The following is a 144,179-nucleotide window of genomic DNA, read 5'->3' as shown; positions in this document are numbered from 1 at the left end:
CCAGAGGAAGCATCACCTGCAGTCTCTACAGGTCTGGATCTGCTGTGAGTAACGGTGGCGTACAGGACGTCATCCTGAAGAAGATCATTAATTATAAAGATACTAAACATCTTATTTACTGAAGACTGAATAGAAACATCACTGAAATATGATGGATTGTGTTCTGCTGGATATTTTACCTGATCTGATCCATCTTGATCAGATCCAGCATCTCTCTTCTTCATCCTGAAAAAACAGAACACTTACAGTGTTTAACACAATGCTATAAACCAAATGAAGTTCTACCATGTTCTACTAAATTCTACTGACCTGGAGATGAAGATTAAGATCAAAATAAAGAGAAGAAGAAGAAGAAATCCTCCTCCTCCTCCCACTGTGATCCAAACTGCACAGCTGATCTGATCTTCTGAGGGAAGAAGATCATTTCCATCACTTTACTGAGTCTTTATTTAAATACTGGAACTATTTACATTATTATTCACCACCTACTCTGAACACCAATCATCACAGATCCATTCTGAACTCCAACTGCATTCTGAGCTTCACAGTAGTACAGTCCAGTGTGATTAACAGTGATGCTGATGATGCTGAAACTCTGTCCAGATCCTACAGGTGAGTCTCCACCATCTTTAAACCAGGTGTAGTTCTCCACAGGTGGGTTTCCATCACTGCTGCAGGTCAGATTCACTGAACTTCCCTCCACTATTCCACCAGAGGGACTGATGGACACTGAGATGCTCTTTGGAGGATCTACAGAAGACAAAACAAGATTTTTGAGAATTTAAAGTTTCAGGAAATGGACCAAATAAAATATAATAAAACATCATAAACATACACAGAACATTTAAAGAGACAGCAGTGGATCTTCTCTTTCCAAGTTCATTACGACTCTGGCATGTGTATTCTCCACTGTCCTCAGAGCTGATGTTGGGAATGCTGTAGGTTCCTCCTGTTCCTACTGATGATGATCCCTTAAACAAGGTGTAATTCTCCACAGGTGGGTATCCATCACTGCTGCAGGTCAGAGTCACTGAACTTCCCTCCACTATTCCACCAGAGGGACTGATGGACACTGAGACGCTCTTTGGAGGATCTGGAGCAACAGGTAAGAAGGAAATTGGTCATGTGGAGAAAAGTGAGTTGTGAGGAAAATCATCTAATGGAGAATATTAACACGTCATCAACATACACAGAACATTTAAAGAGACAGCAGTGGAGTTTTTGTCTCCGAGTTCATTACGACTCTGGCATGTGTATTCTCCACTGTCCTCAGAGCTGATGTTGGGAATGCTGTAGGTTCCTCCTGTTCCTACTGATGATGATCCTTTAAACCAGGTGTAGATCTCCACAGGTGGGTCTCCATCACTGCTGCAGGTCAGAGTCACTGAACTTCCCTCCACTATTCCACCAGAGGGACTGATGGACACTGAGACGCTCTTTGGAGGATCTAGAGACAGATCTGACTTTAGCGTTTCTTGCTAATCTCTAATATCACTGTGTGGTTCAACCATTCCCAGAGTTTAGAGAAGAATGAGAACTTTACTCACGTCTGACTCTGAGAGTTTGAGCAGTAGAGGGGAGATGTTCAGATCCTCTTACAGCACAGCTATAACTGCCTGCATCCTCACTGCTGACTGTCTGCAGGTGGAGCTGCTGATTCTTCTGGATCATCTCTGTGGTTAAAGGACGTCCATCTTTGTACCAGATGAATGTTGGATCAGTCAGATTGCAGGTGGTTTTACACGTCAGAACTGCTGATTCTCCTTCTGTTACTTCTCCAGGAGATTCTACAAGGAGCTCTGAGATAGTGAAAAACCATCAGATCAGGAAAGTGATTTGTTAGAACAAGAAAAACATTGAGAAGCTCTGCTTTAACTTACCTGTAACTCTGAGTTTTATTCCAGGTGTTCTCATCCATCTCTGACCTTCTACATTTGTTATGACTCTGAAGCAGTACTCATGTTCATCCTTCTTCATTACGTTTCTCAGTTTGAGGGCGAAATTATTATTTTTATCATCAAAATACTCAACCCTGCCTGAGAAATTTGAAACTGTACTCAGATCAGGTGAATCCACACCCTTAACTGGGTCTATGACCCAAAATGTCTTATTCACTGTAAGACGTTCTGGATGTGTAAAAGTTCCATTCATAAACACTGTAGATCCATTTAAAGCACATATTTCCTGCTGGATGTAATTCATACTCCACTCTGCTCCAGAAGCTCCTGAAACATAAGATGCAGTAAAGATCTGATTACTGAGGCTGGAGATTATCAGACAGTCAGAAACTCCAGCAGCTACTGAACAACACTGATCTGATTCTGAGAGAAAACATAAAGAGAGAAGAGCTCTGAGGTTCCTGGAGTTCTAGAGAGAGTCTAGTTCTAGTCCAGAACAGTTTAATGATCAGTTCAGCAGTGAATCACTACAGTCATGATGAAAGAGAACAGTGAGGGAGATAAAGTCAGATGTTTCAGTGATGGAGTTACAGTAGGATCTTCTGACTCACCAACAACCATCAGCAGACACACCAGAGGAAGTGACATCATCAACCTGCACAACATCAAACAATAAAGCTTTCTACTTAAAGATAAAATCATACAAAAAATAAAACAATACAAACACACCACTGTACACACACATACACACACACACACACACACACACACATATATATATATATATATATATATATATATATATATATATATATATATATATATACATATATATATATTAATACAGTATAGAGAGAGTACATCAAATGATAGAAATCATTTTTGCATTACAATCAATACTGATCCATCTCAACCAGTATTGAATTAGAAATAGGAATGATCTAGCACATTTACCTCAAAGGCTACTTTTATGATTTATTGATGTTTTACAATTCAGACTTTTAAATATTGCTATAAATATATAAAAATTACAGAAATAGAGCTGTTGTTACCTCTCTGAACTGAGTGTCGTCTGCAGCAGGAGAACAGCGAGTGAAGACTGAAGAAACAGCGCTGAAGTTAAAGCTGATATAGCTTGTGGTTTATTTCGGTCCTGCATTCATTTAAATAATACTGTAACTACTTCCTGTTTACAGAACTGACAAAGAAATGCACACAGTAATAAGCTAGTAGTGCTCTGCAAACTAATTTAACTCAATTCAGTCCAATAACTTTTTACTTATTACTGCAATTAAAGGGTAACATGTTCAGTACTTGTCTTTTAACACTATATAATAAATATATAAGGGATTATTATAAGGGAACACACATTGAAACACAGAGTAGAAAAGGTAAAGTAAATATTCTAGAGATTTCAGCTCTCCCCAATCACCAATCATAACCCTCTACCACTACTGATACTGATCAGAAACCATGCAAACTACTTTTAACACACCTGAATCTACTGCTACAGACAGGCCTGGATGCACAAGTGCCGACAAGGCATTCTACACGAGAGCAAGGAAGACCACACCTCCTCAAAACGACCAGGTACTGTGCCACCACTGTCAACCCATGGAAAGGATGTGCAGGTTGCAGATGTTCTCATGAACATTTTCAACAGTTCTCTGAGTACTGCAGACCTTCCAACATGCTTCAAGACTAGCCTGGATGCACAAGTGCCAAAGAAGTCTCAAGTGTCCTGCCTCAGTGACTACCGTCCCATCGCACTTACTCCAATCATCATGAAGTGTTTTGAGAAGCTGGTCATGAGGCACATCAAAAAACAGCTCCCCTCCTCACTGGATCCTCTGCAGTTTGCATATCGTCCAAACAGATCAACAGACGATGCCATCTCTACTGCACTCAGTCCACTGCTGTTCACTCTGCTGACTCATGACTGTACTGCAAAGTACAGCCCAAACCACATCATCAAGTTCACTGATGACACAACTGTAGTTGTCCTCATCAGCAAGAACGATGAGTCAGCATACAGAGAGGAGGTGCAGTGACTGACGGACTGGTGCAGAACCAAAAAACCTCTCTCTGAACGTGAATAAAACCAAAGAGATGGTTGTTGACTTTAGGAGAGCTGCATCCGCAAAGCAACCAGCATCTTCGATCTGATGCCATCCAGCAGAAGATACAGGAGCATCCGAGCATCCACTTCTCTGCAACAGCTTCATCCACCAGGCAGTCAGACTCCTCAACAAACAGAGCCTGCACTACCAGACTCTGCAACAGCTTCTTCCACCAGGCCGTCAGACTCCTCAACACACAGAGCCTCCACTACCAGACTCTGCAACAGCTTCTTCCACCAGGCAGTCAGACTCCTCAACACACAGAGCCCCCACTACCAAACTCTGCAACAGCTTCTTCCACCAGGCAGACTCCTTAACACATAGAGCCTCCACTACCAGACTCTGCATCAGCTTCATCCAGCAGGCAGTCAGACTCCTCAACACACAGAGCCTCCACTACCAGACTCTGCAACAGCTTCTTCCAACAGGCAGTCAGACTCCTCAACACACAGAGCCTCCACTACCAGACTCTGCAACAGCTTCTTCCAACAGGCAGTCAGACTCCTCAACACATAGAGTCTCCAATACCAGACTCTGCAACAGCTTCTTCCACCAGGCAGTCAGACTCCTCAACACACAGAGCCCCCACTACCAAACTCTGCAACAGCTTCTTCCACCAGGCAGTCAGACTCCTCAACACACAAAGCCTCCACTACCAGACTCTGCAACAGCTTCATCTGCCAGGCATACTCTAAAAAATAAAGCCTTGTGTCAACAAAAAAATTAACACAACAGTCTGCAATAGACTTTCTGCGTTGTGTCAACTTCTTGTAGAATTGATCTTTGATCCATAAAAGTATTTTAAGTAGGGTGAATTAGTTTTTCAGTTATAGTAGAAAGCATTTTTAAATAGCATGAACTTAATAACTATCACAATCAACAGATATTTTTACGTTAACTGCACAAAAAAATCAAGTTACCTTTATTTATATAATTAAGTACAATATAGTATAATAACAATTATATTTAATTGTATTGTTGTCAGGTGAGGGTGCAGGGAGGACGCAGAGGCGGACGCAAATGCAAACAAATAAGAATTAAAACGAGAGGCTAGTAAATACTTTAGCAAACTTCAGCTCCCTGTTCCAGAGGAACTAAGAATGGACGTTAATAAATGCCCTTTTTAAAACCTGAAGTCGAGTAAATAATTAATTTATGAAAAAAACATCTGTGGGTTGTAGCAGTAATCTTGAAGGTTGTAAGACTGTCTGTGGCAGAGTTAATTGGCTAGGCTAGCTTGCTAACCTACCGGTAATTTGTTTCTATACAGACACAGTCAAAAACTGGCAAACTTAAACACCACTGAAGCAAACCACATATTCGGCATATGAAAATAGTTAAGCTATAAATGATGTTATGTAATAACAAAAGTTTGGGAGAAGGACCACGCCCGAACTCTACGTTCTAACTCCACCCCGTATCAATCAACCGTCCTATAAATACCTCCCCTAACTAACTACCTCTCGTGACGAAAACTTCGCAACCCATCTCCTCCCCAACAACCCCCTTTTTTCTACTCTTCCACTTCTCATTAAATAAAAAAGGAGGGGATATAACTGCACGCTTCTTCAGCACGCAGTTCAGAACTCCAGCCCAAATTTCCCCGAGTTCCCTCCCCTTTTTTCTTCCTCCTTTTCTACTTCTATAAGGCGTGGTCCGCACTTAGCAAACACTCTCTGGAGTGATATCCAACATGTCCAAGTGGGCGGGAGAATTCAGAAGGATGGGAAAATTAAGTTGCCCAATACAGATAATTAAGTTGGCAGAAAATGAATTTTGCTTTTTAGTGTTTAGTGGAATATATTGAGTCTGGGTTAGTCAGGAAAGTGTGTTGAAACAACACTTCCATTTTTTATTTCACCACACCTCAATAAAACAATAAATGAACATAAATATTTTCCCAAATTCATTTACTTAAGTATTGGCTAAAGGCCTTCAGAGTTACTTTTTAGAGTGCACTCAGACTCCTCAACACACAGAGCCTCCACTACCAGAAGCAACAGTTTCTTCCACCAGACTCCTCAACGCACAGAGACAGAGCTGAATCCCCCCACCACTACTCGTCCTCCCCCTTACACTTAACACGCACAGACAAGAACTGTACTGAACCCACCCATCACTCTACTCTCACACAGACTGGAACTGAAATGTCTCTATTCCAATCAGCAATATTTGCTGCTTCATTCCTAAAAAATCTATAAACTGTCTACCTCAGTAACAGCTGTGATTATGTATGTTCTATATGTTACAGTATGTTCCGTATCTCTGCCGTATCAGTGCTGCACTGTTCTGTCTGTTAAACTGTCTTGTCTGCTGTATTTATTTTATTTATTGTAATGTTATAGATTTATTTTGCACTATCGTCACTCTTCCACTTTATGTTGTCTATTGCTTGATTGTCTATGTTGCACCATGGTTCCAGAGAAATGTAATTTTACTACACTGTGTACCTGTACTCAGATGTAATGATAATAAAAGCCTCTTAACTCTTGACTCTTTTGACTGTGTTTGTGGGCTGCTGCTTGGTTGCAACTGTTTACTTGAGTAACCAACAGTTGAGCTGACCCTGACCTGAACACAGATCTCTATCAGCCTCCAGATCTTCACACATTTGCATATTCTCACTTTAGAAGATGGGCCTCCTCACAGTTCAGCTGACGGCCAGTAAATGATGTCATTTCCTCTTTAGCTCTGAAATAAACCCCAGCAGCAGAAACTCATCTCCTTCTTACCATCAGCTCTCTGGATTCAGAAGATATAAACTCATAATTTAATACATAATTAAATATTAATAATGATTACTTTATGAACGTCTCCACCAATCCTGATGATCATTAAAGTGATAATTCTGCTGTTATTGTTATGGTTACTGTGTCTTTAAGCAGTAGTGAGGGGTGATGATTCTGTCTGCAGTTTGAAAACTGAGAGCAGGGGGCGCTGTTTAGTCTGCTGTGTGAAATTAGTGGCTTTAACACAGTGATCTGTGAAGCTGAGGGATTTTTGGCTTTAATAGTATATTTAATTCAAGGCAAATGTGAAATATTTGAGGCGCACACACACACACACACACACACACACACACACACACTAAGTTGGATGTAAGGTAGGCCCTCTATTTGTAGCCTCTTGGGCCTCAGTCCTGTCAATACCCACATCATCCTTCCAAAAAAAAATAAAAATCAATTTAATGATGTACCTGTTTGATTAGAAAACACCTAAAAATATTGTATTATTTTATTTTTTAAGTTATAAGCAGTGCCAAAATTGCCACCCCTGCCAAAAAGTGCAACCAATGGACACTAAAATGCTATGGGGCTGCAAAAGTGTAAAAAACAGGTTTTGTGCTAAATTTGACACCCATGCTTAAAAGTGCACCACCATGGTCACTAAAATGCTATTGGGCTAGAAAAGTGTGAAAAAGATGTGTTGTGCCAAATTTCACATCCATGCTAAAAAGTGCACCCACATGAGCACTAAAAACACTATCGGGCTGCAAAATTTTAAAAAGAGGTGTTGTGCCAAATTTGGCATCCATGCCAAAAAGTGCACCCCATGGGCACTAAAAAATGATATTAAGCTACAAAAGTGTGAAAAGCAGATGTTATGCCAAACTTTTGCACCCCTGCCAAAAAATACACCCCCATGGGCACTTTAAAAATGTTTAAGCTACAAAAGTGTGAAAAAACAGGTGTTGTGCCAAATTTGTCACTCCTGCCAAAAAGTGCACCCCCATGGGCACTAAAAAGACTATCGGGCTGCAAAATTTTGAAAAAGAGGTGCTGTGCCAAATTTGGCAAAAATGCCAAAAAGTGCACCCCCATAGGCTCTAAAAATGTTATTAAGCTATAGAAGTGTGAAAAGCAGATTTTATGCAAAAATTTTGCACCCCTGCCAAAAATACACCCCCATGGGCACTTTAAAAATGTTTAAGCTACAAAAGTGTGAAAAAACAGGTGTTGTGCCAAATTTGGCACCCATGCCAAAAAGTGCACCACCATGGGCACTAAGAATGCTATTGGGCTGATTCATATCTGATTCTGAGAGAAAACACAAAGAGAGAAGAGCTCTGAGGTTCCTGGAGTTCTAGAGAGAGTCTAGTTCTAGTCCAGAACAGTTTAATGATCAGTTCAGCAGTGAATCACTACAGTCATGATGAAAGAGAACAGTGAGGGAGATAAAGTCAGATGTTTCAGTGATGGAGTTACAGTAGGGTCTTCTGACTCACCAACAACCATACTAAAACACCACTGTACACATATGTATATATATAGAGAGTACATCAAATTATAGAAATCATTTTTTGCATTACAATCAATACTGATCCATCTCATCCAGTATTAAACTATAAATAGGAATGTTTGAGCACAATCTGTTGTTCACAGGCTACTTTTATGATTGATTTTCTACAGTTTTACAGTTCAGTAAAATTTTAAATATTGCTATAAATAAATAAAGATTACAGAAATTGAGCTGTTTTTACCTCTCTGAACTGAGCGTCGTCTGCAGTGTGAGAACAGCGAGTGAAGACTGAAGAAACAGATCCGAGGTTAAAGCTGATAAAGCTTGTGGTTTTTTTCTGGTTCTGCATTCATATACATACAATACTGTAACTACTTCCTGTTTACAGAACTGTCGAAGAAATGCACACAGTAATGAGTTAGTAGTGCTCTGCAAACTAGTTTAACTCAATTCAGTTAAACAACTTTTTACTTATTACTGTAATTAAAGGGTAACATGTTCAGTATTTGTGTTTTAAGGATATATAATAAATATATAAGGGATTATTATAAGGGAACACACATTGAAACAGAGTAGAAAAGGTAAAGTAAATATTCTAGAGATTTCAGCCCAATCACCAATCATAACCCTCTACCACTACTGATACTGATCAGAAACCACACAAACTACTTTTAACACATGTGAATCTACTGCTACAGACAGGCCTGGATGCACAAGTGCGGCCAAGGCATTCTACACGAGAGCAAGAAAGACCACACCTCCACCAAACGACCAGGTACTGTGCCTGTCCTCAGCTGATGTGCGGAGAATTCTACTCAGAGTCAACCCACGGAAAGCCCCAGGACCAGACAGCATACCTGGCAGAGTGCTCAGAGGATGTGCAGACCAACTCACGGATGTTCTCATGGACATGTTCAACATCTCTCTGAGCACTGTGGCCGTGCCGACATGCTTCAAGACGACCACCATCGTCCCTGTGCCAAAGAAGTCTCGAGTGTCCGCCTCAGTGACTACCGTCCCATTGCGCTTACTCCTATCATCATGAAGTGCTTTGAGAAGCTGGTCATCCACCAGGCACTCTGACTCCTCAACACACAGAGCCTCCACTACCAAACTCTGCAACTGCTTCTTCCACCAGGCTGTCAGACTCCTCAACACACAGAGCCTTCACTACCAGACTCTGCAACAGCTTCATCACCAGGCAGTCAGACTCCTCAACACACAGAGCCTCCACTACCAGACTCTGCAACAGCTTCTTCCACCAGGCAGTCAGACTCCTGCTGTATTTATTTTATTTATTGTAATGTTATAGGTTTATTAACATTACTCTCCCACTTTGTTTTTCTATTGTTTGATGTTCCATGTTGCACCATGGTTCCGGACGAATGTAATTTTACTACACTGTGTACCTGTACTCAGATGTAATGATAATAAAAGCCTCTTAACTCTTGACTCTTTTGACTGTGTTTGTGGGCTGCTGCTTGGTTGCAACTGTTTACTTGAGTAACCAACAGTTGAGCTGACCCTGACCTGAACACAGATCTCTATCAGCCTCCAGATCTTCACACATTTGCATATTCTCACTTTAGAAGGTGGGCCTCCTCACAGTTCAGCTGACGGCCAGTAAATGATGTCATTTCCTCTTTAGCTCTGAAATAAACCCCAGCAGCAGCAGCAGAAACTCATCTCCTTCTTACCATCAGCGCTCTGGATTCAGAAGATATAAACTCATAATTTAATACATAATTAAATATTAATAATGATTACTTTATGAACATCTCCACCAATCCTGATGATCATTAAAGTGATAATTCTGCTGTTATTGTTATGGTTACTGTGTCTTTAAGCAGTAGTGAGGGGTGATGATTCTGTCTGCAGTTTGGGAACTGAGAGCAGGGGGCGCTGTTTAGTCTGCTGTGTGAAATTAGAGGCTTTAATACAGAGATCTGTGAAGCTGTGGGATTTTTGGCCTTAGTAGCATATATAATTCAAGCCAAATGTGAAATATTTGACACACACACACACACACACACACACACACACACCCTAAGTTGGCGGTGTGTGAGATAGCAGTGACATCATGACATGTCTTGTACAGGATGTAAGGTAGGCCCTCTATTTGTAGCCTCTTGGGCCTCATTCCTGTCAATACCCACATCATCCTTCCAAAAAAACGTTTTTTAATCTAATGATGTACCTGTTTGATTAGAAAACACCTAAAAATATTTTACTATTTTATAAACTATGTATAAGTTATAAGCCAAAAGTGTCACCCCTGCCAAAAAGTGCACCTCTTTGGGTGCAAAAAATGCTTGAATGCTGCAAAAGTGTAAAAAAAGAGGTGTTGTGCCAAATTTGGCACCCCTGTCAAGAAGTGCACCCCCTTGGGCACTGAAAATGCTGTTGGGCTGCAAAATTGTGAAAAACTGGTGTTGTGCTAAATTTAACACCCACACTAAAAATGCTTTTTGGCTACAAAAACAGGTGTTGAGCCAAATTTGGCACTAATGGCCACTAAAAATGCTATTGGGCTATAAAAGCGTGAAAAAGGGGTGTTGTGCCAAAGTTTGCACCCCTGCCAAAAAAGCACCCCCTTGGGAACTAAAAATGCTGTTGGGTAGCAAAATTGTGAAAAAAGGTGTCGTGCCAAATTTGGCACTAATGCCAAAAAGTGCACCCCTATAGGCACTAAGAATGCTATTGGGCTGCAAAAGTGTAAAAACAGGTGTTGTGCCAAGTTTGGCACCCATTCCAAAAAGTGCACCCCTATAGGCACTAAGAATGCTATTGGGCTATAAAAGCGTGAAAAAGGGGTGTTGTGCCAAAGTTTGCACCCCTGCAAAAAATTGCACCCCATTGGGCACTAAAAATGCTGTTGGGTAGCAAAATTGTAAAAAAAAGGTGTCGTGCCAAATTTGGCACTTATGCCAAAAAGTGCACCCCCATGGGCACTAAGAATGCTACTGGGCTGCAAAAGTGTAAAAACAGGTGTTGCGCCAAATTTGGCACTCCTGCCAAAAAACGCATCCCCAAGTGCACTAAAAATGCAGTGAGGTATAAGATAGCAATGAGCATCACAACATGTCTTGCACAGGATGTAAGGTCCTACATCTGTAGCCTCTTGGGCCGCATTCCTGCCAATTCCCACATCATCCTTCCAAAATCCTGCTTTTAAATCTAGAGATGAATCTGTGTGATTAGAAACACCTATAAAATAGTATAAAACAAAATTAATTAATTAAAAGTAATTAAGAGGCTATTAGCACGAGTAAACGTATAAACTGAGACTATGTGTGTAGATGGTTTGAAAGGTCTTTTAAAAATAAGCTGCACAGGAAGTAAGAAAATAGCGTCTTAAAACCTCAGAGCTGTTTCTTCAGTCGTCACTCGCTGTTCCGGGGGTCTAGACGAGAAGAGGTAAGAAGAGCTCATACTATATATATATATATATGCGTTTTTAGTGTATGTTTATTATGTTTGTTAATGTATGTATATGTTGGTGTGTATATATATATAGAGAGTGCTGTGAAAAAAATGTTTGCCCCCTTATGATTTTTTTTTTTGCATGTTTCTCTCTCTTAAATGTTTTAGACCATCAACCAAATTTAAACACTAGTCAAAGACAATACAAGTAAACACAAAATGCATTTTTATGAAGGTTTGTGTTATTAAAGGTGAAAAAACCTATATGAAAAAGTGTGAAAAAGTGTTTACCAACTTAGTTCCACGCCTCTTTACCTAATCAATACCTAATTGGAGGGTTTTCGAGCATGTACAGCCTTTTTAAGATCACGCCACAGCATCTCAATCAGATTCAGGTCAGGACTTTGACTAGGCCACTCCACAGTCTTCATTTCGTTTTTCTTCAGCCATTCAGAGGTGGACTTGCTGGTGTGTTTTGGATCATTGTTCTGCTGCAGAACCCAAGTTTGCTTCAGCTTGAGGTCACGAACAGATGGTCAGATATTCTCCTTCAGGATCTTTTGGTAGACAACAGAATTCATTAAGTCTTCCAGGCCCTGACGCAGCAAAACAGCCCCAGAACATCACACTACCACAACCATGTTTTACTGTTGGTATAATGTTCTTTTTCTGGAATGCAGTGTTTCTTTAACACCAGATGTACTGGTACACACCTTCCAAAGAGTTCAACTTTTGTCTCATCGGTCAGCAGAATGTTTTCCCAAATGTCTTGGGGATCATCAAGATGTGTTCTGAGACGAGCTTTAATGTTCTTTTTTCTCAGCAGTGCTTTTTGTTTAGGAACTCTGCCATGTCGGCCATTTTTGCCCAGTCTCTTTCTGATGGTGGAGGCGTGAACTCTGACCTTAACTGAGACGAGTGAGGCCTAAAGTTCTTTAGATGATGTTTTAGGGTCTTTTGAGACCTCTTGGATGAGTCATCACTTGGCTCTTGGGGTAATTTTGTGCGGCCAGCTGGTCACTCCTGGGAAGGTTCACCACAGTTCCATGTTTTCACTATTTGTGGACAATGGCTTTCACTGTGGTTTTCTGTAGAAATGGCTTTATAACATTTTCCAGACTGATAGATCTCAGTTTCTGATTTTTTTCTTTGGATGTTGGCATGATATCTAGATTTTGAGTATCTTTAGGTCTACTTCTCTTTGTCAGGCAGGTCGTATTTAAGTGATTTCCTGATTTTGAACAGGTGTGGCAGTAATCAGGTGTGGGTGTGGTTAGAGAAATTAAACTCAGGTGTGATAAAACACAGTTGAGTTATGTTTAAACTGGGGGGGTAAACCCATTTTTAATACAGGATCATGTAGGTTTGGATTGTTTTTCTATCTTAGTAACACAAACCTTTATTTAAAAACTGCATTTATTGTTTACTTCTGTTGTCTCTTATTAATATTTAAATCTGTTTGAGGATCTGAAACTTTTCAAAGTGACAGGCATGCAAGAAGTAACAAATCATGAAGGGACAAACACGTTTTTACACCACTGTATACACATTTAAATATAGAGTTAAAGTCTTTCACTGTATTTTAAAGAGCATTGCATGTATGTTCTGTTAGTGGAATATATTGCTGTATTAGGGTGGTGTTTCTGTGAATGCTTGCAGCTGAGGGTGTCAACCACAAGCTCAGCACATTAGCGCTGTAGTTTACTTGCTGCTATGCTTTGTAAATAAGAAGTTAGATTGACATTATGATAAAAAGAGCTTTTAAGAGATCATGATCTGAATCCTTAGCTCTGAAAAACATGAACATAAAGGCCTCGGCTTCTAGCAAGACTTTAGTAACCATAGTTAAAAACAACAAGGGTCCTAAAACTGAGCCTTGTGGAACAACATATTAAAAACTCCACAGTGAACAGTAATTGCTTAGCATGAATTAGCTTGGAGACCACTATCCTGTTACTGTGTATGTAGATTTAGGTTTAAGACGTCTGATATGTCGGTGTTCTTGAGGGTTCAACTGCATCACTGATTTCACCACAAAGTTCTCGTCGGTGTCCATACCATCGAGTCGAGCCTCTCGTATCTTGTCTGTGATTGGTGCAACTCTCATTTTTTTCATGCATGTAATTTCTGATATTATCAGGGCGGGAGATGCCCTGGGTCCATCGTAGCATCTGCATTTCTATAGCATGCATGGCTTTTTCTTGTTTCACTGTTGCTGCCAGCATTCATTTCCATGTAATGTCACTGAAGGTACGACGGTTTTGTGTCACTGACTAGGAAGATCCTGTCATCGGTGAACAGGAGAGACCTTTGGTGCGGGTTTTGTAGGTCAGCGGTGATCAGAATTACAGGGTAACTTTTAGTATTTAAAAGACAAATACTGAACAAGTAAAAAGCTATTAAAGTACTGTATGTGGAACTGGATTCAACTGCATGCACTTGAACAGTTTTAACCTCTGATCTGTTTCCTCAGTCTTCTCTCGCTGTTCTTCCGCTGCAGAAAACACTATGTAAATATTTTAAAGTTTACTGAACTGCAGTACTAATCTCTATTCACTGTTCTCAACAAACTGCAAAAATGAAATCGAACTAATTTATGTGCTATAATATTTCTATTTCCTGTTTAGTTAGACTAGTTGAGAAGGACTTGGTAATGCTAAAATGATTACTATAATTTTATGTACTGTATATATAGATATTGTGATATAAAGTGGATATGAGTGATATAGAGTGCATGAACTCAAAACATACCTTTATTTTGGCAAAACACTCAAACAAACTCAAAGAAACAGAACGACAGTCCAGTGCGGCTCTAGTCAATCAACTTTCAGTATTTTTAGGTTTGTGTCGCCTCAGCTTTCTTCTCATCATTAGTGTTTCTCTGGAGTGAAGGCGGGGTCTTTATACCGGTCCTGTATACCGGTAGCTGGGAAAAACCAGCGCTGCACCCCACGACCCCCCCTTCTCCGCACATCACAATATCTATACAGTGGTGTTTCTGTAGAGCCCTGTGTTTAAATTGAATATCTGTATTCTTGATTTGGTACCAATGTTTTAATTAAAGTAAAAAAAAAACAAACAAAAAAATAAAATAAAAAAATAAATGTGAATGAGATTTCTATTTTGTGTGGAAAATAAATAAATTAATTTGGAAACTTGTCTCTTTGCTCAGAAGTGAATCATTTTTCTGTAGCAGTGTACTTTGCTGGGTTACTTCTATAGCTAAGGCCAAGTGATTTACATACTGTTACATCTGGTTAAAGGTCTGATTGTTTGATGTTGTGCAGGCTGGTGATGTCACTCAGAATGGCTCCTCCTCCTCCTCTTCTTCTGGTGTTTCTGCTGATGGTTGTTGGTGAGTCAGAAGATCCTACTGTAACTCCATCACTGAAACATCTGACTTTATCTCCCTCACTGTTCTCTTTCATCATGACTGTAGTGATTCACTGCTGAACTGATCATTAAACTGTTCTGGACTAGAACTAGACTCTCTCAATATATCTCTCAGCAATATAAGAGTTATAATCTGAAGTGAAAAGGCATTTAGTTTTTAAGTTTAGTAAAGTGTTTTATTACACCTCAGTCTTAAGAAACCTTGGTGGTACGAGCTGTAGATCTGCAGATCAGGTGATGATATGCAGTTGCAAGAAAAAGTATGTGAACCCTTTGGGAATTTTTTTGGATTTCTGTATAAATTGGTCATTAAATGTGTTCTGATCTTCATCTACATCACAACAATAGACAAACACAGTCTGATTAAACTAAAACCACACAAACAATTATATATTTGCTTGGTTTTATTGAACACAACATGTTAACATTCACAGTAAGGAGGGAAAAGTATGTGAATCTTTATAATTTAATAACTGGTTGATACTCCTTTGGCATCAAAAACCTCAACCAATGGTTTCCTGTAGCTGCAGATCAGACCTGCAGAACGGTCAGGAGGAATTCTGGATCATTCCTCTTCACTAAACTGTTTCAGTTCAGCTATAATATTATGGGATATCTGGTGTGAATCTCTCTCTTAAGGTCGCTCTCTTCTTCCTCACCTCATTGATCATTCCGCACTGTGCTCTTGCAGTCACCTATACAGGACTTTACCGCACCAAGGTAGAGTAGCAACGGTGCTGAACTTTCTCCATTTGTAGAGTGTCTGTCTTACTGTGGACACGTGAACATCAAGACTTTTAGAGATACTGTTGTAACCCTTTCAACAATTCCTGAATGTAGGTCTTCTGAGAGCTTGATCTTTTGTGTGAGGCATGATTTACATCAAGCAATGCTTCTTAAGAACATCAAACTCTAAACTGGTGTGTTTATATAGAGCAGTGTAGCTTTAACCTACACATCCAATCACATCTCATCACATCCTGCCTCCAATTAGCTCTTAGTAAAGTCATTAGCCTCGGGGTTCACATATTTTCCCCTCCTCACTTTGAATGTTAACATGTTGTGTTCAATAAAACCATGCAGACATATATATTTTTGTGTGGTTTTAGTTTAAGCAGACTGTGTTTGTCTTTTGTTGTGACTTAGATTAAGATTAGAACACATTTGATGATCAATTTATGCAGAAATGAAAGTAATCCCAAAGAGTTTACATACTTTTTATTGCAACTGTATGCAGTAATGTTTGCAGCTGTAGGTCATTCTAAGTTTACATGTTTTAAGTAGTAATAGTTTTCATAGTGCCTATTTTTTTTTCTTAAAGAGAAAATATATTTTTTATCACTTTATGTCTTTCCCAAAACAACTGTGTACCCACCACTCCCCTCCACCCCCTTAATTATATTATCTTTATTTCCATAAAGCTGTGATGTAAAGAAATCTTCAGCCTCTGTAATCAGATCTTTACTGCATCATTTGTTTCAGGAGCTTCGGGACCAGACTGGATTGTGACGTACAATCAGCAGGAAACGTGTGCTTTAAAAGGATCTACAGTGTTTATTAAAGGCACTTTTACACTTCCAGAAGATTTAGGCAAACTTGAACTAAAAAAAACATTTTGTATGATATACAGAGGTTCTGGGGTGGAGCCGACTGATCTGAGTGTAGATCCAGATTACTCAGGCAGGGTTCAGTGTTTAACTGATAAGAAAACGTACTACTCTCTCAAACTGAGTAACGTAACGAAGAAGGATGAACACGAGTACAACTTTAGAATCAAAGCAGATGAGGGGAAAAACAAGTGGATGGGAAAAAATCATGTCAATCTCAAAGTTACTGGTGAGATACTAAGTAATATGTTTTACTGATTAAATATGAACTAAATACGTAAATGTTCCCAAACTAAGTAGAAAAAAATAATTAAAATAAATTTAATTAAGCTTCTTGTCTCAGATCTTCATGTAGAATCTCCTGGAGAAGTAACAGAAGGAGAATCAGCAGTTCTGAGGTGTAAAACCACCTGCAGTCTGACTGATCCAACATTCATCTGGTACAAAGATGGACGTCCTTTAACCACAGAGATGATCCAGAAGAATCAGCAGCTCCACCTGCAGACAGTCAGCAGTGAGGATGCAGGCAGTTATAGCTGTGCTGTAAGAGGATCTGAACATCTCCCCTCTACTGCTCAAACTCTCAGAGTCAGACGTGAGTAAAGTTCTCATTCTTCTCTAAACTCTGGGAATGGTTGAACCACACAGTGATATTAGAGATTAGCAAGAAACGCTAAAGTCAGATCTGTCTCTAGATCTGTCTAGATCTCATCATCAACATCACTGCTGATCACACTGGACTGTACTACTGTGAAGCTCAGAATGCAGTTGGAGTTCAGAATGGATCTGTGGTGATTGGTGTTCAGAGTAGGTGGTGAATATGTAAGGGCTGGTGCCAGATCGAGGCATCCTCCAGGGCATCGGAGGGCGCGCCAGCCCAGCGCCGAGGGTTGATCTGGCTAATTATCAACACCTGCTGTGAACACTTCAAAAGCAACGCCAACTAGCCACTCGGCGCTGGATCTTTGAAGCTCGTGAGAGCGAATCTATGCCCGTTTTTTCGAGTGAGCCTCGGCTCTTTTCTCTTTCTCTCCCTGCTGTCCCTTTGGAGAGAGTTTTGTTCAGCACCGCTGGCATACTCCTCCCGCAAAAGTATCTTCCTCTGTCCCTTTCCTCACTCTCGAGTCTGCTGGAGATTAAGCTGTGTGCTCTCTCCTGTGTGTGTGTGTGTGTGTGTATGTGAAGCAGCCGCGAAGCACGCGGTTTTGCTCACCTACACTCTCTCCCGCTGTTCCTCCCCTCTGTGGTGGAACAGCATTTAATCCATAAGCACCTCAGTTCAGTTTGTTTTCTTTGGAAGCCATTTTGTTTAGTTAATCCTTCACCTCATCTCATAAGAGGTAGCCGTAGCTTCCACGGCGCGTCTTGTTTACAATTCTCCCCCTTTCCCTCACTCACGCTCGGCGTGAATTTTGTTTTCCGCCTGTTTTCCCTCTCCGCCCGTTTTCGTTGCTCCGCCCCTTTCGGCGGAGGCTCTAAAGGGCGATTAAAGCGGCCGCGTCCCAATTCACTCGCTGGTTCAGCGGTTAGAGCATTGGGCTGCGACCGCGACAGCCTGGGTTCAATCCCCGCGTGGAGCGGGGTTTAATAATAATAATTATATCTATAATATTATTATATATCCTATTAATATATATATATATACAATTATATATTGATTATTATTATTATTATTATTATTATTATTATTATTTTCCCCTTTTTCTTGGGTTTACCTGCTTTGAGATCTGCTGCTCTGCACTTGGTTCCTACAACCTTCTGGGCTGGAGAGCTACTGCTCCCCAACCCATTACAGAATAATAATGTAAATAGATCCAGTATTTAAATAAAGACTCAGTAAAGTGATGGAAATGATCTTCTTCCCTCAGAAAAACATCAGATCAGCTGTGCAGTTTGGATGGTAGTGGAAGGAGCTGGATTTCTTCTTCTCTTTCTGATGATCTTGTTCTTCATCTACAGGTCAGTACAGTTTAGCTCTAAGTCTCCTCATTCAGAAAGTTCTGTTATGTAAAGGTTTGGTTTTGTGTTCCTTCATCACAGGATGAAGAAAAGAGCTGCTGGATCTGAAGGTACTGGATCAAATCAGGTAAATTTATCTTATTAATCACTGATAAGCACATGTAATTATGAGGTTCACCAGGATGTGGCAGTAATTTCCTTTAGATCAAATCAACAAATCTAATGTAACTCAATAAAACATGATTAATTAATCTCCTTTATGATCTGGATCAGATGTGATGGAACAGGTTATGCTGGAGAAGCTGCAGTTCAGTGAAAATCACTGTAATGCTGTAATTCCACACTGTGTCCTTTAGGGGGCAGTAGGTGTCTCTGTAAGGTTTATGGGATATAAGTGAGAAAAGGTGAGGGTGCTGTCCAAGGTTCTGATCTAAGAGCTGAACCTGAATCAGGACTACTGATTACAGTAGTCAACTTCCGGCGCCGACGCGAGTGGCTGCCTGTTCCAGTAGCTCCGTCTCTTTGTGTGTTTTCTGAGTTTTTTTACGTTTATTTATCGTCTCTGTGCTACTACACACGTCTAGTGTGCATCTTATTTATATCCTAAGGATATTTTTTGTTCAAATATGCGGGGCAGCGAGGAATACCGTGTTTATTCCCGGGAAGAACTGCTAGCCCTCCGACCCGCGGGACGTGGGGGCATTGTCCACACAATACCGGATGATCTGAGAAGGAGGTACCGAGGTTGCAGGGCCGGCGCTATGCTAAAGGCTAAGAGTACGGAGAAGCGCTGGAGGTACAAACCCTCAGTTCCGTCGGTGGTTATGGGGAATGTTAACTCACTGACCAACAAAACCGACGAGCTAGCGTGTCTGGTGAAGAATCAGAAGCTCTACAGGGAGTGTAGCGTGCTGTGTTTCACCGAGACCTGGCTCACCCCCGACACGCCAGATGCTAACGTGCAGCTACCCGGCTTTTCTTCAGTGAGGGCGGATCGGGACCCGGTGCTTTGTGGGAAGCGGAAAGGTGGAGGAATCGCGCTGTTTATTAACAACAGATGGTGCAACCCTGGACATGTGTACGTGAAGGAGGTGATCTGCTGTCGGGATATTGAACTGTTAGCGGTGAGTCTCCGACCTTATTACATGCCGCGGGAGCTCTCTCACGCGATCCTCGTGTGTGTTTACATCCAGCCGAGAGCGGACGTGCAGGCGGCGTGTGACGTCATCCACTCCACCGTCGCAGCGCTGCAGACACAGCACCCTGACGCCTTCTATGTGATCACTGGTGACTTTAATCACGTAACGCTGGACTCTACCCTGCCTGCCTTTTTCCAGTTTGTGGACTGTCCCACCAGGAAAAACAGGACCATAGACTTGCTGTATGCTAATGTGAAGGATGCATACAGGGCTATTCCACTACCACCGCTGGGGAAATCAGATCACAATCTGGTGTTCCTGCAGCCTCAGTACAAACCACTGGTACTGAGGCAGCCCACTACCACACGCTCATTCAGAGTCTGGTCTCCTGAAGCAGAAGAAGCCCTAAGGGACTGCTATGACACCACTGACTGGAGCGTGCTGCTGCACCCACATGGTGAGGACATTGAGGGGGTGACTCACTGTGTTACGGACTACTTGAATTTCTGTATGGATGTTGCTGTTCCCACAAAGACTGTACGCTGCTTTCCAAACAACAAACCCTGGATTACCAGCTCCGTCAAGGACCTCCTCAACCAAAAGAAGAGGGCGTTCAAAGACGGAAACTTGGTAGAGCTGAAGCGCGTACAGGGGGAACTCAAGGTACGTCTTAAAGAGGCCAAGGAGTCTTACAGGAAGAAGGTGGAAAGAAAGCTGCAAGACAACAACATGAAGGAAGTCTGGGGTGCAATGAAAACCATCACTGGGTGCAAGAACAACAACGGCAACCCAGTAGATGGCGGTGTGGACAGAGCAAACCAGTTCAACAACTTTTACAACAGGTTTGACTGTCCTGCTCCTGCTGCCCCCTCCTCCTACCCTCCTGCAGCATCAACAACATCTTCTCCATCTCTACCATCATCACCACCATCTCCATCACCTTCAACTCCAACTCCACCATCTTCATCACCACCACCATTACCCTCACCTCCATCTTCATCAACATCATCACCGTCATCATCATCACCACCACCCTCACCTCCATCATCATCTTCATCACCATCAGCACAATCACCCTCACCTCCACCATCTTCATCAGCACCATCATCACCCTCACCTCCACCATCTTCATCATCACCACCATCAACACTATCAACTGGCAGACAAATCATCTCCTCCAGTCCACCAACCTTTACTGCTGACCAGGTCAGGAGACAGCTGAGGAGACTTCACCCCAGGAAGGCAGCTGGCCCGGACAGAGTGTGCCCCAGAATGCTCAAGGCATGTGCTGTTCAACTGGGTGAGCCCCTCCAACATGTTTTTAACCTGAGTCTGCGTATAGGGAGAGTTCCTGTCACGTGGAAGACAACCTGTCTCATTCCTGTTCCCAAGAAGGCACACCCGAAGGAGCTGAATGACTACAGGCCTGTTGCTTTGACATCTCATGTGATGAAGACCATGGAGCGACTGCTGCTGGACCAACTCAGACCTCAGGTCCACCATGCTGAGGACCCACTGCAGTTTGCGTACCAGGAAAAGGTGGGAGTGGAAGATGCCATCCTCTATCTCCTGCACAGAGCTCACTCTCATCTGGACAAGGGGGGAGGTGCTGTGAGGGTCATGTTCTTCGTCTTCTCCAGTGCCTTCAACACCATCCAGCCCCTACTACTGAGAGACAAGCTGATGGAGATGGAGGTGGATATGCACCTGGTCACCTGGATCACTGACTACCTTACTGGGAGACCACAACATGTCAGGATCAGGGACTGCTCCTCTGACACAGTGATCAGCAGCACAGGAGCACCACAGGGGACTGTTCTCTCTCCAGTCCTGTTCACACTGTACACATCAGACTTCAAATACCACTCGGAGTCATGCCACATGCAGAAGTTCTCTGACGACACTGCAATTGTGGGGTGTGTGCGTAATGGTGATGAGAGGGAGTACAGAACCCTGGTTGAGGATTTTGTGGTGTGGTGCAAGATGAACCATCTGCAGCTGAACATCTCCAAAACCAAGGAGATGTGCATAGACTTCAGGAGGTCCAGGCCCTCTGCTCAGCAGCCAATCTCCATCGAGGGGGTCGACGTGGAGGTGGTCAAATCCTACAAATACCTTGGTGTGCACCTGGACGACAGGCTGGACTGGTCAGTGAACACTGACTCCCTCTACAGGAAGGCTCAGAGCAGACTGTACTTCCTCAGAAGGCTCAGGGCTTTCAACATCTGCCAGAAACTCCTCCTGATGTTCTACCAGTCTGTGGTAGCCAGCGTCCTCTTTTACACTGTTGTGTGTTGGGGAGGCAGCATCAGCAAGAGGGATGCTGGACGACTGGACAGGCTGGTGAGGAAAGCTGGTTCTGTGCTGGGATTAGAGCTGGAGTCCTTAACACCACTGGCAGAGAGGAGAGCCCTCAGTAAGCTGCTGAACATCATGGACAATGTTCACCACCCTCTGCACAGCACCATCACCAGGCAGAGGAGCTCATTCAGCGGCAGACTGCTGTCCCAGTCCTGCTCCACAGACAGACTCCGAAAGTCTTTTGTTCCTCAGGCCATAAGACTGTTCAACTCCTCTCAGCACAGCAAACTAAAGACTCTGTGAAACTTTTTCATCCGGCCACTCTGGCCACACCATGGACACACCCCCAGCTATGGACACACTCTCAGACTCCAAGAACACTTTTTATAGTTCTACCACATTTTGCACTAGTAGTTCATTCACTAGTTAATTCATCTACTGTTTACGTATCTTTTGCACTGTTTACGTATCTTTTGCACTGCTTAATTTAAATTATTATATAACTGTGTATTTGCACTTTCTGTTTGGCTGACATCAGTTATCCTCGCTTTATGCACATCAACTGGTGTTCACTGTCTATTGTGTTCAACTGCACTACCTCCATTCTCCATCTCCATCACACACACACACACGAAGACTGTACATTTACACTGTATATTCTATTTCTTATTTGATTGTATTTATATGTATCTTTATATTTTATATTTTATCTTTTTTAACTTTGTGTATTGTGTAACCTGCTGCTGGATGCCAAGAATTTCCCCCCGGGGATCAATAAAGTATCTATCTATCTATCTATCTACAGAACATTACAGAGGTCAGGACTCTCCAGAATGCGTATTTTCTTCTGTTGAAGCCGTTCGGTTGTTGATTTACTTCTTTGTTTTGGGTCGTTGTCTTGATGCATCATCCGTCCTCTGTTGAGCTTCAGTTGGTGGACAGATGGTCTTAAGTTTTCCTGCAAAATGTCTTGGTAAACTTGGGAATTCATTTTTCCGTTGATGACGGCAATCTGTTCTCTGTAAGATTTTTGTAAGTCTTCAGCTGACACTCTAGGATTCTTCCTCACCTCATTGATCATTCTGTGCTGTGCTCTTGCAGTCATCTTTACAGGACTTTACCAAACCTAGGGAGAGTAGCAACAGTGCTGAACTTTCTCCATTTGTAGAGCGTCTGTCTTGTAGACCGTGGACACATGAACATCAAAGCTTTTAGAGATACTTTTGTAACCCCTTCCAGCTTAATGTGAGTCAACAATTCTTGAACGTAGGTCTTCTAAGAGCTTGATCTTTTGTGTGAGGCATGATTCACATCAAGCAATGTTTCTTAAGAAAAGTAAACTCTAAACTGGTGTGTTTTTATATAGCAGGGTATCTTTAAACAACACATCCAATCACATCACATCCTGCCTCCAATTAGCTCTTAGAAAAGTCATTAGTCTAGAGGTTCACATACTTTTTACCCCCCTCACTGTGAATATTAACATGTTGTGTTCAATAAAACCATGCAAACATATTTTATTTTGTGTGGAATTAGTTTAAGCAGACTGTGTTCGTCTATTGTTGTGATTTTAATGACCAATTTATGCAGAAATCCACATATAATCCCAAAGGTTTCACATACTTTTTCTTGGCAATTGTACAGTACAGTCACAAATCCATCCAGTGGTTTAAAGTGTTTAAAGTGATCCTGATTGATGAGTTTAGACTCTTGATCTCCATCATTCTGATCTCCACATCTCCTCTAACCGTCCCCCCAGCAGAACCCTGACCCTAATGCTAAAGACCCCGCCTACACAGCTCTCCAGTGCAGAACCAGGTCCTCTGATGATGAGTACCAGACTCTCGCAGTGAGTGTCTCTTCATAAACCCTTCCTCTAGATCTTTAAAGAGTTCCTAGCTCTCTAAACCCAGTGGAGATCTTTCATTCTTCTCTTTCATCTTCTGCTATATTCTATCTCTCCCTCCCACAGGCTGCTCAGGCCAGGTCTACTGACGACACCTATGAAGCTCTGGACCCTCAGTCCAGGTCTCCAGAGTACGAGACTCTAGCAGTGAGTTCCACAGTTTAAAGATCATCACACTTTAACACAGAACATAAGTACCTTCTTCCAGGTAACAGACTGAGTTCTAACCTGGATTTATTTCCTCAGACTGAAGATTAGACTGTTGGAGTGAAGGTGGGAGACTGTAGACCAGTTCTGATACACTTTACTGACTTTATTCCTTTTCAGACGCTGAGAATCCAACACTGAGGAGAAGATCAGCCTGGAGAATGATCTCACCTGCTGAAGAGAGGCACATTTATTCTATTATACATTACTGTTTATTCTAACTCTCTTTTCTTCTGCTCTTCTTTCTCTTCCTTTGTTTTTGGATCGTAAGGAAATAGAGGCACTCTGTCTCTTTCAATTAAACATATCTACTAGTGGATTAAGACTATTTCTGGAAAAATAACAGCTTTGTTTAGGGCGTGTCAACGTGTCTTTGCTACCGTAACGATGGGAAAAGTACACCTTGCACATCTTAAAAACCACAAAAGGCATGTACTACTGTACTTATATTTTCTTGTTCTTTGCATTTAAAAAACTGTATTTGTTTCATCTTTTTAAATAAAGTTGGCGAATGCAAGTTTGGACTTTTGGGCTGATTTTATAAACGATTCGATCAGCAAAAGCACTGTGTCTACATCAACCTGTGAATTAGTATTCATGGCCCCGCCCACATCGGCTCAGGACCGCCCACAGACAGAGCTGAAGCCGGGCGGCGATGCCTTCTCGTCAGATAGAAGCTAACAGCGCTAGGAACAGCATGCAGTTCATTCCTGCGTTATTTGTGCGAATAACACATCAGTGTTTATATACTTTACCTAGTAATTCAGAGCTAAGAAACAAATGGTTAGAATTAGTCTATGGAGGAAAAACACCACCAGCCAAGTACAGTTGAGATAGGTAGGTGTTTAGATGTTTACAACAGTTCAAGTCAAGTCAAGTAGTTTTATTGTCAATACTGCATATGTACAGGACATACAGAGAATTGAAATTACGTTACTCTCCTTCCCAATTTTACAGCAAGTACAGATAATAGATATAATAAAGGAGAATGGGAGACACTATGTGTACAATACAGCAGGAACACAAATAGACATACATGAGACAAAAACAAGGTGCAGTAGTGTGGGGGAGAAATAGATATATAAATATAAGTAAATAAGTAAAAATAGATATATAATTATAATATAAAAGAGTGGGAGACACTATATGTACAATACAACAAGACACAATAAACATCTGTAAGACAATAGTGCAATATTGATGGTGATTGAGATGGAACGACAGTATAAATAGTATATATCAGCAGTGCAAATAGGGTATATGGTATATAGCTTAAGGCTGGTAAAGTGAATGGGTGCGTAAAGTTCTTAAAGTTCACAGTTTATGGGGAATTAAAGTGTGTATTGACAGTGCAAGTATATCAGTAGTGCAGGTGTTGGGTGTGTAGTGCAAGTCCGTTGGAAGGGACCAGTACTTTGTGCATTGGAGTGCAGAGTTTCAGTACTGTATTAGTGGGGGGGTTCAGGATGCTGAGTGAGTGTGTGCTGGGGGCAGTATTGGGATGGGGGGGTAGAGCAGGAAGAGAGTTCAGCATCCTCACAGCCTGATGGATGGGGCTGTCTCGCAGTCTGCTGGTCCTTGCCCCGAGACTCCGTAAACAGTTCTGTTTACACTAGTTAAAAAGTCAACCCCACATTGACCCCCCCAAAAGCCCACTTTTTATAATCATTTTTACTAAAATGTTCTCAGTTTGTCATACTTGAGTTATTCTTATGAGTAAATTATGTCACTGTTGTATTTGTGACTCCTGATTATATTCAGATGAAATCACTGTATAAATGTTAAATTCTTTTAAATATTGTGTAATTCAAATTGTATTATATATTGTTGACAGTATACATAGTTTTTTGTATGTTTCTATATTGTTACAAAATTGTTACTAGTTTATCTACATCTTATTGCACTGAATACAATTCGTAATGCACTCAACTACAAAAGCATTATATGTTATTGTAGAGTTTTTCAGCAGTGAGGAGAATCAGTACCTTGGGCAGCTCCTAAACTCTACCCACCTGATAAACCACATAAACCATGCCCTCTAGAGGCTGAGATGTGTAATGCCACTGAATACGAACCGACACAGGCAGGGTTATCATGCTTATCATTTTTATTAAGATTCAAAATTATTGTTTTATTACAATATTTTACGTAAAAAGCCTTAAAAGAATAAAGATGCTACAAGTGTTTTTTTGAACAATGCCATTATATAAACAAAAACATAACCGACCATTTTCAGAAAATATATGTGTGAAGAGCCTTTCAAAGATTTAAAGAATTTTTTAAAACGCCTGCATTTTTAAGAGCTTACATCCTGTATTCCATGATCTATAACAAAAACTGTAGGTATAAATATATTTCACACTGCACTAATTACACTGCTCAGAAAGGGAACACTTAAATCACACATAGAGTTTTATATAAATTAAATATTTAACTTTATATTTAACTTTCAGTCCTTCTGAAGTAGCTGGACTACCTATGCAACCTGAAAAGCTTCAGGTACCACCTAATTCTAACTGTAGTGACAAAGAAAACAACCAAATTTAATTTAATTTAAATTTAATATGATTCTTAAAGTTTAACTTTAACTTTGACACAGTATAATTTGGTTTACACTATAATGATCTAGTGCTCCTTTATGTTTTTCATCGTTTATATAAGCTATAACAAAAACTGACAAACTATATAACTCTATACAACAAAACTCTGCATTCTCTAAAAATTAATAAAGCACTGATCCAATAAAATGCTAGAAAAATCAAAGCACTAAATACTCAATGAAAATAAAACTTCAAAGAAGACTAATGAAATATGCAAACATTTAAACAAAACCTTTGAAATTCTTTAAAACAGCAAAACAAGCTACGATAAATCATCTACTTAGGCAGATAAAAAAGTTAGCATAGTAATAACAAACAACAACAAAACATACTCCAACATCCAACATGTAATCATCAGGTTTTCACCTAAATCATTTACATACTCATTCTCTTTCATTCTTTCTTTCTTTCTTTCTTTCTTTCACTTTCTTTGTTTCTTCCTCTCATAATTAAGCTCTAACTTTCCCCATAGATGACTGAATCCTCTTCCACAGCCTGTGACCTATAAAACAATGGAAATGTGATTTTTCTTAAAAATAGTCATGATTTTCATTTCTCACAAAAGCTATTCTTGTCTACAATGATTAGTAACTTTTGTCCAAGATGTTTTAGTTAAAGAAATGAAACTTTTTTAAGATTCAGTTCCTTTGAACACTTCTTAAATATGAAACTCACCCAGTAGCAGCAGCATCAGCGTGACGGTGGTGGAATGTAACACTGGCGTACTGAAGCTCCTCCTGCTGGTCAGATCTGATCACAACATCAGGTTTTCTACCAGTCCTGACTGTAGCGTACTGAACATCATCATCATGATCAGGAGCTCCAGAGGAAGCATCACCTGCAGTCTCTACAGGTCTGGATCTGCTGTGAGTAACGGTGGCGTACTGGACGTCATCCTGAAGAAGATCATTCATTATAAAGATACTAAACATCTTATTTACTGAAGACTGAATAGAAACATCACTGAAATATGATGGATTGTGTTCTGCTGGATATTTTACCTGATCTGATCCATCCTGATCAGATCCAGCATCTCTCTTCTTCATCCTGAAACAACAGAACACTTACAGTGTTTAACACAATGCTATAAACCAAATGAAGTTCTACCATGTTCTACTAAATTCTACTGACCTGGAGATGAAGATTAAGATCAAAATAAAGAGAAGAAGAAGAAGAAATCCTCCTCCTCCTCCCACTGTGATCCAAACTGCAGATCTGATCTGATTTTCTGAGGGAGGAAGATCATTTCCATCACTTTACTGAGTCTTTATTTAAATACTGGAACTATTTACATTATTATTCACCACCTACTCTGAACATCAATCATCACAGATCCATTCTGAACTCCAACTGCATTCTGAGCTTCACAGTAGTACAGTCCAGTGTGATCAGCAGTGATGCTGATGATGCTGAAACTCTGTCCAGATCCTACAGGTGATTCTCCACCTTCTTTAATCCAGGTGTAGTTCTCCACAGGTGGGTCTCCATCACTGCTGCAGGTCAGAGTCACTGAACTTCCCTCCACTATTCCACCAGAGGGACTGATGGACACTGAGACGCTCTTTGGAGGATCTAGAGACAGATCTGACTTTAGCGTTTCTTGCTAATCTCTAATATCACTGTGTGGTTCAACCTTTCCCAGAGTTTAGAGAAGAATGAGAACTTTACTCACGTCTGACTCTGAGAGTTTGAGCAGTAGAGGGGAGATGTTCAGATCCTCTTACAGCACAGCTATAACTGCCTGCATCCTCACTGCTGACTGTCTGCAGGTGGAGCTGCTGATTCTTCTGGATCGTCTCTGTGGTTAAAGGACGTCCATCTTTGTACCAGATGAATGTTGGATCAGTCAGACTGCAGGTGGTTTTACACGTCAGAACTGCTGATTCTCCTTCTGTTACTCCTCCAGGAGATTCTACATGGAGATCTGAGACAAGGAGAGAATTCTCATTAAATTCTTTTTTATTTATTGAAATTGTTGAATTTTGGAAAAACAATTAAAAAATAAACTCACCAGTAACATTCAGAATGACATTAGGTATTCCCATCCATTTCTTTTTATCATCATCTGCTATGATTCTGAAGTTGTACTTGTTTTGATCCTTTTTCGTTACGTTACTCAGTTTGAGAGAGTAATACGTTTTATTATCAGTTAAACACTCAACCCTGCCTGAGTAATCTGGATCTACACTCAGATCAGTCGGCTCCACCCCGGGAACGCTGAATTTCATACAAAATGTTTTTTTTAGTTTAAGTGTGCCTAAATCTGCTGGAAGTGTAAAAGTGCCTTTAATAAACACTGTAGATCCTTTTACAGCACATATTTCCTTCTGTTCGTACATCACATTCCAGACTGGTCCAGAAGCTCCTGAAATAAATGATGCAGTAAATATCTGATTACTGAGGCTGGAGATTTCTGTAGACTACAGCTCTATGAAAATAAGGATAATATTACATAATTGAGGGGATGTTCAGCTTTTACCATCAGAAAGTGTTAAACCTCCTCCCCTTTCTAAGACTGAGACGTAACAAAACACTTTACCTGAAGAATTAACTGCATTTACACTAATAATTCATAAATTGATTCTGATTCTGAGAGAAACTACAAAGAGATAAAAGCTCTGAGTGTTCATCAGAGAGTCTAATTCTAGTCTAGAACAGTTTAATGATCAGTTCAGCAGTGATGGAGTTACAGTAGGATCTTCTGACTCACCAAAAACCATCAGCAGAAACACCAGAAGAAGAGAAGGAGGAGGAGCCATCCTGAGTGACATCACCAGCCTACACAACATCAAACAAACAGACTGTTTCAGAATACCTTTAATAGCCCACTAAAAGCATCCAGAATCCATAAATAAATACATTAATATACAATTTTACTCACATTTTAATACACAATTAACATATTTTACTTAAAAATACACTGTATACATACATTTATATGTAGAGTACATCAACTTATAGAAATCATTTTAGCATAACCATCAATACTGATCCCTCTCATCCAGTATTGAACTAGAAATAGGAATATTTGAGCACATACTATTGATTTTCTACAATTTGTTGAGAATATTGAAGAAAACACTACTGCAGTTCAGTAAACTGTTAAATATTGCTATAAATATATAAAGATTATAGAACATTTCAGACAGTAAAAACATATTCATCAAGCAATTATATATTAAAATTAAACCTGTTCTTACCTCTCTGAACTGAGCGTCGTCTGCAGTGTGAGAACAGCGAGAGAAGAATGAAGAAACAGATCAGAGGTTAAAGCTGTTAAAGCTTGTGGTTTATTCCGGTCCTGCATTCGTATATATAAATAATTCTGTATCTACTTCCTGTTGACAGAACTGTCAAACTTAATGCACACAGTAATAAGCTGGTAGTGCTCTGCTAAATCATTTAACTCAATTCAATTCAATTCAGTAGCTTTTTACTTACTACTAATTACTGGAATTAAAGGGTAACATGTTCAGTATTTGTCTTTTAAAACTATATAATAAATATAATCAAACTATTATAAAAAAACACATTTAAACACAGAGTAGAAAAGGTAAAGTAAATATTCTAGAGATTTCAGCCCCAATCACCAATCATAACCCTCTACCACTACTGATACTGATCACAAACCACCCAAACTACTTTAACCTGAATCTACTGCTACAGACAGTCCTGCTGCACGAGGGCCTGTACTTGTGTCCTGCTGCACGAGGGCCTGTACTTGTGTCCTGGTGCATGAGGGCCTGCACTTGTGTCCTGCTGCACGAGGGCCTGTACTTGTGTCCTGCTGCTTGGTTACAACTGTTTACTTGAGTAAACAACATTTGACCTGACGTTGACCTGAACACAGATCTCTATCAGCCTCCAGATCTTCACACATTTGCATATTCTCACTTTAGAAGATGGGCCTCCTCACAGTTCAGCTGACAGTCAGTAAATGATGTCATTTCCTCTGTAGCTCTGAAATAAACCCCAGCAGCAGAAACTCATCTCCTTCTTACCATCAGCGCTCTGGATTCAGAAGATATAAACTCATAATTTAATACATAATTAAATATTAATAATGATTACTTTATGAACATCTCCACCAATCCTGATGACCATTAAAGTGATAATTCTGCTGTTATTGAAAAACAGTAGATAATTCATCCTGTACTTTTCTCTTTGGTCGTTCTGGACTGGAATAAAATCACAATGAATCCCCCATTAAAGAGAGAATGCCCCCTATTCCTGTCTAGATAGGTCTAAATGTGTATTCAGTCAGTGGTGCACCTGTGTTTTCTGTTGTCAAGATAGCGATACAAGATAGTTAAATAGTTAATTTATGAAAAAAACATCTGTGGGTTGTAGCAGTAATCTTGAAGGTTGTAAGACTGTCTGTGGCAGAGTTAATTGGCTAGGCTAGCTTGCTAACCTACCGGTAATTCGTTTCTATACAGACACAGTCAAAAACTGGCAAACTTAAACACCACTAAAGCAAACCACATATTCGGCATATGAAAATAGTTAATCTATAACACTCTCTGGAGTGATATCCAACATGTCCAAGTGGGCGGGAGAATTCAGAAGGATGGGAAAATTAAGTTGCCCAATACAGATAATTAAGTTGGCAGAAAATGAATTTTGCTTTTTAGTGTTTAGTGGAATATATTGAGTCTGGGTAAGTCAGGAAAGTGTGTTGAAACAACACTTCCATTTTTTATTTCACCACAACTCAATAAAACAATAAATGAACATAAATATTCTCCCAAATTCATATAACTTTTTTTTTATTTTACAACAGGGAATTTACTTAAGTATTGGCTAAAGGCCTTCAGAGTTACTTTTTAGAGTGCACTCAGACTCCTCAACACACAGAGCCTCCACTACCAGAAGCAACAGTTTCTTCCACCAGACTCCTCAACGCACAGAGACACAGCTGAACCCCCCCCACCACTACTCGTCCTCCCCCTTACACTTAACACGCACAGACAAGAACTGTACTGAACCCACCCATCACTCTACTCTCACACAGACTGGAACTGAAATGCCTCTATTCAAATCAGCAATATTTGCTGCTTCATTCCTAAAAAATCTATAAACTGTCTACCTCAGTAACAGCTGGGATTATGTATGTTCTATATGTTACAGTATGTTCCGTATCTCTGCCGTATCAGTGCTGCACTGTTCTGTCTGTTAAACTGTCTTGTCTGCTGTATTTATTTTATTTATTGTAATGTTATAGATTTATTTTGCACTATCGTCACTCTTCCACTTTATGTTGTCTATTGCTTGATTGTCTATGTTGCACCATGGTTCCAGAGAAAGGTAATTTTACTACACTGTGTACCTGTACTCAGATGTAATGATAATAAAAGCCTCTTGAGTCTTGACTCTTTTGACTGTGTTTGTGGGCTGCTGCTTGGTTACAACTGTTTACTTGAGTAACCAACAGTTGAGCTGACCCTGACCTGAACACAGATCTCTATCAGCCTCCAGATCTTCACACATTTGCATATTCTCACTTTAGAAGATGGGCCTCCTCACAGTTCAGCTGACAGTCAGTAAATGATGTCATTTCCTCTGTAGCTCTGAAATAAACCCCAGCAGCAGAAACTCATCTCCTTCTTACCATCAGCGCTCTGGATTCATAAGATATAAACTCATAATTTAATACATAATTAAATATTAATAATGATTACTTTATGAACATCTCCACCAATCCTGATGATCATTAAAGTGATAATTCTGCTGTTATTGTTATGGTTACTGTGTCTTTAAGCAGTAGTGAGGGGTGATGATACTGTCTGCAGTTTGGGAACTGAGAGCAGGGGGCGCTGTTTAGTCTGCTGTGTGAAATTAGTGGCTTTAATACAGAGATCTGTGAAGCTGTGGGATTTTTGGCTTTAGTAGCATATATAATTCAAGCCAAATGTGAAATATTTGACACACACACACACACACACACACACACACACTAAGTTGGTGGTGTGTGAGATAGCAGTGACATCATGACATGTCTTGTACAGGATGTAAGGTAGGCCCTCTATTTGTAGCCTCTTGGGCCTCATTCCTGTCAATACCCACATCATCCTTCCAAAAAAACATTTTTTAATCTAATGATGTACCTGTTTGATTAGAAAACACCTAAATATATTTTACTATTTTATAAACTATGTATAAGTTATAAGCCAAAATTGTCACCCCTGCCAAAAAGTGCACCTCTTCGAGTGCTAAAAATGCTTGAATGCTGCAAAAGTGTAAAAAAGAGGTGTTGTGCCAAATTTGGCATCCCTGTCAAGAAGTGCACCCCCTTGGGCATTGAAAATGCTGTTGGGTAGCAAAATTGGGAAAAAGAGGTGTTGTGCCAAATTTGGCACTCCTGCCAAAATAGGCACCCGGATGGGCACTAAAAACACCATTGGGCTACAAAAGTGTGAAAAGAGGTGTTGTGACAAATCTTTGCACCCCTGCCAAAAAGTGCACCCCCATGGGCATTAAAAATGCCATTGGGCTGCAAAAGTGTGAAAAACATCAAATTGTGCAAATTGGCACCCCTGCCAAAAAGTGCACCCTCTCGGACACTGAAAATGTTTTTGGGCTGCAGCATTGTGAAAAAAACAGGTGTTGTGCCAAATTTGACATCCATGCCAAGAAGTGCAACCACATGAGCATTAAAAACACTTTTGGGCTGCAAAATTGGGAAAAAGAGGTGTTGTGCCAAATTTGGCACCCATGCTAAAAAGTGCACCCCCATGGGCACTAAAAACAATATTATGCTACAAAAGTGTAAAAAAAACAGGTGTTGTGCCGAATTTGGAATGCCTGCCACAAAGTGCACCCACATGGACATTAAAAATACTATTGTGTTACAAAAGTGAGGAAGGAATGGACGTAAGTGCAGAATAATTATTTTAATAAGTAAACAAACTAAAACAAACTAACAAACAAAATAAACCAAAGTTACACTGAATACATAACTACTAAACACTAAACTTGAAAACAGGACTCTAACAAACAGCAAGAGACAAACTGACCATGGACGGCAAACAAACCAACCAAAGACTAGACAAAGAAGGCTTGAAACAAAGGGGCTTATATACACATGGAGGGAACAGGAAACTGGAAACACCTGAGGATCAATCAAGAGGGGGCGGGGTTACAAATAACTAATGACAGGGTGGGGCTAGGGCGGAGACAGGACCAAAACACAACAATAGCACATGGCTGGGAAACATGACAGGTAAACAGAGGGGCAGGAGCACAAGAGACCAAATGAGGGCGAAACAGAAGACAGACATGGGCTAAACCGTGACATTACTCACCCTCAACGGCGCCACTACCAGAGGCGCCGAGAGAGAGGGAACAGACAACAAAACGAGACAGAACTAGGACGATGGAACTTATGACAAAACAGGAGACTCGACGGGACTGGACATGGGAACAGGGACGAGAGACTGGACGGGAGACTGGGACCAGACATTAGACAAGACGCAGACTGGAAAGGGCTTGGAAACAGAACAGGGGACGGAGACTGAACAGGAGAAGGAGACTGGACATGGCACGGAGACGTGACAGGGAACTGGACAGGGGACAAGGACTGGACAAAAGACTGAACAGGGGGCTGAGACTGGACAGGGGACAAGGACTGGACAAAAGACTGGACAGGGGGCTGAGACTGGACAAAAGACTGGACACGGGGCTTAGACTGGACAGGGGACACAGACTGGACAAAGGGCTGAGACTGGACAGAGGAGTGGACACTAGACAGGGACGGAGGCTGGACAGGGGGTTGAAACACAGACTGGACAGTGGCCGGGAACTGGGACTGGACAAGACTGGGCAGGGGAACTGGGACAAATACACTTACTGGGACTGACACGAATATGGTGATAGGGACGGGAATAGAAAAACCACTGTGGACAGGAACAGGAACAAACACAGACACAGGGACCATGACAGGGAGAGAAAATGGCACAAAAAACACAGGAGGGTGCCCAGGACCAGCAAAATCTGTGGGGACACCCTGGGCACAGTACTGGGGCAAAGTCAGGAGGCCTTGCTGGCCAAACATTGTTCTGGGAGTGGGCACAGGGTCAGAGGCGGCCGGAGTTGAGGGCACAGGGTCAGGAGCAGTGGGTACCACATGGGTGGCAGGCACTGCTGGTGCTGGAGCTGAGGCTGTAGCAGCGGGAGCTGCTGGTGCTGGAGCTGAGGCTGTAGCAGCGGGAGCTGCTGGTGCTGGAACTGAGGCTGTAGCATCGGGAGCTGCTGGTGCTGGAGCTGAGGCTGTAGCAGCGGGAGCCGCGGTGCAGCTTGAGCAGGCGCGGCGGGTGCAGCTTGAGCAGGCGAGGCGGGTGCAGCTTGAGCAGGCGCGGCGGGTGCAGCTTGAGCAGGCGCGGCGGGTGCAGCTTGAGGAGGCGCGGCGGGTGCAGCTTGAGGAGGCGCGGCGGGTGCAGCTTGAGGAGGCGCGGCGGGTGCAGCTTGAGCAGGCGAGGCGGGTGCAGCTTGAGGAGGCGCGGCGGGTGCAGCATGAGCAAGCGCGGCGGGTGCAGCATGAGCAAGCGCGGCGGGTGCAGCATGAGCAAGCGCGGCGGGTCTAGGAGCTCATGACCTGGGAGTAGGCACAGGAGCTGAGGCGGGTGGCCCAGGCACATGAACTGGGGTGTCAGTGGGCACAGAGTCAGAGGCGGCCGGAGCTGCGGGCACAAAGTCAGAGGCGGCCGGAGCCGCGGGCACAGAGTCAGAGGCGGCAGTGGGCGAGGCTGTGAAAACCGGGCCGGAGCTTGCTTCTGGAGCAGGAGTCGAAAACCTGGCATCCGTCCGGGCTGTAGAGCTGGGAGCCGGCCGGGCTTGAGAGCTGGAAGCCGGCCGGACTGTAGAGCAGGAAACCGTCCGGGCTTGAGAGCTGGAAGCCGGCCGGGCTGGAGAGCGTGGTGGAGCTAGCAGGCTAGCTAGCTTAGCTGAAGCTGGGCTGACGAGCTCCAAGCCGAGGAGAGGCACCGGGAGCGGTTTATCTCCCCTAATTTGCTCAGCGAGGAACCAGAGATACTCGAGGTCCACCCTCCTCGTAGCCTGCCACTTTGCTACGTCCATATTTTGGGTCTAGTCTTATGTTACAAAAGTGAGGAAGGAATGGACGTTAGTGCAGAATAATTATTTTAATAAGTAAACAAACTAAAACAAACTAACAAACAAACAAACAAAATAAACCAAAGCTACACTGAATACATAACTACTAAACACTAAACTTGAAAACAGGACTCTAACAAACAGCAAGAGACAAACCTGACCACAGACAGCAAACAAACCAACCAAAGACTAGACAAAGAAGGCTTGAAACAAAGAATTGCATTGAGAATGCTATGGGGCTGCAAAAGTGTGAAAAAGAGGTGTTGTGCCACATTTGGCACCCCTGCCAAAAATGTGCACCCCTATAGGCACTAAAAACACTTTTGGGATGCAAAAGTGTGAAAAACAGGTGTTGTGCCACATTTGGCACTTCTACCAAAAATTGCATCCCCAAGTGCACTAAAAATGCAGTGGGGTATAAGATAGCAATGAGCATCACAACATGTCTTGCACAGGATATAAGGTCCTGTATCTGTAGCCTCTTGGGCCGCATTCCTGCCAATTCCCACATCATCCTTCCAAAATCCTGTTTTTAAATCTAGAGATGAATCTGTGTGATTAGAAACACCTATAAAATAGTATAATACAAAATTAATTAATTAAAAGTAATTAAGAGGCTATTAGCACGAGTAAACGTATAAACTGAGACAGTGTGTGTAGATGGTTTGAAAGGTCTTCTAAAAATATGTTGCACAGGAAGTAAGAAAATAGCGTCTTAAAACCTCAGAGCTGTTTCTTCAGTCGTCACTCGCTGTTCCGGGGGTCTAGACGAGAAGAGGTAAGAAGAGCTCAAACTATATATATATATATATGCGTTTTTAATGTATGTTTATTATGTTTGTTAATGTATGTATATGTTGGTGTCTATATATATAGAGAGTGGTGTGAAAAAAATGTTTGCCCCCTTTTTTATTTTTTGCATGTTTATCTCGCTTAAATGTTTTAGACCATCAACCAAATTTAAACTCTAGTCAAAGACAATACAAGTAAACACAAAATGCATTTTTTTATGAAGGTTTTTGTCATTAAGGGTGAAAAAACCTATATGAAAAAGTGTGAAAAAGTGTTTACCAACTTAGTTCCACGCCTCTTTACCTAATCAATACCTAATTGGAGGGTTTTCGAGCATGAACAGCCTTTTTAAGATCACGCCACAGCATCTCAATCAGATTCAGGTCAGGACTTTGACTAGGCCACTACAAAGTCTTCATTTCGTTTTTCTTCAGCCATTCAGAGGTGGACTTGCTGGTGTGTTTTTTGGATCATTGTTCTGCTGCAGAACCCAAGTTTGTTTCAGCTTGAGGTCACAGCAAGTCTTCCAGGCCCTGACGCAGCAAAACAGCCCCAGAACATCACACTACCACCACCATGTTTTACTGTTGGTATAATGTTCTTTTTCTGGAATGCAGTGTTTCTTTAACACCAGATGTACCAGTACACACCTTCCAAAGAGTTCAACTTTTGTCTCATCGGTCAGCAGAATGTTTTCCCAAATGTCTTGGGGATCATCAAGATGTGTTCTGGAAAAATTGAGACGAGCTTTAATGTTCTTTTTTCTCAGCCGTGGTTTTTGTTTAGGAACTGGCGGCCATTTTTGCCCAGTCTCTTTCTGATGGTGGAGGCGTGAACTCTGACCTTAACTGAGACGAGTGAGGCCTAAAGTTCTTTGGATGATGTTTTAGGGTATTTTGTGACCTCTTGGATGAGTCGTCACTTGGCTCTTGGGGTAATTTTGTGCGGCCAGCTGGTCACTCCTGGGAAGGTTCACCACAGTTCCATGTTTTCACTATTTGTGGACAATGGCTTTCACTGTGGTTTTCTGTAGAAATGGCTTTATAACATTTTCCAGACTGATAGATCTCAGTTTCTGATTTTTTTCTTTGGATGTTGGCATGATATCTAGATTTTGAGTATCTTTAGGTCTACTTCTCTTTGTCAGGCAGGTCGTATTTAAGTGATTTCCTGATTTTGAATAGGTGTGGCAGTAATCAGGTGTGGGTGTGGTTAGAGAAATTAAACTCAGGTGTGATAAAACACAGTTGAGTTATGTTTAAACTGGGGGGTAAACCCATTTTTAATACAGGATCATGTAGGTTTGGATTGTTTTTCTATCTTAGTAACACAAACCTTTATTTAAAAACTGCATTTATTGTTTACTTCTGTTGTCTCTGACTAATATTTAAATCAGTTTGAGGATCTGAAACTGTACAAAGTGACAGGCATGCAAGAAGTAACAAATCATGAAGGAACAAACACGTTTTTACACCACTGTATACACATTTAAATATTAAATATTTTAAAGAGCATTGCATGTATGTTCTGTTAGTGGAATATATTGCTGTATTAGGTTGCTGTTTACTGTGAATGCTTGCAGCTGAGGGTGTTAGCCACATGTTTAGCACATTAGCGCTGTAGTTTACTTGCTGCTATGCTTTGTAAATAAGAAGTTAGATTGACATTGTGATTAAAAGAGCTTTTAAGAGATCATGATCTGAATCTTAAGCTCTAAATAACATGAACATAAAGGCCTGGGCTTCTAGCAAGACTTTAGTAACCATAGTAACCATAGTTAAAAACAACAAGGGTCCTAAAACTGAGCCTTGTGGAACAACATATTAAAAACTCCACAATGAACAGTAATTGCTTAGCATGAATTAGCTTGCAGAACACTATCCTGTTACTGTGTATGTAGATTTAGGTTTAAGAAGTCTGATATGTCGGGGTTCAACTGCATCACTGATTTCACCTCAAATTTCTCATCGGTGTCCATACCATCGAGTCAAGCCTCTCGTATCTTGTCTGTGATTGGTGCATCTTTCATTTTTTTCATGCATGTCTTAATTTCTGATATTATCAGGGCGGGAGATGCCCAGGGTCCATCGTAGCATCTGCATTTCCATAGCATGCATTGTTTGTTCTTGTTTCACTTTTGCTGCCAGCATTAATTTCCATGTAATGTCACTGGATCAGTGGCGATTGCTCTAAGACTGCAAGGGAAGCTCAGCTTCCCCTAAAAAATAAAAAAATAAGTGATTCAATATATACTGTTGTGTGTACATGTCACCGCGGCTTTCCTCTCACTCATTCCCGCAGCTTCACAGCGCTGCTTTAAACAGTGCACAGACTTCAATAGCGGAGCAAAGCGCGGCGGCGAAACGAGACGAGTCATTGGATAAACGCTGGGCTTTGTCCCGCCCATCGGACGCTCAGCGTCTCTGGGGGGTCTATGGAGCAGTGGTTCTGTTTAATTTATTCTGTCTTGTTTTAGTTCCTTGTTTCCTTGCTTGTTTATTTATTTCATAAAACCCCCATACCTGCTTTTACGTCCGCCTCCACGTCTCCCTGCATTTGCTGCTTCCCCCCACCTGCCCCTGTTCCTTCTCTCAGAACAGTGTTTGGCCAAGGCCCCGCCTACCCAGGCCTGCCCCTAGGCCCCTGGACTACGCCCCCAGAACTGTGCCCAGACTGGCCCCATGGACTTCCCCTCAGACTTTAACCAGTCCTGGGCACTCATCTGTGTTTGTTCCCTTGTCTCTCCCTGTCATGGTCCCCCTGTCTGTGTTCCAGTTCCTGTCCCCGCTGGTTTCTCTATGCCAGTCCCTGTTACTGTGTTTGTGTCTGTCCCAGTCAATGTTTTCATCCCTGTTCCCTTGTCCAACATCCAGCCCCGTGTCCAGTCTCTTGCCCAGTCCGTGTCCAGTGTCCTGCCACCATCTCCTGTCCAGTTCCCTGTCCAGTCTCCTGTCTCATCCCCTTTCACGTCCCCAGTCCAGTCTCTTGTCCAGTCTGTATCTCCATTTGTGTCTAGTGTCTAGTCCCCTGTCCAGTCTCTGTTTCAGCCTCCAGTCCAGTCTGTGTCCCCGGTTGTGTCTAATGTTTGGTCCCAGTTTTTCTCCCCTGTCCAGTCTGCATTTCAGTTTTCTGTCCCGTCCTCTGTCCAGTCTCCTCTCTTGTGTACTCGGTCCTAGTCTTGTTTGGTGTCTTGTTTTTTGCTTTCCACCCTCTCCTGACCGGCTTCTGTTATTTATTTTGCTGTTTGTTATTTTGCGCCCCAGGAGTTTCGCGTTAAGGGGGGTTCTGTCACGTTTCCTGTCTGTTCTTATGTGTCTGTGTGTGTTCCCTACGTGACCCGTACTCCTGTGTTTCTTCCCTCCAGGTGTTTCTACTTCCTTGGTGTTATATAGTCCTAGTGTTTCAGTCTTTGTTCCTCTGTCTTTGCACTAACCCCTGTTGTTCTGTCTTTCCCATGTTTGCATTCTCTTTCTCACAGTGTATTGTTCTTTGTTTATTTTCTTGATTATTTCTTTGTTTATTTCATGTTTAGTCTTTGTTTATTCCCTTGTTCTGTTTAATTTATTTTGTCTTGTTTTAGTTCCTTGTTTCCTTGCTTGCTTATTTGTTTATGTGTTTATTTATTTAATAAACCCCCTGTAAGGGCTGGTGCCCGGCCTCAGTGTCCTCCAGGGCATCGGAGGGCGCGCCATGCCAGCGCCGAGGGTTAGTTGGCTAATTATCAACACCTGCTTTCAACACCTTATAAGCAACGCCAACTAGCCACTCGGCGCTGGATCTTTGAAGCTCGTGAGAGCAAATCTATGCCCGTTTTTTCGAGTGAGCCTCGGCTCTTTTCTCTTTCTCTCCCTGCTGTCCCTTTGGAGAGAGTTTTGTTCAGCACCGCTGGCAAAACTCCTCCCGCAAAAGTATCTTCCTCTGTCCCTTTCCTCACTCTCGAGTCTGCTGGAGATTAAGCTGTGTGCTCTCTCCTGTGTGTGTGTGTGTGTGTGTGTGTGTAGCAGCCGCGAGGCACGCGGTTTTGCTCACCTACTCTCTCTCCCGCTGTTCCTCCCCTCTGTGGTGGAACAGCATTTAATCCATAAGCACCTCAGTTCAGTTTGTTTTCTTTGGAAGCCCTTTTGTTCAGTTACTCCTTCACCTCGTTTTATAAGAGGTAGCCGTAGCTTCCACGGCGAGTCTTGTTTACAATTCTCCCCCTTTCTCTCACTCACGCTCGGCGTAAATTTTGTTTTCCGCCTGTTTTCCCTCTCCGCCCGTTTTCGTTGCTCCGCCCCTTTCGGCGGAGGCTCTAAAGGGCGATTAAAGCGGCCGCGTCCCAATTCACTCGCTGGTTCAGCGGTTAGAGCATTGGGCTGCGACCGCGACAGCCTGGGTTCAATCCCCGCGTGGAGCGGGGTTTAATAATAATAATTATATCTATAATATTATTATATATCCTATTAATATACATATATATATATATATATATATATATATATATATATATATATATATATATATATATATATATATATATATATATATACAATTATATATTGATTATTATTATTATTATTATTATTATTATTATTATCCCCTTTTTTCTTGGGTTTACCTGCTTTGAGATCTGCTGCTCTGCACTTGGTTCCTACAACCTTCTGGGCTGGAGAGCTACTGCTCCCCAACCCCTTACACCCCCTTACCTGCTTTTACGTCCGCCTCCACGTCTCCCTGCCTGGGCAATCCTGACACATATATATATATATATATATATATATATATATATATTTTTTTTTTAATGAATATATGAATGTAGAACTGGATTAAACCGGCTGCACTTTAGCAGCTTTAACCTCAGTTCTGTTTCTTTTGTCTTCACTCGCTGTTCTTCCGCTGCAGATGACACTATGTAAATATTTTAAAGTTTACTGAACTGCAGTGCTATAATATTTCTATTTCCTGTTTAGTTAGTCTAGTTGAGAAGGACTTGGTAATGCTAAAATGATTATTATAATTTTATGTACTGTATCTATAGATATTGTGATATAAAGTGGATATGAGTGATATAGAGTGCATGAACTCAAAACATACCTTTATTTTGGCAAAACACTCAAACAAACTCAAAGAAACAGAACGACAGTCCAGTGCGGCTCTAGTTGTTCAACTTTCAGTATTTTTAGGTTTGTGTCGCCTCAGTTTCTTCTCACCATTAGTGTTTCACTGGAGTGAAGGCGGGGTCTTTATACCGGTCCCAGCTGGCTGCTCAATCAGTCCAATGCAGGCCAGCTGGGACAAATCGGGATTGCGCCCCACGACTCCCCTCACCTCCGCACATCACAATACCTATACAGTGATGTTTCTGTATTATTTTTTTTTTCCCAGCATGTGTAACTAAATACAGAAACAATGATTGTGTATTAAAATATGAATAAAAATCTATAATAATGTATTTATGGATTCTGGATGATTTTAGTGGGATTTTATTTTAGTATTAAAGGTATTCTGTAACAGTCTGCTTGTTTGATGTTATGCAGGCTGGTGATGTCACTCAGAATGGCTCCTCCTCCTCCTCTTCTGGTGTTTCTGCTGATGGTTGTTGGTGAGTCAGACGATCCTACTGTAACTCCATCACTGCTGAACTGATCATTGAACTGTTCTAGACTAGAATTAGACTCTCTGATGAACACTCAGAGCTTTTCTCTCTTTGTAGTTTCTCTCAGAATCAGAATCAGTTTATGAATTATAAGTGAAAATGCAGTTAATTCTTCAGGTAAAGTGTTTTGTTACGTCTCAGTCTTATAAAGGGGAGTAGGTTTAACACTTTCTGATGGTAAAAGCTGAACATCCCCTCAATTATGTAATATTATCCTTATTTTCATAGAATCTAGAGAATCTCCAGCCTCTGTAATCAGATCTTTACTGCATCATTTGTTTCAGGAGCTTATGGACCAGACTGGATTGTGACGTACGAACAGAAGGAAATATGTGCTATAAAAGGATCTACAGTGTTTATTAAAGGCACTTTTACACTTCCAACAGATTTAGGCAAACATAAATTGACAAAAACATTTTGTATGAAATACAGAGGTCCCAAGGGGGAGCGGACTGATCTGAGATTAGATCCAGATTACTCAGGCAGGGTTGAGTGTTTAACTGATAATAAAACGTACTACTCTCTCAAACTGAGTAACGTAACGAAGAAGGATCAACACAAGTACAACTTCAGAATCATAGCAGATGATGATCAAAAGAAATGGATGGGAATACCTAATGTCATTCTGAATGTTAATGGTGAGTTTATTTTTTAATTGTTTTTCCAAAATTCAACAATTTCAGTAAACAAAACAAAGAAATAATTATTTAGAATTGTCTCCTTCTCTCAGATCTCCATGTAGAATCTCCTGGAGAAGTAACAGAAGGAGAATCAGCAGTTCTGACGTGTAAAACCACCTGCAGTCTGACTGATCCAACATTCATCTGGTACAAAGATGGACGTCCTTTAACCACAGAGATGATCCAGAAGAATCAGCAGCTCCACCTGCAGACAGTCAGCAGTGAGGATGCAGGCAGTTATAGCTGTGCTGTAAGAGGATCTGAACATCTCCCCTCTACTGCTCAAACTCTCAGAGTCAGACGTGAGTAAAGTTCTCATTCTTCTCTAAACTCTGGGAATGGTTGAACCACACAGTGATATTAGAGATTAGCAAGAAACACTAAAGTCAGATCTGTCTCTAGATCCTCCAAAGAGCGTCTCAGTGTCCATCAGTGCCTCTGGTGGAATAGTGGAGGGAAGTTCAGTGACTCTGACCTGCAGCAGTGATGGAGACCCACCTGTGGAGATCTACACCTGGTTTAAAGGGTCATCATCAGTAGGAACAGGAGGAACCTACAGCATTCCCAACATCAGCTCTGAGGACAGTGGAGAATACACATGCCAGAGTCGTAATGAACTCGGAGAGAGAAGATCCACTGCTGTCTCTTTAAATGTTCTGTGTACGTTGATGACGTTTTAATATATTCCATTCAATGAATTTCTGTAAAACTCGACGTGATTCATTTCCTTCTTACCTGTTTGCTTTAGATCCTCCAAGGAACGTCTCAGTGTCCTTCAGTTCCTCTGATGAAATGGTGAATCTGACCTGTAGTGGTGATGCTAACCCACCTGTGGAGAACTACACCTGGTTTAAAGAAGGTAGAAGCTCACCTGTAGGATCTGGACACAGTTATGTTCCTCTACAGAGTGGATTCTACTACTGCCAGGCTCAGAACCAACATGGAGATCAGAGATCAGCTTCAGTGCCGGTTAATTTCAATGGTGAGAGACTTGATTATATAGACTGAACAAAAATGTTAAAGCAACACTTTGGGATTTGCTCCCAACTCAATGATTTAAGACTTTTTCTATGAACAGAAAAGGCCTTTTTCTCTCAAATTTCCCCTTTAATGGGTTAAACCAGTCACAGGTGCGGTATATTAATATGCTGATTAGACACAGTGATTATTACACAGGTATACCTTGGGATGGCCACAATAAAAGCTACTATAAAATTGCAGTTTTATAGTATTGTGAAATTTTTGGGGGTTCAGAAAACCAGTCAGTATCTGGTGTGACACCAATCCTGAGCATCCCAAACATGCTCAATAGTCACACAAGAACTGGAATGTTTTCAGCTTCCAGGAACTGGGTACAGATGCTCATGCTGTTTTCCTCACCTCATTGATCATTCTGCATGTGCTGTGCTCTTACAGTCATCTTTACAGGACTTTACACCTGTAATTGCCTAGGGAGAGTAGCAGCAACAGTGCTGAACTTTCTCCATTTGTAAAGCGTCTGTCTTACCATGGACACATGAACATCAAGGCTTTTAGAGATATATCTGTAACCCTTTCCAACTTCATGCAAGTCAACAATTCTTGAATGTAGGTCTTCTGAGAGCTTGATCTTTTGAGTGCGAGGCATGATCCACATCAAGCAATGCTTTTTAAGAATGGACAGTTTGATTTCACAGAAGTTTGATATACTTGGAGTTATATTGTGTTGTTTACGTGTTCCCTTTATTATCTTGTTTTTGAGCAGTGTATTTATGTGTAATATCTCAGCAGGCCTCTGGGTGGCGCTGTATGCAGTTGGTGGAGTGGTTGGAGTTTGTGCGCTTGCAGCTTTTCTTACTGGACTTTTCTGCATGAGGTGAGAAAATGAATAAGAATGAAAAGATTGGGTTGTTTTTCTATCAGAGACATTCGTCTCCTGTTTTAATATTTATATTTATTTTCTACAAGGAGACGGAAGAAGCAGGATGTGAATACGGATGAGGACATCTACCAGGTGAGCTCTCACAAAGTTCTTCATATCAGTAGATCAGTCCATCAATGTTCCTCAAGGGATTTGGTTTCTAGGTCTTTGCTTTGCTCCCTGATCCTCTGAGAACCCAGAGCTCTTCTCACTGGGACTCTAATCATCTTTTCTCGGGTTTTGCAGAATGTTGGAGATATCTCTTGTCCTCCTGATGAAGACTCCTCCAGTACTCATGTTTATGGGAATGTAGAGGTGAGTTTTTTCATTACTGGGCTTTTATAATTAAATTTTAGAGCATCTACTGATGTTCTCTTTCTCTCGGTTCTGCAGAGTGTTGGACATAAAGCTCCTGATGATGATGATGATGATGACTACTCCAGTATTGCTGATTACGAGAATATGGACGCCACTGTTAAAAAATGGTAACGTAAAAAAAGTTACAAACTTGTTGGAGCTGCAAAAATACTTTTAATCATTTCTAATATTTTTTTAGTTCTATATAGGACCATATATATTTTTGCCTGAAGATTAGAAAGTATTTATTGGAGGAAGTTACTCATGCTAGTAAAACATGTCTTAATTTACAACGTAAATATTGACAAAATATAGATATTTGCATGGAAAAAGAGGTTCCTTAGATTTATTTGGCTTGTAAAGACTAGAAAAACAGTCCACATATCAGAAAACATGATATGAATGTGATTTTCATTTTCAAGCAGTTCTTTTTGGTGATGATTTGGATCTCATGCCCAACCAAACCCAACTAAAATAATGTTTCATAGTCCAAAAAAATCTAAACTAACAACAACCAATATAGTCTATTGAAATACTCAAAGGGTTTGTTGTGAAAGACCCTGTTTTAGAACATTTATCCATGATGGCTGAAAATGTGTTGGTCATGAGACCAATTAAAGCCAATTAGAGCCACTAAATCATATTTTTTCCTTAAATAGCTGAAATTTGTTCCTTTGAAGTAATGAAACATACCAGTCCCACTTATTTTTTGTTTATAAACATGCCTGACCTTTAAAAAACACTTTTATTGTGGTAATTTCTGCCTCTACAGCGCCCTCTCAGGTTAAACTCTGCTATAGGCGAGGATGATGTTTCCGTGTAGCGGTACTTTGGTACACAAATATATCACAGTATGCAAATCAGCCAATAATCAGTAATACCGCTCCCCTGCTGACGTCCAATCATCTGCGTCTCACCACTCTCAGCCAATCAGCCAATTTTTGAAGTTAAGTTGATTTTGTTGTATATAAACATCTAAAAATGTATACCTGAAAAATACAATCTTGTGGGATCTTTCCCATAGAATGAGAGCAATCAACCCTGAGATCATCATCATCACCATCATCATTACCATCTTCATCATCACCAGATTCATCACCACCATCACCATCACATGGTAAACCAGAGGAGGAGCAGAATGGAATGATGATCTCAGTATTTTGAAAGATTTAGATTTTCCTACTTATTTAGCGTTTAAAAAGTCTGCATTTTAACCCAAATCCCTGAGATAATTTTACCTGCAGAATTTTATGTGCTAAGTTTTTTTTAAAGCTTTTATTTTAAGAGGAATTGACGTAATGTATAAGCAGAGCTGAGAGCTTAAATTTTGCTTATGCTAAAAATAATGTGCAACATGTTCTTGCTATGAAATGTGGAATTCTGTACATATTTACCCAATTTAGAGATACTGGCTGAATAACACAGTGTATATAACACAGTTATATAGGATAGGATGGGCAGTAGGGGTTACAGTGTATAGAGCTCATAATTTAATGCATAATGCTCTAAAATAAGTGAACTAACATTACAATGATTTGTTAAATCTTATAGCTCTAATAAAAATAATATACACATGATAAACATGCCTCTGATTGTGTTCTTTTATATATTATTTTATTTAAGAATTATTCTAAAGAGCTAAAGAGAACACGGGTGATGTGATTTAGCAAAAGTATTCAGTATTATAACTGCATCACTATTTACTATACACCAGGTATATTAAAAATGTTCTAAGAATTGATGTTAAATATATTTGATCTATTTACTTTAGAGTACAAATATACACTTTTTGTTTCTGTCTTTTTTGTAAGTAGCACACTTCTAGTAGGCTATATTTCATTGAGTATAAAAATATATATTTAATATACTGTACTACAGTATTTAGCGTGTTACAAATGTACTTTTTTACATTTTCTAAATGTAGTAATTTAATTTAATGTTTTACCTTTTAAAAGATTACATGATACATTGTACTTTAAGTGAACTACTCTAACAACTGTTTTTAACATGTAAAATGTAATGTTAAAATGTACAAAAGTATATTTGTAAATAAGTATTTTAGAAGTATATTTAATTACATTAAACTAAAACTGTATTTCATAGTATTCTATTTATTTAAAATACACTGTATTGTACTTTTTAAAAAGTATGATCACAGTTTACTTTTAAATTTGACAAAAGCATAGAATTAATGTACTTTTAATATACTTTAAGTAAGTACATAAATCTGCTAGTATATTTACAGATACTTAGATATTTCATAATATGTTTTATGTACAATTAAGTATATATATATATATATTTAATGTTTCATCTTCAGTTTATTGGCCTCCAGCATTTGCTTATGTTTCTTAATGAAGAACACTGGACAGTTTAGAGACAAAAAGAGTTTCTCTAGTTTTCTCTAGTTTTGATTTACTAATAAGATATTAAGATTCTCAGATGTCTTTTTAAAGATGATGTGCAGATATTATTCATTTGAACTGTTTTTAATTCACAAATAAAACTGCAAAAAAACGTAAAGATTGTAGTGATTTTATTTAAAATGTTGTACATTGAGCTCTAATAGTTAGAAAGTTAGAAAAATAGACATTTTTATACAAAAAATCACACACATTTTATTACATGTGCAAGTGTACACATTATGACACATCTGAAACAAAAGTAAAAAATAAACCATTAGCATATTTCTACTTACTAAATCACTAAATCTGTAACAGTGTGTACTTCACCAGTAGTTACACTGTTATAACATGATTGTTAACGTGTAATTACACAGTTATTACAGACACTTGTGACTAAAGTACTGAAATAAAATGTTCTGTAAACTGAACTTGTAATAGTGTTATGTTAAATTACTATCAGAAGTTCAGAGTATATTTCATGACATTCTTTAAGTACATGACACCAAATTTATTAGTGCAGCACTTTTACAGTTCACTGTCAACAGTAAGGTTCCAGTTTCTAGCAGAAAGTATTCTCTGGTTAATAGAGACAGTTACTCCAACAAAAGCAGAATAAACTCTTTATAATATCCTTGATTTTAGAAAGAACCTTTAATAAACACATTGAGTCCCAATACCTTTGCGAATACTGTATAAAATATAATACAGGATCTAGATTTTGGTAATTTATAAGTGTAACTGTGATCTGATGGATGCAACTTAAAGGCAAAGTTGAAAAGCTATGATATGTGAAAGTGCTATACTGAATTTCTGATGGCAGTCCATTAAAAACTGCGATTTTAAATGTTTTTAAGATTTTTTCCTCCAGAAACTCCTTCCTACAAGAAAACTATTCCAGGTGACTCTCCATCATCAAGACACTGAGATTAAAATATCTGCAGATCTGTCCTTAAAGAGAAATCTAAAATAAAAAAAACATATTCTGGTTTGTTTAACACATTTTGTTCACTAAATAATTCAGCATGTGTTCCTGTAGAGCTTTAATATAGTCTTCAATATTACATTTACAATATAAAAAAACAGAAAAAGAAAGAAAAAACACATTGAACAACATTTGACTGTTACTGAAAATTAATTAAATGAACACTTTGTTTTTTTTATTCTATATATTATTATGTGTATTAACATTTCATATGATGGTGATGTCGTCACTATTGGGACTGTCTCTGTCTGCAGTTTGTGAATGAACAGGAGGAGGGCGCTATTTCTGTACTGCATTAAAAGGTCAATGAATAGTGCTCCTATTGCAAAGCATAATTAATTCTCTATTACTTTGAAAAAATAATTATTCTAATATAAATATTTATATGTATAAAAATAATTTACAAATACAAAAGTTGTTGTTTTTATTACAGTCATATAGAAAATTTACAAGAAAAACATAAAGGAAAAAAAAGGAAAAATAAAATATATGGAGAAAGACCACTTAAAATATATGAAATTCTTTGATTTTACCAAATTAAAAACCTCTGGAATATAATCAAGAGGAAGATGGATGATCACAAACCATCAAACCACCAAACTGAACTGCTTGAATTTCTGCACCAGGAGTAAAGCAGCATAAAGTTATCCAAAAGCAGTGTGTAAGACTGGTGGAGGAGAACATGATGCCAAGATGCATGAAAAAAAACTGTGATTAAAAACCAGGATTATTCCATCAAATATTGATTTCTGAACTCTTAAAACTGTATGAATATGAACTTGTGTCAGGTCATTTATTAAATAAATAACAAATAAAAGAGGAGTAATAATGACATAAACAAAAAGGAAAAACAAAGAAACAAACGAGTAACTGAAACAAGACTCAATAAACAAAATAGGGCAAGGAAAACAAAGGAATAAACAAGATATGAAAAAGGGAAATAAACAAAGAAATAAACAAGGAATAAACAAGGGCTAAGACTAGAGAAAACTTGGAACGACAAAACAATAGAGGTTAGTGCAAAGACCAACAAAGAAACACAGACACAAGGGGACTATTTATACAAACAGGAAGCACACACCTGGGGAAACAGGTAACGAGGGGGCGGAACTACAAATAGACACGTGATGGAAAGTTACTGGGGAACAGAAGAAACGACTTGTTTTCTTTGTATTTCAGAGGTCTGAAAGCTCTGCATCTTTTTTTTCTGTAAATAAATGCTCTAAATGAGAATATTTTAATTGGAATTTGGGAGAAATGTTGTCTGTAGTTTATAGAATAAAACATCCATGTTCATTTTACTCAAACATAAACCTATAAATATCAAAATCAGAGAAACTGATTCAGAAACTGAAGTGGTCTCTTAATTCTTTCCAGAGCCATATACGCTTTACAGTATAAAGTCCTATTATTTTAAAAAGACTTGCTTTACAGGGAATACACAAGCTTTTCAAGTATTTATGTTTATGGTTTAAACATATATTTATGTCTGCACATCACAGCTAGCAATGGATGCATCCTGAAGTCACTGAATGCATCATTTATTAGAATAGAAAGTGTCCACCAACATTTGTACATACAGTATTGTGTAAGTAGTAGTCAATACATTATAAATATCTTATTATATAATTTGCAACATTTTGAATAGTTTAATTTTAACTCTGGTAAAAGGTACAATAAAATGTTTTGTTAATTCAAAATGATCTTACCGTCTTGTAATGAGGGTCATCTCTGAATGTACAAATCTGAAGTAGTTTTTAAAGTGTCTCATTTCACTGTAGGCTGATGATGTACTTTAACCTATTAATATACTCTTTCCTCTTACAGGAAGCATGTGACCTTCTCGGCAGCAGCCAGTGACATGCTGATTTATCTACCAACTCTGAGACTGTGGCACTTTCATTTCCTCATTTCAGTGTTTTGATGGTTCCCTGGAGACAGCGGTCTGCTGCCCATCTTCCTCTGCTGCTGGATTCATCAATGATTTCTGATGTTTTAGATTAGCAAATGATCAGGAGTAACATGCTCATAATAAATACTTTATTTATCAGAATTAAACATCAGAATTAGGGTTTGGTTTTAGGTTAAAGGCCAATGTTAAGGTCAAGATCATAGCCTGAGTGAAGGTCATGGTTTAGGGTTGAGGTTATGGTTAAGATTGGCATTAGAACCAGGAAGAGGGTTAGGGTTTAGGTTGAGGTTATGGTTAAAATCGAGATTAGAACCAAGATTAGGGTTAGGGTTGAGGTTATGGTTAAGATCTGAATAAGAACTAGGAAGGGTTGAGATTATGGTTAAGATTGGGATTAGAGCCAGGAAGGGTTTAGGTTATGGTTAAAATCGAGATTAGAACCAGGAAGAGGATTAAGATTTGTGTTAAAGTTATGGATGATATTGGGATTAGAGCCAGGATGAGAAATAGGAGTTTTGGGTTGAGGTTAAATGTAGCCCCAAGAATATGGTCAATGTGAAGCCTAGGTTTTTGGTTGAAGCCCAATGTATAATCAGGATGAGGGTTAGGTTTACGGAATTACTTGGTTTAGGCCAGGATTACATCCAGGGTTAGGTTTACGGAATTACTTGGTTTAGGCCAGGATTACATCCAGGGTTAGGGATGCAATTGTTTTAGGCCAGGATTATGTCCAGGGTTAGGGTTAAGGATTTACTTGGTTTAGGCCAGGATTAGGGCAAGGGAAAGGGCTACGGATATGATTATTTTAGGCCAGGATTATGTTAAGGGTTAGGGATAGGGATATGCTTGGTGTAGGCCAGGATTATGTGCAAGGTTAGGGATAGGGATGTGATTGGTTTAGGCCAGGATTATGTCGAGAGTTAGGGACAAGGGTATGCTTAGGTTAGGTCAGGATTTTGGACAGGATGAAATTTAGGGATAAGCGTAGTTTAGGTGAGAATTATGGCCAGGGTGATGCTTAGAGATATGCTTTGTTTAGTCCAAGTGTAGGGGTTACATTTTGGTTTAGGTTTAGGATTAGGACCAGACCCTTTGTTACACAATCCAATATCCAGCATGTTCTTTTAGGTTAAGTTTGTGTGCAAATGCTACATCAGAATATATGTGTGAATTTAAGTGAGATTTATACTGCACTTTTATCTTGTGGCCCATCTTGAGCTTCCTGAATATGTGCAGCTCTTAAGCGAGGTTTGAGAAACCACAGAATCACACATCCGCTGTACTTATGACCTTCTGGAACTTGCTCACTGAATGGACAAATAAAAAAATGCAGAAAATTCTTAAAGCAAATGACTTAAAAAAAGAAACTAAGAAAATAATACATTTCCTAATATTCAAAGGTTTTCTAGATATTTCTAACATCATACTTATCAAGTCTATCTGTGGATGTGTCATGGTTTAGACTATGGGGCCTATAGTAAAGCATCATTTAGGCCAGGATTGTGGCCAAGGATATGGATGTGATTGGTTTATGCCAGGATTATGGCCAGGGTTATGGATAAGGTTTTACTTGGTTTAGACCAGGATTAGGGCCAGATATATGATTGGTTTAGGCTAGGATTATGTCCAATATTAGGGTTAGGGATATGCTTGGTTTAGGCCAGGCTTAGGGATGGGGATATCATTGATTTAGGCCAGGGTTATGGCCATGGTTAGGGTTAGGGATAATGTTGGTTTAGGCCAGGATTATGATCAGGGTTAGAGTTAGGGATATGGTTGGTTCAGGGCAGGATTATGGCCAGGGCTAGAGTTAGAAATTTGGTTGGATTTGGGCCAAGATTATATGTTGGGGTATTATTGGTTTAGGCCAGGGTTAGGGCCAGGGTTAGGTTTAAGGATTTACTTGGTTTAGGCCAAGATTATGGCCATGGTTAGGGATAGGGATATTATTGATTTAGGCCAGGATTATGGCTAGGAATTTGGTTCTTTTTAGGCCAAGATTTGGGCCTATGTTAGGGGTATTATTGGTTTATTATTGGATAACGGCTATGGTTGGAAATAGGGATGTGATTGATTTATGCCAGGACTATGGCCACTGTTGGGGATAGGGGTATTATTGTTTAGGCCAGGGTAAGGCTAAGGATTTACTTGGTTTAGGCCAGGATTATGTTCAGGGTTAGGGTCAAAGGTTTTGATTTAAAGTTAATCCTAGAGTTAGGATTATGATCAGGGTGGTTACATTTTGGGATGAGGTTAAATGTGGGTTTAGGTTTAGAATTAGGACCAGACTCTTTGTTTCTTAGATCCAATGTCCAACATGTTCTTTTAGGTTATGTTTGTGCGCACATGTCACATTTGAATATGCGCAGCTCTTAAGCGAGGTTTGAGAAACCACAATATCACACATCCGCTGTGCTTATGACCTTCTGAAACTTGCTTACTGATCAAGCAACTTTTTCTTTATGGCGTGAATTCTTAAAACAAATAAACTTAAACTAAGAAAATAATAAATTTCCTAATATTCAAAGCTTTATCCTGCATTTCAGCCATCATACTTATCAAATCTATCTGTGGATGAACTCTGTGTCATGGTTTAAGACTATGAGGCCTATAGTAAAGCATCATTTCCTCTGCAGCTTTGTCTTGAACTTCCTTTATCATACTAATCTTGCTCTTTGAACACAGAGAGAGAGAGCATATTTTCTATGCTTCATTATTTGCATTTTAATTACCATTATTCATTATTTACAGTTTATTTCTTTATCAATTTCTGCAAACATTAAATCAAAGTAATATGTTTATTAGTATTATTAGTCAACACCACATGAATAAACTTTAAAATACTTCAATCTTTAACAAAAGTTGAAGTCTAATTTAAAGAATAAACTAATTTTTGACTCATCAACACATATTTCTGTCTAATTCCAGATTAATAAACTCCAGATATTTGCTAGGTGCAAAACCCAACTTGTGAGGTTGTATTAAATTACTGAGTTTATGTGAATGTTGGATTAAAAACTGCACACTGGAAGCCAATAGATTAAAGTGTGAGAGCCATCAATAGAGCTTGAATTTACAACCATATATTGGCATGTTGAGTGTGTACTCTAGTTTCTGACACCATCAGTGTTTATTCATTTTCTCAAGACTATCTTAAGTCAGTTATAGTTGTAGATCATTTATTATGATTATGCAGCCTCTATGTTGTAAAACTGTCATTTTCTGAGCTATGTATTTAATTCACCTGACCATTAAGTTCAAAGGAGATTTAAACCATTATAACTTAAATATTAGCTTTAAAGTTGAATGAACTTAAGTTTTGAGTCACCATTACTTTAAATATGTTTGCAAGTTCCATTACCTTTCCATTCTATAGAAATGCCAAATTGCGAAATTGTCCCCATGCTGTTGACTTTGCAACTAAATATATAGCAAAAACCAAAGACCTACTCACTTCAGTCATTCGTAAGTGCACCATATAGCAGAATAACATTTTTAGAAAACAATTTCTGGAGAAAAACTACCTGTTGGAATTAATCACTGGAAAAAAATGATAATGAAATGGACGGGGCTGTTTTGTCATTGAAACATATTGTGATGGGCGGGATTACACGTCATACTGCAACCAGCCAGCAGGTGCTAGACCTGTGACTGCTTCACTTCACTTCATGCTTTTATACAGTAAAACAAAATGACGGTTCTACACATTGATTTAGTGTATATGTACTTTATTACAGAAAGAATACACAAATTAAAAATATAGAAATGATGTTTGAAAATGAAGCAAAGCAAAGGCATAAAAGTGACTTATTGAGAACTTATTGATAACATAAGCTTTCAGCTGTTTATACAATAAAATTCATAGCGAAAATATAATAAACTGTGAAAAATATTGGGACACCTGCTGAAACAAAATGTAATAAAAACAAGTTTATCTATAGTTTTTTTTTTCTAAGTAGCTGTTTCTACTGTCCAGGGAAGCATTGCTGTGAGGTTTTGATTACGCTCAACCATAGGAGCCAGATCTTAGATGATCACCACCAAACTCATCCCCAAATCATCCCATCCAAAAAAAGAAGTTATTCTATTGGCAAGAGACTAGACAAGCTGTTTTGTGTATCTGCACATCTGAGCTAGCAATGCATTGAGTACAACTTTAATTAAAGCATTTGGAAGCATGAATCAGAACAGGTGTCCAAAACAGAGTGTATTCAGTGCTGTGCAAGGAAAGGTCTGTCCATAGATGGTCCAAAATGACAATGAAGGAGATGTTCTCACTGTTGCTTTACCAAATTCTATGGGATGGAAATATAGTTTAGAAGACACACACACACATATATATAAAGATATAGTTATTAGACAAACATTTTGTTTAGTTCATATGAATTTAACTACGTACAGTTATTGCTAAATAAAGCTTGATTCTAAATTGATAAATGATTTATTAATACATAACTTGAGCTCTGTTGTAAAAAAACACTAAGGGCCCATTTTAGTGATTTATAGGTGAGCCATCAAGCATGCAGCTTGATTTAGGGCGTGTCAGTGTGTCATTGCTGTCATAGCCTTGCTCAGCCTTAAAACGTATGAAAGGCATATACTAATTCTCTTAATTAATCATGGGTGTAGTTAATTTTGGGCGTAATGTAAAATAAACCAATCAGCGTGTCACTTGCTGTTGACTTTAAGAGCCAGGAAAGCTCTAACTGTGGTGGACCTGTGTTTTTCACTGCCAAGATAGCAATACGCCAGAAATTTACCTGAACACACCTCATTTCCAGACCACCACGCCCATGAGTGTAGATATATTCAGAAGCACTATTGCTATTTAAACGATGCAGGTGGAAGGTGTGAAAATAGACTGTTGACAGGGTGTAAGATAGCAATGAGCAATGAGGTAGTGCCTCGTAATTGCATGGCATGGCCTTCTGCAAGCCACTATTACATTCACTGAGACTAGGTGGACTGAGGAGTTCACAGTGTAAACTGCTGGTGTGATATGATGGTCGGTCACCCCTAGTAGTGATAGGAGGAACAGTAGGAGCTCAGTGATATGTGCAGAACATCCTGCAGACACAAATGTTGTTGCCTTTCATAGCAGAACGCCCAACTGAATAGAATTTTACAGCAGGATAATGCTCACCCACACACAGCAAGAGTTTCCCAGGAATGTCTCCACCAGATTTCTAGATTTAGCATCAATCCACCATCTATAGAAGCAGCTGAGATGCAAGCTTCTAACTCACATAACTGTACATTTTCCCCAATAAACTAATAGAGTTTCCATTCACTTTAATGCTGTAATCATTAAATATATTATCACTACATCAACGCAGCTTTAATATTATAAACTCACATCTATGTCGACATAGTCTGAATTTGTGGATGTTTTATCATCATCTTGGTGAGCACTGAGTCCAATGTCCTGTAAAAAAAAGAGAAAAAGAGAAATCATTATTTAACCAAGTCCAAAATAATTTGTTTTTCAAATTATCAGATTTTTTTCTCTTCTTCTATTTTATTAGAGATTAAACACAGATTAAACACAGTAATGTACTTTACTGTGATTTGAGGTAGGAACTGGCTGTTGTCCTAAAGTAGCTGCAGGTTTCTGGACTGCTTAACTGCAATAGTATATTTCCAATAAATATATATAAAAACAAAATGATACGTTTATTTGATTTTACCAAATTAAAAACCTCTTGAATATAGTCAAGGGGAAGATGGATGATCACAATCCATCAAACCAAACTGAACTGCTTGCATTTTTTGCACCAGGAGTAAAGCAGCATAAAGTTATCCAAAAGCAGTGTGTAAGGCTGGTGGAGGAGAACAGTTATAATCACAGATACAAAACATCCAATCCTCCTGAACAAGAATGAGCAATTGAGTTTGTGGAGATAAATGTGAAAGTCTTGTTGGTGCCATCTATAGGGCACAGTGGGAATTGCATATAAATTGTGTTTGTATTTTTTCATAAAGTTTAAAGGCCTAAGAGTTGCACAGTAAAATGATGCAGTAATGCCATATAACACTTTATAAAGCCAGAGAAAATTACTTCTATTGGATCATTGTAAGATATTATCTTACAACTTTATTATTCTTTAATATGCTACATTAAACTCACTTTCACATTCTCATAATCTGGAATGCTGGATGCGTCATCTTCAGATGGCTTGGCGTTGCCTATAATGTCCTGCAGAGGAAAAAATCAATAATAATAAAAATAATTACAGGGGTTTTGCTTTAATGGGTTAAAAAATCGATCTATTATGTTGGGAGTAATAGTGATTTCATTAATTTCAAGATGCTGACCTTTATTAATAAAACACACATTTAAAAATGATACTCCAGGGCTCAAGAACATAAAGATTTGTGGTTAAAAGGGATGTTGGTGCAGTTGGTCATCCCATTATTTGGGATTGCTAGTGGAGGGGTTTAGAAAAGTCCTGATGTCTATGCTACCATCTGACTCCCCCTTTTGAATAATGGTAAATCTCAAAGTTTCTTCTTTGTATCCTGATTTGTATTCTTTTATATATTTTTACTGAAACCAATAAAAATGTTTCTGTATTGTCAAAATATGCTAATTCTTTAACATCATAAACTTACCTCTACTTTCAAGTAGTCTGAATCACTGGATGCGTCATCATCACAAGGACCAGCTTGGTGTCCAATGTTCTGCAGAACAGACAGGTAAAAGAAATGTTAAGTTATTGGTGGACATTTTTCCAATAGAAATAAATGGGGTGCAAAGTGTCGCCACTTTGCAACCACTGACAACCACTAGCAACCATTTGGGATACCATAGTAATTTCTTGGCAACATTCTAGTAAAACCTGGGAACTGGGTGTTTCTGTAATTTCATGTATTTGTCTGCCAGACTGCCAAAGACAAGTTTCCATTTCATAAATGTAATGGACAATAAAGTTTTATCTATCTATCTATGAGGTATTGCCTCGTAATTGGACGGCATGGCCTTCAGCCAGCCACTATCATATTCACTGAGACTAGGTGGACTGAGAAGTTCACAGTGTAAACTGCTGGTGTGATATGATGGTCGGTCACCCCTAGTAGTGATAGGAGGAAGAGTAAGAGCTCAGTGATATGTGCAGGACATCCTGCAGACACAAATGTTGTTGCTATTCATAGCAGAACACCCAACTGATAGCATTTTACAGCAGGGTAATGCTCACCCACACACAGCAAGAGTTTCCCAGGAATGTCTCCACCAGATTTCTAGATTTAGCATCAATCCACCATCTATAGAAGCAGCTGAGATGCAGCTTCTAACTCATCTCAATTGTACATTTTCCCCAATAAACTAATAGAGTTTCCATTCATTTTAATGCTGTAATCATTAAATATATTATCACTACATCAACGCAGCTTTAATATTATAAACGCACGTCTATGTCCACATAGTCTGAATTTGTCGCCGCCCTTCAAATGTAACCATGATGATACACCTGTAACATCCTAGCAACCACTGACAACCACTAGCAACCATTTGGGACACCATATTAATTTCCTAGCAACATTCTAGTAAAACATGGGAACCAATAAGCAACATCATGTCAACTACCTAAAATATAATAATAGTTACATTGTCACAACCACTATAGAACACCAAAACAAGCACCTGGGATACTACAGCAACAATTTAGGTAATTTTCAATTTTGTTCAGCTTTCAATGAGCATATATTGAGTCAGGACTATGATGTAACAGTTTTGAGATTTTGGGATCGACCCATTTTACAGATCTGCTTTGGCTCCATTTGAAGTGGGAACCACAGTGTTTAAGGTTCACGGTTTCCACTTTCATGTACAGAACTCTCCTTATTCAACTATGCCAAGATTAAAATAAAAAAAATAAAGAAATATTATTTTGTTTAAACTGATACAAGTAACTTTTGTTTCTTGTCAAAACAATTAAACGACAGTGAGTAAAAATATTAATGGAGATGGTGGCCCCTACCACACCCTCTTTAGTTCAACAGTGCTAAATGTATCTAGAAGAAGGTGAGGACCAGATACAACGTTCACTGATTATTCTTTAATATAGTAAAGTGTGTAATATTAAACTTACATCCACGTTCTCGTAGTCTGGAATACTGGATGCACTGTCATCAGATGGCTTGGAGTTGTCCACAAAGTCCTAGAGAACAAAAAATAATCAGTCAGGAATCACATTAACAGCCCATTCTTTGGATTATAGGGATATGTAACCATTAATTACAAGATTCATGCCTCTTATTAATGAAAAGGAATAAAAAATGATACTTCAGGGGTCAAGAACTTAGAGATTTCTGGTTAAAACTAATTTTGGTGCAGTTGGTCATCCCATTATTTAGTTTGATTTGATTGTTGGTGGTGGTGTATAGAGAAGCTAATTTCTGAAGATCTGGCTTTCCATTTTAATCTTTGCCTTTTTTAAGTACCATAATCTGTATTATCACGAGCTGTGTACCCTAGAATTGCATTTTCTGTGGTGTAAATATTCAATAACATCATGAACTCACCTCTTCTTTCAGGTAGTCTGAATCACTGGATGCATCATTGTCACAAGGACCAGCTTGGTGTCCAATGTCCTGCAGAACAGACAGATAAAGTGAAGATATAAGAGAGCTATGCTTTTTTTAGGGGGATCATTAATCCTAGCAACATCATAGCAACCATTTGAGTTATTGTACTAAGGGCCTAGCAACATTTTAGCACCAAACTGGGAACCACATTGTGTACATAACATAGTAATCATACTGTCACAACCATCCAGAACCACTTATGAACACCATATAAACTTGTTAAAAACATCTAAGATACCTTAGCAACAATTTAGCATCAGTACAACAGCCACAATGAATGCTACAGTAAATGCCTAGTAATAACTAATAAATGCTAAAGTGACCACCTGTTGTACCTTATCAACTACAAACTAACCAAATGTTTAATAACCCTGAAGCAACCACACTTGGAACCACTCAGAATCACTATAACAACCACCAGGAATACTACAGCAACTGCCCAGAAATAATATCCAAGCAACAGCTAGGCAACACCATAAGAACCACATTTAATACCATAGTAACCACCAAGCAACACCATAGCAATTACTGTAGAATAGATACGATAGCAACCAATTAGAAACCACATACAAACAAAGTTAAACGTGTGCGTGCTGAAGTAAATGTTGCTCTCGAGGTGCATTTTTCTCCTCTCTGGTGCTTTTTTCCCTCGTGCACTGCACGAATTACCTGCTGCAGCATTTTGTGCTCAAATGAGGTTTTTGCGCTCGAGTTTTGAAAGAGGTGGTTTTGACAGTTGGGGGGCGGGGCCAGGGTCACCTCCCTCAGCGAACGCTATTGGCAGATATCTCCGGGGTTCGTGACGGACCGCCTACCTCCACGAACCACTCGGTCTGCCCGAGTTTACTGCCCGGAGTGACCCGCTCTGTCTGCCCGAATTTTCGCTCCGAGCACTAAACCCGGGCAGACAGAGCGGGTCGGTCCAGGCAGTAAACCCGGGCAGACAGAGCGGGTCGCTCCGGGCAGTAAACCTGGGCAGACCGTGCGGGTCGCTCCGGGCACTAAACCCCGGCAGACAGAGCGGGTCGGTCCAGGCAGTAAACCCGGGCAGACAGAGCGGGTCGGTCCAGGCAGTAAACCCTGGCAGACAGAGAGGGTCGCTCTGGGCAGTAAACCCTGGCAGACAGAGTGGGTTCCTCCGGTCACTAAACCCGGGCAGACCGAGCCGGCAGGCTGGAGAGCGGGCTGTTTGGATGTTAGCATAGGCAGCTAGCTAACTCACCTGCTGTCCTCCTTTCCCCGCCCTCCTCCGGCTCGTGGAGGTAGGCGGTCCGTCACGGAGATATCAGCCAATAGCGTTCGCTGAGGGAGGTGACCCTGGCCCCGCCCTCAAACTGTCAAAACACTCAGTCGCTGACACTGAGCGCAAAACACTCAGTCGAGCAGAAACTGCCGCAGCAGGTAATTCACACAGCACATAAAAAAGCACCAGAGAGGAGAAAAATGAAGCTTGAGAGCAACATTTTTATCACTTTTTTCTCACTAGTTTCACATCTGTGCTCACGAAAAGTTAATTTACACACACAAAACATTAAAACACACTGGTTAAAGAAACTGGAAAGAAACTGATCCAAATTAATTTCCTTCAGGATTTGCACTTCTTTTCTTTATTTTTTAACATCTTTTAACTCACTTCTACATTCATGCAGCCTGAGTTACTGGATACATCCTGGTCAGCAGGAGGTGGGTTGATGTGCTCAGAGATCTGAAGAACAGAACGTTAAAAGGCAGGTCAGAAAATGATCCTTTTCAAGCCAAAAAGAACAGAAGGCTTAAGCGACCCATCACTGTCTGATTAATAACCAGAACTGTGTCGTTACTCACCATGTGCACTTGTTCATCCACATTTCTGCTCCGCCTCTTTCTCCTGCTCTCAGGGAACAGTCAGTATGTACAGTATATATTAAAAACTGTTGTGAATAATATTTTGGACTTTTGGGCTGTGGCTGAATGTTGCCAGATTGGATTATATACAGTATTTACTTTTCTTTGGTTTGTGTGTCCTATTATGCAATGCACAAAACACATACAGTATATAATACAAACATGCAGATAAACTCATTTAAATATTGTTTTTTGTAATTAGTGATATTTAAGATATTTAAAGTATTTTATTTAAGATCATGTTGGAATAAACCCTGTAATATGGTTGATATGATGAACATCAGCTGTTTGGGTGTTTTTTAAAACATGTTTTATCCAGTGAATTGGTTTTATCTGAATCCCACTGTAACAATCTGGCAACCCTGATGGCTCGCTGTCCGCTCCGTTTGCTCGGCTGTCTGTCGCTTAGTAGCGAGACCTGCAATGCATTCTGGAACACAATTAGCTCGCTTAGTAAGAGGCGAAGTTTACTATAAATCATGATGCATTATGGGAGTTCATTGTGCCTCAAAATCACGTTCGAATTCCCTCTTATGATTCAGACACTCATAAAAAAAATGGCTGACGTATTTAATAGTATGTAGGGAGCCATTTCGGTCACAGCCTTGATCTTTTTTTAAATGTGTGCAATTTTGTAAAATATAATTTTGAAATGTAATGCAGGCTTTTGATTCTTACCTCACCAAGAAAATTACAGCTGCAACCCCACAAACTCCTACAGTCACACCAACAGCTGCATACGGGACCACCCGGAAACCTGCTGAGATACAATCAACTGTTAGACAACCTCAACACAACCAGAAACTGCATAGAAAACTATGCAGATATAGATCAAGTCAAGTCAAGTGAACTTTATTGTCATTCAGACTTTACAACAGAGTGCATAGCTGAACGAGATTGCGTTTCTCCAAACTCCAATGTGCAGAAAAAAACACATAAAAACACAGACATACAACTAACATGACATAAATAACAAATTGACAGTGCAGATGCAGAATAGGGGTAATATATATGCATGTATGTATATTGCACAAAGTCATAATATAATATTGCACATTATAGCAATAACTTACCTAAGCTATATAAAATAAGTAAACATAACACTGTAAACTTGAAATGTGTAAAGTGATAAAGTGACAAAGTGCTTAATTTTAAAGAAATAAGTCTATTGCACAGAATTTGGAGCATTTAAAGGATATCAATGGCAGAGATTTTATTATTTTGTGCAGTTTCATGTGAATATGAAACTTACATCTCGAGCCATTAGCTCAAACAAACCGCAGCCATGGCTTAAAAATGACACACTCAGGGAACTACGCTCCAAACTCCGAGCTGCCGAAAGAAAATGGCAAAAAACCCAAAAACAAGCAGACCTAAATAATTACCAACTGCTCCTGGCTTCTTTTTCAGCCAACCTCACTACTGCTAAAGCTGAATTTTATCACAATAAATTCTGCTCTCTCACAGACTCCCGGAAACTATTTGCTACATTTAAATCACTACTCAACCCTCCGCCTCCTCCTCCGGCTACATGCCTTACGGCTGAAACACTTGCCTCATTCTTTACTGGCAAAGTGGCAGCTATCAGCAACCAGTTTACTGATGCACAATGTAGCAGTCCTACTGCATCCTCTACTGCCCGGTGTCCCTCCACCGAAGGCGTTGCTTTCTCCTCGTTCACTCCTCTCACTGAGAACGAGACACTGGCTCTCCTAACACGTAGCCGTCCTACTACGTGTCCGCTTGACCCAATTCCTTCAAACCTACTGCAAACTATCGCACCTGCAATCATTCCGGCTATCACTCACACGATCAATGCCTCTTTAACTTCTGGTGTATTCCCGACTGCTTTCAAACAAGCACATGTGACACCACTGCTTAAAAAGCCTTCTCTCAACCCCACCCAGGTTGACAACTACAGACCGGTCTCACTACTACCCTTTCTCTCTAAAACACTAGAAAGAGCTGTTTTAAATCAGGTCTCTGGCTTCCTCTCCCAGAATGACCTTCTGGACCAGAACCAATCTGGGTTCAAAAAAGGACACTCTACCGAGACAGCTCTGTTGTCTGTGACTGAAGCGTTGAAAACTGCCAGAGCTGCAGGTCAGTCCTCAGTGCTCATTCTGCTGGACCTCTCGGCCGCATTTGACACAGTCAACCATGACTTCCTCCTAACTATACTCTCAAACATGGGGATCGCAGACAATGTGCTGTCATGGTTCAGATCGTACCTCACTGGGCGCTCGTTCAAGGTGTCGTGGCAAGGAAAGCTGTCCTCAGCCCGCTCCTTATCCACTGGGGTTCCCCAAGGTTCGGTACTGGGACCCCTTCTCTTCTCCATATACACCACCTCTCTTGGTCAGGTTATCCGCTCACACGGATTTTCCTACCATTGCTTTGCTGATGACACCCAGCTATACCTGTCGTTCTCACCTGAAGATCACTCAATCTCTGCACGGATATCGCAGTGTCTCTCTGACATATCCTCATGGATGAAGGAGCATCACCTTCAATTAAATCTCTCAAAGACTGAACTTCTGGTTATACCAGCAAAACCATCTTTTCAACACAACTTCTCTATAAGTATCGACTCTCTCTCTCTCTCACCGACAAAGGTTGCTAGGAACTTGGGTGTTCTGGTTGATGATCAGCTCTCCTTCACGCACCGTGTGGCCTCAGTTGCTCGGTCCTGCCGCTTTGCGCTCTATAACATCCGAAAAATCAGACCGTTCTTGACGCAACAGGCCACCCAACTCCTGGTGCAAGCGGTCGTCAACTCACGCCTCGACTACTGCAATGCCCTGCTAACTGGCCTCCCGGCCTGTGTAGTAAAACCACTCCAGATGATCCAGAACGCAGCAGCACGTCTGGTCTTCAACCAGCCAAAACGGGCACATGTCACCCCACTGCTCATTGAGCTCCATTGGCTACCAGTTGATGCTCGCATCAAATTCAAAGCTCTTATAATCGCCTACAAGGTAATGACAGAACAGGCTACTTCCTACCTGCACTCGCTCCTGAAGGCTTACGCTACCTCCCGGCCGCTGCGCTCCTCCAGTGAGCGTCGCCTCGCTTTTCCAAAAACTCACACAAAGCAATCCAGACTGTTCTCATACAGAGTTCCCCAATGGTGGAACAAACTACCTTCCACTACCAGATCAGGAGAATCTCTCGCTATCTTTAAGAAACTCCTGAAGACAGAGCTCTTCAAAGAGCACTTACTCTCCTAACACCTCTAACTAACTACCTTCTACTACCAGATCAGGAGAATCTCTCACTATCTTTAATAAACTCCTGAAGACAGAGCTCTTCAAAGAGCACTTACTCTCCTAACACCTCTAACTAACTACCTTCTACTACCAGATCAGGAGAATCTCTCACTATCTTTAATAAACTCCTGAAGACAGAGCTCTTCAAAGAGCACTTACTCTCTTAACACCTCTAACACACTAACTACTTCTAACCTCATTTCCTTCTTCCTCTCCTTCACTCCTCTATCCTATTACTCCCCTTTGTCCTCCTTTTATCCCTATCCAAAGATGTTTTACCTTTAAACTTATTTTACATTGTACTTGACTATTGTAAGTCGCTTTGGACAAAAGCGTCTGCCAAATGTAATGTAATGTAATGTAATGTAATGAATATGTGGTGAGGACCATAAGTGTTCAGTATTTGTTGAGTGATCAAGAGTTTAAGTCTTTAAGTCTGCTCATCCGGAAGTGTTTAGCAGTCTGATGGCCTGTGGAAAGAAACTTTTGTTCAGTCTGGAAGTCCTGCACCTCATGCTGCGTTAACGTTTTCCAGAGGGCAGCAGTCTGAACAGTCCGTGAGCTGGGTGGGTGGCATCTCTGACCATCCTGGTGGCTCTGCTGTGGCACCTTGATGGGTACAGATCTTTTACAGGTGGAAGTGAGGTCCTGATGATGCGCTCTGCTGTCCTCACTACTCTCTGGAGTGATTTCTGTTCTGCAATTGTGCAGCTGCTGTACCAGACCGTGAGGCTGCTGGTCAAGATACTCTATTGTTCCTCTGTAGAATGTTGTGAGGATGTGAGGGGAAGGTTAGCTCTTCTCATCCTTCGTAGGAAGTGAAGGCGCTGCTGTGCTTTCTTAACCAGGGAGGTGGTGTGTGTGGTCCATGTCAGGTCGTCTGCGATGTGCACCCCCAGAAACTTGATACTATTCACAGACTCCACAGTTTTGCCCTGGATTGTGAGTGGTGTGTGCACTGTGCGCTTCCTCCTGAAGTCAATAGTCATTTCTTTTGTCTTGTTGACATTCAGTGACAGGTTGTTTCTGTCGCACCAGGCAACAAGTTGGTTTACCTCCTCTCTGTAGGCGGACTCATCGTCATTACTGATGAGGCCCACTACTGTAGTATCATCTGCAAACCTGATGATGTGGTTTGAGTTGTATTTGGCACAGCAGTCGTGGGTCAACAGAGTGAACAACAGAGGGCTCAACACGCATCCTTGGGGAACACCAGTGTTCATGATGGTGGTTTGGGAGGTGTTTCCTCCAACTCGCACTGTCTGCGGTCTGTCTGTGAGGAAGTCCAAAAATCAAGTGGCACAGTGAGGTGTCAATGCCTAATGGGCCAAGTTTTTCTACAAGGTGCTGGGGGATGACCGTGTTAAAGGCGGAGCTGAAGTCAATGAACAGCATCCGCACAGAACTGTTCTTGTTTTCCAGATGGGTCAAGCTCAGGTGGAGTGCTGTTGATATGGCATCATCAGTGGAGCGGTTGGGGCGGTATGCAAATTGAAGTGGGTCGAATGTTGGAGGCAGTCGTGATGTAATGTGTTCTTTGACCAGTCTCTCAAAGCACTTCATTACGATGGGAGTCAGTGCGATGGGTCGGTAGTCATTCAGTGATGCTGCTGGTGACTTCTTTGGCAGTGGTACAATGGTTGTAGCTTTGAAGCACTGAGGCACAATGGCTTGGCTCAAAGAGGTGTTGTAGATGTCTGCCAGGACATGTGCCAGTTGTTCGGCACATTCCTTAAGTACATACCCTGGAATGTTGTCAGGACCTGCTGCTTTCTGAGGGTTGACCTTGCGCAGAGCCTTCTGGACATCAGCTGGGTCTAGACAGAGGATTTTATCATCCAGACTAAGGGTAGCTTTTGTTATTGGGGTGATGTTGTTGTCCTCAAATCTGCTGAAGTGGGTGTTGAGTGTGTTGAGGAAGTCAGTGCTGTTATTGCTGAGTGGGGGGCGTGGCCTGTAGTCCGTGATGGACTGGATGCCCTGCCACAAGCGCCTGGAGTCTTTGGAGTCAGTGAAATGGTTTTGAATTTTCTGTCCATAAGCCCGCTTTGCTGCTCTTACACCTCGGTTCAAGTTAGCTCTAGCAGATCTGAGAGCATCCTTGTCACCAGACTTAAAAGCAGCATTACGTGCACGTAGAAGGGTATGCACCTCTCTAGTGAGCCAGGGTTTCTGGTTGGCTCTTGTGGTGATGTTCTTGGTAGCAGTCACATCTTCCACACACTTGGACACGTATCCCATCACTGACTCAGCATACTCTTCCAGATTGGTGTGATCATTGACAGTGGCAGCCTCTTTGAACATATTCCAGTCAGTGCATTCAAAGCAGTCCTGAAGTGCTGAGACTGCTCCCTCTGGCCAGGTCCTTATCTGCTTCACAGCTGGCTTAGCTCTGGTCAGCAGTGGCCTGTATGCTGGAATTAGCATAACAGAGAGATGGTCTGAGTTTCCAAGGTGGGGGTGGGGGGCTGTTTGAATGCCTTTTTTATGTTTGTATAGACCCGGTCTAGTGTGTTTTTTCCTCTGGTTGCAAAGTTCACATGTTGGTGGTAGTGCAGAAAAACTGACCTCAGATCAGTCTGGTTAAAATCGCCTGCTGTAATGAAAACACAGTCTGGATTGGCATTCTGTATCATGCTGATGGATTGATACAGAGTGGAGAGAGCTTCCTTTGTGTTAGCACTGGGATGAATGTACACTCCCATGATGTAGATGGCTGTGAACTCTTTTGGCAGGTAGAATGGTCTACATCTTACCGTCAGAAACTCAACATCTTCAGAACCGTGGCTTGACACAGCTTTAGCGTTCGTACACCAGTTGTTATTGATGTAAATGGAAACACCACCACCCCGCGATTTGCCGCTGAGAGCGTAGCTCCTGTCCGCACGGAATGTTGTTAGCCCCTCCATGCTAATGGCGCTATCTGCTACGGCAGAGTTTAGCCATGTCTCGGTGAAGACAAAAGCACAGCAGTCTCTAATCTTGCGTTGGGTGGTTAATTCCAGCCTCAAATAGTCCATTTTGTTCTCCAGTGATCGTACATTGGCCAGTAAGATGGATGGAAGCGCTGGTCTGTGTGGGTTAGCCTTTAACCTTGCACTAGCACCTGCCCGAGTAAACTGAATTTATTTAAAAAATTTGAGGAAACCGGTTACCTTAAAGAAGTTAAGTAATGGGTAATAAAAACTTAAGTTAACATAACTTAGAACATCAAGTTATTACAACTAAAGAGGAAGTTGATTTAACTTTTTTTATTTTTGTTATACTGTAAGACTGGATAAGTTTAGTTTACTCTTTTAAGTAATGGTGAATGAAAACTTGAGTTAGCATTATTATAAATTAAAGCATCAAGTTATTATAACTAAAGGGGAAGTTGATTTATATGTAAGGTAGCCCAGTTAGTCAGAAACTGTTGGACACATCCAGTATGCAAATAGATTGTGACAGAAGCCAATGGAAAAGAAGCTGTTAATGGCAACAGACTAAACTCAGTTATTATAAGTTGGTTCAACTTCAGTTGAAATTCAGTTCAACTAACTCAAAATAGTTGAGTATTGTTTAGAAATATCCAATTTTATGTAAAACAGACTTAAATCATTTGAGTTCAAACAGCATTACAGTGAACTGGATGCTTTTAAGTTTGGAATCCTCTGGGAACCCTCACACCTGTATACATCATATAAGTAAGGTGTTATCTTGTGAACGGGGTTGAACACTAGCCGCCATGCTCAAAGCACGGAAATCGGCAAGTGATTCTGGCAGAAATCACATCCACATTCAATGCAGGAGAGAAATTAATTGCATATATTGCAGGTCAGTGCTGTGCACTGGACACTGGGATGCTCTCTGGAGGATCTAGAGACAGATCTGACTTTAGCGTTTCTTGCTAATCTCTAATATCACTGTGTGGTTCAACCATTCCCAGAGTTTAGAGAAATAAAGAGAAGAAGAAGAAGAAATCCTCCTCCTCCTCCCACTGTGATCCAAACTGCAGATCTGATCTGATCTTCTAAGGGAAGAAGATCATTTTCATCACTTTACTGAGTCTTTATTTAAATACTGGAAATATTTACATTATTATTCACCACCTACTCTGAACATCAATCATCACAGATCCATTCTGAGCTCCAACTGCATTCTGAGCTTCACAGTAGTACAGTCCAGTGTGATCAGCAGTGATGCTGATGATGCTGAAACTCTGTCCAGATCCTACAGGTGAGTCTCCACCATCTTTAAACCAGGTGTAGTTCTCCACAGGTGGGTCTCCATCACTGCTGCAGGTCAGATTCACTGAACTTCCCTCCACTATTCCACCAGAGGGACTGATGGACACTGAGACATTCTTTGGAGGATCTGCAGCAAACAGGTAAGAAGGAAATTAATCATGTTGAGAAAACCTAGTTGTAAGGAAAATCAATAATAGAGAATATAAACACGTCATCAACATACACAGAACATTTAAAGAGACAGCAGTGGATCTTCTCTCTCCGAGTTCATTACGACTCTGGCATGTGTATTCTCCACTGTCCTCAGAGCTGATGTTGGGAATGCTGTAGGTTCCTCCTGTTCCTGCTGATGATGATCCTTTAAACCAGGTGTAGTACTCCACAGGTGGGTCTCCATCACTGCTGCAGGTCAGAGTCACTGAATTTCCCTCCACTATTCCACCAGAGGGACTGATGGACACTGAGACGCTCTTTGGAGGATCTAGAGACAGATCTGACTTTAGCGTTTCTTGCTAATCTCTAATATCACTGTGTGGTTCAACCATTCCCAGAGTTTAGAGAAGAATGAGAACTTTACTCACGTCTGACTCTGAGAGTTTGAGCAGTAGAGGGGAGATGTTCAGATCCTCTTACAGCACAGCTATAACTGCCTGCATCCTCACTGCTGACTGTCTGCAGGTGGAGCTGCTGATTCTTCTGGATCATCTCTGTGGTTAAAGGACGTCCATCTTTGTACCAGATGAATGTTGGATCAGTCAGATTGCAGGTGGTTTTACACGTCAGAACTGCTGATTCTCCTTCTGTTACTTCTCCAGGAGATTCTACATGAAGCTCTGAGAGAAGGAGAGAATTCTCATTAAATTATTTTTTGTTTACTAAAATTGTTGAAATTTGGAAACACTTGCATCTGTATTTTAATATTTTAACTGATTTAATCTTATCAATGAAAAATATTACTTAGTAACTCACCAGTAACTTGAAGTGTGACACTAGGTTTTCCCAACCATTTCTTGTCCATCTCATCTGCTTTGATTCTAAAGCTGTACTCGTGTTCATCCTTCTTCGTTACGTTACTCAGTTTGAGAGAGTAGTACGTTTTATTATCAGTTAAACACTCAACCCTGCCTGAGTAATCTGGATCTACACTCAGATCAGTCGGCTCTCTCCAGAGATCTGGGTATTTCATACAAAATGCTGCTTTCAGTTTACTTTGGTCTAAATCTGCTGGAAGTGTAAAAGTGCCTTTAAAAAACACTGTAGATCCTTTTATAGCACATATTTCCTGCTGTTTGTACGTCACAATCAAGCCTTTTTCAGAAGCTCCTGAAACAAATGATGCAGTAAAGATCTGATTACTGAGGCTGGAGATTATCAGACACAGTTGATGAAAAGAGGAAAAACTGCAAACACAGCCAGATCAGATCATCCCAGCAATTTGAGCCAAGATCAGACCACAAGGTGACTGAAGAAGATTCCTGAAATCCTAAAAATATCATCAGCTGATCTACTGATATATTTTATCACCAACGCTGATGTTAAAGTTCAGCATCTACCAACAGAAAGGGTTTCTCTTTGCACATCTCTAAGACACTCAAACTTCTCCAAAACTTCTATTTGATCTAAGATGTACCTTTAAAAATCTATTCCCAGATTTCTCTTTTAATCTGGCCACAGCAATCCTCTCACTTCAACAATCAAGATCAAACTAATCTAAATGTAAATTATATTTAAAATTGTTTTATTTAGCTGTATGGGTTTAGTTATATTAACTCAATCCCTCACTGTTGTTAAATGAAGATCAAATGAACATATGATTAAATATGTTAAAAAAAAGTCTACGTTCTTCATTGGGTGACATTATTTTTTCTGTACGTGACTGTACTGTACAACATGAAGCTAATTCTGAGAAAAACCACAAATAGAGAAGAACTCTGCAGGCAGGGAGGGGGAGGAGCCTATCTCTGTTCAAGAACATCTTAATGATCAGCAGTGAATCACTACAGTCATGATGAAAGAGAACAGTGAGGGAGATAAAGTGAGATGTTTCAGTGATGGAGTTACAGTAGGATCTTCTGACTCACCAACAACCATCAGCAGAAACACCAGAAGAAGAGGAGGAGGAGGAGCCATCCTGAGTGACATCACCAGTCTGCACAACATCAATCAATAAGATTTTTTACAAATACTTTCTTTGGGGCATGTAAAAGTTATTTTTTTTTTTAAATATTGTTTGTAATGAATGTAATAAAACTACTATCATGAATATATCATCAATATTTGATCCACTTGTGAGAGTACTAAACCCTTATTTTTATAGTTTATCTTCATTAATCTGAATGCAGATCCAGTTTACAGTTTCCAGATGCAGTTTTATTGATGCATTTCCACCACTGAATATATTCAACACAGAATAAATAAGATCATCCACAGATAAATGTATTGAAATGATAGTTCTTACCTCTCTGTTCTCTCTCTGAGTGTCGTCTACAGCGTGGGAACGGCGAGTGAAGACTGAAGAAACAGCGCTGTGGTTTTAAGATGTAGAAAAGCTTGTGGTTCAATCTTTTTTCTTCTCACACTTATTGCAACACTGCTGCCCATCAAGTTAGAGAACACACCATTTCATATCTCTACTTTCCGTAAATTATGATTATAGTAGAAATATGAATTATGTTAATGCTAAATATTTTGCTAGCTTTAACATTATTGATAGCCTTTTTAAAAATAAAGTTATTGTAAAGGAAGCGTGTACAGAATAATTTATTTTTAATTTTATTTTTTGCATGACACTATCAGGATTATTCCTGTAAATTTACCTGCTAGATGAAGGTCCCGGGTTTCATTTTTGTCCCTCAAAACTGTGTTCAAATTGGAGAAATTGTCATAAAAGTGTTAAACGTCTAGCACTAGCATATTTCTCACGTTGCAGAGGGAGGCTGTTAACCAGCTGTGGTGCAAAGCTGCAAAGCTGTGGCTCAAAAAGCAGAACTAAAGTTGCATTATTATGCATGAATTCTAAGCAGAAAGCATCTGTATAATCAGACTAAAAGTGATGGAATACAGTCCACTCTCTAAGGCACCTACCTTCTGTGTTCTTAAATATTTTTGCTAAATACTGGGGCTAATGTTTACAGGATACATATATTTTTCATGTAAATAAATGCCATTTATAAGCTGCTAACCGGTCGTGGTTCATTTGACAAGTGCTTCTCTATAGTATCACTGGAAATATCACCTGAATACCTGGTCAATTACCTGTTTTGGTCTTTTTGCATTCAACCGTCTCCCATTTGGTTTAAACAATGCTACAGGTTTCTCCTAACAACTGAGGGAAATGTGTTATAAGATTACCCAGGTTTATCCTAATCTAGCTTTAAAATTATATCAACTATTTTGCATTAAATAAATATTTCTGAAAATTCAAAAAAATAGCAAAAATATCAGTTTGTAATGTGGTTTACAAAATGGACAAACTATATATCTTATAGTAAGAACTGTTAATATGATTGGTAGATAGTATAAAAAGGTTTTAAAGGGGCATCTAAAAGGAACGATGCAATTTGGAAACAAGTCCTGTGCCTGCAATTTAAAAAAAACATGTTTGGAGAAGCAATGCAGGTAAATATAGACTATTTCAGTCTATGAACAGGACAAACCTTCTGCAATGATATAATTGGTAACCTGGGAAACTCCAGCTTTAACTTTTCTTTTTAAAGTTTTTAAAACAACTCTGCCCCCTATCAACTGACACTAAACAATAATCAACACCAGCATGTTTAAGGGTTTTAAAACTTTAATTAGCATTCAGACTTTTACGACTTTTTTATTTGAGTACATAACAAGTATCACAACTGTAATAATAATAAACAGAAACTAAAGAGACATTTCATTAAACAGTTTTTTATATATACTGACATGTCAAAAGCTATAGTATTAGAAATATACACATCAGTTCTATATGTCCCAATCTTCTTTATCCTGAAACAACAGAACACTTACAGTGTTTAACACAATACTGTAATCCAAATGAAGTTCTACCATGTTCTACTAAATTCTACTGACCTGGAGATGAAGATTAAGATCAAAATAAGGAGGAGAAGAAGAAGAAATCGTCCTCCTCCTCCCACTGTGATCCAAACTGCAGATCTGATTTGATCTGCTTATGGAAGAAGATCATTTACATGATCTTCCATGTAAGTGAGGCCACAAAGTCTAGAATTGAAAGTCATATCAGAATTCTTTGGATGGGGTTCATTTGACAAGTATAGTATCACTGGAAAAGATGAAATTGATTTCTCAGGTAATCGATGATATGCTGGAGAAGAGCTTTTTAAAACCTTTACTCTCACCTTGGCTCACATATATATCGTACCTGAACCTAAGTAAACTGTTAGGATTCAATTTCTGTTGACTTCTCTGGTTTAAACACCAAGACTCACTTAAATACCTGGTTAATTACCTGTTTTGGTCTTTTTGAATTCAACAGACGCCCATTTGGTTTAAACAATGCTACAGGTTTCTCCTAACAACTGATGGAAATGTGTTATAAGACCTGAGTGGAAAGTGAATGTTTTCTACAAAAATGACATTGTAGATTTGTAACCAGATGTAAAAAAATATCTGTTACATTGCTGTAAAGTCTTCTTAAGGTTACAACAAAAAGGGCCTCAAATCCTGTGATGTATGACACCGTAGGGCAAATCTTGTCTGATAAAGACACTCAGACATATCCAGACAAAATTCAATTTACCCAAGTCTATTCTGACCCTAGCTTTGAAAATATATGAAATATTTTGCACAAAATAACACAAATATTTCTGAAAATTTCATTAAGTAGCAATAATATTAGTTTGTAATATGGTTTACAAAATAGATAAGCCATATATCTTATAGTAAAAAATGCTAATATAATTGGTAGACAGTATCAAAAGATTTCAAAGGGGCATCTAAAGGAACGATGCAATTTGGAAACAAGTCCTGGGGCTACAATTAAATAATAAAAAACATCAGTTTGAAGAAGCAATGCATGTAAATGTAGAATTTTTCAGTCTATGAACCTATGAAGTACCTATATCGTACCTGAACCTATGAAAACTGTTAGGATTCCATTTCTGTTGACTTCTCTGCTTTTACCAATAAGACTCACCTGAATACCTGGTCAATTACCTGTTTCGGGCTTTTTGAATCCGAACGTCTCCCATTTGGTTTAAACAATGCTACAGGTTTCTCCTACGAACTGATGGAAATGTGTTATAAGGCCTGAGTTTAAAGTGAAGGTTTTCTACAAATATGACAGTGTAGATTTGTTACCAGATGTAAAAAAAAATATCTGTTACATTTCTGTAAAGTCTTCTTAAGATTACATCAAAAAGGGCCTCAAATCCTGAGATGTATGACACTGTAGGGCAAATCTTGTCTGATAAAGACACCCAGACATATACAGACAAAATTCTGTTTACCCAAGTCTATTCTGACCCTAGCTTTGAAAATGTGTCAAATATTTTGCACATAACACAAATATTTTTGAAAATTCAAATAAATAGCAAAAATATTTGTTTGTAATATGGTTTACAAAATAGATAAGACATATATCTTTTAGTAAGAACTGCTAATATAATTGGTAGACAGTATCAAAATATTTCAAAGGGGCATCTAAAAGGGTACAAAGCAGTTTGGAAAAAAGTCCTGTGCATGCAATTAAAAAAAACATATTTGAAGAAGCAATGGAGGTAAATATAGACTATTTCAGACCTTCTCCAATGATATAATTGGTATCCTGGGAAACTCCAGCTTTAACTTTTCCCTTTTTAACACAAGTCTGCCCCCTATGGGCTGACATGGGTAACAACACTAAAGAATAACCATCACCAGCATGATTATCATATTTAAGACTTTTATTAGCATTCAGACTTTTATAACATTATATTTGCAATATTATTTTTCCTGCATAAGAGTTTCACAACTGTAATCACAATAAAAATCAAATTAAAGAAACATTTCATTATAACAGTGTTCAGTATATACTGACAATCAAAAGTAATAGTATATGAAATATACACAACATCAGTTCTATAGTCCCCAACATAGAACCCTTTAGGACTAAAATCAAACAGCTTCTCCATTTATATCAAAAACTCAATAAACCTGAGGTTCAAATCTGTTAAAGGTCCATCAACCTTGTAGCGATCTGTCAATTAACTTTTTGTAACAATTTATATATGCACATATATTAAGGCACTAAACTAGAAATTAACCAATAAAACTGAATGAAGTAAGTAAAAATAATGTGTTAATAATAAACTGCATGGAAAAATGTAAATAATATGAACCATAACATCAAACTGCTTTCAGAATACACTTATAAACATGACATAAACAAATTACATGATATGACCAAGAAAAGCACAACAGTGAATATTGAAAATATAATTTCTAAAAATACAGCACATTAAATAAATGTGTAAAATGAATGAAGCAGCAACAAATAAGCTATATTTTGTTTGCATAATAAATTCAATAAAATCTTATTACCTAGATTCTCTCATAGCCTCACAATCTCTCTCTCCCATCATAAACCTCTATTTGATTCTGTCATAGATGACTGAAGCCTCATCCACTTTCTGTGACCTATAAAACAAGGGAAATAAAATGGTATATTTTACTTATTATAAGTAGTAAATATAGGTTTTTGAAAGAGTCAACTATTTACATTGTATATATGTATATTTTTTCCAAAGTATTGGTGAAAGTGCATTAGAGCTGAGAATGTTGTATTTTTATAAAGATTTTAAAGCTTATTTTTCTTTCTGAAGATTCTACACAGTACATTTAACCAGTGTTAAATATGAAACTCACCCAGTAGCAGCAGCATCAGCGTGACGGTGGTGGAATGTAACACTGGCGTACTGAAGCTCCTCCTGCTGGTCAGATCTGATCACAACATCAGGTTTTCTACCAGTCCTGACTGTAGCGTACTGAACATCATCATCATGATCAGGAGCTCCAGAGGAAGCATCACCTGCAGTCTCTACAGGTCTGGATCTGCTGTGAGTAACGGTGGCGTACTGGACGTCATCCTGAAGAAGATCATTCATTATAAAGATACTGAACATCTTATTTACTGAAGACTGAATAGAAACATCACTGAAATATGATGGATTGTGTTCTGCTGGATATTTTACCTGATCTGATCCATCCTGATCAGATCCAGCATCTCTCTTCTTCATCCTGAAACAACAGAACACTTACAGTGTTTAACACAATGCTATAAACCAAATGAAGTTCTACCATGTTCTACTAAATTCTACTGACCTGGAGATGAAGATTAAGATCAAAATAAAGAGAAGAAGAAGAAGAAATCCTCCTCCTCCTCCCACTGAGATCCAAACTGCAGATCTGATCTGATCTTCTGAGGGAAGAAGATCATTTCCATCACTTTACTGAGTCTTTATTTAAATACTGGAACTATTTACATTATTATTCACCACCTACTCTGAACGTCAATCATCACAGATCCATTCTGAACTCCAACTGCATTCTGAGCTTCACAGTAGTACAGTCCAGTGTGATTAACAGTGATGCTGATGATGCTGAAACTCTGTCCAGATCCTACAGGTGAGTCTCCACCTTCTTTAAACCAGGTGTAGTTCTCCACAGGTGGGTCTGAAGCACGGTTTGACAAGGCAGCACAACTCGACAGAACACCGGTCAAATCGCCACCGTTCACGTCGGATTTTATGATATAAAGCGACTCTGGGGCTTCAATGGGGTGAAACTGCCCGAACACCAAATCACCATGTCTGAGGTAAGAGTTGAGTAGCGTTAGTTTAGCTGAATAAAATGTTATTAATGCATTGATCATGTTTCTTTTGGGCTTGGTGTGATTTAACTTTAGGGTTTACTTAATCCAGCATTCAGTGCTTTATCTTAATAACCAAACCTGTATTTCTAAAAACATTTTGTCCTTTTTTCAGGTTTAGAGCTGTAAAATTGACTGTGTGGGGGAAGGCAGGTAGGTGTTCTCTGCTGCAGTGCTGTTAGCCAATCAGAGGCAATATGTTTGCATGTATGAATATTCATGATCGTCACTGCTGATCACACTGGACTGTACTACTGTGAAGCTCAGAATGCAGTTGGAGTTCAGAATGGATCTGTGATGATTGATGTTCAGAGTAGGTGGTGAATAATAATGTAAATAGTTCCAGTATTTAAATAAAGACTCAGTAAAGTGATGGAAATGATCTTCTTCCCTCAGCAGATCAGATCAGATCTGCAGTTTGGATCACAGTGGGAGGAGGAGGAGGATTTCTTCTTCTTCTTCTCTTTATTTTGGTCTTAATCTTCATCTCCAGGTCAGTAGAATTTAGTAGAACATGGTAGAACTCCGTTTGGTTTATAGCATTGTGTTAAACACTGTAAGTGTTCTGTTGTTTCAGGATGAAGAAGAGAGATGCTGGATCTGATCAGGATGGATCTGATCAGGTAAAATATCCAGCAGAACACAATCCATCATATTTCAGTGATGTTTCTATTCAGTCTTCAGTAAATAAGATGTTTAGTATCTTTATAATGAATGATCTTCTTCAGGATGACGTCCAGTACGCCACCGTTACTCACAGCAGATCCAGACCTGTAGAGACTGCAGGTGATGCTTCCTCTGGAGCTCCTGATCATGATGATGATGTTCAGTACGCTACAGTCAGGACTGGTAGAAATATACTATTTATACTGTCATTCCATCTCAATCACCATCAATATTGCACTATTGTCTTACGTATGTTTATTGTGTCTTGCTGTATTGAACATATAGTGTCTCCCACTCTGTTATATTATTTATCTATTTCTTTTTTTTTACTTATATTTATATATCTATTTCTCCCCCACACCACTGCACCTTGTTTTTGTCTCATGTATGTCTATTTGTGTCCCTGCTGTATTGTACGCATAGTGTCTCCCATTCTCCTTTATTATATCTATTATCTGTACTTGATGTAAAATTGGGAAGGAGAGTAACATAATTTCAATTCTCTGTATGTCCTGTACATATGCAGTATTGACAATAAAACTACTTGACTTGACTTGAACTGTTGTAAACATCTAAACACCTACCTATCTCAATTGTACCTGGCTGGTGGTGTTTTTCCTCCATAGACTAATTCTAACCATTTGTTTCTTAGCTCTGAATTACTAGGTAAAGTATATAAACACTGATGTGTTATTCACACAAATAACGCAGGAATTCAGCTCTGTCTGTGGGCGGTCCTGAGCCGATGTGGGCGGGGCCATGAATACTAATTCACAGGTTGATGTAGACACAGTGCTTTTGCTGATCGAATCGTTTATAAAATCAGCCCAAAAGTCCAAACTTGCATTCGCCAACTTTATTTAAAAAGATGAAACAAATACAGTTTTTTAAATGCAAAGAACAAGAAAATATAAGTGCAGTAGTACATGCCTTTTGTGGTTTTTAAGCTGTGCAAGGTGTACTTTTCCCATCGTTACGGTAGCAAAGACACGTTGACACGCCCTAAACAAAGCTGTTATTTTTACAGAAATAGTCTTAATCCACTAGTAGATATGTTTAATTGAAAGAGAGAGAGTGCCTCTATTTCCTTACGATCCAAAAACAAAAGAAGAGAAAGAAGAGCAGAAGAAAAGAGAGTTAGAATAAACAGTAATGTATAATAGAATAAATCTGCCTCTCTTCAGCAGGTGAGATCATTCTCCAGGCTGATCTTCTTCTCAGTGTTGGATTCTCAGCGTCTGAAAAAGGAATAAAGTCAGTAAAGTGTATCAGAACTGGTCTACAGTCTCCCACCTTCACTCCAACAGTCTAATCTTCAGTCTGAGGAAATAAATCCAGGTTAGAACTCAGTCTGTTACCTGGAAGAAGGTACTTCTGTTCTGTGTTAAAGTGTGATGATCTTTAAACTGTGGAACTCACTGCTAGAGTCTCGTACTCTGGAGACCTGGACTGAGGGTCCAGAGCTTCATAGGTGTCGTCAGTAGACCTGGCCTGAGCAGCCTGTGGGAGGGAGAGATAGAATAAAGCAGAAGATGAAAGAGAAGAATGAAAGATCTCCACTGGGTTTAGAGAGCTAGGAACTCTTTAAAGATCTAGAGGAAGGGTTTATGAAGAGACACTCACTGCGAGAGTCTGGTACTCATCATCAGAGGACCTGGTTCTGCGCTGGAGAGCTGTGTAGGTGGGGTCTTTAGCATTAGGGTCAGGGTTCTGCTGGGGGGACGGTTAGAGGAGATGTGGAGATCAGAATGATGGAGATCAAGAGTCGACTCTCATCAATCAGGATCACTTTCAACACTTTAAAACACTCTGATTCACTATAGAACAGCAGTTTTGATCTGTTTTTAGTTCTAACTCTTATATTTCAACTGCTCTCATGTATATAAACACCAAGTTTCCTCATTAACTTTGATTTTATAACATTGGCCTATGCTAGTTTTGCATTTATTAAGATAAAACACCAAATTTTGACTCATCTCATAGAAACAATGAACATTTCACATGCACAAAAATGCGTTTATTATATTTATTATATCGCTTTTTCCAAAAATTCCCAGTTCTTTCTTTAGTAGTGTGCACTTGTAACCAGTCAGTTCCAAAATAACAAAGACAACATGAAAAATCTGTGTAAAAGCCTTAAAAACCCATCAGGAATTACAGCATTTTAAAATCCCCCAATCAATTCCCATCAACAAAAATAGCCTAAAAACATTCAGAACTGAGAACTTTTTTATTTTTGTCTTCATAAATTGTCCACAGAACGAGCAAAATGCATCTGCTGGAATGAATGATGCCTAAATTAATGATCTAAATGAACTATAGCTCTATACACAAGTTCACTTACTCATCAGAACATCGTATGAAATGATTGGTTATTCAGTCCCATAAAGTTCTAGAAAGTTCTACACAATTCTGGACAGTTCTAGAAACTTCCTGATAGATCTCATAGTTCTAGAAGCTTCTCGAAGTCTAAACTCAATATCCATACACAATATTTCTCAAATATTCATAAAATAGATCAATTTCTAATATTTATTAAAAAGATCATGTTCTGTAATCAGAAGTTCTGATTCATGTTCAGCTCTTAGATCAGCACCTTGGACAGCACCCTCACCTTTTCTCACTTATATCCCATAAACCTTACAGAGACACCTACTGCCCCCTACAGGACACAGTGTGGAATTACAGCATTACAGTGATTTTCAAAAGCAGTGTTTTAATTCTGGTTCTGGATCCACTGAACTGCAGCTTCTCCAGCATAACCTGTTCCATCACATCTGATCCAGATCATGAAGGAAATTAATTATTCATGTTTTATTGAGTTAGATTAGATGTGTTGATTTAATCTAAAGGAAATTACTGCCACCTCCTGGTGAACCTCATAATTACATGTGCTTATCAGTGATTAATAAGATAAATTTACCTGATTTGATCCAGTACCTTCAGATCCAGCAGCTCTTTTCTTCATCCTGTGATGAAGGAACACAAAACCAAACCTTTACACAACAGAACTTTCTGAATGAGGAGACTTAGAGCTAAACTGTACTGACCTGTAGATAAAGAACAAGACCATCAGAAAGAGAAGAAGAAGAAGAAATCCTCCTCCTCCTCCCACTGAGATCCAAACTGCAGATCTGATCTGATTTTCTGAGGGAAGAAGATAATTTCCATCACTTTACTGAGTCTTTATTTAAATACTGGAACTATTTACATTATTATTCACCACCTACTCTGAACATCAATCATCACAGATCCATTCTGAACTCCAACTGGATTCTGAGCTTCACAGTAGTACAGTCCAGTGTGATCAGCAGTGATGTTGATGATGCTGAAACTCTGTCCAGATCCTACAGGTGAGTCTCCACCATCTTTAAACCAGGTGTAGTTCTCCACAGGTGGGTATCCATCACTGCTGCAGGTCAGAGTCACTGAACTTCCCTCCACTATTCCACCAGAGGGACTGATGGACACTGAGACGCTCTTTGGAGGATCTGCAGCAACAGGGAAAAAGTAAATTGATCAGGTAAATAAGAAATTAAGCAAAATAATCTTATGGAGAATTATAAAACATCATCAACGTACACAGGACATTTAAAGAGACAGCAGTGGATCTTCTCTCTCCGAGTTCATTACGACTCTGGCATGTGTATTCTCCACTGTCCTCAGAGCTGATGTTGGGAATGCTGTAGGTTCCTCCTGTTCCTGCTGATGATGATCCTTTAAACCAGGTGTAGATCTCCACAGGTGGGACTCCATCACTGCTGCAGGTCAGATTCACTGAACTTCCCTCCACTATTCCACCAGAGGGACTGATGGACACTGAGACGCTCTTTGGAGGATCTGCAGCAAACAGGTAAGAAGGAAATGAATCACGTCGAGTTTTAAAGAAATTCATTGAATAGAATATATTAAAACGTCATCAACGTACACAGAACATTTAAAGAGACAGCAGTGGAGTTTTTGTCTCCGAGTTCATTACGACTCTGGCATGTGTATTCTCCACTGTCCTCAGAGCTGATGTTGGGAATGCTGTAGGTTCCTCCTGTTCCTACTGATGATGATCCTTTAAACCAGGTGTAGATCTCCACAGGTGGGTCTCCATCACTGCTGCAGGTCAGAGTCACTGAACTTCCCTCCACTATTCCACCAGCGGGACTGATGGACACTGAGACGTTCTTTGGAGGATCTAGAGACAGATCTGACTTTAGCGTTTCTTGCTAATCTCTAATATCACTGTGTGGTTCAACCATTCCCAGAGTTTAGAGAAGAATGAGAACTTTACTCACGTCTGACTCTGAGAGTTTGAGCAGTAGAGGGGAGATGTTCAGATCCTCTTACAGCACAGCTATAACTGCCTGCATCCTCACTGCTGACTGTCTGCAGGTGGAGCTGCTGATTCTTCTGGATCATCTCTGTGGTTAAAGGACGTCCATCTTTGTACCAGATGAATGTTGGATCAGTCAGATTGCAGGTGGTTTTACACATCAGAACTGCTGATTCTCCTTCTGTTACTTCTCCAGGAGATTCTACATGGAGCTCTGAGGCAAGAAGAGAATTATCAATAAATTATTTTTGTTTTTTTACTGAAATTGTTGAATTTTAGTTTAATACTTAAACTGATTTAATCTTATCAATGAAAAATATTACTTAGTAACTCACCAGTAACTTGGAGTGTGACATCAGGTCTTCCTAACCATGTTTTATCCACCTCATTTTCTTTGATTATAAAGGTGTACTTATGTTCATCCTTCTTCATCACGTTACTCAGTTTGAGAGAGTAGTATGTTTTCTTATCAGTTAAACACTCAACCCTGCCTGAGTAATCTGAATGTACACTCAGATCAGTCGGCTTGTCCCAGGGAAAAGGGAATTTTGTACAAAATGCTGCTTTCAGTTTACTTTGGTCTAAATCTGCTGGAAGTGTAAAAGTGCCTTTAATAAACACTGTAGATCCTTTTATAGCACATATTTCCTGCTGTTTGTACGTCACAATCAAACCTTTTTCAGAAGCTCCTGAAACAAATGATGGAGTAAAGATCTGATTACTGAAGCTGGAGATTATCAGACACAGTTGATGAAAAGAGGAACAACTGCAAACACGGTCAGATCAGATCATCCCAGCAATTTGAGCCAAGATCAGACCACAAGGTGACTGAAGAAGATTCCTGCAATCCTAAAAATATCATCAGCTGATCTCCTGATATATTTTATCACCAAAACCGATGTTGTTCAGCATCTACCAACAGAAAGTGTTTCTTTTTGTACATCTCCAAGACACTCAAACTTCTCCAAAACTTCTATTAGATCAAATATAAGTTTTGGAGAAGTTTGAGTGTCTTGGAGATGTACAAAAAGAAACACTTTCTGTTGGTAGATGCTGAACAACATCGGTTTTGATCTTTAAAAATCCATTCCCAGATTTCTCTTTTAATCTGGCCACAGCAATCCTTTCACTTCAACAATCAAGATCAAACTAATCTAAATGTAAATTATATTTAAAATTGTTTTATTTAGCTGTATGGGTTTAGTTATATTAACTCAATCCCTCACTGTTGTTAAATGAAGATCAAATGAACATATGATTAAATATGTTAAAAAAAAGTCTACGTTCTTCATTGGGTGACATTATTTTTTCTGTATGTGACTGTACTGTACAACATGAAGCTGATTCTGAGAAAAACCACAAATAGAGAAGAACTCTGCAGACAGGGAGGGGGAGGAGCCTATCTCTGTTCAGGAACATCTTAATGATCAGCAGTGAATCACTACAGTCATGATGAAAGAGAACAGTGAGGGAGATAAAGTGAGATGTTTCAGTGATGGAGTTACAGTAGGATCTTCTGACTCACCAACAACCATCAGCAGAAACACCAGAAGAAGAGGAGGAGGAGGAGCCATCCTGAGTGACATCACCAGTCTGCACAACATCAAACAATCAAATTTCTTACAAATACTTTCTTTGGGGCATATAAAAGTTAATTTTTTATCAAAATATTGTTTGTAATAAATGTAATAAAATTACTAACATCGATATATCATCAATATATGATCCACTTGTGAGAGTACTAAACCCTTATTTTTATAGTTTATCTTCATTTATCTGAATGCAGATCCAGTTTACGTTTTTCAGATGCAGTTTTATTGATGCATTTCCACCACTGAATATTTTCAACACAGAATAAATAAGATCATCCACAGATAAATGTATTGAAATGATAGTTCTTACCTCTCTGTTCTCTCTCTGAGTGTCGTCTACAGCGTGGGAACGGCGAGTGAAGACTGAAGAAACAGCGCTGTGGTTTTAAGATGTTGAAAAGCTTGTGGTTTAAACTTTTTTCTTCTCACACTTATTGCAACACTGCTGCCCATCAAGTTAGAAAACTCACCATTTCATATCTCTACTTTCTGCAAATTATGATTATAGTAGAAATTTGAATTATCTTAATGCTAAATATTTTGCTACATTTAACACTTTTTATAGCCTTTTTTTTTTTTAAATAAAGTTGTTGTAAAGGAACCATGTACAGAATAATTTATTTTTAATTTTATTTTTTGCATGACACTAACAGGATTATTCCTGGAAATTTACCTGCTAGATGAAGGTCCAGGCTTTCCTTTTTGTCCCTGAAAACTGTGTTCAAATTGGACACATTCTAATAAAAGTGTTAAACGTCTATCACTAGCTTATTTCTCACGTTGCAGAGGGAGGCTGTTAACCAGCTGTGGTGCAAAGCTGCAAAGCTGTGGCTCAAAAAGCAGAACTACAGTTGCATTATTATGCATGAACTCTAAGCAGAAAGCATCTATATAATCAGACTAAAACTGTTTGAATACAGTCCACTGTCTAGGGCACCTACATTGTTGTGTTCTTAAATATTTTTGCTAAATACTGGGGCTATTGTTGATAGGATACATATATTTTTCATGTAAATAAATTTCATTTATAGGCTGCTAACCAGCTGAAAACCTATGTCACCTGAATATTATAAAAGGGATTTAATTGATGTTTTCATAATATATTAACCTTTGCTTAACTATCTTGGTTTGTCTTTTCTTTCTTTTATTTATTTGGTAACACTTTACTTGGATGGTCCATTTTTGACACTAAAGTGAGTGTAAACTAACTATCAAAAACATGTCACTGAACTGTTCCATGAATATCAAGTTCCTCTGTCAATAGTGGCATCACATTATATCATATAGATGATCAGGTGAGTGTCATCTGCATCTCAACAACGTGTCAACTGCATATCAACAACATAAAAAGTAAATTCTCAACTACATCTAGCAAAGATTTATCTACTGATAGGCACCTTAGTGTAACATGACATCTCTATGTTTTGCACCACCCAACAACAATTAGTGCAATTAAAACATAGACTGTCAACTGCATGTCAGTTGACCCTCAATTGAGTTTGTTTGAACACTATGTTGCGTATATGCTGAATATATGTTGAAAGTCAAGGACTCACCTTTTAAATGTATTTTAATCATCATTTGGACCATCCAGGTAAAGTAAAACCATGATGGTCAACTTTAACTAAGCTAAATAACTTCTTTGTGTCAACTGCATGTCAGTTGACTCTCAACTTAGTTTATATTTCACTAAGTTGCGTATATGCTGAATATATGTTGAAAGTCAAGGACTCACCTTTTACATGTATTTTAATCATCATTTGGACCATCCAAGTAAAGTAAAACCATGATGGTCAACTTTAACTAAGTTAAATAACTTCTTTGTGTCAACTGCATGTCAGTTGACTCTCAGCTTCATGTCCATTACATTACCATAGATATGCAATGAGGAATAAGTACAAGGGATTTGAAAAAGAAGAGGTTTTATTACACATTTTTTCACATAAACACAAATGTTATATGAAACATTTTTCCAGGTAATTGTGAATAAAAATGTCTGAAAGAAGTGACCGTTTAACAGGTCATTAACTTTAACTTTAACATTAACTTGTTTAGTCCCCTTAGAGAAGTAATGCCAACAATATATATCTCCCTAGGGCAGATTAATAAACAAAGCTATTGGAACCATTTAATGCCAGGTGTGGGCTAGAGGGGTATAAAGTTCTGAATAAAGATTATAAACACACACCAAAAAAAAAAAAAACATATATTATATTATATTATATTATATTATATTATATTATATTATATACAGGGCCATCTAAAAAAATTAGAATATCTTTGAAAAGTTACTTTATTTCAGTAATCCAGTTAAAAATGTGAAACTCATATATTATATAGATGTATTACACACAGAATGATCTATTTTAAGTGTTTATTTATTTTATTGATTTTGGCTTACAGCCAATAAAACCCAAAAATCAGTGTCTCAGAAAATTAAAATATTATATAAGACCAATTGGTACTTTCTGCAGTGTGGGCAGTGTGCCAAGTCCTGCTGGACAATGAAATCTGCATCTCCATAAAAGTTATAATCAGCAGAGGGAAGAAGCATGAAGTGCTTTAAGATTTTCTGGGAAAACAAAACTGCACTGACTTTAGACTTGATAATAAAACACAGTGGATCAACACCAGCAGATGACAGACATGAAGTCTAGTCTAGGTCTAGTGAAGTTTCCACCAATCAGTGATGGTTTGGAGAGACATGTCATCTGCTGGTGTTGATCCACTGTGTTTTATTATCAAGTCTAAAGTCAGTGCAGTTTTGTTTTCCCACAAAATCTTACAGCACTTCTTGCTTCCATCCGCTGATAACTTTTATGGAGATGCAGATTTCATTTTCCAGCAGGACTTGGCACACTGCCCACACTGCCAAAAGTACCAACTGGTCTTATATAATATTAAAATTTTCGGAGACACTGTTTTTTGGGTTTTCATTGGCTGTACGCCATAATCATCAACAATAAAATAAATAAACACTTAAAAATAGATCATTCTGTGTTTAATACATATATATAATAGATGAGTTTCACATTTTTAACTGAATTACTGAAATAAAGTAACTTTTCAAAGATATTCAAATTTTATATATATATATATATATATATATATATATATATATACATATATATATATATATATATATATTACTATAATTACATTACTAGTCATTTTTATACCATGTGGCCTTACATGCAGACCATACCTTACACCACTTCTTCAGTATTCTTTATCAACATTGAAAGGGATCAGTTTTTTCTCTCTTTTCATTGTGACCACCTTTGCAGCAAGAGCATCATCTCCTTGAATTTTGGTAACACAAAGGTGGGCCAGGCCTCTGAGAGTCTTGTATTGTCCTTTAAAACCACTGAGAAGTGGTCTTTCAGTAAGATACAACTCTGCAATGGCTGCCATCCCCTTCACAGCATTCCTCGATACTGCAACCTTTTTGAATGCATGAGCCATTTTCATTCCCTTCTGGATGCAGCGAAGAACCTTTCTGTATCTCCAGACAACTTCTTTTATGCTGCTCACTAGACAAAACAAAACAGAGATTAGACATAAAATGGGCAAAGTGTTTCTTAATATCAATATCCACAAAAAAAATTGGCTATGAAAAAAAAGTTATGGTAGGCTAACAATCATACAACATCCAGGATAAGGGTTGTTGGCAACACACTTTATGAACTGTGCCCACATAACCCTTTTGTAACTCCTTATTTTAAGACTGTATTATGTGTCCCTAAATGTGTAAAATATTCAGCTCCAACGAAAGGCCTGTTATTTCCCCTTCACTGCAACAGCATGTCGATTACTGACCAAAGATTCACTCATGAACACCTGAAGATGAGGAAGTAGGCCTGTCGCAATATCGACGCTACCATATCGACTTTTTGTGCGATATTTTTTTTTTATCGTGACCATTTTTGCCAATGTCGATAACAGCCAGTAGGTTTCCACGTGAGCGAGGAGAACCATCAATGCAAAATAGCCAGTATGTGGACTTTGTTTCAAAACAGTGGCAACAAAAGCTGGCAACACTACTAACCTGAGATCTTATTTAAAGCACAACCATCCAGCCCAATTAATCCAGCTGAATATTAAATACTGTTCCCCAGAGAAATCCTGCCTCAAGCCCCACATGCTAAACATGCTGGTGTTCCTGCTCTAAATTTGTCTGACAGTTACATAAAAAATACATTTATAGCAAGAGCTATGGCCTGCTGTGCTATCTGTGCCTTTGATCATATGGACACGTGTGTTAATGTGTGCTAATGTGTGTTTTATAGCATATACATATATAATCAGAAAAAAGTATCTGCAAGTGCCTTTGTGTCAAGAGTTAAAAAAAAAAAACAGTTACTTTATTTTTTTATATAAAGGTCTGTTTAATATTTAGTGCAATTTATTCTTACATTCAGCTGTTCCATATTTCAGGTTATGTTACAGGTTTTGATACGAACAATTGAAGCAGTATATCCAGTGTGACCTGACTTTAAATGCTATACTGTTCAAATCAGTACAAAAAATATATGCAAATAATGTGTATTCCAAATAAAAAATAATTTTCACTAACATTGTTTTACTGAAAATAGTATAGTGCAGTTGTTCTCAACCTTGGTCCTGCAGAGTTTATACTAATTACAACACTCCTGATCCAACTATTCAACTGTCAAGCTCTCACTGATGAGAACTTAGATGTGTGACTGCAGGAAACACTAATACCTGCTGGCTAGTAGTGCCCTGGAACAGGACTGTTAGCCATTGATACAGTCTCTGTAGCTTTTAATTATTATTTTTTTTTTAAATCAGTCAGTTTTAATGTCATGTAAAATCTGTGTGATGCCATTAATGCATTTATATAATAATAAAAAATAAAAAAAAACATTCAGTGTTTCTGTATTATCTCTGACAGAGCTATTATCACATTATGATACAATGTCTGAATAAATTACCTACCCTTTTCTTTTGAGAAGGTTTTTTTCTCCTTTGTCTTCTTCTTGTCTTTTTTCTTCCTCTTTGCCTTTTCTTTTTTCTTCTTCTTCTTATCCCTGTCCCTTTTCATATGCTTCCACTTCCTATGCTTTTTTTCATCTGAGCTAGAGTCAGATTCCAGGCTTGATTCAAAGTCTGAAGTAGTCAGAGAATCAGAGGTAGATTCTGAGCCGGAGTCTGACTCTGTCATGGAATCCTCACCAGAGGGTCCTGTCTCTCTGTTGGCTTCATCAGCTGAAAGACAGGCAGGAAAAAAACAGCTATAAAATGTACAATAAACAGTTACTTTGAATTTTCAGAAATAGACCACCTACAGCTGCACTGATAGGGCTTAATCTGAAACCCTAATCAAATGAACTATACTGTAGTTCCCCAATGGTACCACCAATAAAAATATGATTATATTCTCATTATAAAACCACAAAACATGAATACCTAACAATGTCATATAAAGTATATAAAAATATTTAATTATTTAATTTAAATACACATCTACAAACAATCTCCTACAAACCTACATCCAGTTAAATTAATTGTTTCAGTTATTTTACAGAAGCAAGCCCAACTAATAGAAACCAATTTGCATTATATTCTTAATTCTTAAGTATGAGGTTACGAAGTCCTTATTATTAATGACTGGACACTGAACATTTCTGACCCCACGAAAAAGTTTCGGTTCTGATTGCAACAGTGTTTTTTTTTTGATAAGTGTTTTGACATTTGACTTGTTCAAATTCTTGTTTGGATTTGTTTGGATGTTTGAAGCCTATTTTTATTTTAATCAAGCAGAACACATAACAGGTTCTTTAAGGGCCAACTAATAAAAAAAATGCAATAAGGTGCGATATAAGACGAGACAATATTGTTCATATCGATATAGACTACGCTGCGTTACAGTGAGCCTCATCAGTTCTCCCGCTGTGTCTCTGTACAGCTTCACCTAGCCCTGCCTCCCTCCCTCACTGAACACACTACCCCTCCCCCACCGCAGTCAGCATCAGCAGCAGAGCGGGGAGAGAGAGAGAATGTGACAGAGAAACCTCCCGTTACATCTCATTTTTAGATGGTTTTGATTCAGCGAGTAAGATGAGCAGCAGAATAAGGTATTTTGTAGAGCGGGGGTCAGTAATAGGCGGACCTGGTCCACTATTGAGAACTAGTTCACTTCTAGAGGGTTTATTTCAAACTTTATTAGCCGTTGACAGAGGTTTTGCAGTGCAGGAAACTCAAAGATCAATCGCCTGCGTTCTAAATAAAGTGTGACGCGCACAGAGGAGAGATACGAAGCTCATCCGGACAATGTTCTTTATAAAAATACACAGTGACGGCAGAACCCAACTTTTCAGAGAAACAGCAGCGCGTCTCATGTTCTGAAGCATCACCACTGAACTAACTAACACTCATCTTTAGAGCAGACACACCCACTCTAACCTGAACTGATCAATCAGCTCCTTCACATGTGTATGAGAATAGACCTGACACTGTTTCAGCCCAGATATACAGAAAACTCAAACTGCGCTTTTTATTTTATTTTTTCTTAAGCACTTTAAATGCCCTTTTTCCAAAAGCATATATTTTATATATCCCTTGTTTTTAGGCTACTTTAAGTTAAAAAAAAATAATTTGAGGAATTGTTTAATATATATGTTTATAATTAGTATAATTTGAAATGACTTTCAGTTGTTGATTATATAAAATGCTGCTAGAACTGCTAGGCTACTCTAATATACAGGATACGGTGTTCTGTCAAATTGTCCTATCTTGTCAAACCGTGCTGCCCTAATCTATATATTTAACTGTAAAAATACAAAAAAAGCACTGGTTTAGGGTATGTAACCAGTGACATTTCAGTAGATGCACTTTATTAGATTTGGATTGCATAAATCATTGTATCATGGCAAATTATGGCACATAGAGCTCATTACAAACTGCTTTTGTATTTATTTATAATAATAATTGTAATTATTAGTTTCCATTTGCACTTTTGTGTTTAATGCACATAAACCCCTATAAAACAGATTAATTATAAATAAAGAACATGATAAATAATTAAATTGTGCAGGTCAGAGCATGCGCAGTACCTTTGGGAGTATGTATCAATGGGTAGGACAATTCGACAGAACAACGGCACTGAATTATAAAAATACCAATATAAAATTTGGATCATGCCTCTTTATCTCTAAAGTATCTTTTTGATATTACCTTATGGGATAAAAAAAAGAGATATATATCGTATATCCCAATTCAGAAAAAAATTATCAAGATATAGTTTTTGATCCATATCGCCCAGCCCTAATCCAATCTATATATGAAAAGAGAATGTAATATATACTGCATATATATACACACACAAAAACAGTGTGTTTTGGACACTATGAAATCAGTGTTAAAATTTAAAATTGTGACTTGTAAAGAGTTAATTACTTGAATTTCTTGCCTCTTGTGTTTGAGATCATCAGTGGTAAAGAAATATTCTAATTATGAGGAGCAAGAATTACTCAACTAAGAACTATTCAAATAAAGGTCAGTCAATCTGAAACATTTTTGAAAGCATCCTCAAGTGCAGTCACAAAGACCGTCAAATGTTACAATGAAACTGGCTCTCATCAGGACCATTTCAGGAAAGTAAGACCGCAAGTTACCTCTGCATTACAGGATAAGTTCATCCTAAGTTAAGTTCCAGCCTCAGAAACTGCAAGTTAACCACACCCCAGGTAGGAACATCTAAACACTTCACAAAGTATTCTGTTTTTTGTATTGTTTTTTAACACTATTAAGTTTGTACATGATTCCTTATGTTTTCCTTTATAGTCTAAATCACTTCACTATTCATTTACTATGTAGGAAACAAAAATAAAAACATTCATTCACTCTCACACACAAACACACACACACACACACACACAAATATAACCGTACCTTTCTTTTGTTGGTCCTCCAATTGTTTACACAGAAATGCATTATCCTCCTTTAAGTCTTTAATTTGGTTTTCTAAATGTTCAACCTTACTTTGCCATTTCAGAACATCTTGTTTAAAAGGCTGTGGTGCATAACAGGAGGCACCTAAGAACAAATAAGGAAAATAAACATAAGAGCATTTTAGCAATATAACCCAGCTTGCAACTACTCATTAAACCTTCAAAGGTTGAGGTATCTCTAAAGTGTCAATTACACATAACTAAGTAATGTTATACACAGAGTATGGTTTTAGGAATCAAAAGGGCTTTAATCACAAATGAGAGCAACTCAATTTTAACTTTAACAAACACTGAAGTCACTTTGAAGTAATGAATATATATATATATATATATATATATATATATATATATATATATATATACTTATATATACAGGGCAATCTCAAAAAAGTAAAATATCTTTTAAAAGTTTAATAACTTTATTTCAGTAATTCAGTTCAAAATGTGAAACTCATATTATATAGATGTATTAAACAAAGAGTGATCAATTTTAAGTGTTTACTTATTTTATTGTTGATGATTTTGGCTTACAGCCAATGAAAACCCAAAAATTGGTGTCTCAGGAAATTAGAATATTATATAAGACCAATTTGTACTTTTGGCAGTGTGGGCAGTGTGCCAAATCCTGCTGGAAATTGAAATCTGCATCTCCATAAAAGTTGTCAGCAGAGGGAAGAAGCACGAAGTGCTTTAAGATTTTGTGGGAAAACAAAACTGCACTGACTTTAGACTTGATAATAAAACACAGTGGATCAACACCAGCAGATGTTGCACATGTCTCTCCAAACCATCACTGATTGGTGGAAACTTCACACTAGACCTCATGCAGTTTGGACTCTCTCCACTCTTCCTCCAGACTTTGGTCTCTTGATTTACACATGAAATGTAAAATTGACTGATGATCAGTGATGGTTTGGAGAGACATGTGCAACATCTGCTGGTGTTGATCCACTGTGTTTTATTATCAAGTCTAAAGTCAGTGCAGTTTTGTTTTCCCAGAAAATCTTAAAGCACTTCATGCTTCTTCCCTCTGCTGATTATAACTTTTATGGAGATGCGGATTTCATTGTCCAGCAGGACTTGGCACACTGCCCACACTGCAGAAAGTACCAATTGGTCTTATATAATATTTTAATTTTCTGAGACACTGATTTTTGGATTTTTATTGGCTGTAAGCCAGAATCATCAACAATAAAATAAATAAACACTTAAAATAGATCACTCTGTGTGTAATACATCTATATAATATGAGTTTCACATTTTCAACTGAATTACTGAAATAAAAAAAGTAACTTTTTAAAGATATTCTATTTTTTTTTAGATGGCTCTGTATAACGTTATATGATTACATGATAGTAAATAACTTAATATAGCACACAATATTTTTCCTAGTTAACTCATCATATTTTATGTACAAATGTACTTAGATCAGAGTATTCAAAATCAGCTAGTCAGCTGACTAGCTAACCTACCTAGGTTGGTAACTAGTTAACTAACATTAGCTAAGAAGAGTAAGCTAGCCAGATCCTTAAACATCAGTGGTAGACAGCTGGTGCTTAGTACATCCACTAAAATGCTTCACTGAGCTGCACGTAGCATGACAAATTGCAATCTTTGTGTTTCCAGAACAATTTAAACACGATGTATAACATGATTATTAGTGAAATATTTCCTTAAAAGATAACTGACTACCGTACCCTGAACCACCGTGCTCTCCTGACGCCTTTCCTCTGCCTCATCTGTGGCCAGTAAACGAGCTCTAGCGCGCGTTTTCAATCCTGCAGCCATTTACCCATCTAACACACGCGTGCTCCTGAGTTTTACTGCAAATTACACAAAAAAAGAAAACTGTATTAAGCTTTGTTCTACAGCCAAACCAAACGAGCAGCACCTCAAGCCGTTTCGTGTACAGGCTCGGTAAAAAGTACAAGCAGAGAAAGACCTACCTAACTTTAATTGAGCTCCGCGGTCAGAGAGTGGGGCGGGACTTCTTCATTCCAGCTCATCACGTCTTCCAACAGCCAATCAGAGAGCAGGATGAAAAGCCACGGAGACTTTCAGCAAATGAAATAAAAGCGCGCCTATTCTTACTTTAAAACAAACAGAGCTTAAAACAGTACCGTGATTAGGTGGCTACAGAAGCAATGAGTATTTTACGAAGATTAATGAAAAATGTTTATGTAAGAAAAAACAAAAAAACATCTTATAACCTGATCAGATGGATGCAAAATGAAAAATTACTAAAACGCAAACTAAAATGCAAGAGGTGTAACAAGAGGATGAGGATGGTACATTCCCACTGTGCTGACAATTTTATATGGTAAGGTCATTTTGTTTATATAAGCTAATTGGAAAATGTACAGTCAGTCTACAATCTAAGACATATTTTTCCTTAATATCTAAAATCTGTTACTCTGTTATAATAAAATAAACTATTTTATTACAACATAAAATACCTATTAACCAAAGTCTGCAGTAACAGAGCTGTTACTGTCTTCGCCGTTATATCAGAAAATGACTGACAGCCGCTAGGGGGAGCCCGCGAGAGAGTCCAAAATGAATGGGAGTGAATTAAGCTACACGGCTAAAAACACAAATAAAAAATACGAACTATTCTCTAGGTCGGGATTTTTCTTTAATATAGGAAAGTAAAATGAAGTATTTCCTTAAAAAAGCAAAGAATACTTATCAACATATCTTAGTGTTTCATCAGTAAACAGGTTTTAAGCTGTATAGGCGCTAGCATTGCTGCTACTGTGAGGTTGAAGATGCTGGAGATACAGTCAGAGCATGTTTAAAAGGTCTGCAGAGCTGAAACCTTTGATAAAATTTTGTGTTATAAAAATTAGTAAAAGTTTCAGTTTAAAAATTATTAATCATTTATAAACTGATTTTGCTTAAATGCTTCACATGAATCCCATTCATTTTGGCTATATATATATATATATACAGGGCCATCTAAAAAAATAGAATATCTTTGAAAAGTTACTTTATTTCAGTAATTCAGTTGAAAATGTGAAACTCATACATTATATAGACGTATTAAACACACAGAGATATATTTTAAGCGTTTATTTCTTTTATTGTTGGTGATTTTGGCTTACAGCCAATGAAAACCCAAAAATCAGTGTCTCAGTAAATTTGGATATTATATAAGACCAATTGATACATTTGGCAGTGTGGGCAGTGTGCCAAGTCCTGCTGGAAAATGAAATCTGCATCTCCATTAAAGTTGTCAGTAGCAGAGGGAAGCATGAAGTGCTGTAAGATTTTGAGGGAAAACAAAACTGCACTGACTTTAGACTTGATAATAAAACACACTGGATCAACACCAGCAGATGACAGACATGACTCTCCAAACCATCACTGATCATCAGTAAATTTTACATTTCATGTGTAAATCAAGGGAGTCTGGAGGAAGAGTGGAGAGACACACAGTCCAAACTGCTCGAGGTCTAGTGTGAAGTTTCCACCAATCAGTGATGGTTTGGAGAGACATGTCATCTGCTGGTGTTGATCCACTGTGTTTTATTATCAAGTCTAAAGTCAGTGCAGTTTGGTTTTCCCACAAAATCTTACAGCACTTCATGCTTCCTTCTGCTGACAATTTTATGGAGATGTGGATTTCATTTTCCAGCAGGACTTGGCAAACTGCCCACACTGCAGAAAGTACCAATTGGTCTTATAATATAATATTCAAATTTTCTGAGACACTGATTCATCAACAATAAAATAAATAAACGCTTAAAATAGATCACTCTGTGTTTAATACATCTATATAATATATGAGTTTCACATTTGTAACTTAATTACTGAAATAAGTTAACTTTTTTTTTTTTTACTAAAAGTGGTCTCATTTTTGTTCCAGAGCTGTATATATATATATACACAAACCAGATTTGCCATCTCCACATCATTGCATTCAGTTTTTATTCACAATTTGTTTAGTGTCCCAACTTTTTTGGAATCCGGTTTGTGTATATATATATTTTTCCTGAAACACAGAACTGCATACCCTACTCCATACGGTACTCTAATATGATAGGACATAAATTTTTCTACCTTTTGCAACAATTTGTTTGCCAGGGAGTGTCGAAGGCGGCATTGTGGAAGGTTGAAGAGAAGTGTGAGAGCCGAGTCGCTCTTCTCAGGTTCCCACAGTGACCTTTTTACATGGATGAAATACATACATAGGTGAGTCTGTAAATTTTGGCAATGTGTATATGCCATTGACATGAATGCCTGATTTGCCTGAGCCTAAATCTTTTGTGGTGCAGCCTGGACACATCCTCAGCGTTGAACTGAGGATGTGTCCCAGCTGCACCTTTTACCGTGTTTCAGAAAAGTTCAACACTATTTTTTTTTTGTTTTTGTAGGTTCTCACAAGGCTTACAAATGCGACAGGTGGACATGATCCAAGATGGAATAACAAAGAGCACCAGGACCCTCTCTATGATGTCCAACAAACTCAAGCAAATGTGCGTCAAAAGTCTGCGAAAGTTTCGCAAAAAGAAAGGACAGAAAGTGGGGGGAGCTGACATCATTGTTCAGATTGATGAGAGCAAGTTCTGCCACAAGCGAAAGGTATATAAATTTAATTCACATAACTGAAATCCCATAGACCATTTATTGGTGTGACACAAAAAAAGTAATTGGCAGTACTGGTTTCTAAAACAAATAAGTGATTAAGCCTGCAATGAGGTACACAAATTTTCCACAAATTTGTAAAATATTAATATGATTTGGATTACATATTCCAGAACCCCAGATCAGAAAAATGTGGAACAGTTTGGAAAATGCATAAAACAAAAAAAGCTGTTTCTAACATTTATTTTGACATTTATTTGATTGCAGACAGTATGAGCCCAGTACATTTTATCTGCTCAACTTCATTTAATTTCTTAATATATTTTATTTAGTAATATTAATGTTTATAAATATACGTCCATTTCAGCCCTGCCACAAATTTAAAAATAGTTGGGACAGCAAAGCATTTACCACTTTGTAATGTTTTCATTACTTCACACAACACTTTTAATCAAGAATACTAAGTGATGAAGTGTTTCAAACACTAAAACACAGACACAGAAAATATTTTAGTAAGTTGTGTATGAGTGCAGGGTTGTTGTTGTCTTTTGTTTATACATTCTCTATTGGAGGCAGATCAGGACTGCAGTCCAGCCAGTCCAGTACCCATACATTTCACAGCATGCCTATATATGTGTTTGGCACATATTGGCACACCCATACCATGAGAGAACCTTTTAGACTTGTTGTATTTGGTCTGGAGCACACAGTGTTAATTTTCACCAAAAAGATATGTAATACTGATCACTCTGTCAACAAAACACTGTGCTTCCTCTGTGTGATGTGAGTCCAGTAGAGAAGTGGACGCTGCTTCTGTTGTGTACAGTAAAGTTGTAAGTGGTAGCAGAGACTCTGTGGTTTGTGGAGGCTGCTTTTGAATCAAATCATGACCACGACATGATGTGTTTCAAATAAATTGTATTTAATATTTTACCTTATTACTAGCCTTAAATTTAATCTGTCCCACCATTTTTTGGAACGTTTTGCATGGATAAAATGCAGGAATGGGTGTACATTAATAAAGAAAAAAAGCTGAGCAGATAAAACATAAAATATCTTGAGCACACTGTCTGCAATTAAATGGTCACACACACATGAGAATGAGATGTGAATGAGACATTGCACCTCACTGTGTCTTTAAACAGCTTTAACTTAAAGTATACGCAACAGTTTTATATATATATATTAAGATTTGTACTAAAAATAAATATGACTGGCCTTCCCTTGTGTTACCCAGGAAATATCATCACATGGAGTCACTATTTGTGACTCTTAATGTACCACTACCCCAAGGAGACACCAGGCAGGATAGGCTATTTAACATTAGCTAACACTGTCATCAAAATGTTCAAATCTAGTGTATTATACTACATCTTATTAACACTGTTGTTACCCATATCACCCTTGTTATGTATCAGTCTAAATTAATATCATATATTAATCGGCTAATTTTACAAAAGGGGTGAAATGCTTTAAGCATATCAGCTCACTTAAGCTACTGTAGCCAGTGAACTCTACAATCTTCTATCCATTAATTTCCAGTGATTTTTGGGCTAGTTTAAATTTCTCCTGACATTTTTAGGTTGTCTAGTTAGTATAGATCACTGGGTACATCTTTAGTTTATTTAGGCTATGAATATTAAATATTATTTTTGACTGATGCAGATAATGGGAATAGTAGTTCTTATAATATATAATAGTGGAGCTACACTTCAGCATTTGAAACAGGAGTGTTAATAAGATGCAGTGTCATATGTTATAGATGTAAGCTAAGGTTGAAAATGTTAGTCTGTCAACCTCTGTGAGGGAATGGTACATTATGAGTCACAGTGGCAACTCTTCGCTTGGTGCTGTATATCCTCCACAAAACATTATAACAGAAAATGAACAGCAGTGGAGTACAGTCATATCTAGTTTTAGTATATATCTTAGGGCTGCCCCATATTTTTTCAAAAACATTTCTTTTTTCGACAATATATATTGTGATATTAAACAATGCAGGGCCCATGACATCAAGCTCTTTAAAGACACTGCAAGCCACAATTTCCCATTCACTTCTATTCAAACCATCCATAATGTTTTCCCCCACAAGGGGTGTGGTTTTCTCCCGATGACGCTTTGCACTTTGTCTCTATACAGTAAGGTTGTAGAGCTGTTATTTAAATGATTTTAAACTATTTGTACAACCCTTATACCTTTGGTCTTTTTCTAGTATGGCAAAGGTCGCTATGGAAACACTTGGAGGAGGAAGAGAACGTGGGTATTTGGAATGCTTGAAATAAGGCCACACCTCAAGCGTCCCATACTCCGCCTGGTCAAAAAAAGAGACAAAAACACACTGATCCCGATCATCAGAAAACATGTTAAGCCTACGACTCTTGTAGTAAGCGATGACTGGAGAGCTTACTCAAGCCTAAAAGAGGAAGGATATCGGCATGTAAGGGTTAACCACAGTCAAAACTACATCGACCCGATTTCAGGTCTGCACACACAAAACATCGAGAGGGCATGGCAGACATACAAAAAGGAGGTTTGGCATATCAGAGCCAACAGGTCTGAGAAATCTTTAAGAAAGCATCTCTGCTTCATAGAGTGGACATACTGGTTGGGCAGAATGCACAAATATGGGGTGCTTGGTAGACTTTTTAAAGACATCAGAGCAAAAAGGTAATTCAGTATACTGTTTTTGATATTTCAGTAATGTGTATGTTTTGTTTTATTGGCTGTTTGACCTGTAATTCTGAAATGGTTTAAAAATGACTGTAGTAATGTGATATATATATATATATATATATATATATATATATATATATATATATATATATATATATATATATATGTTTTTTTTGTTTGTTTTTTTTGGTGTGTGTTTATAATCTTTATTCAGAACTTTATACCCCTCTAGCCCACACCTGGCATTAAATGGTTCCAATAGCTTTGTTTATTAATCTGCCCTAGGGAGATATATATTGTTGGCATTACTTCTCTAAGGGGACTAAACAAGTTAATGTTAAAGTTAAAGTTAATGACCTGTTAAACGGTCACTTCTTTCAGACATTTTTATTCACAATTACCTGGAAAAATGTTTCATATAACATTTGTGTTTATGTGAAAAAATGTGTAATAAAACCTCTTCTTTTTCAAATCCCTTGTACTTATTCCTCATTGCATATCTATGGTAATGTAATGGACATGAAGCTGAGAGTCAACTGACATGCAGTTGACACAAATAAGTTATTTAGCTTAGTTAAAGTTGACCATCATGGTTTTACTTTACTTGGATGGTCCAAATGATGATTAAAATACATTTAAAAGGTGAGTCCTTGACTTTCAACATATATTCAGCATATACGCAACATAGTGTTCAAACAAACTCAATTGAGGGTCAACTGACATGCAGTTGACAGTCTATGTTTTAATTGCACTAATTGTTGTTGGGTGGTGCAAAACATAGAGATGTCATGTTACACTAAGGTGCCTATCAGTAGATAAATCTTTGCTAGATGTAGTTGAGAATTTACTTTTTATGTTGTTGATATGCAGTTGACACGTTGTTGAGATGCAGATGACACTCACCTGATCATCTATATGATATAATGTGATGCCACTATTGACAGAGGAACTTGATATTCATGGAACAGTTCAGTGACATGTTTTTGATAGTTAGTTTACACTCACTTTAGTGTCAAAAATGGACCATCCAAGTAAAGTGTTACCATTTATTTTTATGTTTTTAGGGGGAGGGGTGTAAGTGAGGCCACAAAGTCTAGAATTGAAAGTCACGGCATGGCAGAATTCTTTGGATTCATTTGACAAGTGGTTTTCTATAGTTTCACTGGAAATATCACTTTTATACCTGGTCAATTACCTGGTTTGGTCTTTTTGAATTCAACAGACTCCCATTTGGTTTAAACAATGCTACAGGTTTCTCCTAACAACTGATGGAAATGTGTTATAAGATTACCTAAGTTTATCCTAATCTAGCTTTGAAATTGTATCAAATATTGTGCTCAAAATAAAAAAGTATTTTTGAAAAATCGATAGCAAAATAGCAAAAATATCAGTTTGTAATGTGCTTTACAAAATGGATAAGACTTATAGCAAAAACTGCTAAAGAATTGGTAGAAAGTATTAAAAAGGGTACAATGCAATTTGGAAACAAGTCCTGTTCCTGCAATTAAAAAAACATGTTTGGAGAAGCAATGCAGGTAAATATAGACTATTTCAGTCTATGAACAGGACAAACCTTCTGCAATGATATAATTGGTAACCTGGGAAACTCCAGCTTTAACTTTTCTTTTTAAAGTTTTTAAAACAACTCTGCCCCCTATGGGCTGACACTAAAGAATAATCAACACCAGCATGTTTTAGGGCTTTAAAACTTTAATTAGCATTCAGACTTTTTAATGACTTTTTATTTGTGTACATAAGGAGTATCACAACTGTAATAATAATAAACAGAAACTAAAGAGACATTTCATTAAACAGTTTTTTATATATACTGACATGTCAAAAGCTATAGTATTAGAAATATACACATCAGTTCTATATGTCCCAATCTTCTTCATCCTGAAACAACAGAACACTTACAGTGTTTAACACAATACTGTAATCCAAATGAAGTTCTACCATGTTCTACTAAATTCTACTGACCTGGAGATGAAGATTAAGATCAAAATAAAGAGAAGAAGAAGAAGAAATCCTCCTCCTCCTCCCACTGTGATCCAAACTGCAGATCTGATCTGATCTTCTGATGGAAGAAGATCATTTCCATGAAAGTCCATTTAAGTGAGGCCACAAAGTCTAGAATTGAAACTCATGGCAGAATTCTTTGGATGGGGTTCATTTGACAAGTATAGTATCACTGGAAAAGATGAAATTGATTTCTCAGGTAATCGATGACATGCTGGAGAAGAGCTTTTTAAAACCTTTCCTCTCACCTTGGCTCACATATATATCGTACCTGAACCTAAGTAAACTGTTAGGATTCAATTTCTGTTGACTTCTGTGGTTTAAACACCAAGACTGGTCAATTACCTGTTTTGGTCTTTTTGAATTCAACAGATTCACTTTTGGTTTAAACAATGCTACAGGTTTCTCCTAACAACTGATGGAAAAAACACAAATATTTCTGAAAATTTATATAAATAGCAATAATATTAGTCTGTATTATGGTTTACAAAATAGATAAGCCATATATCTTATAGTAAAAACTGCTAATATAATTGGTAGACAGTATCAAAAGATTTCAAAGGGGCATCTAAAGGAATGATGCAATTTGGAAACAAGTCCTGTGGCTACAATTAAATAATAAAAAACATCAGTTTGGAGAAGCAATGCATATAAATGTAGACTTTTTCAGTCTATGAACCTATGAAATAACCTATAGCATACCTGAACCTATGAAAACTGTTAGGATTCAATTTCTGTTGACTTCTCTGGTTTAAACACCAAGACTCACTTAAATACCTGGTCAATTACCTGTTTTGGTCTTTTTGAATTCAACAGACTCCTATTTGGTTTAAACAATGCTACAGGATTCTCCTGACAACTGATGGAAATGTGTTATAAGGCCTGAGTAGAAAGTGAATGTTTTCTACAAATATGACATTGTAGATTTGTTACCAGATGTAAAAAAAATATCTGTTACATTACTGTAAAGTCTTCTTAAGGTTACAACAAAAAGGGCCTCAAACTCTGTGATGTATGACACTGAAGGGTAAATCTTGTCTGATATAGACACCCAGACATATCCAGACAAAATTCTGTTTACCCAAGTCTATTCTGACCCTAGCTTTGAAAATATGTCAAATATTTTGCACAAAATAACACAATTTTTCTGATAATTCAAATAAATAGCAAACATATTAGATTGTAATATGGTTTACAAAATAATGCTAATATAATTGGTAGACAGTATCAGAATATTTCAAAGTGACATCTAAAAGGGCACAACGCAGTTTGGAAACAAGTCCTGTGCCTGCGATTAAAAAAAAAAACGTTTGAAGAAGCAATGCAGGTAAATATAGACTATTTCAGTCTATAAAAAGGACAAACCTTCTGCAATGATATATTTGGTATCCTGGGAAATTCCAGCTTGAACTTTTCCCTTTCTAACTTTTTAAAACAACTCTGCCCCCTATGGGCTGACATGGGTAACAACACTAAAGAATAACCATCTCCAGCATTATAAACTTATTCAAGAATTTTATTAGCATTCAGACTTTCCTTTACTTTTTATTTGCCACATTATTTTGCCTACATGAGAGAATCACAACTGAAATCATAAACTCAAATTAAAAAGACATTTTATTAAAAGTTTTCAATATAAACCGACATGTCAAAAGCCATCGTATAAGAAATATACACAAAATCATTTCTATAGGCTCCCATATAGAACCCTTTGGGACTGACAATCAAACAGTTTCTCCATTTATATCAAAAACTCAAAAAACAGAGGGTTAAATCTGTTAAAATATTTCAACCTTGTAGAGATCTGTCAAAGAAGCTTTTGTAACATTTACATTTTAAAGAGCACATGTTGAGGCACTAAACTAGAAAATACCCAAATCAAAATGACCAACAAATAATATTGTAAATAGAAATAATATTCATGTAATAAACTGCATGGAAAATGTAAAAAATATGAACATTAACATCAAACTGCTTACAGAATATGCCTATAAGTATAGACAAACAAATACCCTAATATGAAACCAAGAAAAGCACAATATTGAATACTGAAAATATAATTTCTAAAAATACGACAAATCAAATAAATTTACAATTACAATTAGACTCTCTTGCATAGTCTTATAATCTCTCTCACACATCATAAACCTCTATTTGACTCTGTCATAGACGACTGAAGCATCATCCACTTTCTGTGACCTATAAAACAAGAGAAATGAAACGGTACATTTTACATGATTATAAGCATTAAATATAGATTTTTGAAAGAATCAACTACTCCCATTGTGTATATGTATATATTCTTGAAAGTATAGCTGAAACTGCATTAAAGCTGAGAATGTTCTGTTTCTGTAAAGATTTAAAATATTACTTGTCTTTCTGAAGATTCTACACAGTAAATTTAACCAGTGTTATATATGAAACTCACCCAGTAGCAGCAGCATCAGCGTGACGGTGGTGGAATGTAACACTGGCGTACTGAAGCTCCTCCTGCTGGTCAGATCTGGTCACAACATCAGGTTTTCTACCAGTCCTGACTGTAGCGTACTGAACATCATCATCATGATCAGGACCTCCAGAGGAAGCATCACCTGCAGTCTCTACAGGTCTGGATCTGCTGTGAGTAACGGTGGCGTACTGGACGTCATCCTGAAGAAGATCATTCATTATAAAGATACTAAGCATCTTATTTACTGAAGACTGAATAGAAACATCACTGAAATATGATGGATTGTGTTCTGCTGTATATTTTACCTGATCTGATCCATCCTGATCAGATCCAGCATCTCTCTTATTCATCCTGAAACAACAGAACACTTACAGTGTTTAACACAATGCTATAAACCAAATGAAGTTCTACCATGTTCTACTAATTTCTACTGACCTGGAGATGAAGATTAAGATCAAAATAAAGAGAAGAAGAAATCCTCCTCCTCCTCCCACTGTGATCCAAACTGCAGATCTGATCTGATCTTCTGAGGGAAGAAGATCATTTCCATCACTTTACTGAGTCTTTATTTAAATACTGGAACTATTTACATTATTATTCACCACCTACTCTGAACATCAATCCACACAGATCCATTCTGAACTCCAACTGCATTCTGAGCTTCACAGTAGTACAGTCCAGTGTGATTAACAGTGATGCTGAAACTCTGTCCAGATCCTACAGGTGAGTCTCCACCTTCTTTAAACCAGGTGTAGTTCTCCACAGGTGGGTCTCCATCACTGCTGCAGGTCAGAGTCACTGAACTTCCCTCCACTATTCCACCAGAAGGACTGATGGACACTGAGACGCTCTTTGGAGGATCTACAGAAGACAAAACAAGATTTTTAAGAATTTAAAGTTTCAGGAAATGGACCAAATAAAATATAATAAAACATCATAAACGCACACAGAACATTTAAAGAGACAGCAGTGGATCTTCCCTCTCCGAGTTCATTACGACTCTGGCATGTGTATTCTCCACTGTCCTCAGAGCTGATGTTGGGAATGCTGTAGGTTCCTCCTGTTCCTACTGATGATGATCCTTTAAACCAGGTGTAGATCTCCACAGGTGGGTCTCCATCACTGCTGCAGGTCAGAGTCACTGAACTTCCCTCCACTATTCCACCAGAGGGACTGATGGACACTGAGACGCTCTTTGGAGGATCTAGAGACAGATCTGACTTTAGCGTTTCTTGCTAATCTCTAATATCACTGTGTGGTTCAACCATTCCCAGAGTTTAGAGAAGAATGAAAACTTTACTCACGTCTGACTCTGAGAGTTTGAGCAGTAGAGGGGAGATGTTCAGATCCTCTTACAGCACAGCTATAACTGCCTGCATCCTCACTGCTGACTGTCTGCAGGTGGAGCTGCTGATTCTTCTGGATCATCTCTGTGGTTAAAGGACGTCCATCTTTGTACCAGATGAATGTTGGATAAGTCAGACTACAGGTGGTTTTACACCTCAGAACTGCTGATTCTCCTTCTGTTACTTCTCCAGGAGATTCTACATGGAGATCTGAGATAAGGAGACAATTCTCATTAAATTCTTTTTTTTTGTTTTATTTATTAAAATTGTTGAATTTTGGAAACACAATTAAAAAAAGAAACTCACCAGTAACATTCAGAATGACATTAGGTTTTCCCATCAATTTATGTTTATCATCATCTGCTTTGATTCTGAAGTTGTACTCGTGTTCATCCTTCTTCGTTACGTTACTCAGTTTGAGAGAGTAGTAAGTTTTATTATCAGTTAAACACTCAACCCTGCCTGAGTAATCTGGATCTACACTCAGATCAGTCGGCTCCTTCCAGGGATCTGGGTATTTCATACAAAATGCTGCTTTTATATTTTTTTTAGGTGTCCTAAATCTTCTGGAAGTGTAAAAGTGCCTTTAATAAATACTGCAGATCCATTGAAAGCACATATTTCCTGCTGTTCGTACATCACAATCCAGTCCGGTTTAGAAGCTCCTGAAACATAAGATGCAGTAAAGATCTGATTACTGAGGCTGGAGATTCTGTAGATTACAACTTCAAGAAAATACAGGTATTATAATTAATGGGGTGAAGGGGAGTGGAGGGTGCGAAGTTATTCAGGTATTAATAATAGAAGAGATACGAAGAGATATTGAATAAAATAATCGGAAAACTATTCCTGCTTAAAATGTGTGAAGTTAGAATGAACTGCAGCTGCTGATGAGAAGAGGAACAACTGCAAACATAAAATATCATCACCTGATCTACAGAAGCTCCTATCACCAAAGTTCATGTTAAAGTGATGTTAAAGTTCATCTTCTACCATCAGAAAGGGTTAAACCTCCTCCCCTTTCTAAGACTGAGACGTAACAAAACACTTTACCTGAAGAATTAACTGCATTTACACTAATAATTCATAAACTGATTCTGATTCTGAGAGAAACTACAAAGAGAGAAAAGCTCTGAGTGTTCATCAGAGAGTCTAATTCTAGTCTAGAACAGTTTAATGATCAGTTCAGCAGTGATGGAGTTACAGTAGGATCTTCTGACTCACCAACAACCATCAGCAGAAACACCAGAAGAAGAGGAGGAGGAGGAGCCATCCTGAGTGACATCATCAGCCTGCACAACATCAAACAAACAGATTGTTTCAACTTGTATTGTATAACTTTAATAGCCCACTAAAAGCATCCAGAATCCATAAATAAATACATTAATATACAATTTTACTCACATTTTAATACATAATTAACATGTTTTACTTAAAAATAAACTGCATACATGCATTTATATGTAGAGTACATCAACTTATAGAAATCATTTTAGCATTACCATCAATACTGATCCCTCTCATCCAGTATTGAACTAGAAATTCAGATCAAATATTCAGTTCAAAAGCTACTTTTACGATTGATTTTCTACAGTTCATTAAAAATATTGCAGAATAAACTACTGCAGATCAGTAAACATTTAAATATTGCTATAAATATATAAAGATTATAGAACATTTCAGACAGTAAAAACATATTCATCAAGCATTTAAATATTAAAATTAAACCTGTCTTACCTCTCTGAACTGAGCGTTGTCTGCATCAGAAGAACAGCAAGTGAAGAATGAAGAAACAGATCTGAGGTTAAAGCTGATAAAGCTTGCGGTTTATTCCGGTTCTGCATTCGTATATATAAATAATACTGTATTTACTTCCTGTTTACAGAACTGTCAAACTAAATGCACACAGTAATAAGCTGGTAGTGCTCTGCACACTCATTTAACTCAATTCAATTAAATTCAGTAGCTTTTTACTTACTACTAATTACTGGAATTAAAGGGTAACATGTTCAGTATTTGTCTTTTAAAACTATATAATAAATATAATAAAACTATAATAAAAAACACATTTAAACACAGAGTAGAAAAGGTAAAGTAAATATTCTAGAGATTTCAGCCCCAATCACCAATCATAACCCTCTACCACTACTGATACTGATCACAAACCACCCAAACTACTTTAACCTGAATCTACTGCTACAGACAGTCCTGCTGCACGAGGGCCTGTACTTGTGTCCTGCTGCACGAGGGCCTGTACTTGTGTCCTGCTGCACGAGGGCCTGTACTTGTGTTCTGATGCACGAGGGCCTGTACTTGTGTCCTGCTGCACGAGGGCCTGTACTTGTGTCCTGCTGCACGAGGGCCTGTACTTGTGTCCTGCTGCACGAGGGCCTGTACTTGTGTCCTGCTGCACGAGGGCCTGTACATGTGTCCTGGTGCACGAGGGCCTGTACTTGTGTCCTGCTGCACGAGGGCCTGTACTTGTGTCCTGCTGCACGAGGGCCTGTACTTGTGTCCTGGTGCACGAGAGCCTGTACTTGTGTCCTGGTGCACGAGGGCCTGTACTTGTGTCCTGGTGCACGAGGGCCTGTACTTGTGTCCTGCTGCACGAGGGCCTGTACTTGTGTCCTGGTGCACGAGGGCCTGTACATGTGTCCTGGTGCACGAGGGCCTGTACTTGTGTCCTGCTGCACGAGGGCCTGTACTTGTGTCCTGGTGCACGAGGGCCTGTACTTGTGTCCTGGTGCACGAGGGCCTGTACTTGTGTCCTGCTGCACAAGGGCCTGTACTTGTGTCCTGCTGCACGAGGGCCTGTACTTGTGTCCTGGTGCACGAGGGCCTGTACTTGTGTCCTGGTGCACGAGGGCCTGTACTTGTGTCCTGGTGCACGAGGGCCTGTACTTGTGTCCTGGTGCACGAGGGCCTGTACTTGTGTCCTGCTGCACGAGGGCCTGTACTTGTGTCCTGCTGCACAAGGGCCTGTACTTGTGTCCTGCTGCACAAGGGCCTGTACTTGTGTCCTGGTGCACGAGGGCCTGTACTTGTGACCTGCTGCACAAGGGCCTGTACTTGTGTCCTGCTGCACAAGGGCCTGTACTTGTGTCCTGCTGCACGAGGGCCTGTACTTGTGTCCTGCTGCACGAGGGCCTGTACTTGTGTCCTGCTGCACGAGGGCCTGTACTTGTGTCCCGGTGCACGAGGGCCTGTACTTGTGTCCTGCTGCACAAGGGCCTGTACTTGTGTCCTGCTGCACAAGGGCCTGTACTTGTGTCCTGCTGCACGAGGGCCTGTACTTGTGTCCTGGTGCACGAGGGCCTGTACTTGTGTCCTGGTGCAGGAGGGTCTGTACTTGTGTCCTGCTGCACGAGGTCCTGTACTTGTGTCCTGTTGCTTGGTTACAACTCATTACTCGGTTAAACAACAACTGAACAAAGATCACTATCAGCCTCCAGAGCTTCACACATTTGCATATTCTCACTTTAGAAGATGGGCCTCCTCACAGATCAGCCGACGGTCTGTAAATGATGTCATTTCCTCTGTAGCTCTGAAATAAACCCCAGCAGCAGAAACGCATCTCCTTCTTACCATCAGCGCTCTGGATTCAGAAGATATAAACTCATAATTTAATACATAATTAAATATTAATAATGATTACTTTATGAACATCTCCACCAATCCTGATGATCATTAAAGTGATAATTCTGCTGTTATTGTTATGGTTACTGTGTCTTTAAGCAGTAGTGAGGGGTGATGATTCTGTCTGCAGTTTGAGACCTGAGAGCAGGGGGCGCTGTTTAGTCTGCTGTGTGAAATTAGAGGCTTTAATACAGTGATCTGTGAAGCTGTGGGATGTTTGGCCTTAGTAGCATATATAATTCAAGCCAAATGTGAAATATTTGACACACACACACACATACACACACTAAGTTGGTGGTGTGTGAGATAGCAGTGACATCATGACATGTCTTGTACAGGATGTAAGGTAGGCCCTCTATTTGTAGCCTCTTGGTCCTCATTCCTGTCAATACCCACATCATCCTTCCAAAAAAACTTTTTTTAATCTAATGATGTACCTGTTTGATTAGAAAACACCTAAATATATTTTAGTATTTTATAAACTATGTATAAGTTATAAGCCAAAAGTTGCACCCCTGTCAAGAAGTGCACCCCCTTGGGCACTGAAAATGCTGTTGGGCTGCAAAATTGTGAAAAACTGGTGTTGTGCTAAATTTAACACCCACACTTAAAATGCTTTTTGGCTACAAAAACAGGTGTTGAGCCAAATTTGGCACTAATGCCAAAAAGTGCACCCCTATGGGCACTAAGAATGCTATTGGGCTATAAAAGCGTGAAAAAGGGGTGTTGTGCCAAAGTTTGCACCCCTGCCAAAAAAGCACCCCCTTGGGAACTAAAAATGCTGTTGGGTAGCAAAATTGTGAAAAAAAGGTGTCGTGCCAAATTTGGCACTAATGCCAAAAAGTGCACCCCTATGGGCACTAAGAATGCTATTGGGCTGCAAAAGTGTAAAAACAGGTGTTTTGCCAAGTTTTGCACCCATGCCAAAAAGTGCACCCCCATGGGCACTAAGAATGCTATTGGGCTGCAAAAGTGTAAAAACAGGTGTTGTGCCAAATTTGGCACCCCTGCCAAAAATGTGCACCCCTATAGGCACTAAAAACACTTTTGGGATGCAAAAGTGTGAAAAACAGGTGTTGTGCCACATTTGGCACTTCTATCAAAAATTGCATCCCCAAGTGCACTAAAAATGCAGTGGGGTATAAGATAGCAATGAGCATCACAACATGTCCTGCACAGGATGTAAGGTCCTATATCTGTAGCCTCTTTTGCCGCATTCCTGCCAATTCCCACATCATCCTTCCAAAATCCTGTTTTTAAATCTAGAGATGAATCTGTGTGATTAGAAACACCTATAAAATAGTATAATACAAAATTAATTAATTAAAAGTAATTAAAAGTAATTAAGAGGCTATTAGCACGAGTAAACGTATAAACTGAGACTATGTGTGTAGATGGTTTGAAAGGTCTTCTAAAAATAAGCTGCACAGGAAGTAAGAAAATAGCGTCTTAAAACCTCAGAGCTGTTTCTTCAGTCGTCACTCGCTGTTCCGGGGGTCTAGACGAGAAGAGGTAAGAAGAGCTCATACTATATATATATATATATGCGTTTTTAGTGTATGTTTATTATGTTTGTTAATGTATGTATATGTTGGTGTGTATATATATAGAGAGTGGTGTGAAAAAAATGTTTGCCCCCTTATGATTTTTTTTTTTTGCATGTTTATCTCTCTTAAATGTTTTAGACCATCAACCAAATTTAAACACTAGTCAAAGACAATACAAGTAAACACAAAATGCATTTTTATGAAGGTTTTTGTTATTAAGGGTGAAAAAACCTACATGAAAAAGTGTTTACCAACTTAGTTCCACGCCTCTTTACCTAATCAATACCTAATTGGAGGGTTTTCGAGCATGAACAGCCAACAGCCTTTTTAAGGTCGTTCGACAGCATCTCAATTGGATTCATTTCAGGACTTTGACTAGGCCACTACAAAGTCTTCATTTTGTTTTTCTTCAGCCATTCAGAGGTGTGTTTATGTGCACCATGGTCCCTGGAGGAACGTTGTTTCGTTTCACTGTGTACTCTGTATATAGCTGAAATGACAATAAAAACCACTTTGACTTGACTTTTGACTTTGAGGTGGACTTGCTGGGGTGTTTTGGGTCATTGTCCTGCTGCAGAACCCAAGTTTGTTTCAGCCTGAGGTCAAGAACAGATGGTCGGACATCATTCTCCTTCAGGATCTTTTGGTAGACAGCAGAATTAGTAGTTCCATTTATTTATCACAGCAAGTATTCCAGACCATCACAACACTACCACCACCATGTTTTACTGTTGGTATGTTCCTTTTTCTCGAATGCAGTGTTTCTTTAACACCAGATGTACCGGGACACACACCTTCCAAAGAGTTCAACTTTTGTCTCATCGGTCCACAGATTGTTTTCCCAAAAATCTTGGGGATCATCAAGATGTGTTCTGGAAAGGTTGAGATGAGCTTTAATGTTCTTTTTTCGCAGCAGTGCTTTTTGTTTAGGAACTCTGTGCCATGTCGGCCATTTTTTCCCAGTCTCTTTCTGATGGTGGAGGCTTGAACTCTGACCTTAACTGAGGCGAGTGAGGCCTAAAGTTCTTTGGAAGATGTTTTAGGGTCTTTTGTGACCTTTTGTATGAGTCGTCACTTGGCTCTTGGGGTAATTTTGGTCGGCCGGCTTGTCACTCCTGGGAAGGTTCACCACAGTTCCATGTTTTCACCATTTGTGGACTATGGCTTTCACTGTGGTTCTCTGTAGAAATGGCTTTATAACATTTTCCAGACTTGTAGATATCAGTTCCTGTTCATTTTCTTTGGATGTTGGCATGATATCTAGATTTTGAGTATCTTTAGGTCTACTTCTCTTTGTCAGGCAGGTCGTATTTAAGTGATTTCCTGATTTTGAACAGGTGTGGCAGTAATCAGGTGAGGGTGTGGTTAGAGAAATTAAACTCAGGTGTGATAATACACAGTTAAGTTACGTTTAAACTGGGGGGGTAAACCCATTTTTAATACAGGATCATGTAGGTTTGGATTGTTTTTCTATCTTAGTAACACAAACCTTTATTTAAAAACTGCACTTGGTGTTTACTTCTGTTGTCTCTGACTAATATTTAAATCTGTTTGAGGATCTGAAACTTTTCAAAGTGACAGGCATGCAAGAAGTAACAAATCATGAAGGGACAAACACGTTTTTACACCACTGTATACACATTTAAATATAGAGTTAAAGTCTTTCACTGTATTATAAACAGCATTGCATGTATGTTCTGTTAGTGGAATATATTGCTGTATTAGGGTGGTGTTTCTGTGAATGTTTGCAGCTGAGGGTGTTAACCACAAGCTCAGCACATTAGCGCTGTAGTTTACTTGCTGCTATGCTTTGTAAATAAGAAGTTAGATTGACATTGTGATTAAAAGAACTTTTAAGAGATCATGATCTGAATCTTTAGCTCTAAATAACATGAACATAAAGGCCTGGTCTTTTAGCAAGACTTTAGTAACCATAGTAACCATAGTTAAAAACAACAAGGGTCCTAAAACTGAGCCTTGTGGAACAACATATTAAATACTCTACAGTGAACAGTAATTGCTTAGCATGAATTAGCTTGCAGACCACTATTCTGTTAATGTGTATGTAGATTTAGGTTTAAGACGTCTGATATGTTTGCGTGAGGTCCTGGGTTCAGATCCTGGACACGCCCATATTCTGTTACAACCTGGTCTAGGATCAGAAAACAACAGAAAATAAGAGTGGCCTCAATTGCCATTGAAACAGAAATGGTGAATATGGCTTCAGTGGTGAACATAGGCCGAAATAAATAAAAACTTCTTTAAAAAGACGTCTTCTCCATTTGGCTGGATCCAGGGCATCTTCTGGCGTGACATTGATTATCTTTTATTTTGACGAGCCAGTGCAGCTTTGGTCGTTTGTGTGGTCGGTGTTCTTGGGGGTTCAACTGCATCACTGATTTCACCACAAAGTTCTCGTCGGTGTCCATACCACCGTAGTCAAGCCTCTCGTATCTTGTCTGTGATTGGTGAAACTCTCAGTTTTTTCACGTATGTCTTCGTTTCTGATATTATCAAGGCAGGAGATGCCCAGGGTCCATCGTAGCATCTGCATTTCTATAGCATGCATGGCTTTTTCTTGTTTCACTGTTGCTGCCAGCATTCATTTCCATGTAATGTCACTGGAGGTACAACGGTTTTGTGTCACTGGATAGGAAGATCCTGTCATCGGTGAACAGGAGAGACCTTTGGTGCTGGTTTTGTAGGTCAGCGGTGATCAGAATTAAAGAGGATAATTTAGTATTTAAAAGAACAAGTAAAAAGCTATTAAATTACTGTATGTGGAACTGGATTAAACTGCATGCACTTTAACAGCTCTAGTGTCTGTGTTCCAGTTCCTGTCCCCGCTGGTTTCTCTACGCCAGTCCCTGTTACTGTGTTTGTGTCTGTCCCAGTCAATGTTTTCATCCCTGTTCCCTTGTCCAACATCCAGCCCCGTGTCCAGTGTCCTGCCCCCTCCCCTGTCCAGTTCCCTGTCCTGTCTCCTTTCACATCCCCAGTCCAGTCTGTATCTCCATTTGTGTCTAGTGTCCAGTCCCGTGTCCAGTCTCTTGCCCAGTCCCTGTCCAGTCTCCTGTCTCATCCCCTTTCACCTCCCCAGTCCAGTCTCTTGTCCAGTCTGTTTCTCCATTTGTGTCTAGTGTCCAGTCCCTTGTCCAGTCTCTGTTTCAGCCTCCAGTCCAGTCTGTTTCCCCGGTTGTGTCTAATTTTTGGTCCCAGTTTTTCTCCCCTGTCCATTTCAGTTTTCTGTCCCGTCCTCTGTACAGTCTTCTCCTTTGTGTACTCGGCCCTAGTCTTGTTTGGTGTCTTGTTTTTTGCTTTCCACCCTCTCCTGACCGGCTCCCAGTGTTTCAGTCTTTGATTATTTCTTGTTTAGTCTTTGTTTATTCCTTTTTTCTGTTTAATTTATTCTGTCTTGTTTTAGTTCCTTGTTTCCTTGCTTGTTTATTCGTTTATTTGTTTGTTTATTTATTTAATGAAACCCTCTTACCTGCATTTACCAGCTTTAACCTCAGTTCTGTTTTTTCTTATGTCTTTACTCGCTGTTCTTCCGCTGCAGAAAACACTGCAGTACTAATCTGTATTCACTGTTCTCAACAAACTGCAAAAATTAAATCAAACTAATTTATGTGCTATGATATTTCTATTTCCTGTTTAGTTAGTCTAGTTGAGAAGGACTTGGTAATGCTAAAACGATTACTATAATTTTATGTACTGTATCTATAGATATTGTGATATAAAGTGCCTATGAGTGATATAGAGTGCATGAACTTAAAACATACCTTTACTTTGGCAAAACACTCAAACAAACTCAAAGAAACAGAACGACAGTCCAGTGTGGCTCTAGTTGCTCAATTTTGTAGTATTTTTAGGTTTGTGTCGCCTCAGTTTCTTCTCAGCATTAGTGTTTCACTGGAGTGAAGGCGGGGTCTTTATACTGGTCCCAGCTGGCTGTTCAATCAGTCCAATGCAGGCCAGCTGGGACAAACCGGGGCTGCACCCCACGACTCCCCTCACCTCCACACATCACAATATCTATACAGTGATGTTTCTGTATTGTTAATTTTCCCAGTATGTGTAACTAAGTACAGAAACAATGAATATGTACTAAAATGTGAATAAAAATATATATTCATGTATCTAAGGATTCTGGATGATTTTAGTGGGATTTTAGTTTAGTATTAAAGATATTCTGAAACAGTCTGATTGTTTGATGTTGTGCAGGCTGGTGATGTCACTCAGAATGGCTCCTCCTCCTCTTCTTCTGGTGTTTCTGCTGATGGTTGTTGGTGAGTCAGAAGATCCTACTGTAACTCCATCACTGAAACATCTGACTTTATCTCCCTCACTGTTCTCTTTCATCATGACTGTAGTGATTCACTGCTGAACTGATCATTAAACTGTTCTGGACTAGAACTAGACTATTTCTAGAACTCCTAAATGCAGTTTGTTCTTGAGATCAAGTGTTTTGTTACACCTCAGTCTTAGAAAGGGGAGGAGGTTTAACCCTTTCTGATGGTAGACGCTGAATTGTAACATCACTTTAACATACATTTTGGGGATAAGAGCTGTAGATCTGCAGTTCAGGAGATGATACATAGTTGCAAGAAAAAGTATGTGAACCCTTTGGCATTATACTTGGATTTCTGCATAAATTGGTGATTAAATGTGTTCTGATCTTCATCTAAGTCACAACAATAGGCAAACACAGTCAATTATATGTTTGCATGATTTTATTGAACACAGCATGTTAACATTCACAGTAAGGAGGGAAAAGTATGTGAATCTTTGGATTTGATAACTGGTTGATCCTCCTTTGGCATCAAAACCCTCAACCAATCATTTCCTGTAGCTGCAGATCAGACCTGCAGAACGGTCAGGAGGAATTCTGGATCATTCCTCTTCACTAAACTGTTTCAGTTCAGCTATAATATTATGGGATATCTGGTGTGAATCTCTCTCTTGAGGTCACTCTCTTCTTCCTCACCTCATTGATCATTCTGTGCTGTGCTCTTGCAGTCACCTTTACAGGACTTTACCAAACCTAGGGAGAGTAGCAGCAGTGCTGAACTTTCTCCATTTGTAGAGCGTCAGTCGTGTAGACCGTGGACACATGAACATCAAGGCATTTAGAGATATTTTGTAACCCTTTCCAGCTTCATGCAACAAGTCAACAATTCTTGAACATAGGTTTTCTGAGAGGCATGATTCACATCAAGCAATGCTTCTTAAAAACAGCTCAAAACTCAAAACTGGTGTGTTTATGTTTTTTATAGGGCAATGAAGCTTTACCCAACCCATCCAATCACATTTCATTACATCCTGCCTCCAATTGTTAGCTTTTAGAAAAGTCATTAGTCTAGGGGATCACACACTTTTTCCGCTCCTTACTGTGAATATTAACATGTTGTGTTCAATAAAACCATGCAAACATATAACTTTTTTGTGTGGGTTTATCTTAAGCAGACTGTGTTTGTCTATTGTTGTGACGTAGATGAAGATCAGAACACATTTAATAACCAATTTATGCATAAATCCAAGTATAATCCAAAAAGAGTTTACATACTTTTTATTACAACTGTATGCAGTTATGTTTGCAGTTGTTCCTCTTGTCATCAGCAGCTGTAGGTCATTCTAAGTTTACATGTTTTAAGTAGTGTAAAAAAGATTGTTTTCCCAAAAGTCTTGGGGATCATCAAGATGTGTTCTGGAAAGGTTGAGATGAGCTTTAATGTTCTTTTTTCGCAGCAGTGCTTTTTGTTTAGGAACTCTGTGCCATGTCGGCCATTTTTTCCCAGTCTCTTTCTGATGGTGGAGGCTTGAACTCTGACCTTAACTGAGGCGAGTGAGGCCTAAAGTTCTTTGGAAGATGTTTTAGGGTCTTTTGTGACCTTTTGTATGAGTCGTCACTTGGCTCTTGGGGTAATTTTGGTCGGCCGGCTTGTCACTCCTGGGAAGGTTCACCACAGTTCCATGTTTTCACCATTTGTGGACTATGGCTTTCACTGTGGTTCTCTGTAGAAATGGCTTTATAACATTTTCCAGACTTATAGATCTCAGTTCCTGTTCATTTTCTTTGGATGTTGGCATGATATCTAGATTTTGAGTATCTTTAGGTCTACTTCTCTTTGTCAGGCAGGTCGTATTTAAGTGATTTCCTGATTTTGAACAGGTGTGGCAGTAATCAGGTGTGGGTGTGGTTAGAGAAATTAAACTCAGGTGTGATAAAACACAGTTAAGTTATGTTTAAACTGGGTGGTAAACCCATTTTTAATACAGGATCATGTAGGTTTGGATTGTTTTTCTATCTTAGTAACACAAACCTTCATTTAAAAACTGCGCTTGGTGTTTACTTCTGTTGTCTCTGACTAATATTTAAATCTGTTTGAGGATCTGAAACTTTTCAAAGTGACAGGCATGCAAGAAGTAACAAATCATGAAGGGACAAACACGTTTTTACACCACTGTATACACATTTAAATATAGAGTTAAAGTCTTTCACTGTATTATAAACAGCATTGCATGTATGTTCTGTTAGTGGAATATATTGCTGTATTAGGGTGGTGTTTCTGTGAATGTTTGCAGCTGAGGGTGTTAACCACAAGCTCAGCACGTTAGCGCTGTAGTTTACTTGCTGCTATGCTTTGTAAATAAGAAGTTAGATTGACATTGTGATTAAAAGAACTTTTAAGAGATCATGATCTGAATCTTTAGCTCTAAATAACATGAACATAAAGGCCTGGTCTTTTAGCAAGACTTTAGTAACCATAGTAACCATAGTTAAAAACAACAAGGGTCCTAAAACTGAGCCTTGTGGAACAACATATTAAATACTCCACAGTGAACAGTAATTGCTTAGCATGAATTAGCTTGCAGACCACTATTCTGTTAATGTGTATGTAGATTTAGGTTTAAGACGTCTGATATGTTTGCGTGAGGTCCTGGGTTCAGATCCTGGACACGCCCATATTCTGTTACAACCTGGTCTAGGATCAGAAAACAACAGAAAATAAGAGTGGCCTCAATTGCCATCGAAACAGAAATGGTGAATATGGCTTCAGTGGTGAACATAGGCCGAAATAAATAAAAACTTCTTTAAAAAGACGTCTTCTCCATTTGGCTGGATCCAGGGCATCTTCTGGCGTGACATTGATTATCTTTTATTTTGACGAGCCAGTGCAGCTTTGGTCGTTTGTGTGGTCGGTGTTCTTGGGGGTTCAACTGCATCACTGATTTCACCACAAAGTTCTCGTCGGTGTCCATACCACCGTAGTCAAGCCTCTCGTATCTTGTCTGTGATTGGTGAAACTCTCAGTTTTTTCACGTATGTCTTCGTTTCTGATATTATCAAGGCAGGAGATGCCCAGGGTCCATCGTAGCATCTGCATTTCTATAGCATGCATGGCTTTTTCTTGTTTCACTGTTGCTGCCAGCATTCATTTCCATGTATTGTCACTGGAGGTACGACGGTTTTGTGTCACTGGCTAGGAAGATCTTGTCATCGGTGAACAGGAGAGACCTTTGGTGCTGGTTTTGTAGGTCAGCGGTGATCAGAATTAAAGAGGATAATTTAGTATTTAAAAGACTAATACTGAACAAGTAAAAAGCTATTAAATTACTGTATGTGGAACTGGATTAAACTGCATGCACTTTAACAGCTCTAGTGTCTGTGTTCCAGTTCCTGTCCCCGCTGGTTTCTCTACGCCAGTCCCTGTTACTGTGTTTGTGTCTGTCCCAGTCAATGTTTTCATCCCTGTTCCCTTGTCCAACATCCAGCCCCGTGTCCAGTGTCCTGCCCCCTCCCCTGTCCAGTTCCCTGTCCTGTCTCCTTTCACATCCCCAGTCCAGTCTGTATCTCCATTTGTGTCTAGTGTCCAGTCCCGTGTCCAGTCTCTTGCCCAGTCCCTGTCCAGTCTCCTGTCTCATCCCCTTTCACCTCCCCAGTCCAGTCTCTTGTCCAGTCTGTTTCTCCATTTGTGTCTAGTGTCCAGTCCCTTGTCAAGTCTCTGTTTCAGCCTCCAGTCCAGTCTGTTTCCCCGGTTGTGTCTAATTTTTGGTCCCAGTTTTTCTCCCCTGTCCATTTCAGTTTTCTGTCCCGTCCTCTGTACAGTCTTCTCCTTTGTGTACTCGGCCCTAGTCTTGTTTGGTGTCTTGTTTTTTGCTTTCCACCCTCTCCTGACCGGCTCCCAGTTTTCAGTCTTTGATTATTTCTTGTTTAGTCTTTGTTTATTCCCTTTTTCTGTTTAATTTATTCTGTCTTGTTTTAGTTCCTTGTTTCCTTGCTTGTTTATTCGTTTATTTGTTTGTTTATTTATTTAATGAAACCCTCTTACCTGCATTTACCAGCTTTAACCTCAGTTCTGTTTTTTCTTATGTCTTTACTCGCTGTTCTTCCGCTGCAGAAAACACTGCAGTACTAATCTGTATTCACTGTTCTCAACAAACTGCAAAAATTAAATCAAACTAATTTATGTGCTATGATATTTCTATTTCCTGTTTAGTTAGTCTAGTTGAGAAGGTCTTGGTAATGCTAAAACGATTACTATAATTTTATGTACTGTATCTATAGATATTGTGATATAAAGTGCCTATGAGTGATATAGAGTGCATGAACTCAAAACATACCTTTATTTTGGCAAAACACTCAAACAAACTCAAAGAAACAGAACGACAGTCCAGTGTGGCTCTAGTTGCTCAATTTTGTAGTATTTTTAGGTTTGTGTCGCCTCAGTTTCTTCTCACCATTAGTGTTTCACTGGAGTGAAGGCGGGGTCTTTATACCGGTCCCAGCTGGCTGTTCAATCAGTCCAATGCAGGCCAGCTGGGACAAACCGGGGCTGCACCCCACGACTCCCCTCACCTCCGCACATCACAATATCTATACAGTGATGTTTCTGTATTGTTAATTTTCCCAGTATGTGTAACTAAGTACAGAAACAATGAATGTGTACTAAAATGTGAATAAAAGTCTATATTAAGGTATTTAAGGATTCTGGATGATTTTAGTGGGATTTTAGTTTAGTATTAAAGATATTCTGAAACAGTCTGATTGTTTGATGTTGTGCAGGCTGGTGATGTCACTCAGGATGGCTCCTCCTCCTCCTCTTCTTCTGGTGTTTCTGCTGATGGTTGTTGGTGAGTCAGAAGATCCTACTGTAACTCCATCACTGAAACATCTGACTTTATCTCCCTCACTGTTCTCTTTCATCATGACTGTAGTGATTCACTGCTGAACTGATCATTAAACTGTTCTGGACTAGAACTAGACTATTTCTAGAACTCCTAAATGCAGTTTGTTCTTGAGATCAAGTGTTTTGTTACACCTCAGTCTTAGAAAGGGGAGGAGGTTTAACCCTTTCTGATGGTAGACGCTGAATTGTAACATCACTTTAACATACATTTTGGGGATATGAGCTGTAGATCTGCAGTTCAGGAGATGATACATAGTTGCAAGAAAAAGTATGTGAACCCTTTGGCATTATACTTGGATTTCTGCATAAATTGGTGATTAAATGTGTTCTGATCTTCATCTAAGTCACAACAATAGACAAACACAGTCTGATTAAACTAAAACCACACAGTCAATTATATGTTTGCATGATTTTATTGAACACAGCATGTTAACATTCACAGTAAGGAGGGAAAAGTATGTGAATCTTTGGATTTGATAACTGGTTGATCCTCCTTTGGCATCAAAACCCTCAACCAATCGTTTCCTGTAGCTGCAGATCAGACCTGCAGAATGGTCAGGAGGAAATTTGGATCATTCCTCTTCACTAAACTGTTTCAGTTCAGCTATAATATTATGGGATATCTGGTGTGAATCTCTCTCTTGAGGTCACTCTCTTCTTCCTCACCTCATTGATCATTCTGTGCTGTGCTCTTGCAGTCACCTTTACAGGACTTTACCAAACCTAGGGAGAGTAGCAGCAGTGCTGAACTTTCTCTATTTGTAGAGCGTCTGTCTTGTAGACCGTGGACACATGAACATCAAGGCATTTAGAGATACTTTTGTAACCCTTTCCAGCTTCATGCAACAAGTCAACAATTCTTGAACATAGGTTTTCTGAGAGGCATGATTCACATCAAGCAATGCTTCTTAAAAACAGCTCAAAACTCAAAACTGGTGTGTTTATGTTTTTTATAGGGCAATGAAGCTTTACCCAACCCATCCAATCACATTTCATTACATCCTGCCTCCAATTGTTAGCTTTTAGAAAAGTCATTAGTCTAGGGGATCACACACTTTTTCCGCTCCTTACTGTGAATATTAACATGTTGTGTTCAATAAAACCATGCAAACATATAACTTTTTTTGTGTGGGTTTATCTTAAGCAGACTGTGTTTGTCTATTGTTGTGACGTAGATGAAGATCAGAACACATTAAATGACCAATTTATGCAGAAATCCAAGTATAATCCAAAAGAGTTTACATACTTTTTATTGCAACTGTATGCAGTTATGTTTGCAGTTGTTCCTCTTGTCATCAGCAGCTGTAGGTTATTCTAAGTTTACATGTTTTAAGTAGTAATAGTTTTCCTAGTGCCTAGGTTTTTTTTCTTCAAGAGAAAATTAAATTTTTATCACTTTATGTCTTTCCTAAAACAACTGTGCACCCACCACCACTCCCCTCCACCCCGTTAATTATTAGGGTTCAAGCACCGAAGGTGCGTAGAACCCTATTGTTTTTGCTAAGATTTTTCTTCTTCTTCTTCTTCTTCTTCTTCTTATTATTATTATTATTATTATTATTATTATTATTATTATTATTATTATTATTATTATTATTATTATTATTATTCTTTTTCTCCTGTAAAAACAGTTGTGCAGCCTAAACCGTAAGTCATAGAGAAATGAAACTTGGTAGGTAGATGTAGGATCAGTGAATCTCGGTGGACAACAAAAATGGCACCGATTGGTCAAGTGGTGGCGCTATAAACAAGGAAATTCATTTTTCACAATTTTCTCAATAACTCAAAAACCATAAGACCTACATTCAAAATTCTTTTTTTGATGGATTCCTTGGGTCAATACCAACAACTTTCCAATTTGGACCATGCACTTCCGTCTATATAGATTTTGTGCTAATTTGCATAATAGGCAAAACCTACTTTTGCAAACTAGTCCTAGGAATTTTGACCAATCCTGGCATGTTTGGTATCAAAACACTCGTGAGAGCATGCGCTTCAATATTCATTAAGAAAAAGTTGAAATATGTAAACAATATGGCCGCCATATGCAAATTAGTCCTTCCGGATATATGCCCCATTCACTTCAAGAGGTAAATTTGGAGCACTGTTTCTCAGCAACCGTGCTACCTAGCAAGTTGAAACTTTGCATGCAGAATCTATCATACAGCCTCTAAAGGATGTTCAAAGGGCAACTTAATCAATCAACATGGCTGAACACCATCAGCCAATCAGCATTCAGCAGACATTTTGGCAGGCTGAATGTTGCCCAATCTGGATGATATTTGGCAGTTATGTTCAGGTGGAGACACTGTAGTGACCTGCAAAGTGCTGAAACAATCCGCCCACTGGGGGGCGCTGTTCCAAAAAAACGAGTATATGTCAATCATGCTGTACTATTTTGACATCTAATTGTTTTTGCCATATTTAGTACAGTGGCTCTGACAAATTTCTCAATACAACTATGTTTAAAAAGTGCTTTGTTCATTCATAATTGCTAATTGTTTGAAAATAGCTATATTGAAACTACTCTCTGGATATTTGGCCTATCACCTCCATTTTAGTCTTGCTGCACACTGTAGAGTCTCTAGGTAAATGTTCATTAAAAACATTTGTGAAAATTTCACATACAATACTCTCCAGGCATCAAGCAATCTGTGCGTCCTTGGAATTTCTAACCTAAATTGCTGTAACTCTGCAGTATTTGCTGTAATCTCACAATGTTAAAGACCTCTGTACAATATCACTCTGATGAAGCGCCATTTAATACAGAACTAGATTAAGAATAACTTGACATTACATGTCATATCAGAACATTCACTCCTTTGTGCCTCTTCTCAACATTAATAACAGGTGAAAGACTTTTGATCATTTTAAATGTGACAGAATGTCTCCAATTGTGTTAGACCTTCTTACACATCACCATCCTATGCTCTAGTAGGCACCATTGTGCTAGTTGGTGCTTGATGAAGCGCCATTTAATTCAGAACTAGATTTATAATAACTTCGTAATTACATGTCATATCAGAACATTCACTCCTTTGTGTTAATTCAAACTTGTTTGGTCAAACATTTCAGCTTGTTCTGCAAAGGTTCAAAGGTCAATCTGAATACCACTTTGTGAACATTCTGGTTGAAGCCACCTGATCAATACCAATAACATGTAGACACCTTTTGACTAGTTCTAACTCACTTAATGAATATCCTACAAAGTTCACTAGATTTACATGTGAATTTAAGCACTGATCAGGTTGAAAGGCCTCTGCTCAACATTAATAACAGGTGAAAAACTTGATAATTTCTAAATGTGACAGGGCATCTCCAATCATATTAGACCTTCTTACACATCACCATTCAATGCTCCAGTAGGCACCATTGTGCAAGTTGGTGCTTGAACCCGATGATTGCCGCTTGCGGCTATATTATTATTTTTATTTCTATAGAGCTGTAGTCTACAGAAATCTTCAGCCTCTGTAATCAGATCTTTACTGCATCATTTGTTTCAGGAGCTTCTAAACCAGACTGGGTTGTGACATACAAACAGCAGGAAATGTGTGCTTTAAAAGGATCTACAGTGTTTATTAGAGGCAATTTTACACTCCCAGAAGATTTAGGACAAAATAAAGTGAAAGCAGCATTTTGTATAAAATTCCCAAATCCTTGGGTGGAGCCGACTGATCTGAGATTAGATCCAGATTACTCAGGCAGGGTTGAGTGTTTAACTGATAATAAAACGTACTACTCTCTCAAACTGAGTAACGTAACGAAGAAGGATGAACGCAAGTACAACTTCAGAATCAAAGCAGATGAGGGGAAAAACAAATGGAGAGGAAAAGATAATTTCATTCTCAAAGTTACTGGTGAGTCACGCAGTAATATGTTTTACTGATTAAATATGAACTAAATACGTAAATGTTCCCAAACTAAATAGAAAAAAATAATAAAAATAATTTAAATTAAGCTTCTTGTCTCAGAGCTCCATGTAGAATCTCCTGGAGAAGTAACAGAAGGAGAATCAGCAGTAAATCTGACGTGTAAAACCACCTGCAGTCTGACTGATCCAACATTCATCTGGTACAAAGATGGACGTCCTTTAACCACAGAGATGATCCAGAAGAATCAGCAGCTCCACCTGCAGACAGTCAGCAGTGAGGATGCAGGCAGTTATAGCTGTGCTGTAAGAGGATCTGAACATCTCCCCTCTACTGCTCAAACTCTCAGAGTCAGACGTGAGTAAAGTTCTCATTCTTCTCTAAACTCTGGGAATGGTTGAACCACACAGTGATATTAGAGATTAGCAAGAAACGCTAAAGTCAGATCTGTCTCTAGATCCTCCAAAGAACGTCTCAGTGTCCATCAGTCCCTCTGGTGGAATAGTGGAGGGAAGTTCAGTGAATCTGACCTGCAGCAGTGATGGAGACCCACCTGTGGAGAACTACACCTGGTTTAAAGAAGGTGGAGACTCACCTGTAGGATCTGGACACAGTTATGTTCCTCTACAGAGTGGATCCTACTACTGCCAGGCTCAAAACCAACATGGAGCTCAGAGATCAGCTGCTGTACTGGTCAATATCAAGGGTGAGACACTTGATTATATAGACTGAACAAAAATATGAAAGCAACACTTTGGGTTTTGCTCCCAACTCAAAGATTTAAGACTTTTTCTATGAACAGTCACAGGTGCGGTATATTAATATGCTGATTAGACACAGTGATTATATACAGGTATACCTTGGGATGGCCACAACAAAAGCTACTCTAAAATTGCAATTTTACAGTATTGTGAAATTCATGGAGGTTCAGAAAACCAGTCAGTATCTGGTGTGACACCAATCAGGAGCATCCCAAACATGCTCAATAGTCACACAAGAACTCACCTCATTGATCATTTGGCGCTGTGCTCTTGCAGTCATCTTTACAGGACTTTACCACGCCTAGAGAGAGTAGCAGCAACAGTGCTGAACTTTCTCCATTTGTAGAGCGTCTGTCTTACCATGGACACATGAACATCAAAGCTTTTAGAAACACTTTTGTTACCCTTTCTAGCTTCATGCAAGTCAACAATTCTTGAATGTAGGTCTTCTGAGAGCTGATCTTTTGTGTGGGAGGCATGATTCACATCAAGAAATGCTTCTTCTTAAGAATGGACAGTTTGATTTCACAGAAGTTTGATATACTTGGAGTTATATTGTGTTGTTTAAGTGTTCCCTTTATTATCTTGTTTTTGAGCAGTGTATTTACGTGTAATATCTCAGCAGGTCTCTGGGTGGTGCTGTATGCAGTTGGTGGAGTGGTTGGAGTTTGTGGGCTTGCAGCTTTTCTTACTGGACTTTTCTGCATGAGGTGAGAAAATGAATAAGAATGTAAAGATTGGGTTGTTTTTCAATCTGAGACATTCGTCTCCTGTTTTAATATTTATTTTTGTTTTCTACAAGGAGACGGAAGAAGCAGGATGTGAATACGGATGAGGACATCTACCAGGTGAGTTCTCACAAAGTTCTTATATCAGTAGATCAGTCCATCAATGTTCCTCAAGGGATTTGGTTTCCAGGTCTTTGCTTTGCTCCCTGATCCTCTGAGAACCTCTGAGAACCCAGAGCTCTTCTCACTGAGACTCTAATTCTGATCAGTGATCTTACTTTCTTGGTTCTGCAGAATGTTGGAGATATCTCTTGTCCTCCTGATAAAGATTCCTCCAGTACTCCTGTTTATGGGAATGTAGAGGTGAGTTTTCATTACTGGGTTTTTATAGTTCAGTTTTAAAGCATCTGCTGATGTTCTCTTTTCTTGGTTCTGCAGGATGTTGGAGATAAAGCCCATCCTCCTGATGAAGATTCCTCCAGTACTCCTGTTTATGGGAATGTAGAGGTGAGTTTTCTTTACTGGGTTTTTATAGTTCAGTTTTAAAGCATCTGCTGATGTTCTCTTTTCTTGGTTCTGCAGGATGTTGGAGATAAAGCCCATCCTCCTGATGAAGATTCCTCCAGTACTCCTGTTTATGGGAATGTAGAGGTGAGTTTTCTTTACTGGGTTTTTATAGTTCAGTTTTAAAGCATCTGCTGATGTTCTCTTTTCTTGGTTTTGCAGGATGTTGGAGATAAAGCCCATCCTCCTGATGATGATGATGATGATGATTATGATGACTCTTCCAGTATTGCTGATTACGAGAATGTGGATGGCACTGTTTAAAAATGGAAAAGTAAGCAAACTTACAAACTTGTTGTAAATAGTTTTATTCAATTCTTTAAAATTACTAAGATGTGGAATATCTTTTAAAGAGTGATGTTTTGGTAGTTGGCTTGAAGATTAAAAACTTAATGAATGAATTAATTAATTAAGTAAAATATGTGTTCATTTACTATGTAAATATGAACAAAATGTAGATATTTGCATGGATTTTATATTATTTTGATTAAAAACAACCAAGTTCATTAGATTAATTTGGCTTTTAAAGACTAGAAATCCAGTTCACATATCAGAAAATCTTTCAGCGGTGCTTTTTGATGACTTTTTGGAACGCATGACCAACCAAACCCAACAAAAAAATAAAATTCCATAGCCCAAGCATATCTGAACCAACAGCAATCAATGTAGCCTTTTTAAATATTTAATGGGTTTGCTGTGAAAGAGCCTGTTTAAAAGGTTTTTCCACGATGGGTGAAAATGTGTTGGTCATGAGAACATTGTCCCATGACAATTATAGAGCCAGTAAACCCTAAATCATATTTTTTTCGTTAAAAGCTGAAGTAATAAAATATACCAGTCCTGCTTAAAACTTTTATGAACATTTCCTAACCTTTAAAAAAAACGCTTTTATTTCGGTCATTTCCGCCTCTGCAGTGCCTCTAAGGTTCCTGTACTTTGGTACGCAGACACTCTCAATATGCAAATCAGTCAATAATCAATAATACAGCCCCCCTGCTAACGTCCAATCATCTGCGTCTAATCGCCATCAGCCAATCAGCCAATTTTTGAAATGAAGTTGATTTTGTTTAATATAAACATCTAAAAATGTATACCTAAAAAACACAATCTTGTGGGGTTTTTCCCATAGAATGAAAGCAATCAACCCTGAGATCACCATCATCACCATCATTATTATCATCACCGTCATCACCATCACCACCAGCATCATCATCATCATCATCACCACCATCACCATCATCATCACCATCATCACCACCTTCATCATCACCATCATCACCATTATCACCGTCATCACCATCACCACCATCACCATCACCACCATCACCACCATCATTATTACCAGCATCACCATCATCACAATCATCACCAGCATCATCACCGTCACCACCATCATCACCATCATCACCATTATCACCGTCATCACCATCATCACCACCATCACCATCATCATCACCACCATCACCACCATCATCATCACCATCACCACCAGCATCACCATCATCATCACCATCACCACCAGCATCATCATCATCATCACCCCCATCACCATCATCATCACTACCATCACCATCACCACCATCATTACCACCAGCATCACCATCATCACAATCATCACCATCATCACAATCATCACCAGCATCATCACCGTCACCACCATCATCATCACATCCATCACCACCATCATCATCAGCATCACCATCACCACCATCATCACATCCATCACCACCATCATCACCATCATCATTACCATCACCACCATCATCACTAGCATCACCATCATCAATCATCACCACCATCATCATCACATGGTAAACTAGAGGAGGAGCAGAATGGAATGATTGCTTCTGATCTCAGTATATTAAACTTTTTTATGCAAGCTTTAGATTTTCCTTCTTGTTTTTTATTTAAAAAGTCTGCATTTTAACCCAAATCCCTGAGATAATTTTACCTGCAGATTTCTATGTGCTCATTTTTTTAAAGCTTTTATTGTAAGAGGAATTGACGTAATGTATAAGCAGAGCTGAGAGCTTGAATTTTGCTTATGCTAAAAATAATGTGCAACATGTTCTTGATATGAAATGTGGAATTCTGTACATATTTACCCAATTTAGAGATTCTGGCTGAATAACACATTGTGTATAACACAGTTATATAGGATAGGATGGACATGCTCTAATGCTCTAAATTAAGTGAACTAACATTAAAATGATTTGTTAAATTACAGCTGTAATAAAAATAATATGCACATGTTAAACATGCCTCTGATTGTGTTATTTTATGTTACTTTATTTAAGAGTTATTCTAAAGAGCTAAAGAGATCATGGGTAATGTCTTGTTCTTTGTGAATACAGCAGGTCTCTCTGAGTTGTTTATGATGCTGAACATAAAACTCTTCCTCAACCTCCCTTGTCTGCCGTAGCGAAAAAAAGGAAATCCTCAGAAATATGAGTTGATCAGGGAGACATTTGGTGTCGACATCAACCAGTGAGTTCATGGCCCTGCCCACCTCGGCTCAAGACTGCCCACAGGCGGAGCTTTCAGCTTTTGTTTACAGAGCTAGTTAGCGTTAGCTATAGTGAGTGAGTAACTGTAGTTTTAAATCGGATCTCCGGTTGATTCTGCGTTTTTCCCAGACCTTAAATAAACACTAGGGAAGCACGGTTTGACAAGGCAGCACAACTCGACAGAACACCGGTCAAATCGCCACCATTCACATCGGATTTTATGATATAAAGCGACTCTGGGGCTTCAATGGGGTGAAACTGCCCGAACACCAAATCACCACGTCTGAGGTAAGAGTTTAGTAGCGTTAGTTTAGCTGAATAAAACATTATTAATGCATTGATCACGTTTCTTTTGGGCTTGTTGTGATTTAACTTTAGGGTTTACTTAATCCAGCATTCAGTGCTTTATCTTAATAACCAAACCTGTATTTCTAAAAACATTTTGTCCTTTTTTCAGGTTTAGAGCTGTAAAATTGACTGTGTGGGGGAAGGCAGGTAGGTGTTCTCTGCTGCAGTGCTGTTAGCCAATCAGAGGCTATATGTTTGCATGTATGAATATTCATGATCGTCACTGTTAATCACACTGGACTGTACTACTGTGAAGCTCAGAATGCAGTTGGAGTTCAGAATGGATCTGTGATGATTGATGTTCAGAGTAGGTGGTGAATAATAATGTAAATAGTTCCAGTATTTAAATAAAGACTCAGTAAAGTGATGAAAATGATCTTCTTCCCTCAGAAAAACATCAGATCTGCAGTTTGGATCACAGTGGGAGGAGGAGGAGGAGGATTTCTTCTTCTTCTTCTCTTTATTTTGATCTTAATCTTCATCTCCAGGTCAGTAGAATTTAGTAGAACATGGTAGAACTTCATTTGGTTTATAGCATTGCGTTAAACACTGTAAGTGTTCTGTTGTTTCAGGATGAAGAAGAGAGATGCTGGATCTGATCAGGATGGATCAGATCAGGTAAAATATCCAGCAGAACACAATCCATCATATTTCAGTGATGTTTCTATTCAGTCTTCAGTAAATAAGATGTTTAGTATCTTTATAATGAATGATCTTCTTCAGGATGACGTCCAGTACGCCACCGTTACTCACAGCAGATCCAGACCTGTAGAGACTGCAGGTGATGCTTCCTCTGGAGCTCCTGATCATGATGATGATGTTCAGTACGATACAGTCAGGACTGGTAGAAATATACTATTTATACTGTCGTTCCATCTCAATCACCATCAATATTGCACTATTGTCTTACGTATGTTTATTGTGTCTTGCTGTATTGAACATATAGTGTCTCCCACTCTTTTATATTATAATTATATATCTATTTTTACTTATTTACTTATATTTATATATCTATTTCTCCCCACACTACTGCACCTTGTTTCTGTCTCATGTATGTCTATTTGTGTCCCTGCTGTATTGTACACATAGTGTCTCCCATTCTCCTTTATTATATCTATTATCTGTACCTGCTGTAAAATTGGGAAGGAGAGTAACGTAATTTCAATTCTCTGTATGTCCTGTACATATGCAGTATTGACAATAAAACTACTTGACTTGACTTGAACTGTTGTAAACATCTAAACACCTACCTATCTCAATTGTACCTGGCTGGTGGTGTTTTTCCTCCATAGACTAATTCTAACCATTTGTTTCTTAGCTCTGAATTACTGAGTAAAGTATATAAACACTGATGTGTTATTCGCACAAATAACGCAGGAATTCAGCTCTGTCTGTGGGCAGTCCTGAGCCGATGTGGGCGGGGCCATGAATACTAATTCACAGGTTGATGTAGACACAGTGCTTTTGCTGATCGAATCGTTTATAAAATCAGCCCAAAAGTCCAAACTTGCATTCGCCAACTTTATTTAAAAAGATGAAACAAATACAGTTTTTTTAAATGCAAAGAACAAGAAAATATAAGTACAGTAGTACATGCCTTTTGTGGTTTTTAAGATGTGCAAGGTGTACTTTTCCCATCGTTACGGTAGCAAAGACACGTTGACACGCCCTAAACAAAGCTGTTATTTTTTCAGAAAAAGTCTTAATCCACTAGTAGATATGTTTAATTGAAAGAGACAGAGTGCCTCTATTACCCTACGATCGAAAAACAAAAGAAGAGAAAGAAGAGCAGAAGAAAAGAGAGTTAGAATAAACAGTAATGTATAATAGAATAAATGTGCCTCTCTTCAGCAGGTGAGATCATTCTCCAGGCTGATCTTCTTCTCAGTGTTGGATTCTCAGCGTCTGAAAAAGGAATAAAGTCAGTAAAGTGTATCAGAACTGGTCTACAGTCTCCCACCTTCACTCCAACAGTCTAATCTTCAGTCTGAGGAAATAAATCCAGGTTAGAACTCAGTCTGTTACCTGGAAGAAGGTACTTATGTTCTGTGTTAAAGTGTGATGATCTTTAAACTGTGGAACTCACTGCTAGAGTCTCGTACTCTGGAGACCTGGACTGAGGGTCCAGAGCTTCATAGGTGTCGTCAGTAGACCTGGCCTGAGCAGCCTGTGGGAGGGAGAGATAGAATAAAGCAGAAGATGAAAGAGAAGAATGAAAGATCTCCACTGGGTTTAGAGAGCTAGGAACTCTTTAAAGATCTAGAGGAAGGGTTTATGAAGAGACACTCACTGCGAGAGTCTGGTACTCATCATCAGAGGACCTGGTTCTGCGCTGGAGAGCTGTGTAGGTGGGGTCTTTAGCATTAGGGTCAGGGTTCTGCTGGGGGGACGGTTAGAGGAGATGTGGAGATCAGAATGATGGAGATCAAGAGTCTAAACTCATCAATCAGGATCACTTTCAACACTTTAAAACACTCTGATTCACTATAGAACACTGTGTTTGATCTGTTTTTAGTTCTAACTCTTATATTTTAACTGCTCTCATGTATATAAACACCAAATTTCCTCATTAACTTTGATAGTTTTGCATTTATTAAGAAAAAACACCATATTGTGACTTATCTCATAGCAACAATGAACATTTCACATGCACAAAAATGCGTTTATTATATTTATTATATCGCTTTTTCAAAAAATTCGCAGTTCTTTCTTTAGTAGTGTGCACTTGTATCCAGTCAGTTCCAAAATAACATAGACAACATGAAAAATCTGTGTAAAAGCCTTAAAAACCCATCAGGAATTACAGTTTTTAAAATCCCCCAATCACTTCCCATCAACAAAAATAGCCAAAAACATTCAGAACTGAGAACTTTTTTATTTCTTTCTTCATAAATTGTACACAGAATGAGCAAAATGCATCTGCTGGAATGAATGATGCCTAAATTAATGATCTAAATGAACTATAGCTCTATACACAAGTTCACTTCCTCATCAGAACATCGTATGAAATGATTGGTTATTCAGTCCCATAAAGTTATAGAAAGTTCTACACCATTCTGGACAGTTCTAGAAACTTCCTGATTGATCTCATAGTTCTAGAAGCTTCTCGAAGTCTAAACTCAATATCTATACAGAATATTTCTCAAATATTCATAAAATAGATCAATTTCTAATATTTATTAAAAAGATCATGTTCTGTAATCAGAAGTTCTGATTCAGGTTCATCTCTTAGATCAGCACCTTGGACAGCACCCTCACCTTTTCTCACTTATATCCCATAAACCCTACAGAGACACCTACTGCCCCCTACAGGACACAGTGTGGAATTACAGCATTACAGGGATTTTCTAAAGCAGTGTTTTAATTCTGGTTCTGGATCCACTGAACTGCAGCTTCTCCAGCATAACCTGTTCCATCACATCTGATCCAGATCATGAAGGAGATTAATTAATCATGTTTTATTGAGTTAGATTAGATGTGTTGATTTGATCTAAAGGAAATTACTGCCACCTCCTGGTGAACCTCATAATAACATGTGCTTATCAGTGATTAATAAGATAAATTTACCTGATTTGATCCAGTACCTTCAGATCCAGCAGTTCTTTTCTTCATCCTGTGATGAAGGAACACAAAACCAAACCTTTACATAACAGAACTTCCTGAATGAGGAGACTTAGAGCTAAACTGTACTGACCTGTAGATAAAGAACAAGACCATCAGAAAGAGAAGAAGAAGAAGAAATCCTCCTCCTCCTCCCACTGTGAACCAAACTGCAGATCTGATCTGATTTTCTGAGGGAAGAAGATCATTTCCATCACTTTACTGAGTCTTTATTTAAATACTGGAACTATTTACATTATTATTCACCACCTACTCTGAACATCAATCATCACAGATCCTTTCTGAACTCCAACTGCATTCTGAGCTTCACAGTAGTACAGTCCAGTGTGATCAGCAGTGATGTTGATGATGCTGAAACTCTGTCCAGATCCTACAGGTGAGTCTCCACCTTCTTTAAACCAGGTGTAGATCTCCACAGGTGGGTCTCCATCACTGCTGCAGGTCAGAGTCACTGAACTTCCCTCCACTATTCCACCAGAGGGACTGATGGACACTGAGACGCTCTTTGGAGGATCTAGAGACAGATCTGACTTTAGCGTTTCTTGCTAATCTCTAATATCACTGTGTGGTTCAACCATTCCCAGAGTTTAGAGAAGAATGAGAACTTTACTCACGTCTGACTCTGAGAGTTTGAGCAGTAGAGGGGAGATGTTCAGATCCTCTTACAGCACAGCTATAACTGCCTGCATCCTCACTGCTGACTGTCTGCAGGTGGAGCTGCTGATTCTTCTGGATCGTCTCTGTGGTTAAAGGAGGTCCATCTTTGTACCAGATGAATGTTGGATCAGTCAGACTGCAGGTGGTTTTACACGTCAGAACTGCTGATTCTCCTTCTGTCACTTCTCCAGGAGATTCTACATGGAGCTCTGAGATAATTTGAGAACCATCAGATCAGGAAAGTGATTTATTAAAACATGAAAACATTGAGAAGCTCTGCTTTAACTTACCTGTAACTCTGAGTTTTATTCCAGGTGTTCTTATCCATTTATCTGTTTCTACATCTGTTAAGACTCTGAAGCAGTACTTATGTTCATCCTTTTTCATTACGTTACTCAGTTTGAGGGCGAAATTATTATTTTTATCAACTAAATACTCAACCCTGCCTGAGAAACTTGAAACTGTACTCAGATCAGGTGGCTCTTGGTTTGGAACTACATCTATAACCCAAAATGACTTATTCACTGTAAGACGTTCTGGATGTGTAAAGTCCCGTTCATAAACACTGTAGATCCATTTAAAGCACATATTTCCTGCTGGATGTATTTCATACTCCACTCTGCTCCAGAAGCTCCTGAAACATAAGATGCAGTAAAGATCTGATTACTGAGGCTGGAGATTATCAGACAGTCAGAAACTCCAGCAGCTACTGAACAACACTGATCTGATTCTGAGAGAAAACATAAAGAGAGAAGAGCTCTGAGGTTCCTGGAGTTCTAGAGAGAGTCTAGTTCTAGTCCAGAACAGTTTAATGATCAGTTCAGCAGTGAATCACTACAGTCATGATGAAAGAGAACAGTGAGGGAGATAAAGTCAGATGTTTCAGTGATGGAGTTACAGTAGGATCTTCTGACTCACCAACAACCATCAGCAGAAACACCAGAGGAAGTGACATCATCAGTCTGCACAACATCAAACAATAAAGCTTTATACTTAAAGATAAAACCATACAAAAAATAAAAAATACAAACACACCACTGTACACACACACACACATATATATATATATATATATATATATATATATATATATATATATATATATATATATATATATATATTAATACAGTATAGAGAGAGTACATCAAATGATAGAAGTCATTTTTGCATTACAATCAATACTGATCCATCTCAACCAGTATTGAATTAGAAATAGGAATGATCTAGCACATTTACCTCAAAGGCAACTTTTATGATTGATTTTCTACAGTTTTACAGTTCAGACTTTTAAATATTGCTATAAATAAATAAAAATTACAGAAATTGAGCTGTTTTTACCTCTCTGAACTGAGTGTCGTCTGCAGCAGGAGAACAGCGAGTGAAGACTGAAGAAACAGCGCTGAAGTTAAAGCTGATATAGCTTGTGGTTTATTTCGGTCCTGCATTCATTTAAATAATACTGTAACTACTTCCTGTTTACAGAACTGTCAAAGAAATGCACACAGTAATAAGCTAGTAGTGCTCTGCAAACTAATTTAACTCAATTCAGTCTAATAACTTTTTACTTATTACTGCAATTAAAGGGTAACATGTTCAGTACTTGTCTTTTAAGACTATATAATAAATATATAAGGGATTATTATAAGGGAACACACATTGAAACACAGAGTAGAAAAGGTAAAGTAAATATTCTAGAGATTTCAGCTCTCCCCCAATCACCAATCATAACCCTCTAACACTACTGATACTGATCAGAAACCACACAAACTACTTTTAACACATCTGAATCTACTGCTACAGACAGGCCTGGATGCACAAGTGATGACAAGGCATTCTACACGACAGCAAGGAAGACCACACCTCCTCCAAACGACCAGGTACTGTGCCACCACTGTCAACCCATGGAAAGGATGTGCACAACAGCTTGCAGATGTTCTCATGAACATTTTCAACAGTTCTCTGAGTACTGCAGACCTTCCAACGTGCGTCAAGACTAGCCTGGATGCACAAGTGCCAAATAAGTCTCGAGTGTCCTGCCTCAATGACTACTGTCCCATCGCACTTACTCCAATCATCTTGAAGTGTTTTGAGAAGCTGGTCATGAGGCACATCAAAAAACAGCTCCCCTCCTCACTGGACCGACTGCAGTTTGCATATCGTCCAAACAGATCAACAGACGATGCCATCTCTACTGCACTCAGTCCACTGCTGTTCACTCTGCTGACTCATGACTGCAAAGTACAGCTCAAACCACATAATCAAGTTCACTGATGACACAACTGTAGTTGGCCCCATCAGCAAGAACAATGAGTCAGCATACAGAGAGGAGGTGCAGTGACTGACGGACTGGTGCAGAACCAAAAACCTCTCTCTGAACGTGAATAAAACCAAAGAGATGGTTGTTGACTTTAGGAGAGCTGCATCCGCAAAGCCACCAGCATCTTCGATCTGAAGATGCACACAAAGCCTCCACTACCAGACTCTGCAACAGCTTCATCTGCCAGGCACACTCTAAAAAATAAAGCCTTGTGTCAACAAAAAAATTAACACAACAGTCTGCAATAGACTTTTTGCGTTGTGTCAACTTCTTGTAGAATTGATCTTTGATCCATAAAAGTATTTTAAGTAGGGTGAATTAGTTTTTCAGTTATAGTAGAAAGCATTTTTAAATAGCATGAACTTAATAACTATCACCATCAACAGATATTTTTACGTTAACTGCACAAAAAAATCAAGTTACCTTTATTTAAATAATTAAGTACAATATAGTATAATAACAATTATATTTAATTGTATTGTTGTCAGGTGAGGGTGCAGGGAGGACGCAGAGGCGGACGCAAATGCAAACAAATAAGAATTAAAACGAGAGGCTAGTAAATACTTTAGCAAACTTCAGCTCCCTGTTCCAGAGGAACTAAGAATGGACGTTAATAAATGCCCTTTTTAAAACCTGAAGTCGAGTAAATAATTAATTTATGAAAAAAACATCTGTGGGTTGTAGCAGTAATCTTGAAGGTTGTAAGACTGTCTGTGGCAGAGTTAATTGGCTAGGCTAGCTTGCTAACCTACCGGTAATTTGTTTCTGCCTACACTGTAAAACATTTCAAGTTGTTTAAACTCAGCAACATAAGTTCCCCTGCTGCCTTAAAAAGCTGAGTTAACTCAACTTGATAAAAACCTTTGTACCAAGATGTTAAGTTAAACAAGTTGTTCAAATACTCATTACTTATTGTTTCAACTTGATGCACTGAGTTAAAACAACTTAAGTGTTTAATTTGTCCTTTTTTAAAAATGATCTGTTTAGTCAAATAAACTAACAATTCAGCTTTATTTTAACATACACTTTCAAGTTAATAAAACAAGTAATATTCACATAATTTATCATTTTAAGTTAACCATAGGTATTCTCAACATATTTAATATATTATTATTTAACTGCCAATACCGACAGTATAATACTGGAGCAATACAGGAGTAAACTGGGTAAAGAGTGAACTCTGTAGCTCAAAGTCAGCATACTGTGATCACTAGAAACACAGAATAAAGTTAATGTGCTCTTACAGCTCTACAACACTGAGACCTGCCAATCAACACTTATATTATGTTACAGCACACCCAGGATAAGGTAGCTTTGGACAACAAACAACACAAAGATGGTAAGTAAGGGAGCGGCCACACCCAATATGCAGATATATGGTACCAGGAGCCTATAGGAAAGCTGCATGAACCAACACTGTAGAAAGAGCTAAAAGTCGGTTGAAATCACATTTTTTCATTGGCTCAACAAACATTTTTAAGTTTTCAGGTTGAAAACAATGGAGTTGTACTGGCCGGTGAGTTCACTCAACTTAATAATATTAGTTCTTCTGACTAAAACACAGAATTACTTTTTGGAGTGTTGGTGACTCCGCAGCTGAAAGTATTCCCCTCTTAGTTTTTGCTCCTTGTTATTATTAATTGCTATGCGTCGGTTAAAAAGTGTTTAGCCCAATGTGCCACGGTTTTAAAGTTGTAAAAAGTACTCTAGTCTTCTAACTTGCTGCTTATCACTCTACCTCTCTGCATTTACAAATCTTCACACTTTCATTTTTTAAACCAATAACTTAAAAATGTAAGTTGAATAAACTTGGGTAAATTTGAATAACTCACAGGAAGTTAAGACAATATGTTATTTTAAGTTATTTTTATGTAAAACGAAGGAACTTGAGTTCAATATACTAAACTTGTCATGGCAATTGGAATTGAAAAGAACAAATAAGTTCACATAACTTAATGTGACTGTAACGTTTTACAGTGTACAGACACAGTCAAAAACTGGCAAACTTAAACACCACTGAAGCAAACCACATATTCGGCATATGAAAATAGTTAAGCTATAACACTCTCTGGAGTGATATCCAACATGTCCAAGTGGGCGGGAGAATTCAGAAGGATGGGAAAATTAAGTTGCCCAATACAGATAATTAAGTTGGCAGAAAATGAATTTTGCTTTTTAGTGTTTAGTGGAATATATTGAGTCTGGGTTAGTCAGGAAAGTGTGTTGAAACAACACTTCCATTTTTTTTATTTCACCACAACTCAATAAAACAATAAATGAACATAAATATTCTCCCAAATTCATATAACTTTTTTTTTTTATTTTACAACAGGGAATTTACTTAAGTATTGGCTAAAGGCCTTCAGAGTTACTTTTTAGAGTGCACTCAGACTCCTCAACACACAGAGCCTCCACTACCAGAAGCAACAGTTTCTTCCACCAGACTCCTCAACGCACAGAGACAGAGCTGAATCCCCCCCACCACTACTCGTCCTCCCCCTTACACTTAACACGCACAGACAAGAACTGTACTGAACCCACCCATCACTCTACTCTCACACAGACTGGAACTGAAATGCCTCTATTCCAATCAGCCTGTTAAACTGTCTTGTCTGCTGTATTTATTTTATTTATTGTAATGTTATAGATTTATTTTGCACTATCGTCACTCTTCCACTTTATGTTGTCTATTACTTGATGTTCCATGTTGCACCATGGTTCCAGAGAAATGTAATTTTACTACACTGTGTACCTGTACTCAGATGTAATGATAATAAAAGCCTCTTAACTCTTGACTCTTTTGACTGTGTTTGTGGGCTGCTGCTTGGTTGCAACTGTTTACTTGAGTAACCAACAGTTGAGCTGACCCTGACCTGAACACAGATCTCTATCAGCCTCCAGATCTTCACACATTTGCATATTCTCACGTTAGAAGATGGGCCTCCTCACAGTTCAGCTGACGGCCAGTAAATGATGTCATTTCCTCTTTAGCTCTGAAATAAACCCCAGCAGCAGCAGCAGAAACTCATCTCCTTCTTACCATCAGCGCTCTGGATTCAGAAGATATAAACTCATAATTTAATACATAATTAAATATTAATAATGATTACTTTATGAACGTCTCCACCAATCCTGATGATCATTAAAGTGATAATTGTTGTTATTGTTTGGGAACTGAGAGCAGGGGGGCGCTGTTTAGTCTGCTGTGTGAAATTAGTGGCTTTAACACAGTGATCTGTGAAGCTGAGGGAGTTTTGGCTTTAATAGTATATTTAATTCAAGGCAAATGTGAAATATTTGACACACACATATACTAAGTTGTCAGGGTGTGAGATAGCAATGAAATCACGACATGTCTTGTACAGGATGTAAGGTAGGCCCTCTATTTGTAGCCTCTTGGGCCTCAGTCCTGTCAATACCCACATCATCCTTCCAAAAAATCAAAAACAAATCAATTTAATGATGTACCTGTTTGATTAGAAAACACCTAAAAATATTGTATTATTTTATTTTTTAAGTTATAAGCAGTGCCAAAATTGGCACCCCTGCCAAAAAGTGCAACCAATGGACACTAAAATGCTATGGGGCTGCAAAAGTGTAAAAAAAAAGGTTTTTGTGCTAAATTTGACACCCATGCTTAAAAGTGCACCACCATGGTCACTAAAATGCTATTGGGCTAGAAAAGTGTGAAAAAGATGTGTTGTGCCAAATTTGACATCCATGCTAAAAAGTGCACCCACATGGGCACTAAAAATGATATTAAGCTACAAAAGTGTGAAAAGCAGATGTTATGTCAAACTTTTGCACCCCTGCCAAAACATACACCCCCATGGGCACTTTAAAAATGTTTAAGCTACAAAAGTGTGAAAAAACAGGTGTTGTGCCAAATTTGGCACCCATGCCAAAAAGTGCACCACCATGGGCACTAAGAATGCTATTGGGCTGATTCATATCTGATTCTGAGAGAAAACACAAAGAGAGAAGAGCTCTGAGGTTCCTGGAGTTCTAGAGAGAGTCTAGTTCTAGTCCAGAACAGTTTAATGATCAGTTCAGCAGTGAATCACTACAGTCATGATGAAAGAGAACAGTGAGGGAGATAAAGTCAGATGTTTCAGTGATGGAGTTACAGTAGGATCTTCTGACTCACCAACAACCATCAGCAGAAACACCAGCCTGCACAACATCAAACAATCATTAAAGTTTATTTTACTTAAAAATAAAACAGTATAAAAAATAAAACAATACAGAGCACTGTATATATGCATATATTTACAGAGTACATTACATTATAGAAATAATTTTAGCATTACCATCAATACTGATCCCTCTCATCCAGTATTAAACTAGAAATAGGAATATTCGAGCATATTCAGTTCACAGGCTACTTTTATGATTGATTTTCTACAGTTTTACAATACAGTAAACTTTTAAATATTACTACAAATACGTAAAGATTACAGAAATTAAATCTGTTTTTACCTCTCTTTACTGAGCGTCGTCTGCAGCAGGAGAACAGCGAGTGAAGACTGAAGAAACTGCGCTAAAGGTGAAGTGTGTGGTTTATTCCGGTTCAACATTCATATATATATAAATAATACTGTCTCTACTTCCTGTTTACAGAACTGTCAAACTAAATGCACACAGTAATAAGCTGGTAGTGCTCTGCAAACTCATTTAACTCAATTCAGTTCAGTAGCTTTTTACTTACTACTTCTTACTGGAATTAAAGGGTAACATGTTCAGTATTTGTCTTTTAAAATTATATAATAAATATAATAAAACTATTATAAAAACACATTTACCACTACTGATACCGATCAGAAACCATGCAAACTACTTTTAACCTGAATCTACTGCTACTGACAGTCCTGCTCCACGAGGTCCTGTACTTGTGACTTGGTGCACGAGGGCCTGTACTTGTGTCCTGCTGCACGAGGGCCTGTACTTGTGTCCTGGTGCACGAGGGCCTGTACTTTGTGTCCTGCTGCACGAGGGCCTGTACTTGTGTCTTGCTGCACGAGGGCCTGTACTTGTGTCCTGCTGCACGACGGCCTGGACTTGTGTCCTGCTGCACGAGGGCCTGTGCTTTGTGTCCTGCTGCACGAGGGCCTGTACTTGTGTCCTGCTGCACGTGGGCCTGTACTTGTGTCCTGCTGCACGAGGGCCTGTACTTGTGTCCTGCTGCACGAGGGCCTGTACTTGTGTCCTGGTGCACAAGGGGCCTGTACTTGTGTCCTGCTGCACGAGGGCCTGTACTTGTATCCTGATGCACAAGGGCCTGTTCTTGTGTCCTGCTGCACAAGGGGCCTGTACTTGTGACCTGGTGCACGAGGGCCTGTACTTGTGTCCTGGTGCACGAGGGCCTGTACTTGTGTCCTGCTGCACGTGGGCCTGTACTTGTGTCCTGCTGCACAAGGGGCCTGTACTTGTGACCTGGTGCAAGAGGGCCTGTACTTGTGTCCTGGTGCACGAGGGCTTGTACTTGTGTCCTGTTGCACGAGGGCCTGTACTTGTGACCTGGTGCACGAGGGCCTGTACTTGTGTCCTGGTGCATGAGGGACTGTACCTGTGTCCTGCTGCATGAGGGCCTGTACTTGTGTCCTGGTGCACGAGGGTCTGTCCTTGTGTTCTGGTGCACGAGGGTCTGTCCTTGTGTCCTGGTGCACGAGGGCCTGTACTTGTGTCCTGGTGCACGAGGGCCTGTACTTGTGTCCTGGTGCACGAGGGCCTGTACTTGTGTGCTGGTGTACGAGGGCCTGTACTTGTGTCCTGGTGCATGAGGGCTTGTACTTGTGTCCTGTTGCACGAGGGCCTGTACTTGTGACCTGGTGCACGAGGGCCTGTACTTGTGTCCTGTTGCATGAGGGACTGTACCTGTGTCCTGCTGCATGAGGGCCTGTACTTGTGTCCTGGTGCACGAGGGTCTGTCCTTGTGTTCTGGTGCACGAGGGTCTGTCCTTGTGTCCTGGTGCACGAGGGCCTGTACTTGTGTCCTGGTGCACGAGGGCCTGTACTTGTGTCCTGGTGCACGAGGGCCTGTACTTGTGTGCTGGTGTACGAGGGCCTGTACTTGTGTCCTGGTGCATGAGGGCCTGTACTTGTGTGCTGGTGCACGAGGGCCTGTACTTGTGTGCTGGTGTACGAGGGCCTGTACTTGTGTCCTGGTGCACGAGGGCCTGTACTTGTGTGCTGGTGCACAAGGGCCTGTACTTGTGTCCTGGTGCACGAGGGCCTGTACTTGTGTCCTGGTGCACGAGGGCCTGTACTTGTGTGCTGGTGTACGAGGGCCTGTACTTGTGTCCTGGTGCATGAGGGCCTGTATTAGTGACCTGGTGCACGAGGGCCTGTACTTGTGTCCTGGTGCACGAGGGCCTGTACTTGTGTCCTGCTGCACGAGGGCCTGTACTTGTGTCCTGCTGCACGAGGGCATGTGCTTGTGTCCTGCTGCATGAGGGTCTGTACTTTTTTCCTGGTGCACGAGGGCCTGTACTTGTGTCCTGGTGCACGAGGGCCTGTACTTGTGTCCTGTTGCTTGGTTACAACTGTTTACTCGATTAAACAACAACTGAACACAGATCTCTATCAGCCTCCAGATCTTCACACATTTGCATATTCTCACTTTAGAAGATGGGCCTCCTCACAGATCAGTTGACGGTCTGTAAATGATGTCATTTCCTCTGTAGCTCTGAAATAAACCCCAGCAGCAGAAACTCATCTCCTTCTTACCATCAGCACTCTGGATTCAGAAGATATAAACTCATAATTTAATACATAATTAAATATTAATAATGATTACTTTATGAACGTCTCCACCAATCCTGATGATCATTAAAGTGATAATTCTGCTGTTATTGTTATGGTTACTGTGTCTTTAAGCAGTAGTGAGGGGTGATGATTCTGTCTGCAGTTTGGGAACTGAGAGCAGGGGGCGCTGTTTAGTCTGCTGTGTAAAATTAGAGGCTTTAATACAGAGATCTGTGAAGCTGAGAGATTTTTATATTTAATAGCAGCAAAGATCAAACCCATTTATGAAGAAATGGATATTTACAATAACAAGCTAAATGTGAAATATTGATATGTACACATTTACAATAAAGAGAATGAAATAAATACCTAAATAAATAAAACTAATTATAAAGAACAAAGAAAATACTAACACTACTACTGCACTAATATCTCTACTACTGCTAATAAAAATAGTATTAACAAAAATAGAAAGAATTCAAGTTTGCTTTATCATTTATAAAATCAGCCCAAAAGTCCAAACTTGCGGTTAAATACCTGGTCAATTACCTGTTTTGGGCTTTTTAAATTCAACCGTCTCCCATTTGGTTTAAACAATGCTACAGGTTTCTCCCAACAACTGATGGAAATGTGTTATAAGACCTGAGTGGGAAATGAAATTCATCTACATAGATGACATTGTAGATTTCTTACCATATTTGAAAAAAAACATCTGTTTCATTTCTGTGAAGTCTTCTCGAATCCTGAAGACCTCGAATCCTCAAACTTTAAAAAGTATATGCATGAGATGTATGATAATCTAGAGCTTATCTTGTCTGGTAAAGACACCCAGACATATCCAGACAAAATTCAGGCCACCCAAATCTATCCTTGAAATTGTAGCAAAGATTTTGCCCAAAATAACAATTATTCTGAAAATTCCAATAAATAGCAAAAATATCAGTTTGTAATGTGGTTTACAAAATAAACAAGCCATATATCTTATAATGGGAACTGCTAATATAATTGTTAAACAGTATCAACAGGTTATAAAGGGGCATCTAAAAGGTAACGATGCAATTTGGAAATAAGTCCTGGGGCTACAAATAAATAAAAAGAAAACGTGTTTTGAGAAACAATGCATGTAAATGTAGAATTTTTCAGCCTATGAACCCGTCATACCTTCTGCAATGATATATTTGGTATCCTGGGAAACTCCAGCTTGAACTTTTCCTTTTTAAACTTTTTAAAACAACTCTGACCCTATGAGCTGACATGGGTAACAACACTGAAGAGTAACCATCACCAGCATTATAAACCTATTCAAGAATTTGATTAGCATTCAGACTTTTCTTTACTTTTTATTTGCCACATTAATTTGCCTACATGAGAAAATCACAGCTGAAATCATAAACACAAATTAAAAAGACATTTTATTAAAAGTTTTCAATATAAACCGACATGTCAAAAGCCATCGTATAAGAAATATACACAACATCATTTCTATAGGCTCCCACATAGAACCCTGTGGGACTCAACTGAAAAACTGACAATCAAACAGTTTCTCCATTTATATCAAAAACTCAAAAAACAGGTTTAAATCTGTTAAAATCTTTCAACCTTGTAGAGATCTGTCAAAGAAACTTCTGTAACATTTACATTTGTAAACAGCATATGTTGAGGCACTAAACTAGAAAATTCCCAAATAAAAATGACCAACAAATAATATTGTAAATATAAACAATATTCATGTAATAAACTGCATGGAAAAATGTAAAAATATGAACAATAACATCAAACTACTTACAGAATATGCTAATAACTATGAGATAAACAAATACCCTAATATGAAACCAAAAAAAGTACAATATTTAATACGTAAAATATAATTTCTAAAAATACAGAAACTCAACCTCAACTGTTTGGAAAATGAATGAAGCAGCAACAAATAAGCTATTTTAGATTATTTGTTGGGCATGAACATTTTTCATATTAAATTCAGGAAAATCCATTTTTATCTAATTACAGTTATACTCTCTTGCATAGTCTTATAATCTTTCTCTCTTTCTTACATCATAAGCCTCTATTGGACTCTGTCATAGATGACTGAAGCCTCATCCACTTTCTGTGACCTATAAAACAAGGGAAATGAAACAGTATATTTTACATGATTTTAAGTATTAAATATACAGTAGATTTATGAAAGAATCATCTATTCCCATTGTGTATTTTCTTGAAATTATTGCTGAAACTGCATTAGAGCTGAGATTTTAAAGCTTATTTTTCTTTCTGAAGATTCTACACGGTAAATTTAACCAGTGTTAAATATGAAACTCACCCAGTAGCAGCAGCATCAGCGTGACGGTGGTGGAATGTAACACTGGCGTACTGAAGCTCCTCCTGCTGGTCAGATCTGATCACAACATCAGGTTTTCTACCAGTCCTGACTGTAGCGTACTGAACATCATCATCATGATCAGGAGCTCCAGAGGAAGCATCACCTGCAGTCTCTACAGGTCTGGATCTGCTGTGAGTAACGGTGGCGTACTGGACGTCATCCTGAAGAAGATCATTCATTATAAAGATACTAAACATCTTATTTACTGAAGACTGAATAGAAACATCACTGAAATATGATGGATTGTGTTCTGCTGGATATTTTACCTGATCTGATCCATCCTGATCAGATCCAGCATCTCTCTTCTTCATCCTGAAACAACAGAACACTTACAGTGTTTAACACAATGCTATAAACCAAATGAAGTTCTACCATGTTCTACTAAATTCTACTGACCTGGAGATGAAGATTAAGATCAAAATAAAGAGAAGAAGAAGAAGAAATCCTCCTCCTCCTCCCACTGTGATCCAAACTGCAGATCTGATCTGATCTTCTGAGGGAAGAAGATCATTTCCATCACTTTACTGAGTCTTTATTTAAATACTGGAACTATTTACATTATTATTCACCACCTACTCTGAACATCAATCATCACAGATCCATTCTGAACTCCAACTGCATTCTGAGCTTCACAGTAGTACAGTCCAGTGTGATCAGCAGTGATGCTGATGATGCTGAAACTCTGTCCAGATCCTACAGGTGAGTCTCCACCTTCTTTAAACCAGGTGTAGTTCTCCACAGGTGGGTCTCCATCACTGCTGCAGTTCAGAGTCACTGAACTTCCCTCCACTATTCCACCAGAGGGACTGATGGACACTGAGACGTTCTTTGGAGGATCTAGAGACAGATCTGACTTTAGCGTTTCTTGCTAATCTCTAATATCACTGTGTGGTTCAACCATTCCCAGAGTTTAGAGAAGAATGAGAACTTTACTCACGTCTGACTCTGAGAGTTTGAGCAGTAGAGGGGAGATGTTCAGATCCTCTTACAGCACAGCTATAACTGCCTGCATCCTCACTGCTGACTGTCTGCAGGTGGAGCTGCTGATTCTTCTGGATCATCTCTGTGGTTAAAGGACGTCCATCTTTGTACCAGATGAATGTTGGATCAGTCAGACTGCAGGTGGTTTTACACGTCAGATTTACTGATTCTCCTTCTGTTACTTCTCCAGGAGATTCTACATGAAGATCTGAGACAAGGAGAACATTCTCATTAAATTCTTTTTTGTTGTTGTTTACTGAAATTGTTGAATTTTGGAAAAACAATTAAAAAAGAAACTCACCAGTAACATTGA

The 144,179-nt window shown here is 38.9% G+C and overlaps 1 long non-coding RNA gene and 1 pseudogene across 1 annotated transcript; both read right to left on the bottom strand.

Moving 5' to 3' along the window:
- Positions 1-55,910: 55,910 nt before the first annotated feature.
- LOC125785620 (hemicentin-1-like) lies at positions 55,911-139,346 on the bottom strand (annotated as a pseudogene).
- Positions 78,026-78,762, bottom strand: LOC125785789 (uncharacterized). Its single transcript, XR_007428138.1, has 3 exons — positions 78,679-78,762; positions 78,475-78,555; positions 78,026-78,293 (listed from the first exon to the last, which is right to left on the bottom strand). It is a non-coding gene; the product is annotated as an uncharacterized LOC125785789 (long non-coding RNA).
- Positions 139,347-144,179: the final 4,833 nt, after the last annotated feature.

The sequence above is a fragment of the Astyanax mexicanus genome, chromosome 21 (assembly GCF_023375975.1).
Source record: "Astyanax mexicanus isolate ESR-SI-001 chromosome 21, AstMex3_surface, whole genome shotgun sequence".
Taxonomy (NCBI): domain Eukaryota; kingdom Metazoa; phylum Chordata; class Actinopteri; order Characiformes; family Acestrorhamphidae; genus Astyanax; species Astyanax mexicanus.
Note: the sequence above shows the minus strand (reverse complement) of the source record. Positions and strands in the feature narration are given on the sequence as shown.